Below are 144,179 nucleotides of genomic sequence, written 5' to 3' on the forward strand. Positions count from 1 at the left end.
CTTACTGGCCATATGTAGCTCGAATGTAATACCGCATCACAGAGCCATGAAATGTTTGTGGAGATGAGCGCAGAACAGAAACTGCAAACACTATAAAATCTGAGATGCCGCAGATCAGCCCTCTCATCATATAATCCTGTGCCGTATGTTACATATGTGAGCAATAGGTCTGTCTGGTCTCCGACGACTGAATAGATACTTTATGTAGCAAACAGATTAATTTGGCAAAAAAGGGATTGCACCATAACATTAAATTGTAGTTTCGCCTTCCTTGATAATTACTGTAGTTGAAACAACAATTATTCTGGATATAATGATAGGATTAAAGTTCCTCAGCTATCAGCAAAATGAGGAAGAGACAGGAAATAAGCCATGAATCACCCATGCTGAGTGCTGAGGCTGTAGAGCTGGGAGATCCGGGACAATGCATTGCGTCATGTCTTTGTCACCACTCAGGTAAAAAAAACTATGGTGAAACCAACAATACATACCGTAGTTAGGCACCAACCATGGCTTGGAGCCGTCGGACCTTATGTTGAGTTATGCCTTTTAGGTTACTTTTTTGTCATCCCCATGGTATACTGCCATACAGTGCAAAAATGACCTAAACCATAACGTTCCTAATTATAGATGCTATATGTTTGCCAAATAAGACTTCCAAACACTTGTTAAAATAACAATTAGAGATGAGCGAGTATACTCGCTAAGGCACATTACTCGAGCGGGTAGTGCCTTAGCCGAGTATCTCCAAGGTCGTCTCTAAAGATTCGGGGGCCGGCGGGGGCGGGGAGTGGGGAGGAATGGAGGAGAGATCTCTCTCTCCCCCCCCCCCCCCATTCCCCCCCGCAACTCACCTGTCACCCGCGCCGGCCCCCGAATCTTTAGAGACGAGCGGGGAGATACTCGGCTAAGGCACTACTCGCTCGAGTAATGTGCCTTAGCGAGTATACTCGCTCACCTCTAATAACAATCCTTCTGGTTCTGACTCTTCCCCTCTGATGTTCCGAGTTGCCCTGGTCAGCCCAAGAGTGTCCTCGCTACACAATTTCTTAGTTGTGCCATTGTATTTACATTATGAGTTTGGCACAATCGCCGTAGGGCAGGCGCAGTGGCCGTAAGCCCTAAAGATATGCAGTTAGCCAGACAATAGTGTGGAGGAGCAACTTGTTCATGGCAGGCTAATATGCAGTCACAATTTTCACAATTGTTAATTGCCCCCATTCCGAGATTACTCCGATCGCAGCTGTTGACCCTTTAGATGTTGCTGTCAAGTCAGACATCAGCTTTTAAATGGCCCAACAGAGAGAGTGCCGTCTGTCTCCTGAACATCCCCCTGTAATGAGGTCATGTGGTGTTGTTCAGGTGTCATGGCAGCCCGGGGCTTGGTAAAGGCCTCTTGAGCTGCCATGAAATTCTGCGTATTAAGATGTGACTGTGGCAGGGCTTAATAGAATGTCTGCAGAAATACAATTTACTGTAATACGGAAGCATTGCAGTACTGTATAAGTAATCAAACAATCCCTATTTCAAGTCCCCTATGGGGACAAGGATGAAAAGTTGAAAATGAAAAAACATTTTAGTTATTTATTTACATTTTTAAAAAAAACAAACCTTTTTCCATTTTTAAAATAAAAGTATAAAATAAATGTTGTATGGCTGTATCTGTAAAAGCCGGATGTAATAAAATATCACATTATTTATATCACACAGTGAACGCCGTCAGGAAACAAAAACACAATCTCAGAAGTGTCATCTCATCTCTAAATCACACACCATTTGCTTTGAAAACAACATCCCCTCTCAGTACACTAGCAGTTTTTAAAGGCCACTAGAGATGAGCGAGTATACTCGCTAGAGACAATTGCTCGAGCGAGCATTGCCTTTAGCGAGTATCTCCCCACTCGAGACAGAAGGTTCGGGTGCCGGCGCGGGGGAGCGGTGAGTAGCGGCTGTCAGCAGGAGGGAGCGGGGGGGAGAGAGGGAGAGAGAGATCTCCCCTCCGTTCCGCCCCGCTCTCCCCCGCAGCTCCCTGCCCGCCGCCGGCACCCGAACCTTCAGTCTCAAGCGGGGAGATACTCGCTAAAGGCAATGCTCGCTTGAGTAATTGCCTTTAGCGAGTATACTTGCTCATCTCTAAAGGCCACCTATTACACTTCCAGATCCCCATCGGCCTCGAAGCAGGAAATCTCAGAGGTGGTCTTGCTCCCATTCATTTCAGTGGGAGTGAAGCTGCTACTGAGACTTCCTGCTACGACCCAAAAGATGACGTCTAACTTCGCTGCACTGACTGCGGGCCAGATGATCAGCTGATCGCTGGGGATCCTGTGTGGCAGATACCAGGCGATCAACTACTGATGACCTACCCTAAGGATGTCATCAATAGTATTTTCCCAGAAAGCCCCTTTAACACAGAGCAAGGATTTATCATTTCCAATAATGGCTCAGTCCACTGTTTTCTATAGCCAGCATCCATTACTAATGTGAAAGGGATTATCTGGTCTTATATTGTAGATTATCTGGTCTTTTTTGCTGTAGTTTAAGTTCTGTAGCTTTTCCAGACAGGTTTCTAGTCTCCATCATCCAGGGTTACACATGAGCCCAGGAACATGTATGCATTAAATAAATGCATTATAGAGACCTGTTTTTCTCATATACTATTATGTGAGTCGGACTTTTGCCATAGTTGTCATCCATTACTGACTTATAATAGAGGTCACTTGGATTCTAGCATGAAGTATTTGTTATATCCCTGCTGCATTTATTAACAGTAGATATTAACAGGAACATATTACATAACCAAGCAGAACAGAACATTTTAGTGGCTTAGGCCGGTTTGACATCTGCGTTGAGATCTTCGGTTGGAGGTTCCGTTGCAGAATCAGCTCAAAATACCGTAAGAAAAAGTGCTGCATCCAGTGGTTTTTCTTCTGTTCCAAAGCCGGGAAGTTGTATGGAAACCGAACGGACCCCTTTATAGTAAATGGGGTCCGTTCTGCACTGTTTGGTTCAATCCTTAGATGGAGCCATTTGGCCCTGGGGATTCCCTTTTATATTCGCCGAACAAGGCAGGAAACTGGAACCCCAAACGCAGCTAAGTAAGCGTGATAATACGTTGGTGTAAAGTCCATTTCTGTAGGGTGGACTCCAGTACCAGAACTCTATTATATGACCTGACCCTCTATATATGCTGTGACCAGGCAAACACACTAGACCTAGTAAAGGAGCTAATAAAGATCAGACCAATAAGAATTCTGGTGCTTTGCCTTTAGGGGGCCCCTGGGTTGATGGAGTGGACGTAGAAGGGGCCCTCAATGGTGTTCGGTGGAACAGGATAGGAGGGCATTACAGGGCCTGCTAAGGGGTACTGTCTACTATAGAAAAACTCCTCCTCAGGTATCCTCTGGAAGAGGGCTACCGGCGGCCTCACTACGAAATGCCGTCTGTCACAAGGTTGTAAATGCACATGCCGTGACTTTCTGTGAATCGATGGACTGGAAGACGCCAACTTAGCTTTGCAGCAGAATTTTATTAGAACTGAACAATTCTAATAATTTTTATGCATTTTATACATTTTTAATAGGAAAATTGGAAAAGGTTTTTTTTTTTTAACCTTTCTCTATTTTTTTTAATCAACTATAACACTTCTTTTTAGTCCCCACAAGGGACTTGAATTTATAATATACTGCAATATTTTAGTATTGCAGTATATAGCGATTTTTGATGTTGCCTTTCAAGCTCTGGTTCAGGTAGGACTTGTAAAAAGAAGGTTAGCTTTTTTTTTGTCCCGGCAGCCAATAGCTGTTCCTGTGCAAGAACGCCCTGCCAGACAAAAACCCATCCCCACAAAGCGCTTAGCGGCAGAATAATTGTCAATTAAACCAAGCGAAACTAATCTCTGAACGAAAACATTTATGCGGTCCGAACATCAGCGATGAGTGAAAAGTCAGCGAAAAACGTTCGGTTGCCCGCGTTTACTCGTAAAGATGATTGTTAACTTTCTGCGGTTTTGGACCAAATTCGTAGTGTGTAAACGGGCCCTAAGTTATGGTGCTATTAGGGAAGCCGACAGGGAACAGGGTAATGTATTTTTATCCTCACCCACTCCTTGGTTGTTGCACTGTTACCAAATAAAGCTTGCGCATTTCCAGGCGCTGCGTAATCTTCAGCAGGTGACAGCGCAGAAACTAGGTAGCAGGTGAGTATAAAGCATACATCACCCTGTTCCCCGTTACCTCCCCGTTACCTCCCCAAACAGCACCATAACTTAGTTTATGGTGCTGTAGAGTGATGACGGGTTCCCTTTAAGTGTTCCTTAATGTTTTGGAGCAGTAAAGCATCCTGAATTATTTAGTTTTTTTTGCAGATGCAATCTAATTCATAGCACTGCATGTACTCGATAGGGCTCTACATTTTGACTTCTTTGCACTGCCAGGTTAGGACAGTAGAGGTCATCCTAAACCAAAGGAACCACTGGGCTAATAAGTGCAAATGTGAAATATACACAGCAGGCGGTAGAAGCGAAACTATTACTGCCAGGACTGATTCTGGAAGCTAGTGCTGCTAGGACTTGTACCGTTATCCTCTAGGAGCGACATAACTGATACATGCAGTATGATAGTCCATGTAATATATGTTGTAAAGCTGTTGTATGGAAGTACAAGCACAAAAACTTTCTAGAATGTTACAAATACACATGATCACATTGGGGGGCACAAACATGGTTTCGTTAATAGGGTACGTCAAAAAGCGTGAAAATGCTGAAAAATAGAACAGAAAATCGCAGCGTTACAAAGGCTGCATTCAGGCACTTGTCTGTGAGGCCCCATTGATATCAAATGCGGCATTGTACTGTGCTTAGCGCGGCGCTCGGGACGCTAATCACTGTGAAAAGTGTGAGAGCAAAAAATAAAAAGGAAGAGGAAAGAATGTTTTTCAGTTTGGCTCCTGCATTAAACGAGTATTCCAGGACTTTTCCTATTAATGACATACCCTTAGGCCTCATGCCCACAGGTGGGTCGGATTCTGTGGGCAAGAAGCCACAGCAAAATCCCACCGCGCCTCCGGCCGAGATATTATTCTACCTGTTCCGGGTCTGTGCGGGTCTTCTGCATCCCAGCTAGATCTTCTTTCTTCTGTACGGCGGATTCCGCAATTCAAACCCACCCGTGGACATGAGCCCTTAGTATGAATGCACACAGGTGGATTTAAATTGCAGAATCCAGAACGAGTGACTGCATCAGGATTCCGCAGCAAATACCGCCCATAGCATGCTATGGTAAAGTGATTCTTCCTGCACATCAGCGGAAACCAATTGTGGTTTCCACGCACGGATGAAAAATTGCAGCATGCTTCATTTTCCTGCAGTGTCCGTACGGACGGCTTCTATTGAAATCCATTGAAGTCATCTGACCCGCCACGGATTCCGCGGGAAAAAAAATCTGTACTGCACATGTCCAACGGCGAGCCGCGCGGACCATCCTCAGTACAGATGAAGATTCAAGGATGCAGGTACGCGGCCATGTGCATGCGGCCTTAGGATAGGTCTTCAGTAGTTGATTGATGCGAGTCTGCTGCTCAGGATCCCAGCTGATCATCCTGCCTGTTGTATCGCCATCGGTGGTGTGGGCCAAAATTGTAGTAGTTGGCTTTACTCTACAAATAAGCACAGCTTCTTCCTTAGCCCGAAGTCTGGGTAGTAAAAAAAACCTTAAAATGGGGTTTTATGCCTTATTGATGGCTGAATTACACAAAAGACAAAGGCACCTCTCTGCGGTGCCGGCCTTGGGTTAGATGGCACCCTGCATGGAATTTTTTGGCATCCCCACCCCCAAGTCATAAGCAAACAAACAATCTATATCATACTGTTAGTAACAGAACTAAGAAATTGTGTTGCGAGGGATCTGTGAGCTGACAGCATCATCTCGAAACATGAGAGGGGAAGAGAAAGAACCAGAATGAGGATGATTGATGTAGCTCAACAAGATACTCTCACATGGAGGAAGAAGACCCTCTGGCCAGATGGACCTAGAGGGGCAATCACCCCCAATCTACATCCGCCTGGTGCCCCCTTATAAAATGTCTGGTGCCTTGTGTGACCACATGAGTTGCACAAAGCTAAGGCTAGCCATGTCACTGAGCAGCCTCAAGCTATTCCCCGATGCTATCAGCAGCAAGACATAGGGCTTTCAGAAGTTTATAAGTGTACTTTTTAAAAAGTGCGACAGAGGTAATTATGCAGCTTCTACTAATATGCATTACTAAGGGCTGGTGGCCTAATACTCCATCTGTCTGCACTGCTATCTAGAAGAAATTCAGTGGTCAAGCATTCATGTTATTTCCCCAATAGCAGACATCTTTGGTCAGTTAGGCTGCCCCCCCCCCCCCCCTTCATCTCCCCATATTATTTGATTGCTGTCAGATCCTGTAGACATAAAAAGGATCTTCCAACCATTATTAAATGTGTATAGTAAGGTTACGTTAGCCACACATTTAATAATAGCTACCATCACAAATGTTATACCCAGTTGTTAGAGTATACGTTCAATTTAGGTGATACTCAATGGGTATTGTAGCCTTATCAATCGGGTATGCCTAATTATTATTCGATGCATCAGAGAAGAAAACAGTGAGAAACACTCAAGTGACGTCTCCAAGCTCTTCTGAAGTACTTTATTATTGCATAGTTTATATTAAAGAAACTTCTAGCACTTGTCAGGAGTTGATCACGGGCTCACCTCGCTCTGTGAACATCCAATCAAAGTACAAGTATTTCATAGCGAATCATAGTACGTTTATGTATCTATAGCTGCGTAAGCATAGAAAAGTCTTTTATACATTATGGTATCCTTGAGAAGGACACTCAGTACATAAGCAAAGAATAGTGCCCAAATATCTAGAAGTATGATTATGATACAAGGACATGTGTTAAAGAATTCATTATTATAAATGGCATTTTTCTGTTTCTATGTGAGCGTATAAACTGGTTAAAGGAATGATATGCTTTTAAACCATTATTCTAGAAAAGGAAACCCAAGAAGTTAAATACTCAACGGACCTCAACCTGACCGAGGTTTTCATTTACTGAAGGAAAAGCTGTAAGCAGAAAGACACACAAACAAGCAGCAATAAAGGCCTGGCAAAGCATACCAAGGGAGGAAATGCCACATTTGGTGATGTCCATGCGTTCCAGACTGCAGGCACCAAGTGACCTCAAAGTTTTTGCATTCAGGTATCAAAAATAATCCTCATATTTATAATTATGATAGTTTGGCCAGTTACTTTGGAGCCTGTGAAAATGGAAGGACTATGGGAAAAATGGCTGTAATTCCTAAATGGCTATTGCAATATTTTTTGAACTGAAGCTGAAAGTTTACACTTTAGTCACATATTTGAGCCTCCGACGCAGATCCGGCATGAAATGAGTTTGAGGTCCCTGTCAGGCTGGTCTACAGACACAGAAACGGGAGAAGTCTATGTGTCCAAGATGTTCTGGAAGTCCAGGGCTAGATTTATCTTCTAAGACTCTTTATGTAAGAGACAACGCTCCATTTTTCCCCCCATGTTTTTCTACTAGAGATGAGTAGAGATGAGCGAGCATACTCGGTTCGGGTGTTTTTGCACTCGAGCACCACTTTTTCCGAGTAACTGACTACTCGGACGAAAAGATTCAGGGGGCACCGGGGGGCGGGGGGTTGCAGAGGGGAGTGGGGGGGAGGAGAGAGAGAGAGAGCTCCCCCTGTTCCCCACTGCTACCCCCTGCTCCACCACGCCACCCCCCGGCGCCCCCCGAATCTTTTCGTCCAAACAGTCATTTACTCGGAAAAAGCGGTGCTCGAGTGCAAAAACAACCGAACTGAGTATGCTCGCTCATCTCTAGAGATGAGCGAACCTACTCGTTTAGGGCGTTTTTGCACTCGAGCACCTCTTTTTCTCCCCCCCCCCCCCCACTCCCCTCTGCAACCCCCCGCTTTCCCCCCGCGCCCCCGAATCTTTTTGCCTGAGTAGTCAGTTACTCGGAAAAAGCGGTGCTCGAGTGCAAAAAACGCCCTAAACGAGTACGTTCGCTCATCTCTATTTTCTACTTAAAACTCTAACGTACCAGAGGCATTGCTAGTGTTGTCCAGAAATGCTTTAATGCAAGGACTGAAAAGTTTCATAAAAGTTATGCAACGTTATAAATATGTTTAAGTATATGCACTGGAGGTAGTAAAGGCGTATTCAGTTTGAAAAGTTTATTTGCTTGTGCTTTCTCTCTAAAAGTCATTTTTGATATTTAAAGTCCTTACATATTCCTGCTTAATTAATGTCTAATATAATATAATCAAATTTAATGCTAATTTCATGCAAATCCAATAATATGTATGGAATGCTAGTTCAATGTGTATGACTGGAGTATGACTCTTGTGTACCCCTTAGTCCAGTCTTAAGTGTTTATGCAACCCGTTTCAGTCTGTCTCAGTGGGCGGGGCATTTCATTCACCTCATTCAAATCACGGACAGCGGTATAGACTTAAACTACTGAACGCTCCAGTGATATTTTTCCTCTTCTTTTTCCTGCCAGTCGCCTTTTCAGACTTTTGTGTATGGCACAGTGTTTCATTCTCTTAAAGAGACAGTGATTTTCATTCCACTTATCTCATTTTTCACTAGTCTTTGGAGAAAAGAGTTATGTATGACGCTCCATGGCAATACCTGTGGTTTTCGATTCTGTCCACCTTGGTAGTTTTTTCCTTAAGGTACTTGCAAGTCAGTTTCCTTACACGCTGTCATAAATAGAAGCTACACATAGAAATGACACTTCCTGGGGATGAAAGCCAGAGCTGCTGCTGAGAGAGCAGAGCTCAATGCCAGGGCAGTGCGGCTGCCAGAAGCCAGAGCTAGGCCAGGCTCTAAGAAAGAGAGGCTGAAAGCCTAATGTCCTTGGGAGACCAGGCTGGGTATGCCCATGAGTCTGACAAGGAAGGATGCCTCCAGACTGACACTTGTTGGGGTACATGTAGTTGCACTAGGCCACTGTGTTAGTGGTGAGGGAACTACTGTTTAGTTAGCGCCTTGACAATCAAGCATTTATTATTTTTCATAGCACTAAGTGTATGTGCTGCCAGTGGCTGATGCGTTTGCACTGCATTTCCTTGCTACTGCTGAATATTAAAGAAAATAAAAGTAATAGGACTTTTGGACTGAGCCAACCCCACCCCCACGCAGACATTGCCACAATATCAATACATTAGCAAATCTTTGGATTTCTGAGCAAAAATTACTTACTGGCTTTCATGTTCACTGTATATTTGGGGGATAAAGTTTCTCCTGGAGGAGAGCGCCAAGTTGTTGTAGGGAGTCTTAGGGTTCTTTAGACCTACCGATTTCTCGTTTGATTGAGTGAATGAACTTAGAGTTTGCTCGGGCTGATACATTGTTGCCTCGTTCAAACAAGAAATCATTCAGTCGTTCACATGCATGGAATAAGTGAATGAGTACAACTAAACGATTGGTATTTAAGCCGTACGATTAGTGAAAGAGCCAACGATGAGCGAAAAGCGAATGATTCATCGTTCGTTGTTCGATTGTTGACTGCGTTTACACTGGAGGATGAGCGTTAATTTTTGTAACAGATAAGCAGATAGGTGGCATATAGTAACTTTAGTGCGCTGAATTAAAATATGATTTTTTCTGCCATGTAAGGTTTTCCAATTCTGGGAAATAATGTAATCCAATTGCCGTTGTATTGTATTTTTTGGAAATCCTCCTATACAATTAATCCAGTCGGCTCGCCATTAACCTTGCTTAATAAAAAGAATAACAAAAGTGATTGCACAACTATTTCACAATCACTGTTACACACCGCATGCTGAATGAACACTATAAGGGTAGGTTTATGTAACATATAGGGTAGGTTTCCACGTGGCGTAAACACTGCAGATGGTCCACCAGTAAGTTGTAATTAATGAACTGTGTTTTTATACATCATTGGTTAGACTAAATAAAAGAATCAAAATCATAAAACAAAAATACATGTTTAGTATCGCTGCGTCCGTAAAAATCCGATTTTTGTAATGCACTATTTACCCTGCACAGTGAACATCGTCCAAAAAAAAAAAGAAGAATGCCAGAGATGTGCTTTTTTGGTCATTCTGTCTCCAAGAAAAAATGCAATAAAAAGCGATCAAAAAGTTGTATATATTCCAAAATGGTTCTAATGCAAACTACAAGATGTGCCGCAAGAAATGAGCCCTCGCACAACTATGTGGAGGGAAAAATAAAAAAGTTATCACGCACAGAAGATGGCGGCAAAAAGAAAATTAAAAAAAAAAGTTAAATGTCTGAAAAAAAATAAAAGTAGTACAGCAAAAAAAGAACTACATACATAAGATTGGTATCGTAATAATCATACTGACCCGTAGAATAAAGTTATCATGTCATTTTTGTTGCAGTTTGTGGGCCATAGAAACAAGAAGCACTGAAAGATGGTGGAATTTCAGGGTTTTTTTTTCATTTTACTCCACTTAGAACTTTTTAAAAGTTTTTCAGTACATTATATGGTACATTAAATAGCACCATTGAAAAATACAACTCCAAAACTTTAACTTTACTCTTCTTTAACCACTCTTTTGTAGATTGACTCGTGTGCTTTGGGTCCTTGTCTTGCTGCATTAACCACATTCTCTTTCCTTTAGAATTTACTTTTATAATTCAGCATTAATTGTTCCATTAACGAAGGTAACCCATCCGGCTTCAGATGCAGCAAAACAGGCCCAAACCACAATACTACCACCACTGTGTTTCACAGATGGCATAAGGTTTTTATGCTGGAATGCAGTCTTTTTCTTTCTCCAAACATAACGCTCCTCATTTAAGCCTCAACTGTCCACAAACCATTGTCGTAATAGCCTTGTTACGTTATTCACACTCCTGTCAGGGAAATTCTGCGTACAGCACCAATCAGGCCCACCCTAATGCCCCGCTGCCAGCGGTAAAGAAGAGACACCACACACGGAGATCTGGTATAGTTCCTCACACGGGGACATGACTGCGCACTTTATTACAGATTACATGGGGTCTTATACCCTTTGGTCACGTCACTAGGAATGGGTAATGGTCTCATTGTCTCAAATTCACCGCATAACCATATATGTGAAGTCCGCATTTCCTCACACTCCTACCTGAATACGTTTACATTCTGTTACGAAACTCTCACTCACGAACTGGCAAAACTATGGCGGAATTCGGAAACAGCGGACATAACATATGGACAGACATAACGCACTGACAGACAAACACCCAAAACACAGCTAAGCATACCTGCATGCATAAACAGATGTAAATAGATATGATACGAGGTATTGGTTCATATTTCGGCCAAGAAACTTAAGCTTGTGAGCCCACGTCAAGGGTCCTCGTTGTCTTGTGGGTCCCTACTCTAACGAGACAACTTCCACATAACACCTGCCTGCATGCGGGGTGATCATCCCGACTGGGACTGCCCTGCAATGGAACATAAGAGACCTACTTAGACCGAGATGACGCAGCAGGACTGAATGCAAATGCAGCACACACCAGCATGCCAGGGATTTGCATACAACAATGAACACCATGCACCCTGAACAGGACTGTCCACACCTCATGTCTGGCACACTGCACAGACACACAGGAACATGGCCCTGTTTACACTGAACAAACATAGGAAAGCCCAGCAGCCTCTAGCAGATGAGCTAATATATATGAGCAGCACACCGGTGGTGAAAGGCTGGCTGGAGAAATCCACACCCAGTCAGCTCAATTAACACCCACCTGTGGGGCTGTGCTGCTGAAAACCCATGTAGAACAACAGATTCCAGCAGCACATCCTAACAACCCTTCTGGCTTGTTCTCTAGCAGTGGCTTATCTTATGACAACAAAGGATTGAGGATGTCGAAATTCAACATGATCAACCTATTTCCTCCAACATCTGCCAATGGTTGGCCAATTCCACCAAACTCCACAGGTTGGGCCAACATTCATCTAACTTGTATGGTCACCTTTAGTCACATGATCATGCTACTAAAAATCACTTTTGTGCAAAATTTATTTAAATTGGTACCAAGGTGAAAAGTGGTTGAGTTGAGTAGAGGAAGCCTTCATTTTCCAAAGGGCTTCTGAAAAAACTGGTCTGGAACTGCTTACTATGGGGTAACCAATTATCTTTAGGACTAGTTTTAATGGGGCTCTGTTCACAGTAGCTTCATGTCTTCTGTGGATAATATACAGAGTCGATTCACATTTTTATGACCACCAGCTAATCTCCAGAGTAACCGCCATGAGTTGCACGGACAGCAGCTAGACGGGCTTGGAATGACTCAATAACATGCTGGTAGGTTGTTTTGGGTATCTGGAGCTATGGTGACTGCAATGCATCCCACAGTTGCTGGAGGGTGTGTGGGGGAGAATCCACAGAGCAAACACGACAATTCAGGTGGTCCGACAGATGCTTAATTGGGGTCAAGTCTGGAAAACTAGAGGGACAGGAAAGTACTTGGAAGTCTTGGTTGTGCTCTTCAAACCAGTGTCTGACATTTCTAGTTGTGTGATATGTCACATTGTCTTGCTGTTAAATCCCATCTGCCCCAGGGAAGACAATCAGCATGTATAGGTGTATATGATCTGCAAGGATGGATTAATAGCTAAATCTGTTCAGAGTGCCTTCCACATGGATGAGCTGGCCCAGAGAATGGCATGAATATTCCCCAGACCATAACGCTGCCACCACGAGCTTGTGTTCTTCCAGCAATGGTTGCAGGGTGTTTGTTCTGTGAAGTTTCTCGTCTGAGACGCCAACATCCATCTGTTCGATGAAGCAGAAAACATGACTCATCGGAGAAGACAACCCTTTGCCAACCAGCAGTGGTCCAATTCCGATACTGCCGTGCAAACTGAAGCCTTTTCTTCTGATGCACCTTCGTTTGCATAGGCACAGGGACCATCCATATTCAGTAGGGTTCACTGAACTGTTGTTTTAGACACACGTCTAGTAGCCCGCTGGTTCATTGTCATGGCGAGCAGTCCAACGTAGCATATCGGTTGACTCTTGTCATGGTAAGCTGCTCTACTGTAGCATATCGGTTGGCTCTTTTGCCAACATTCACCTTTCACATCAGTGGCATGTGGTGCTCCACAGTTTTCCCATTGGTTATTCCTAGTGGTACCTTTTGTCCACTCACAATACATTGCCACCACAGCAGCACGCAAAAGGGTTCACAAACTGCACTTTTTAAGAAGTACTGCCACCATTGGCCCGAAAGTCAATAATCATCCCTTTTTACAACTCTGATAAATTTCCCCTTTTCCCATGGTAACAAGTGATATGTGAGTAGACAGCATATTGCACACCTTATGTACCCACCAAGCCAGCCCACCATGCGTCACTTCCTTCATGGGCTACACGCTGCCGACATCAAAAGTAGGAGGTGGTCATAATAATCTGACTGTGTACTTGTTTGTACAGGGTTTCAGTGTGTTTTTCCCTGCTAGCAATAGCTATGTCATCTGCCTCTGGATTTGGTTATGTATGCTCTATCATTATATACAACCTTTATACTTTGAGTCTCTATCTCTTATGGCACTTTTGCACAGGCTGATCATCTGAGTCATCACTCAAAAGAGCAAATATGGGTGACTGTCATCCCGTGTAAATATGTAACTCAACATGGCAAGTGAGCGAGAATCGCTCACTTGTGAGTCACATGGTTTTCAGCTCACCTAAAAACTAACCGACTGTTGGCCCATTTAAACAGGCACGGTTCATTTATTGGTCCCTATCTACAAAAAGACTCTAGAAAAAAGACCTGGGGGTACTAGTGGATTGTAGATTAAACTGGAGAAATCAATGCCAGTCAGCTGCTGCAAAAGCAAATCAAGTCTTGGGGTGCATTAAAAGAGGTATAGGGGCGAGGGACGAGAACATTATCCTTCCATTATATAAGGCACTTGTCAGGCCTCACATGGAATACTGTGTACAGTTCTGGACACCGGGGCTCAGGAAAGATGTTGCAGTGCTTGAGGGGGTTCAAAGAAGGGCAACTCAACTAATACATGGAATAAAGGGACTGGAATACCCAGAGAGGCTATAAAAATTGGGATTATTTACTCAAGAAAAAAGAAGGTTAAGAGGCGACCAAATAACCATGTATAAATACATGAGGGGACAACACAAGTATCTCTCCGACGATCTGTTTATACTCAGGACTGCGACAGTAACAAGAGGGCATCCTCTACGTCTAGAAGAAAGCAGGTTCCATCACTAACACAGAAGGGGGTTCTTTACTGTAAGATCAGTGAGACTGTGGAACTCTCTGCCTGAGGACGTGGTGCTGGCAAAATCCATAGAGGAGTTTAAGAGGGACTAGATGTCTTTCTAGAGCGCTGTGATATTGCAGGATATAGACATTAGGTGACCAATGGGGTTGTTGATCTCAAATGTTGATTCAGGGATTACTCTGGCTGCCATTATGGAGCCAGGAAGGTTTTGTTTCCTCCAAATGAGCTAATTGGCTGCTTGGGGTTTATTTTGCCTTCCTCTGGATCAACAGATTTTATGGTGTAATAGTAACCTGTTATAAATCTGAGGGCTTATTTATTTGGATATGTGGTATATTAGGCTCCTAATTGATGCAATACTTTAAATTATGTGTCCAACACAAGGCCCGAGGGCCGAATCCTGCCTGCCACCTTGTTGAACATGGCCCGCAAGCATGGCTGGCATCGCATGCCGGCGGCCGCTCACCACAGCAGTGAATACCAGCTGGGGGGCCGCGGCTCCCCTGACGGTATTCAGTCAGCGGTGCAGATCCCAGGCGCACACTGTGACATCAGTGTGCACCCGGGATCCTCCTCCCCTCTCCCCTGGTTCCGCGAGAGCAGAAGGTAGGAGGCGTCCGGATATGCACACTAACGTCACAGTGTGCACCTGCAATTAGCGCCAGTAATAACGAGCAGAAGAGCAGCGGCACTTCCACGAGGAGGAGGAGGGGGTAAGTATATGGATTTCAGGGGACGTTATTACTACTGGGGCTGATATAGGGGATACTATTATTAATAGTGTCCCCTATATCGGCTCCAGTAGTAATAGCATTACTACTGGGCCTGCTGTGAGGGTCACTATTACTGCTGATGCCTCTGTAGGGGTCACTATTACTGTGGAGCTCTCTGTGGGAGTCACTATTTCTGCTGAGGCTGCTGTGGGGGTCACTATTACTGCGGAGGTCTCTGTGGGGGTCACTATTTTTTCTGAGGCCGCTGTGGGGGTCACTATTACTGCTGAGGCCGTTGTGGGGGGTCACTTACTGCGGAGGTCTCTGTGGGCGTCACTTACTACGGAGGCCGCTGTGGGGGTCACTATTACTGTTGAGGCCTCTGTGGGGGTCACTATTACTGCGGAGGTCTCTTTGGGGGTCACTATTTCTGCTGAGGCCACTGTGGGGGTCACTATTACTGTTGAGGCTGCTGTGAGGGTCACTATTACTGCTGAGGCCACTGTGGGGATCACTATTACTGCTGAGGCGGCTGTGGGGATCACTATTACTGCTGATGCCTCTGTGGAGGTCACTTTTACTGCTGAAACCACTGTGGGAGTCACTATTACTGCAGTGGCTGCTGTGGGGGTCAATATTACTGCGGAGGCCACTGTGGGGGTCACTATTACTGCTGTTGCCTCTGTGGGGGTCACTATTACTGCTGAGGCCACTGTGGAGGTCACTATTACTGCGGAGGCTGCTATGGGGTTCACTGACAGATAGGCTCCCCACAGCAAATCGTTACATGCCACGATTTAGATCCCGCGAGCGGAGAATCGCTATGATTCTCCGCTTGTGGACGCCGCAGCTGCGTTTTCTATTGCACCGTTATGGAAAACGTTCACTGTGCTACCCGCGGCCGGATTATCGCTGCGAGTAACGCAATGAACAATCGCCCATGGATAGGTAGCCTTCCAATTACATTCGGCCCTTTGAAGACAATGATCAGGCTGATGTGGCCCTCTGTGAAAATGAGTCTGACACCTCTGCTTTAAATATCTCATGTGGTGTGTGTATTAGGGCTCGTACCCACTGATGATAGGTTTTCTAGCGATGCAAGAATAGGTGGAAATGCATGATTTTCAATGGTTTCATTCTCATTTGCGATGTGTTCACTCTAGCCTTGCTGCGATAAAAAAAATCTGCTAAATCGCCCATTGTTTTCAGATCCTGCAACAGCCTTGGAATCACCCATAGTGACGAGAGAGTGAGGGCGGAGCTACAGGGGATCTCTTACATATCGCCCATATTTGGAGAGATAGGGGGCGTGGCTAAAGGGCTTTCCCAGGGGGCTAGAGGGATTATCATAGTGATTTAAAGGGGTTGTCCCGCGCCGAAACGGGTTTTTTTTTTTTTCAACCCCCCCCCCCCGGTCGGCGCGAGACAACCCCGATGCAGGGACCTAAAGAAAGCTTACCGGAGCGCTTACCTGAATCCCCACGCTCCGGTGACTTCTATACTTACCTGCTGAAGATGGCCGCCGGGATCCTCTTCCTCCGTGGACCGCAGCTCTTCTGTGCGGTCCATTGCCGGTTCCAGCCTCCTGATTGGCTGGAATCGGCACGTGACGGGGCGGAGCTACACGGAGCCGGCATTCTGCACGAGCGGCTCCATTGAAGAGAGCAGAAGACCCGGACTGCGCAAGCGCGGCTAATTTGGCCATCGGAGGGCGAAAATTAGTCGGCTCCATGGGAACGAGGACGCTAGCAACGGAGCAGGTAAGTAAAAAACTTTTTATAACTTCTGTATGGCTCATAATTAATGCACAATGTACATTACAAAGTGCATTAATATGGCCATACAGAAGTGTATAGACCCACTTGCTGCCGCGGGACAACCCCTTTAATCTCTGACCAAGAGAGGGGGCAGGGCTAGCAGGATACACCCACCCCTTCTCTTTGCTAGAGAAGAATCACTATGAGAATCCCTCTAGATATAAAACATATCGGACCTGATTATGGTAAATGATATCCAAGTCAGATACATACAGTGTAACATGTAGGATGATTTATTCCTTGGGGCTTGTTGGTCCCTTCGTTTCTTTTGTGACCTTGTGTAAGTTGTTTCCTGAAGAGTCGGCATTATCTGCGGGCAAAACACACAGGACTGATTTAGTTTCTGGACTCCTTTATTGTAGAGGTGTAATATCAGATAGTGTCTGGGCCACTTGAGGACTTTGTTTTTGGATATCATTTTACAAAACTTGATCTGTCGTTTGCCAATTTAGCCTTTTGGAAATGTTGCACTTTTAGTTACTATTTGACCCTTATCCCCTTTTATGCTTAGCGTGTAATAGGGTGATGAGGGCTATGCTCCTGCTTAAGGTTGCCCTTTTCAGGGCGGTTGCCCTGCCATTGTTAGGGACAGACCTAGGAGGTATTAGGGCCTGAGCAGCTTCTATTTCCCTCTCTCCCCTTTTTCTTCACTTGTATATACTTTATATAGAATAAATAAAGGTTACATTTTAATATCTTTATGAAAAAGTGGTTCTTTTGTCTGCGAGCTACAAAATTAGCCATTGGTATCTGCATCCTGTGCCGCGGGTTTTGAAGCAGCGCTTCTCCGGCGGAAATCTCGCTGTTTGGCCGCAGCAAAAAACTGCGGCCAAACCGCAAGATTTCCGCCGGGAATTCGGCATGTGAGAACCCAGGCGTAGGGTGCAAAATCGGTCTGAGTTTCTCAGAAGATATGCAAAAAATTTCTTCGACCGATATAACATTCGCTTGCATGGCGAATGTGGCTTCATGTAAGCTTCCTCCTTCCTGCCCCTGCTGGCTGCGGACAGGGGGCGGGAGCAAAAGCGGAGGCCGATACACACTCATGTGAATAAGCCCTAAGGCCGCATGCACACGGGCGGGTGGGATTCGGCATGCGGGAGCCCACAGTGGAATCCACCCCTACGCCCGGGTGGCATCCGCGCATGCCCATATTTTCTTCTTTTCTTCACTGCGGATAGTCTGCACGACTCGCCGTCGGACGTGCGCACTACAGATTTTCTGCTTTTTCTGCGGAATCCCCGGCCCGCAATGTCAATTGCGAAGGGGCCGCAAGTTGGACAGCTCCAATGACCTCAATTAATCCGCAGAAAGATGGAGCACGCCCCCATTTTCCCTGCGCGAGTGTAAACCGCAGTTGGTTTCCGCTCGTGTGCATTGCATGCTATGGGCGGTATTTGCTGCGGAATCCGAAGGCAATCGCCGGCTCCGGATTCCGCGATTCACATCCGCCCGTGTGCGTTCACCCTACGGGTGGTTCCACATTGGCGATAAAATCGTGCGATGCGAGATTGAGCAAAAACGCTGAATAAATAAAACCAATGGTTCTCAACGGTTTCCTTCACTCATGGGATGTTGCGAAAAAAATAATCGCGGCATGTCGCATCTTTTTGTGTTTTGTGATTTTTTTTAAAAATCTCCCACGAATGTCGCGCGATGTGTCTTTTACAGTAAAAAGGCCTATGGACTTTTGCGCTAGAACCTTCGCTAACTTAACCCACGTGAGCGATATGGAGCCGAGGAACTGAACCCAAAATCGCGCTCATCAAGGTGCGTTGTCCCCGCGGAGGCGAGGCGATTTCCAGGTTTAAAAAAAACGCCTCACTTCTGTGAAATTTTTAAAAGTAGTAAATCACGCAAAAAACGATAAATTTGGTATCGCTGTCATCGCACGGACCACAGAACGCATTTATCGCGGCCGACGTATAACACAAGACCCCAAAGGGCGGCGCCGTTGGATTTTTTTCCCATTTCAGTCCACTTAGACATTTTATTTTTACGCTTTTCCGTACGTTCTGCGGTATGTTAAATGCTACTATTACACATTTCGCTTCGCCGCGCAATAAACGATCATTCGGCTACGGAAAAATAAAAAAGTGCTGCTTTTTTTATTAGAATGGAGAGAAAACCGAAAAAAGGTTAAACTATCTGCTTGGTGAAGGGGCTGCCGTGTACAATGGCCGGCGGTGGCCGCAGGGCGGCTGTGTGGTGGCTTCCTTCACTGTCCGTCTGGCAGCCATTCCTCGGCTCTCCCCTCCCCCGGTGTCTGACGCGGTGCATGCCGGGCTCTGCTGCCGGTGCTCGGGGCTCTGCTGCCCGGGAGATGCAGCGGGACAGGCGGCGGGACTCACACGACTGCTGCAGGTACCGGGAGAGGGAGGCGGGAGAGGCCGGACGGAGAGAACGGCAGGCCGGGCGGGGAGCGGGGCAGGGTGGACACTTCTGTAGGAGAGCCCCCGGCTTGGGATGAGGCCTGCCGTGTTTACAGCTGGAGCCGTGGCTGGAGCTGCTGACCTATATACAGTCTATAGGGGAAGAGTAGCCTATAGAATTAACCCTAGGACTGCTGGAGGTTAAAAATAAAAGTCGTTTATTAATGACCGTATATCAATTCCTTGGAAAGCTGGGTGACAACTAATCCGTCACCCAGCTTTCCCGGATCCCTGAATCCAGTGAAGGGCTCCTTCATTGACAACGTATTCTGCCGTACGAATAGGCGTCCATGTTGCCGCTCACGCATTTTGCGTGAAATACGCATGCAATAAATATCGTAGTATGTTCTATCTTGGCGCGTATTACACACACACATACACGGGACAATAGTGCATGGCGGTACCTGCCATGCCTGCCTCCTGCGGGCGGCGGGCAGCGAATTACGCCCGTGTTAAGCCGCCCTGAGTGCGATGCAGGTGCAAGAAAATCGGAGCACGTTGTTTAACGGCGATGCACGTTGGCCTAAAAATAAAAACGCATCGCATCTACGTTGATGCGGTTTTCGCGCACGTAAAAAAATGGCGTGTGCCTCCAAGAGTGAAAATGGTAAAAAAAATCGTATCGCACTCGCATACGAGTGTGATGTGTTTTTTTTTTGTTACCATGCTCTCACGCATGAACGATTTCAAACGCGGCGTTTTACTTTCGCTTTGCGGCCGACAGCGTGTTTTAGCGCACCCCATTTTTAAGATGGGTGATGAGGTGCGCTAAACGCAGAAATATAGAACAGCTTCTGCTCAAAAATCGCGGCGCTGGACTACGCTCTCAAGCGCCGTGATTTTCAAGCAGAGTTGAGCGCATGTCTGCAAGGCCCCACTGATTTCAATGGGAGCGTTACATCGTGTCAACCGCGGTAAAAAAGTGGGCGTGTGAGAGAGGCCTAAGAATGATTGGGCAAATCGTAAACAAGAATTGCGCCAAAATAGGACACGCTGCAAATTATTTTTTTTTAATTTTTTTTTTGTAATTTCTGACTAATCACGTGAAAATCAATAGATTCTTTTCTTACGCGAGTTCTGTGCTTATCGCCTTCCGATGGGACTCGCACGAGAAAATCGCCCATGTGAATACCCCCTAAGGGCTCCTGCACATGAACGGGTTTCCCTTGCGGAATCCACGGTTGGCGTTCGCACAAATACCGTTCACAGCACGCTATGGAAAATCGATTCTTCCTGCAAGCGTGCGCAAACATATTGCGATTTCCGCGAATGGAATCCGACCCGTTCGTGTGCTGGTGGCCTAATGCGGTTTCTCAGAACAGGTCATTAGTAGTTGATTAGCGGCGGTTCGCCATTCTGTCTTGCCGCTGATTAACTGTCAGTACGGACAGCGCTGTTTGTATTGCGGTGGCTCGGGTTGATACTACAGCTCAGCTCCCATTGAATTCAATGCAATGCCAAGCCGGGCCGCTTCAATGTCAGTGGCGCTGTCCGTGCTAATGGAGGTCCTGCAAACAGCTAATCGGCGGGGGTCCTGAAGAGCGGACCTCCAGCAATTAACATCAGTACAAGAAGTCCTGGGAAACCTCTTTTAAATTCTCGGTAGACTTGCCATCCAGGACTGTAGAAAAGCTGGGTCACTTCTGTAATGGCGGCCATATTGGTTGTCAGAGAACATTTTATAGTATTACAACCAACAATGGCCACATAGAAATCTTAGCAGCTTGGGGACGGGGATTGTAGGAGGAAGCATCCAGTAAAACGTGTGCTCAGCAGCTTTCTGTTCCGTCTGTGGCGCGCTCAGCTGTGCATGTAAAGGTCGCTCGTCTGTTGTGGCGTACGTGATGCTGTGAGCTGATGTGCGCTTTATAAGGCTGCCGGGGAGCAGGAGCCAGCAGACCGATCTCTGGGGTGAGCCTATCGACACGTGTGAACAAGATTCACTGCAGATTTTCTATGCAGATGCTGCCGCTCAGTATACTGGGAAAGTTGAACTGATATCCTCAACCCTTTTCTCCCCCCTGCCCCCTCCCTCACAACTGTCAGGTCTTTGGTGACCATGTTTTGGAATCGGGCAGGCCAGCCGAGTTAAACGCATCTACATATGCTGCAGTACGGGCCCCGTATCGCCCCCAAACAGCGTATCTGCATACCTAGTTATAATTTCTGTATCATGCTTGATATCGCTGAATATATAAAATCATGACCAGAAATACCCCGGGGCATATACTGTATTGCCAATCGGAGGATCTCTTGCAGAGTTATGGCTAAATGGGGAATTATGTTTTTTTCAGAGGTCATATGCATCTACCACCCCTCTCTAAATGACCTCAGAGGTGGGAGGGGAGGTGTGTTCTGGGGAATCCTTTATAACTCTGGGCGCAACAAACCCCTATTGTCAGACTTCGGAGATACGCTACGGCGTAAGACCTTCCCGTTTGCTTCAGTGACTCCGCAGAATCTTGGGTTGAATATCCTAAATCTGGTGATTTCTTTATTTTCTCCTTGTTTTATTTTAAATACTGTCTGTTGTGTGTGCCCGTCAACCTTATCTCCATTGTAATATCTTTCTCTGTATGTTTTTGTATACCTATAAATATTTAGCAGTACTAGACTTTTTTTTTAATTTTTTTAGAATAAATCTGCAATTTATTAGTCAAGCCTTGTCAGTTTTAAAACGAACCATAACTCTGAAGATTGTGTTCATAATTCCTAGTCCGGGTTCCAGCTTCCCTTTGATAAAAGCCAGCAATTGTGTATTTTAGAGTTGGGTATTTTAGAGTACTGGAGACGTTAGACCGACCGGGGGGTGATTTGATCTTTCATTCTGCATGCATGCAGGAGCCTGGGAAAGCTGGGTACAAGTCCGCCTGTATTCTAATGACTCCGCTCTAGAGTGATTGATCGAGGTTCTGCTGTGACAAAGTGGTAGGAGGGAGTATGTTCTACGAGCTGGTGGGGGACCATCATGGATTGATGGCATATCCTAGCAAGGAATAGTACGGCTTTCCTTTCTAAAAAATAACCCTGCAGGGATGTGTATGCCCAGGGTGGCCAGTCTCAGGAGTCGGTCGTCAGTCGCCCCTACATTTTGGATTCTGTTGAAGTTTCTGGAAGTTTTTATTGCTTGGATAATAATTAGTGCTCCTTTTGGTGCAGGGTCACCAGAAGTGTCGCTTCACTGTACACTTATAAGATAGTGGAATATATGGGCACCTATGTTATGTCATGCATGAGAAGAGGAACCCAGTGTGGTTTACCACAGGTCTCTGTAGATCACATACTCTGGAGGTGGATTTGTAGATGTATAAAAACCTACCATACCGGAGTTTTTGCAAATCTTAAAGGGAAACCATCAGCAGTTGTAAACCTGGAGCTGCCGAACAGTGAAGTCAAGACTTTTACAAATCCCATCTTCTACTGTTCCTGAAGGCAGCATACCTGGAAAATATACTTCCTGAAGGCAGCATACCTGAAAAATATACTTTTAACACCTTAAGGACGCGTTCCATTTTTTAAATCCATTTTCAGTCCCCCATCCCCCTTTTAAAAAATCATAACTCTTTTATTTACCCTTCAACGTAGATGTCTGAGGACTTGTTTTTTTGCAGGCTGAGTTGTGTTTCCAAGGGTATTATTATATAACGTACTGAAAAACTTATTATATAACGTACTAAAAATTCTAAGTGGAGTGAGATGGAAAAAAAAAAATAATTCACCAACTTTGGGTGTGTATTGTTTCTACGGCGTACAGGCTGCTACAAAAATGACCTGATAACTTTAGGCTGCCTGTCCACGGGCGTTGTGGTATCCTGCAGCGGAGATCCGCCACATGATACCACAGCGCCATGGACAGGCAGGCGGATCTTCGCCTTCAGCCTTAGACTTCAGATAGACTGACCGCGGAGAATCGCGGTAATTTCGCTACGGAGAGCTTTCATTGCGTTCCCCACGGCTGGAGTATCGCCAAGTGTGAATGGATTAATGAAAATCAATGTACTGTCATTGACTCCATTTACCGTAATACGCTATTAAATTACGCTCGTGGCGCCTGCCCTCAGGCAGAGAGGGGCTGGGTTATCCTGCGAAATGTGAGTGCCGAGGCAGACCATCTTTTTGCAGCCTTCTTTGAGGCAACATAAGGTAGTGGTCATACTGACACATATGTATCCATGCAGTAGTTGGGGAGAAACTTGCATTAGTAGCTGCCAGTACTGTACTGGCTGAGATATCTACCAGACTTCCCATGCCGCCTTGCATAGCTCTGCTCCAATGAGCTGCAAGGCAGCATCTGAATGCCCGCCCCTCTGTTGCATGTAGTAACAAGCAGTGTCCCCATCTCCCTGTTACTAGAGAAGCCAAGTACCTAACAACAGGCAGGGGATTGCAAAGTTGCTGGAGCGGCTAACCCAGATTTCATGGGGGTGTTGGACAGAGCAGCATCGCAGCCTGTGATTGGGGAGCGCCTCCGTTCAGCTGTGTTCAGAGTTTGCATTGCAGTCCGGCTCTAAGCAGCCTCACAGCCGCAGAGCAAGTCCGGCTGCACATGAATGGGCGGTAGCCCACAGCAAAGTCCGACCCTGTGCATAGTGGGTTCCTCATGAACCTCTATTTTCTGTACTGTGAATGGTCCGGACGGCGATGATGCGGAATCCGCGACCTTTCCATAATGTTAATTGCAGAAGATCCGCAGGTCGGACGTCTTCCATTGACTTCAATAGAAGCTGTCCATGCGGAATCCGCACAAAAATAGAGCATGCTGCCATTTTTTAATTTTTTTAAAAATTATTTCTTTTTTTTCCTCCACTCGCAGAAATCGCGATACGGTCCCACGAGTGTGCAGGAAGAGGCGCTTTTACGTAGCGTGTAACGAACAGCATCAGATCTGTGGTGCGGATGCCGTTCGTGTGCAGCCGGCCTTTACATGACAGGGGGAAAAAGTCTAGAATACCACAATGACATTTTTTTTTCAGGTCTGCCTTTCCTAATTAGGCCGGCTGCACACGGGCATATTTACATTGCAGAATCCGGAGCGGCTGTCCGCAAAAAGTACCGCCCATAGCATGCTTTGGAAAAGCGCTTTTTCCTGCAGACAAGTGGAAATCAATTGCGATTTTTCGCTCGCGGAGGAAAAAAATCGCAGCTCGCTCTATTTTAGTGCGGTTTCCGCCCGTACGGCTTCCATTGAAGTCAATGGATGCCGACCGACCCGCGGCCCGTCCGCACTTGTTTTAACGTACAGCAAACCCTAACATGTGACCCTTGCAAAACGTGAATGAGATTTTTGCATCTGACGTTCCTGACTTCTAATGTCTTTGATGTAAATCTACGGCCAGAAGAACTTCCTGATGAAGAACGCAGCCGGTTATTCAGAAGGGTAACAACCTGCTTAACTGCTTCTGTAATCTGCTGAGGTGTCGTAACCGTATCTTCTGGCTGCTTGAACACCGCTTTGCTCAGTACTTAAAGGAAGTGGACACCAATGCACTTTTTTTTTTAATTATTACCTAGCTTCTTAGATGCAAAATTAGGCAAATTTTTAAATACACTTCATTAACCCCTTCACGTCATTCACCTGGCTATATACTTCCTCACTGCCCATACCTTCTGCATTTAGGACATCGATATATGGGCTCTATGGAACCGCCGGTAACAGCTGTAATTTGAGAGAGCTCTTGATTGCGGCTGTTAAGGCCCCCTGTCCACGGACAGTTTACCCGAAAATGTTTTTAGTTTTTTTTTTAAACTTTATTATTTTTTTTACATCAGAACTGTTGGAGCTCAAAAGTTTTTCGAGTACAAAAGCTATGCTGTAAATTCCCCCATGCAGTAAAGCGGTGAGCAGTTGGAGTCTCTGCACACGCTGAGTCCAGGGACACGTCGTCTTGAGGCTCACACACTTCGCCTGCGTCACCTGTTTGCTCAGCCTCGAGGTTACACATCCTTCTGCTCTCACTTTTTGTACTTTATACACCTTCGTTAGAAATCGCTGACTGAGTTAGAACAAAGCTGTAAGCTTGAGACCTCTTGTGAAGCGGTTTAAAGCCTTCTCTCCACTTGCTGCATGGAATAATTGTAAAGGTTTGCGCCTCTGTCGGTGCATGTGATGCAGCCCATAGAATCTCGCTATAAGTTGTATGTGGTACCGGTCGTACAACAGATCTAGTAGAACGCTGTAACTTCTATTAACCCTTTCCAATCCAATTTGTATCCTGGTTTTCCTAGGGGGCTTACTCTTTTTCTGCCGTTATACAACGGCGCTATATGCTGGCTAAAGCCAGTACTGCATGAGGTGGCACGTTGGATAGGCTCCGACAGCAGAGAGGCTGGCAATATACAGTAAGAGAACCCCGACAGACGTTTTCCAACATCGGAGCTGTACAGCCTTAAATCATAATGTCTTCAGACATCAGACAGTGGATTGGAAAGGGTTAATGATAATTCACAAGGCCGCCATAGCAAGAGAACGGCACCTCGCCATCTCGTCGTGGGAGACCAAAGGAGCCCGTTCCCTTTGTCAGGTCATTTATGGGAGTTGTACAAAGATTGCAAATTATCCCCCAGCCTAACTTGCTGATCGGTGGGGGGTCTGAGACCCCCACTGACCTCAAGAACGGGGGTTGCTTCTGCAGTGATGTCAGAATGAACGGAGCGCCGGCAGAGCATGTGCGGTCTACGCTCCATTCATTTCAGTGCGGCTGACGGAAATACCCGAGAGCTCGCCACTCAGGTGTGTCCGCAGTCCCATGGAAAGTGAATGGAGTGCTTGCGCAACCAGCGCTACATTTAATCTCTGCCTCCCTGCAGGGGGCGCAGTAACCTCATTTTGAAGAGGACGGGTCATGGGACCTCTGTTCTTGCGATCAGTGGGGTTCCCAGCTATGAAGCCATCGCCAATCAGCAAGTTATAGGGGATAACCTGTAATCTTGGTAAAACAGCACTGAATTCCACTTTCACGTTTGAGAGCAGCATCTAAATGGTTATACGGCCACGATCAACATCCTCTCCGATCCTGGCCATTTTGGTCAGGTGCTAGTTGTCAAAAAGAGCCGAGAGCTGTCGCCTTAGGGGCGGTTTGGCTCACGACATCTGCTGTACATGTACACCCAATGGCACTAGGGGGTTAAAAAGGGCATGTGAGTATGGCCATGTACATCACACTTTGTAAAAAAAAAAAACTTATTAACCTTTTTATTACTGATCCTATTGTGTTCTCCAGCTGTATTTAAAGGGGTTCAGCATAATTTAGTTTGCAGGGGTGGGCTGGTTAGGAAAACCCATGTCCTATTCTAAGGTAATGGAGAAGGTTGGGGGTTCTCATATCAGCACGCTCATTTATTACCCACAGCAAAGGATGGCTACTGATTGTCAAAATGAATTGGGAACTTAGCCTGTAATACCAGTGCCGGCCACTGCAGAGAGAACAGAGCTGTCTCTTTGCAGAAATCATCTTCATGCGCAAGTGCATCCTTTTGACGGACCTCCACCGATCTACTGTTGCCGACCTAGTCTGAGGATAGGCCTTCATTAGTTTACACCTGGACAACTTTAACCCTGTATGGGCTTTTTCCAGGTGCCCTTATTGAAAATGTCACTGTGTTATGACAGTGGTGCTTTAATGTTTCTCGTGCATGGTTTCATCCCAGCGGGTATTTTCTTTCCTTGCGGTGATCTCACCAAATTAAATGACAACAAGTAGTCTGCCAAGTCGTCCTGCCGGTTTCGCCGCCCAGGTGCCCTCGTTTTGCTTGTTCTAGATTCCCATTTTCAATTACTCATAAGTTTTAATTAGCTGAGGACACATGGCATAAATTCTTTACGTTGTATGTAATCTATTTCAATTCTTTTTTGTGGGAACGCCGTGCTTTTCTCCCTGAGAGCGTTTCTTCGTTAGTGTGTATTCAGACAGTACGGGTAAAACCGCTTTTGATTTGTGGTGGTTTTCAATGCAGTTGCAGTACAATTAGTAACCGCTTTGAAAACCGCAGTAAAAGACTACGGGCTCCTTCACACTGGCGATCGCGATAACATCGCGAGAAAATCGCAGCAGGTTTGCTCATGGGATGTCTGATCGTCAGCAATGTGGTTTTCTTGCACATTTGTATCACGATAGACAATAGGAGTTTCTAATATTAAAACCGCTTCGCACGAAAACCGCAAGTTTGGGATTTGCAAATAAAAGGAATTTCCATAGCGAAAGATGGGAGATAAAAAAAAACCACGAAACGCAGAAAGATGGGATATGTTACTGTTTTTTTCCCACTCCACATCGCAAATGGGAAATCATTGGTTTCATAATTCCGCGTTTTCACTCACTCTCGCATCGCTCACAAAACGCGTGATTTTCTCGCAAGTGTAAAGGCACCCTAAAATGCTGTTTTTGATATGTTTTTAGCCCCACCAGAACTGCGGTCTGAATTCACCCTTAGGGCTTATTCACAGGAGACTGCTGTTTTCACGACCGGCCAATATACGCTACCCTCTGAGCTGTCTTCCCCCTTCCCTCACCGTCTCGCTGCCTCTCTCCTCCCCTCCGGCTGTTTGCAGCTAAGCTCCGCCCCTCCTATTGCTGGCTGTAGACAAGGGGCGGGACAATGGGGTTCAAATTTGTGCATCTCACGATTCTCACACCAGTGTGACCCAGCCAGAATATGGCGGCGGCGGCTCCCATAGACTCCTATGGGAGCTGCCGGGGAAGGAAGGGAGTTTAGCAGCGTGTCTGCTAAACTCCCACCCCCTTCCCTCCTCCTCTCCGCCCCTTGCCGGCTGTTTGCAATCGGAGGGGGGGCGGTGGTTACTTGCTAAGCTCCCACCCTGTCCCGTCATTCCCATTGCTGGCAGCCGACAAGGGGAGGAGAAGTGACGGGAGCTTAGCACAGCTCCCACCCCCTTCTCTTGCTGAGAGCCGGTGGGAAGACGGAAGGGTGGACGAAATTTAGCAGAGCTAGACTGTCGCCCCCTGCCCGACGGCAATCCGGTGTATATGTGTTGGACCTGGGCCGTCTGAACGGACGCGCAAACAACAGATTTGTGCGCCCTTTCACGCGCTTTTCAGTTGCGTTCTGGCTGTGGCATGGCCAACCGAAAATTGCTCCGCTCATGTGAAACAGCCCTCAGGCTGTATTTACACAGGCAATATTCCCATGCGAGTTGCGTCTCGTTGCGACCTGCTTGGAACTTGTACGGGAAAATAAACCATTTATGTGAATGGGTTCATGCACGCGAATGACTTCTCACTCGGACGGGTGGTCAGAGTCTGAAAACTGGCTATATGACTTATTCTTAGTCTGGCACAAGAATAGGACGTGTACCGTGCAGATTCCCACAGGCAGCACATGGATGGGGGGTTCCTGGGCTGTGCAATGCGTTTTGCGCCTGAGAATCCCGGACGCGACTCGCTCTGGTCCGTGTGAATACAGCCTTACGCTATAATCTGTACCAATGACTGGACCTCCCCATGTTCCCTGGTCATGCCGGCCTTCTGTCTGATGCTGATCACCTTAGAGGCAATGTCTTAGCAGATAGAACTTCCCTTCTCTAGTCCTCTTGAACACTTATGACACATCCACAGGATATATTACACATGCCTGAGCGGTGCGGATAAGTGTCACGGAAAGAGTTATGTGCCCACAGAACAAAGAAATAATCTGATCCACGTATTATTAGAACGAACGGTCGCTTTACATGGCCAATTACCGGGCCTGAGCCTTCCTCCTCCGTCGGGCCATGTATAGGGACCAATGATCAGCCGTCGAATGAGTCAGCACTGATCGTCTCGTTTATGCGAGCATAAAAGCGCTTGCTGATTAGCGGTACATCTCCCCATTTGGACAGGAAGATGGTCAACCTGCCTATGGGGATCAATGGTCGGAATAGTGATTGTCCCCATAAGCCGATTCACAATTGAGCGCTGGTTGGCGGGTGTCTCACTCGGCGCTCGTTATGTTGGCCCTTGTAAAAGTTCCATAAGAAGTGACCTGTATGACTGGTTTGTAAGAACATCAGTTGTTATTGATCAAGTTAAGGGGGTTGTCCAAATGATAGGGGATAACCTGCTGATCGGTGGGGATCTCAGCAGTGAAGTGGAGGCTCAGTAGAGCGCTGCTCCTGCATGCTCACTGCTGGATAGGAGATAACTTGTAATTATCGTTTAACACCTTTTTAAAAGGTTGTCTGGGATTACAGAATGAACAAGGCTCACCTGCAATACCAGACACAACCTCTGAGCAAGAGCGGAGCAGTTTCTCAGGAAAGAAAAAAAAAGTAAACTCTTGTTTTCCAATCCCAGACGTCCTGGGTATTCCCATCTTAGACATTTATGTCCTATTCATAGGAAATGCTATAAAAGTGTGATAGGTGCAGGTCCTATATAGAAAACAGTCGTCCCTCTTTAACATTTCCAATATCTTCTTCTGTCACCGTTATAATATAGATGTTTCCTATACAAACAGCTGCAGACTAAAATGTAACAAAAGTAGGATTGTTAAAAAGTGTCAAAGGCAATAAAAATAGGTCACAACAAAGCTAGAACTCCTGTAACACGTGATCAGACTATGAATGTATGTTAAGGCGTCATACATGTGAGTCATAGTAAGATATAAGGATTGTTATAACAGCTTCCGGATTCCTTAAAGGAAGCAGTCGCCAGGATACAGCGGGATCGCAGCGGAAAGCTCAGCTTCCAATGAGAGTTGAGCCTGCAATTACGAGCGCGGCCACTACAAAGGGGTCGGAGCAGTGCTTCCTCTCTGACCACCGGTGTATACCAGCAGCCACTTCATGGATAACCCATTTAAGGCTGGGTTCGCAGTAGCATTTTTTAACTGCAGATCCTGTTTTACAGAATACAGAACTGTACAAAACTGAAATGAACCCCCTAATGACGCGGCCCTTTTTTTCCATTTTCGTTTTTTCCTCCCATTTATCCATCGACGTCGCTGTATGAGGGCTTGTTTTCTGCGGGACAAGTTGTATTTTTCAATGGTGCCATTTAAAGTACCATGTAATGTACTGAAAAGCTTAAAAAGAATTCTAAGTGGAGTAAAATGGAAAAAAAAAACACATTCCGCCATCTTTCAGTGCGTCTTGTTTCTACGGCGCACAAACTGCAGCAAAAGCGACATGATAACTTTATTTTATGGGTCTGTATGATTACTACGATATCAAACTTGTATAGTTTTTTTTACTATACTACTTTTATTTTCTTTTTTCAAAGACATTTGTTTTTTTTCAATCATTTTGTGCGCGCAATAACTTTTTTTTGTCGACGTAGTTGTGCGGGGGCTCATTTTTTGCGGGATGTCCTGAAGTTTCCGTTAGTACCAATTTGAAATGCATATGACTTTTTGATTGCTTTTTATTCTGTTTTTTTTCTGGGAGACAGGGTGACTGAAAAAGTGCTTTTTTTCCCCAGACTACGTTCTTCGTGTGGGGTAAATAATGCGCTACTTTGATAGGTCAGACTTTTACGGACGCGGCGATGCCGAATATGTATTTTTATTTTAGGATTTAGATTTTTGAATTATAGATATGGCAAAAGGGGAAAGGGGGTGATTTAAACTTTATTACCTTTTTTTTTTACAATTAAAAAAACTTTATTGATCTTTTTTTTTACTTTACTTTTAAGCCCCTCTGGCGGACTACAGTATGCGATACTTTGATCGCGAGACTCGCACAGAAATAGAGCATGCCGCGGCCGTCTGCATAGGAGTGCGTATTGTAATGCAATCTTATACGGGCAGGCAGGGGCGGAAATTCTGCCGGAGATCCCGCTGTAGAATTTCCGCCCGTGTGCACGGGGCCTTACTCTTTTCCTTGATAGTCTGTGGGAAAATGCAAAGACTCTGTCCCAATCTGAGACCGCAACGGACACCAAGCGCTGGTGAAATGAGGATAGCTTGCGGTAATTTGTGTCCGAAGGATGTTATCCATTTTTGATAGGGCCCGGGTGGGAGGTTTCTTCTGTAGGATTAGGTCTTCTATTGGGGTTGGGTGGATTGTAAGTGGTCCTTCCCAGAGTTGGCCTTTAGAAAGGAGGACAGTTGGAGGTGTTCTAACCAGGATAGTTTGTGGCTGGGCCGGTTGGCCTGAAGGGTATGGAGCGAGGGTACGAAGCAGGGGTGGCGATATTACACAACCGGGTATTCTCCGGCTCCTGACAGCATAAGATTGTATATTTATGTATCCCGGGGGGAAAAGCTGGATTGTGACAGAGGTAAGCCAGTGCACCCACTCGGATCGGAAAGTTATCTTGTTCCACATGTGAGTCCCACATACGTGACGGAGGCGGAGTTCTATCTTTGCTGCGGCGCCCATTGTTATTGTCTTCGATATCATTTATTAAAGTGATTATACTTTTATGACATTTGGTCCGCAGCTTTCTGGGTAGGTAGTATGTATATTTCTCTGACACAGTTTAGCGAGTTACGGATGGTACATAGGGGTGCAGTTCTTCTTTTTCCGTACGTCTTTGCGCTTTGTACTTTTGCGCATTAGTTATAATATGTATAGCAGATACATTTTTTCCCTCCGTGGGCCTCAGTGAATGGGTTTTGTCTGCTCACAGATCTTGTATGTACTGATATGTGTTCAGTAAAATATCCATCATTGAGTTTTCTGACCTTTTTCTCCTCCGCTCTGACAGAGCTAATTGCAATGTGAGATATTCTGGCTGAACATTTGCTTTTACATACTGACTTAAAAAGCTTTTACCAGAATGACAAGTTATCCCCTCTGTACAGGATAACTCGCTGACCAGTGGGGGTGCTGATTAGTGGGGGCGCTGACCAATGGGGGCGCTGATTAGTGGGGGTCTCACCGAGTCCCGTTCTCCTATCACGGCAGCAATGTCATTCTGAATGGAGCGCTGGCCTAGGATGTGCTCATTCACATTTAATGGGACCGCTGAGATCCCCACTCGGATATTTCCGTCACTTCCATTTGAAATGAATGGAGCGCCGACCCGCATGCTCAGTCAGCACTGCAGTGACAGGAGAACGGGACACAGGAGTCCTGTTCTCAAGATCGACGGGGATCTATGTGGTGAGACCCCCACTGATCAGCGAGTTATAGATGGGGGATAACTTGGTATTCTGGTAAAACCCCTTTAGGCTGTGGTCACACAGGGCGGAAACCTTGTGGAATGACCGCAGCGTGTCAGCACGAATATATTGCGAGATTTCCGCGGCAGAAATGCTGCTTCAAAACCTGCGCCATTCGGCTTCGCTGCCTGTATTTCGCTGCAGCCGTCTCTCCACATAGAGAGGCCGCCGCGGAAACGGCGATACAATTGACATGCCGCGGCTTTGAATTCTGCGTGGCATGTCGGCTTCAGTGCGGCTAAATCTCATGTAATTCATAGATGTAAGTGCGTGTGTGTGTGTGTGTGTGTGTATATGTATGTATGTATGTGTATATATATATATATATGTGTGTGTGTGTGTGTATGTATGTATATATGTATCTATGTATGTATGTAATATGTATATATATATATATATATATATATATATATATATATATTCTTATATAATCACACACTCTTCGAAGCCTGTCCCTGCTTACCATTTAACGAGTGGAAAGATAATCTCCTCTGGTGTATGCACTGTAGACCTGGCACATGAATTATTCAGTTCCCGGTATACTGTTACATGCCTTCTGATGACTTAATCGTTCGCTGCATTAGGCTGCGGGAAATATTACCACGCTCCATGTTCATGCACAATTCATTATAGAAAAGACGGGTTGCAATATTTTTCTGGTCTGAAGGCTTAGATGATGTGCGTGACTTTGTGAATTCACATACACCGTGCATGGCGAAATCACAAGTGCGTTAGACGGCCCTTTAAACTAATGTAGCTTTAAATGCTAATCTGTAATAGTAGGAGACATAAATTGCACTCGGTACAAATTTGTATTCTTTTTTTTTTTCTCCCAGGTTTTCTAGATGTATGCAATGGCGTCGAGCCACAGCTCCTCAGTAGTGCCTCGCTCAAACAGCAGCAAGTCCTTGTACAGAAAAGGACTGGATCCTTCCCAGCAGCTAGGACTGGTACGCTCACTTCCGGATGTTTGTCCCAAAGAGCCTACAGGTAAGTGCCCTGACTCCCGGGTTGTTTGAAATATATATTTTTTTGTATTCGGCCTATTAGGGCCCTTTTACACGGAACGATTATTGTTCAGCTTATCGCTGGATTGTGCGAAACTGTGCAGTAATCGTTCCGTGTAAACTGCCAGCGACTGAACAGCGAACAGCAATTCGTTTACTTATCTTCATCGTTCAGTTTATACAGGCATAAAAATCAAATGATGATCGGTCCGTGTGAACAGGCAGTCCTTCATCTATGAACAGCTGCCTGTTTACTATGACTGGAGACGGGCAGCTGGAAAATATCACCGTCGCGCTCCACCGCCATTCACTGAGCTATTATCACTCCTGTGTGAAAGCATAGGAGTGATAATTATTGGGTTGGTAGCATGCAGCGCTATTGCATCCTATATAATGCTGATCAGACAGACAGAAACTGAATGGACCCCATTATACTCAATGGGTCAGTCTGGTTCCGTCTTATAATGGTTCCATTCAACCACTCTATAACGGAGCAGAAAAACGGACCCTCTTAAGCCCCATTTTCACGGGGTGACTGTCGGGCAAAGGATGCCAGACACTTGTCCCCGCATGTACTCGCTCTCCCCCACCCCTCTCCATTCACGTAACACAGCAGCCGTTCAGTACTGAACAGCTGCTGTTTACACTGAACGATCAGTGATCAGGATTTTATGCAGCCTGATCGCTAAGCGTTCGGTGTAAACAGCAGCTGTTCAGTACTGAACGGCCGCTGTGTTAAGTGAATGAAGAGGGGCACTCTAGCTGCATCTACGGTACCTGCTCTCTGCTTATATTTACTATTGATAATAGACAGATTTCTATGGTCCCCAAGAAGTCCCATAAAGGGAATCTGTCACAGGGTTTTGGCTACTGAACTGCCTTGTAAAGTCTTGCCATGTACTTCTGATTTGTACAGAACAAAATAAAATACGGGAACTTATAGAAAAGATAATTGTTAATAGCAGTAACGATGATGCTTGACATATTACATATTACACGTGCGGTTGTGCTGTACTTTACTTGAGTGGTATGTTGTTCAGTGTATTATGCTGTAGTGCTTCGCATATAACTCGGTTTGTCGTTACTTTGCTTTCCATAGGTGATTCTAACAGTTTGTGTGACGAGCCGTCTGTGGTTGCCGATCAGCACAAATGGACTATTTATCATTCCAAAGTGAACCTCCCAGCAGCATTAAATGACCCCCGACTCGCAAAACGGGAGTTTGATTTCTTTACGAAGACATGGGGCCAAGACTTTGTGGAGACGGACATCTTACCCTCACCCAATCTTCCACCCATTAACCAGGAACACTTTTCACCTTACATCCAGCAAACCAGCCTAGTAAGCTAAACCATTTCTACTAAGGTTTTTAGAAGCTGGCCAACCAGTAGAGATTGTAGACGGCCATTTTCTGAGTGGCTCATTGGTCGTTGTTGGTCAATCAAGGTTGTCGTGCCGGAAGACAAAGTCAAAAGTTAAAACCACAGATTGCCAGTCAAATTTAGCTTTGCTCATTGACGTACCCTGCGTTTTTACACATGGCGCACACGGGCTGTTTAACTTGAACAGCTTTCCAAGTATTGCAAACCACAACCAAAAAAAATCCAACGCAGCAGATCCTCTGGCCGGTGCTTGTAACTGCAGGCGCAGGTGTCATTAAACTTAATAGGAGTTGAACTTTCAGGAAAAAAACATGTCAATATGTGACAATTGCATAAGATCATGTATAAAGTGCTGGGCGACATGATGGACGTTCGATGGACGCCTTTATAGTCAGTAGGGTACATCGGGCACTGTTCATGTCACTGAAGTGCCACATTCAGTACTTCTATTATTTTAATTGTTCAGTTCTTGTGATGGAGCCAGTCAACAGAAATTACAGTGTAAGGAGGCCTAACTATTCTAGGCAGATTGATGCCAAGTAGAGTCTAAAGCCCCATTTACACAGGACGAGTGTCGGGCAATTGATGCCCCACACTCATACCTGTGTCTCTGCGCTCCTTTGCTCCTGCACGGGAGCTAGCAGAGCTGTCACGCTCACAGAGCAGCCATCTGGGGGGCAGGGTAGTGCAGGAGATTTCTCTCCTCTCGCTCCCCTGCCCCGCTCCATTCACATAGCACAGCGGCCGTTCACTACTGAACGGTCGCTGTTTAAACTGCATGATCAGCAATGAGCTTCATCACTGATCTTTCATGCTGCATGAACAATGAAGCTCATCACTGATTGTGCAGTTTAAACAGCGGCTGTTCAGTAGTGAACGGCCGCTGTGTTATGTGAATGCAGAGGGGCGGGGGAGCGAGAGGAGAAAAATCTCCTGCACTGCCCCGCCTCCCCAGCTGGCCGCTCCGTGAACCAGCCAGCTCTGCTAGCTCCTCTGCAGAAGCACAAGAGCGCGGAGACACACGGACAAGTGTCGGGCATCATTTGCCCGACACTCATCCTGTGTAAATGGGGTCTTATGCTGATATTGGCAATTCAAAATTTTTATTTCTTTATTATAGCGATACTATATAAATATTGCTAGTCATCAGAAATGTCCAGTTTTGCAATCTGGTCATTTTGGGAAATGTACAGCATACCCTGAATTTTCTGTGCAGATTTTACGTCTGCTACAGACGCATGTGGTTTTGAGAAACCCATCCACATACGTTACACCAAAAATCTGAGACACATCCGTGACGTGTGAGTTTTTTTTATTCTTTGCTTTATGATGGTTAACGAGTTGAAGATCTCATTGTGGGGATACAAAGTAATCACTAGAATATTTTTTTTGTCTCCAGAGGAGCTAGCGAAGGTTAATTCACATGTTTTCTGTTTACCTTCAGAGAGAAAAAAATCACGACAAATGGAAATCCGTATGTCCTCCGAAAGATGACTATAACAGGACGGCGTTTTCACATGGTATGTCTCCATTAAAGAGAGCCTAATGCGTCCTGTAAGCAGCGTAAGCTCAAGTTTATAGGCTCACAGGAGAGGCCAATAAGTTCGGGCTGGGCTTTTTATACTCGCCTGCCTCCCTGCACCCTTGCTACTCTCCTACTAAGCTACCGCTCAGTGTTTACATCGATCTGATCTATTTGTTTTCTGTTTGCATGCACACATAGAGAACAGTATGCATTGAATGAAGAGATAAGCCTGATGCATGCTCCGATCGTTGGCTGCTCAGGTTGGCATTGAAGGAATAGGGAGGCGGATGAGTATAAGTAGCATACCCCTGGACTCAGCGGCCCCTGTCCCAAGAGCCCATTGACTTGGTTTATGGTGCTTATAGGACCTCACAAGTTTAAATTATTGGTTATTAACATATATCTTTGTATCAGGCGTTTCTTCCATTAAATTATATAGATTTTTGTTATTTGTCAGCAAATCCTGGTGATTTTAGTAGGGGGCACAGGCAATGTAATATGCAAGGGGACACTTGATGTCTGATTTACAGTGGGCTGATGACAGATTTGGCACATTGAAGCTTAGCATTTCTGATTCATAAGCTTTTCCACTGAGACGTACAGAACCAAAGGGGGCTGATAGTCACTCGTCTTTCCTATCTACGTAGCACTAACATAGATGGTTTTTCCCGTGTGACTTCTGTCCGATTCGGAGATGGACAGAACTTGCATGGCAAAAGAGCACATTCATTTGAGTAAGTGAATTCACACAAGTGGTTTTTCTCTTGGACCCTTAGTCTAAGTTATAAACATCACTGCATCTCCTATTTTTTTTTTGTTCTTTAAGAATCGCCCATTATTGTCTATAGGAGCTTTTAAAAAAAATGCAATTCAATTGCATGCCTTGTGATTTGTATGCGATTTTTTTTTTTTTTTTTTTTTTTTTTTTTTTCCTGCGAATGCGTTTTTAACACAGCTTATTATGGGGGCCACATGAAGAAAAGAACCAGGAAGTGTAGAACAGAGAAAACCGTGCGTCATGAAAACACAAGAAAATAGTATAATTACATGGAAAATGGGCAGTTTTTCACTGAGCAAAATCGCCCCTGCTTGTTTCACTGTAGCCTCAAAGAGGTTTCTCCTCTTATAGGATGGCTAGGATCTGCCATCACGTTGTGATCGGTGGGGGTCTGACCACCGAGATTCTCAGCACTTTATCCTTTAGGGGGCTTTTAGTGAATTGTTGACACCATTATGTAAACGTGCACCCACTCGCACCATACATATATAGTGGTTACATTGTGGCTGTGCAGCCATGTATTTGTTACCGTTTTTACACTGTATTGTTTCAATCTTCTTTCAAGTTCTGAAAGGATGCCGATTCATAGATTTCAGTTTCTAGTTCAGTCATTCTGTGGTTCTGTTCTGCATATAGGCAGGAAGTGGAAGACCTGAGAGTAGCAGCGATGAGCACGGCAACAACCATGTCACCTCGAGACATCCTAGTTCATCGATTTAAACCTTTTTCAGTTATTTTTTTTTCTTTTTGAACACTTTTTTTTTCTCCTTTTTCGTAACCAAACAACAAAACATAGACTGCAATATACATGAAATTACAGGAAGGTACGAGGTCTATAAACCTGCATGTAGACAATCCTAATCTTTTTTTTCTGAATAAATGAGACACTTGGCCAGTGGGGCGGATTTATCAATATAGTTACACCATTGTTATTAAGGAGTACCTCCAGTGTCACTCTCCCATTTGATCTAACATGGCAAGGCAGTTGTATGGCTCACAGCAAGTAACGTACATGGGCCCTTTTTAATTAGAAAAAGCCCCATGCACGATACTCTCTGCGCTCCGCACAGCATGCAGTTGCATCTCCCCATGCCTTCAGTGAGAGTAGCACTGAAGATACACTTTAAAAAGGTTTTTAAAGCCTGCCGGCCTTCCTTAAAGGATGTATCTCCTGTTCATCCCAGCGTCACCCTGTTTATAGGCTGCAGTTATCCTGCACGTAGGACATCACAAATTTCTGCAGCCAATGACAAATCTCACTGGTTGCCTCGGGTTATAGGGGATGGCATAAAAAAATAGCCATTACTCATCTTTTTCACTTTATCTCTGGTCTAGCACAACCAATCCGGTTCCCTCTGCTTCTTTCGCCATTGAAATGGCAAGCACATTTGTTGTTTACATGACCGCTGCCTCGAATCACTGGCCTCAGTAGTTATCAAACTACTAACGACCACTTGTCCGTTTGTATGTATGTGTGTGTGCTTCTCATGCTCCGCCCCGGTAATGTTATCGCAGGTCTACAGTATATATAAAACACATCTTTTGGAAGGGGAGGACAAAAATAACGTTATGTCAGACACAACTCAGCGGTCCTGACAGGAGACCCCGACCTACCACGACCACAGAGATCCGGTGGGCTGAAGGACATGCGATGACATCACTGCTGTGGGAGGAGCAATTCTGTAGTTTGGTAGAAAGTACTAGATAAGCCTAACAGAAACTACCATAACCTGGGATGAAGTCCCCGTCATGTGATCACCTGTGTGGGTGGAGTCAGGAATCACATGAGCAATGGCTGATCACTGTATCCAGGAGCTGTGTGGAGTCAGTGGGGTCAGGATGTATCTGTAATGTGCTGTTTGTATAATATGTATAGTAAGCATGGATGTATGTAATGTAGTAGAGCTGTGTCTGTGCCGCGCACGGCGTGTAGCTGAGCCGTGTCTGTGCCGCGCACGGCGTGTAGCTGAGCCGTGTCTGTGCCGCGCACGGCGTGTAGCTGAGCCGTGTCTGTGCCGCGCACGGCGTGTAGCTGAGCCGTGTCGGTGCCGCGCACGGCGTGTAGCTGAGCCGTGTCGGTGCCGCGCACGGCGTGTAGCTGGGCCGTGTCGGTGCCGCGCACGGCGTGTAGCTGGGCCGTGTCGGTGCCGCGCACGGCGTGTAGCTGAGCCGTGTCGGTGCCGCGCACGGCGTGTAGCTGAGCTGTGCATGTAGCAGAACTATTTGGCGCATTGCGCCACTAGAAACGCTGGTATTATAATTTCCTAATAATTCCTAGAATCTACCTAATCAACATGTGGCCGCCAAGACCTGCAACTGGATGCGGCAGTCATGTGAGTGATGAATGTTACATCGCTTATTGTGTCACTGGGGACAGAAGTGGAGGGAACTGGTTTGCTGCTGGCACCATCCCAGAGACACATTGGAAGGATGAGTAATAGGGGGTTCATTTTTTTATGCTATTACCTTTCCTGGGGCAAGTGGTTTTTTTCCCCTTTTTTAGAAACAGAAAACTTCGTTAACTAATTCTTTGTCTCAAATGTGATATTCCAGGAGTATTGATAATCCATTCTTGTTTTTTTTTGTAAGAACTGCAAAATAGTCCTTAATTTCACAATTGACTAAGCTTTTTACATAAAGAGTGATGCTATCCTGTATTAGCATTTTATAGTGATCCATCTCAGTAAAATCGATGTTTACTGATAGTTGTTTCAGTAAAATCTTGCTTAGGCCCAATGTTCACGGGCGGATTTGATTTGCGGAATCCGCGCAGCAACAAGAGCGCAAGATCCGCAGTTCAAGCCGCCCATTGGGAAGTATGGACGCTTGCACCCCAATTAACACATGCCTATTTGTTCTCCGGATTCCGCATGCAGAAAACAAATCACAGCATGCTCCATTTTAGCGCAGATTCCGTGTAAACGGCTTCCATTGAAGTCTATGGCCAATTGCAGTCGGGCTGCGGATTCCGCGGGAAAAGCAGGAGATTTGGAAAAAAAATATCTGTACTGTACATGTCCAACGGCGAGCCATGCGGACCATCCGCAGTACAGAAAATGTGAGGTACGTGTGGATGCCGCTGCTGGCAGGGTTGTATTCCGCTGCGGGCTCCCGAATGCGAAATCTGACCCTCCCGTGGACGTGAGGCCTTATTATTATATAACACCTGATCTCTGGTAAACGTTACTGTACCTTCCAGAACAGATGTAAGAGTCTGAACTTGACTTTTAGAATAGATATCACTTTGGAATTGAGTAAGAAGGAGCGATCTGTCGACAACAAGGAATATAGCAAAAACAACAAACAGCATTTCATGGTGCAGCAAACAGGTAATGAGTTAAGAGCAAAGTATCCTGGGAAATACTGGTCCGGTAGAAATATCACAGATGACATTATTTAGTGGTGTAACCTTGATAAAAAAAAACAGTTTCAATAAGATGAAACAAGCATCTATTACCAATTCTCCAGCCTTTATATCCAGTAGATAAGGAAAGTACGTTCCTTAGGCACAATAGATGTTGTACATGAGAGCTTCAAGTGATCAGTAAGAAAGGGAGGGTTCCATAGACCACAAACAATCCCTACGATTCTCACTAGAATACCCTGTCTGACTGTGGGGTGATCATCCCAAAAAGGACGGCCTCACTAACAGGTAGCTGTCACCTGTTATCAAACAAGAAGACCCTATGCAGATCACTTGCAGTCACATGCCCAATGTGTTTCTCCAATCTCAGTCATTTCTGGGATCATCATTGGACTATAGAGAACGAAGCAATAAACAAAAAAAAAAACGAGCGGAAATGAATGATCGTTCAGTGTAAGCGCAGCCAGTGATTGAACAATAAATTGTGCACTTTTTGTGCAGGCAGTCTGGCTTTTTTAAGCAGCTGTTAGATTTGAGGCGTCTGTGGAAAAGCGTACAGGAAGGAGAACTGGTTCCATGGGATCTCCAATGCGTTCACTGCATATGCTTGAGGATCGCGAGTCAGTGACCCAAAGAACAGGAGCTAACAGTTGGGTCTGGATGTCATCAAATCCACCTCTGGCATGCTCTACTTGGCGCATATGGCTGGAAAGACTTCCTTGTGTAGTGCCTGCTTTCCGGGGTCTACTCTTTACCTGCTGAGGAAGTCTGCCATCCAATTTTTCCACGCCCGGAATGTGGATGGCTGAGATGGCTGGGACATGTGCCTCCGCCCAGTGGAGAATTTCGACAACCTCCCTCATCACAGTTGTGCTGCTTGTGCCACCTTGGTGGTTTATGTACACTACTACAGACGCAACAGGGATCAGATGACTGGACAGAATCTGAGACCAATGGGTTAGATACAGGCGAATGGCTCTGAATTTCAGTACATTGATGGGGAGGGACAATTCTGATTCGATCCACTGTTCCTGCAGTGTCAAGCTGCTGAAGATCTTTCCCCATAGCCTAAGAGACTGGCGTCTGTGGTTATAGCTTTTCAGTGAGAGGCAGCCACCCCAAGAGGGAACAATGGATCGATTGAGGGAGGATCATGGGCTGGTCCAGGGACTCGTACGACCTGTTCCAGCTAGATAGGATGGCTTGTTATAGTGGACGACTGTGGAATTTTGCGTACAGGATTGCCTCGAACCCTGCTACTGTGAGTCCTAGTACCCACATGCCCTGCTGTATGTAGATGGGAGGGCTTGACCACAGAAAGCGGACTTGTTGCTGCAGAAGCACGTGCTTGTCCCTTGGAATTTGTACCTATGCCTGAAAGGTGTAGAGGAATAGACTGAGAAAGTTGAACTGACGTTATGGAGTCAAGTTGGACTTGGATGACTGATTATCGTGAGGTTCTCCATATAGGCCATGTGGGACAGAGCCCTGATCAGTATGTCATCCAGATAAGGGATCGCCGCGATCCCCCAGGATTGAAGAATCGCCACGATTCCCCAGGATTGAAGAATCGCCACAACAGCCGACAGGACCTATTTGAACACTCAGGGAGCTATTGCTAGGCTGAACGGCAAGGCAGTAAATTGTAAATGCTTTAAATGGCCTGCCAACTGAAGAAAGTGCTGGTGGGACTGACAAATCGGGATGTGGAGATCGGTGCCCTGGATGTCTTTTCACAAAAGACATTCGCCTTTATCCATTGACACAATCGCCGCTCAGATAGATTCCATACAAATATTACGTACTTTGACATAGCGATTCAGGAGTTTCAGATCTAGGACCGTGCAAACCGATCCATCTTTTTTAAGAGGTGACAAAAAGGTAATAAAATGTTCTAGGGAAGCAGAACGAAAATATATAGTGTACCCCAAAGAGACGATTTTGTCCTCCCAAGAGTCTTGAACATGAGCGAGCTATCTGTCCCTGAAAAGCAGGAGACTGTCCCCACCCTGGATGACTGCAGTGGAGAACCGCCCTTTGTCCCGAGGAGGAGTTTGTTGAGGAGGGCCTGGTTGCTTGCAGGTGGGAATACCAGGCAGGCTGTGGCTTGAACGTTGGGCATTTTTTGTGTCCTTGAGGGCTCTGCTCCGAAGGCCGTGGGATGGAGCGGTGAAAGGAACGAAAATTAAGTTGTTTTTTTCTTCTTGTCACTGTACTGACAAGTGGCCTATATTGCAGAAGATGGGAACTTTCTGCCTGTTACCTCTGAAATAATTTAGTCCAGGTAGCTCCCAGTAAGCGGAAGGCTGGTTAGCGACCTCTGTGGACCAACACTTCAGCCACAAGTTACGATGAATTGCCACAGGAAGTACAGAGGAATGAACTTGGAGCCTGGCAGCATCCAGGGAGACCTCACAGAGGAACCTGCCTGACTGACAGAGCTGAAGAGCAGTCTCCGCTAACTCTTTCTGGGAGACATCGTAAAGGATGTGTTGTCGTAATTGCTTTGTCCATTCGGAAGTGGCCCTACTAACTCAGGATGAAGCAAAAAGCGGGTGGAGGGCCGACTCGATCTCCTGGAAAAATGATTTGGGAAAGGATTCCAACTGTATATCATGTTGGTCCTCTAAAAGCTAACTCCTCTGACAGAGAACAGGGTAGTGTGTATGGATAGGTAAAGAGAAACCAACTTATCTTGTAGATATGATACCTTTTAATGGCTAACAAAAATACATGGTGTTATAACGAGCTTTCGAATCTACGCAGGGTTCTTCCTCAGGCTTAAATTAAATAGATCAGAAGAGGTGAGACATAGGAACTAGAGATGAGCGAACCTACTCGTTTATGGCGTTTTTGCACTCGAGCACCGCTTTTTCCGAGTAACTGACTACTCGAACGAAAAGATTCGGGGGGCGGCGTGGTGAAGCGGGGGGTAGCAGTGGGGAACAGGGGGGAGCTCTCTCTCCTCCCCCCAACCCCCACTCCCCTCTGCAACCCCCCACTCACCCCCGGCGCCCCCCGAATCTTTTCGTCCGAGTAGTCAGTTACTCGGAAAAAGCGGTGCTCGAGTGCAAAAACGTCCGAACCGAGTAGGTTCGCTCATTTCTAATTGCAACATCCAACAATGGTGGGGAAGCCCACTTTTTGATTCCTCAGGGAATGGATACATTTTACATCCAGGCACTTATGCTTGAGGAAATGTCCTCCTCAAATTCCACACAGGTAAGGAATGTCTTATGTGTACGTCTTGACGTCAGAAAGAGAAGGTGTCTTCGATGGCAGAAGAATCCTTGTCTTTCAGATGGAACATCTCTTTAACCGCTTCTGAGAGGGTCTACCATTTTGGAGACTTTAAAAGATTGTTCCTCATCCTAAGGAAGAGTCAGAATCCGACATTTCAGCCTTGGAGCAGGCGTTATCCATAGAGTGGATAACTGAGTGGGACGCTGTGGGTGAAGGCGAGGCAGAGAAAGGAGGCGATGGTTTTTGACCAGGCGACTTTCTTGGTCCGCCATGCTTGTGTTCTGGTAGGAATGATTCCTCAGTATCGGAGCCTTCAGTTGGTTTCTGGCTGGATATCCTGGCAAGCATCTTCACACTAGACCTGGAGACTTTCATACAGTCCAAAATCATCAACAGTAGGGAGTGTGCCCATGCTGGTTCGGGACCCTATAGGGGAATGGCAGTGGATGTCCCTGGGGTAGGTTCACTGGCTGGTCTGGGAAGCAGGCAGTTTATGCAAATGGACTCCTGCTGACTGCATGAGAATTTGGTACAAGGGTAGCATGCAAAGTATGTCGCAATGGGCGTGCTCTGTTTACTGGGTTTCACCCTAGAATCCAACATTGAAAAGGAAAATATGCCTAACTGCAAGGTGTATGCAATGTGGTTGCGGCAGGCTCAGAATCTACAGGTGGGCTAGGGTGGTGAGGAGCTGCCTAGGGCAGGTCTTACCCAGGTTGAGGAGATCCCCTCTACATATGAAAGGGAGGAGCTGCAGGAAAAATTGCGTCCAGGATAAGAGTTATGGGAAAATGGAGGGGACTGATTGCCAGTAGCAGAAATCCCTCCCCTGGAAGTGGATCCCAGCCAACTTTGTGGTGGCCGAATACGAGATCCTATTATCTGTAAGGGTATTCCGTGCAAACATGCGAAGGGAACACCTCTTTCTCATTACCCAACAAGGGCAGGCCGGAGGGGCCCGAAGGACCAAGGGCAGGCCGGAGGGGCCCGAAGGACCAAGGGCAGGCCGGAGGGGCCCGAAGGACCAAGGGCAGGCCGGAGGGGCCCGAAGGACCAAGGGCAGGCCGGAGGGGCCCGAAGGACCAAGGCCTGCCCTAGGGGACCGCGTTAAGGGGAAGAAGGGCAGGCAGGAATTGGAGGCACGGACACTGTGCCACCAAAATTCGTCACATGGTCACGGCACTGGAAGTGACTGGACCGGCGGTCAAAAAACTTGGCGGAACTCCCCATTAATGCGACACAACTCTCGGAAAGCCAGCCCTAAGGGAAATTACCCCTCAAGGCAACATTGCATGGGCCCACCTCCCTCTCAGGCTGCAATAGAGACGGTTGAACATGGAATGAGAAGCCAAGCAAGTGGGAACAAGATGGGAGGAGGAGAGGGGGTTGGGATTAAGGGAAACTACGGGTCATCATAGTTGCCTTCACGGAGGGAAGTGCAACATGCCTTTGCATCGATACCCAGCCTGATCCTTTTGCTATTTCTTGCCTCCCTCTGTTGGGGAAGGGGAGCTCAGGAAATTTAACCAAGAGGATCTTCGCTGGCGGGTCACAGAAAATTTACGGCTGTGCCACCTTGCCTTCAGGAGGGATTGCAGCAGAAGGTAAATTAGGTCAATTCTGGTGTCCCTCCTTAGTAGTGTAGTAGGGGGATTCTTTCACCCTGTGAACCCAAAAAAAACAAGGAACTCCAGGATCTTGAAGACCTGCAGCCGGAAGGTCTGACTTCTATGGACGGACACTAAACTTAAACTGATTTAGCTGGGTGGCTGCAGGAAGGGTATAGCTGAAAGAAGTCAACTCTTGCTTTGCTTAGTGTCTGGCTCCTAGCGGCAGGAGCTATATCCAATGTTTTCACTCTGTCCCCAAATGACACAGCCGAAAACGGGCATCTTACAACGTGATTCAACAAAAGGCCCTGAATATATTTAAAGAAAGAACCAATCAACAACAAGTACAAAAAACAAGAAGAGGAAAGCGTTTTCATAAATGCATTCATAGGCTAAAATCAGGAGCACCATATGGTGTGAATGACACCCTGTCTTGGTCTTGTTTTTTTGTAACTGTTGTTGATTCTACTTGTTTCAATATTGTCAGGCCATTTAAAAATAAAATAAATGTGTGTGTGTAGGTCAAAAAGAGGACAGGTTACACGTCTCAAAAGTTTTTAGTTTTATGACCTTCCTTGATTCATTTACCTTGATGTAGATGTGGTCAAAGGTCAGTGAGCCTGTCCTCATATTTTTCTTTAACCTACTTACTCATTTTATTGCTAAGATTTGTACTACCTAATGAAGATCCCAATCCTGTATGGAAACATGTAGACTTGTTTAGGTGGACCATAAATAAATGGACTTTCATCCAACCTTCTCCCAAGATGTAGGTGGCAGCAGCGTCCGGTCTCCTTTTTCACATTTCACTTCCAACAATGACTAACCTTTGATGATGTACTTATTGTTGAGTTATATATATATATATATTTGCTATATCTTCTCACTGAGTGTTCCTTGTATGTTTCTAGGTAATAAATCACGGGCTGATCTGGATCAAGTACCTAAGGTAAATCTAATGACCTGTTTTAGTGCAGATTAAATCTTCTTACTACGGTTTACCCCATTAGACATTTCTTCTCTGCATTTTCTTTCCACCTTTTCTATAATTTAATAGCCCTGATGGGTCCTAAAGTTACATTTACAAGACTGCAGTTTTTTGCTAGTACTTGATGGCTTCCTTTTTGTATTGTTAAGGGAACATCCTATTTTTCCACCTTTTAATGTGGGATCATAGGGATTTGGTTCAATTTAACCCCTTAGTGACGGCGCTATTGTAAAACTACGTCCTGCTGTTGCAGGACGTGTATGGAGGGAGGTAGCGCCGCTATCTCCCTCCATACAGCGCGGGCGTCAGCTGTTTATTACAGCTGACACCCGCGGGCAATAGCCGCGCTCGGCCGATCGCGGCTATTAACCCTTTAAATGCCGCTATCAATTCTGACAGCGGCATTTCAATCCCCCGAACGCTGTTTGGGGGTCCCGCACGGCCCCCCCGCGGTGAGATCGGGGGAGCCGTGCAGGTGTCATGGCAGCCGGGGGCCTAATGAATGACCCCAGGGCTGCCTTAGAAGACTGCCTATCAAGCCATCCACACAGGGTGGCTTGATGGACTGCCTGTCAAAAAGCAGTATGACGTAATGCTATAGCATTACGTCATACTGCAGGAGCGATCAAAGCATGGCATGTTAAAGTCCCCCAGGGGGACTTCAAAGTAAAGTAAGAAAAAAGATCAATAAAGTTTTTTAAATTGTAAAAAAAAAAAAAAAAAAGTTATAAACGTTTAAATCACCCCCCTTTTGCCATATCTATTATTAAAAAATCTAAATCATAAAATAAAAATATGTATTTGGTATCGACCGCGTCCGTAAAAGTCTGATCTATCAAAGTAGTGCATTATTTTTCCTGCACGGTGAACGTTGTCCGAAAAAAAAAATAAAGAACGCCAGAAATACACTTTTTTAGTTACCCTGTCTTCCAGAAAAAATGCAATAAAAAGCGATCAAAAAGTTGTATGTATTCCAAATTGATATTATCGAAAAACAACAGGACATCCCGCAAAAAATGAGGCCTTGCACAACTACGTCGACTGAAAAATAAAAAAGTTATCGTGCGCACAAAATGACCGCAGAAAATAATTGAAAAAAATTAAATATCTTTAAAAAAAAATACAAGTACTACAGCAAAAACAATACTATATAAGTTTGGTATCGTAGTAATCGTACTGACCCATAGAATAAAAATATAAGGTCGTTTTTGTTGCAGTTTGTGCGTCATAGAAACAGGACGCACCGAAAGATGGTGGAATGTCGTTTTTTTTTTCCATTTCTCTCCGCTAAGAATTTTTTAAAAAGTTTTTCAGTACATTAGATGGTACAATAAATAGTGCCATTGAAAAATACAACTCGTCCCGCAAAAGACAAGCCCTCATACAGCGACGTGGATGGATAAATAAAGGAGCTCCAATTTTTTAAAAGGGAGTAGGAAAAAACAAAAATGAAAAAAAGCAAAAAAGCTCCGTCACTAAGGGGTTAAGGAGTTGTCTACTTGTAATCTATTGATGGCCTATCCTTACGATACACCATCAATAGTACATCAGCAAGGGTCTGTTGTCCAGGACCCCTGTTGATCCGTGTGTTCATGCAACTGAGCTGATTTCTGCAGATAGCAGATAGCTTCATTTGGACTGCCGTGGCCAGGCTTGGTATTGCAGGCAAAGTTCCTATTCACTTCAATGGAAACTTTGCTGTAATTCCATGCCTGGCCACTGCAGAGAGAATGAAGCTGTCTGCTTCCTGCAAATATCAGCTCAGTGCACAAGCACACCAGCCCAGCAAGCAGCTGATCACTGGGGATTCCCGGCAGCGGACCCCCGCTGATCTACAATTGATGGCCTATCCTGCGGATAGACCATCAATAGTTTGCAACTGTATGCCCCATTTAGGAGCATTGGGTCTGAGGCGTATTGTATTACACTGTTGCTGGGAATTTAGGACATATGGATGATATAGCAGGTACTGTTGTATCTTGTCGACACCGGAACTAGGCGGTGGAGACATAGATATGTACAGGAGGAGTTTTGGGTAGTGCCCACAGCTGCTGTTTGGCTAGATGCACACCGCCAGAAGACTGTGTCTGACACCGGCCGAGAGTGACAGTGGCCGACTGGACGTCCCTGCTGATCACCATGCCGCTGCCATCATGAGAACGAAGGCCGGGGGCGACAGTGACAGTGGCCGGCCAGAGTGCCTTGCACTTCACTGTGGCGCTGCAGGAGGAGGACTGGAGGGCATATTGCAGCAGAGGCCGGCAGTGACACTAAGTGCTGAAGGCAGCAGCGGAGACGGGTGAATGGCGGGGTGAGTGACAGGAGGAGCAGGGGGAGGACAGATTGAAGTGCAGGTTGAAGCGCAGACCGGCGAGGACACTCAGTGCTGAAGGCAAGGGTGAGCAGCACAGTTACTGATAGGAGGGGACATGAGCCAAGTACGCCAGGATCACTGACAGGGCCCAGGATGGGAGATGGCAGCCCAGCATCAGCCAATCCGCTGCTGTGGGCGTCACCTAACCATCCACCTGCACAACCCATGCCTCCACCCATTCTTCATGGTGGAGACAAGATACAGTAGTACTGACGCAGCAACTACAATGTTACTCTGTGGGGAAAAGATTATCACAAAAATTATTAGAATTTGTAAATGGTCTGAATTCTTGTGGGTGTCAACCAAACTTCCACTCCCCTCTCCCAACTATTGGGAACCCTTAATTAGGAGTAACTAGTGCCTAAGAATATGTGAATTCTATGTGCCCCAAGTTATACATTGTTCTACTATGGTTGACCAAGCTCCTTATCGTTGCCATTCTGCTTTTACAAATGAAATGTGGGCTAAAATGGGGGAGTGGGTTGCAAATAAATGAAATCAGTCATGTGAGAAGTATAGATTTTTCTCTTCTTACTCCACAGATCTTCATGAAACCAGACTTTGCATTGGATGATTCCTTAACATTCAATGCTGTTTTACCATGGTCCCATTTCAGTAGTGCGAGTGGTAAAGGGAGCAGAGATGCGGCATCGGCTAAGCTGCTTCAGGAAAAGGTATAGTTGTTGGGCTTTACATTTCGGAGTTCAGCAGGAGTGTTTTCCTTTCATTTATATTAAATAAAGATCCTTTTAATGTTCCAACTAAAATTGTATTCCAGCACCATAAAATACATAAACTAACCATTTTACGGCTAATCCTTTAAACAAATAAATTCTTTCCATTGTCCTATTTTGACCCTCATACCCCGGGCTGTGGAGTCAGTAGGCCAAGCTTTGACTCCTCAGTTTTCCCAGACTCCCAGCTCCCTCATACATGAATAAGTGATACATTTTTCTTTTATTAAAATAGTATGGTTTGGAAATGTTTTTTGATCAGCAGAGGCTTAGGCGAACAGAACATATGCAGAATGTCCCCTACTTATGGACAGGTTCCATTCCAGGAAGCTGTTCGTAAGAACATTTGTTCGTATGTCCAAACAAATACCTGTATGGAGAAAGATCCCGGGTGGATCTCCCTCCATACAACGTCGGGTGCAGGCTGATTCTTACAGCCTGCACCCGCCCACAACCACTCCGAGAAGCCGTGACGCTCATCGGTCCTGTTAACTCTTTAAATACCACTGCTGACAGTTCCGATGAGCGGCGCGGCTTATCGGTGCTGTTGCAGGTGGGTGCAGGCTGTAAGAAACAGGCTGCACCCAAAGTTCGGGGGTCCCGTACGACCCCAGCGCTGCCAATGCAGAGAGCCTATCAAGCAGTGGTTATAGAATGCCTGTCTGTTCCCTGTACAGTATGATCTTGAACTTGCAATCATTTGATCTCTTATACAGTATAATGCAATATTGGGGTATTGCATTATACTGTATGAACAGGCTGCCTATTAAAGACTTGACACGGGCATATTTTAATATGCAAACAATCGAGGCAGCCCTGGGGGCCTTCAGAAGGCCCCAGTCTGCCATGACACTCAGACATCACCACTGTAATCTTATCCCAGGGGTAAAGGTTTCTTCAGGACATTTAAATGCCACTATCAAAATGACAGCATGTAAGGGGTTAACAGCCTCGGTCTGCATTCTAGGATCGGGGCTTTTGCGGGAAGGTGTTAGCTTGCAAAGACAATGATACCTGCCTTTATCGAGTGGGTTCAGCTCCCGAGCCTACTGAGTACACCGTATATGATGTGGACCTCCTATAGACATCCTAAGTACACAGGGTATGTGCAGTTAGGACGTATATAGCTGTATATGTGGGTATTTGACAGATAATTGATTTGCTCTGGATTTTCTTTGGCGAATCTACAGCAAAACGTACGTGTGGATTTCTCTCTATGTATTGCAAAAGCTGAACACGTTGCAAGTCCACAGAAGAACGACATGAATACCCACTGAGTACAGAGATTTGTTATACTTTCATCCACTTTGTTGGCACTACATCACTATCCTGCAGATTCTCACAGTAAATTCGCAGTAAATAGGCAATGTGTGCATTTTCCTTTATGCCATGTTTGAGCATACGCAAGACATAAGACCCAAAACTGCATGGGGACTGGAACCTGAACAGTATCATATGAGGCGGAGATGTCTTTGGTCTCCTCCTCACATAGTTCCCTACCTTACAGTCTTTTGTAAGCTCCCTCTAGTGGCAGCTTAATTCCCACTGGCGGATTTCCACCGCGTATCATGCGCCGGAAATCCACGGCGTTGCCCCACAGCTATTAGGTTCTATTAAAACTAATAGCGCAATGCTCATGGTGCGGAATTCCACCCTGGAATTCTGCCCTGTGAAATCACCTGTAATCACCCGCGGCATGCTCTATTTTGCCGCTGGCGTACGCGGAGACATTGCAGTCAATGGAAGCCATCCGTCACGCTATCTTCCGCTGTGGGCGTGTCATATGACACTGCCGGCGCGTCACATGACACTGCCCGGCGCCTCTGTACTGTGCAAGCGCATCGGCACCAGATGCGGAACATCGGGCAGCGGATCCGGAGGTGAGTATGGGGTCTTTGGGGGGGGTGCCGTGACGGTCTCCGCTGTGGTATTCCGTTTGCGGAGCCCGTCACAGCCGTGGGCACTAGGCCTTAAGTCAACCAGAAATAACCTATAACTCTATGGGAATGGACACAGAGCATTTGGACCTTTTTTTTACAGAGAAAACTGCGCTTTTTAAAAACTTTTGACATGTCAGAGCGGCGTGTCAAAAGTTCTGATCGGTGAGGTTTGGCTGCTGAGACCCCCACAAATCAATGAAATGAAGGGGCTGCAGCACTCAGCCAAGCAATGTGCCCCTTCGGCTGTCTTCACTGCTTGTTGGTTCCTCTCAGCAACTGAAGTCGGAAGCATAGATGTCTATAATAATCTATGCATCCATCTTCAGTTGCCCATAGGCAGTTAAGACAACCAAAGGGGCACAACGCTTTGGCGAGCGCTGCAGCCCCTTCATTTTATTTAACGGTGGGGGTCTCAGCACCCGGACCTCACCCATCAGAACTTTTGACATCTCAGAGCAACATGTCAAAAGTTTTTAAAAAGTGCACTTACTCTTTAAATTTCCTGCAACTGCTTATTACCTAAATTGTTTCTATATTACATAACATAACCCGCACTATAGGGTCCAGTAATATTTTTCTCCTAATTCTTTTTGTTTATGTCTTTAAAAGCAAAAATCAGTTTGATTACCGTTATTAACTTTTGTTGATTTGTTAGCTGTTAGCACTCCGCATGGTTTTACTCACCATGTCCACTTTTTTCTCTCTCGTTCAAGCTGAGCCACTATTTGGACATTATTGAGGTGAACATCGCCCATCAGATTTCCTTACGCTCCGAAGCCTTTTTCCACGCTATGACCTCCCAGCATGAGCTACAGGACTACCTCAGGAAGACCTCCCAGGCTGTAAAGATGCTGCGGGACAAAATATCTCAGATAGACAGAGTAATGTGTGAGGGATCCCTACGAATCCTACGGAAGACCCTGACCAGAAATAACTGTATAAAGGTGTATAATAAGCTAAAACTAATGGCTACAGTGCACCAAACTCAGCCGACAGTTCAGCTGCTGCTCTCAACTTCTGAGTATGTTGGGGCGCTGGACTTGATAGCAACAACCCAAGAAGTTTTGCAGCAGGAACTTCAGGGCATTCACAGTTTTCGGTAAGTGATTTATAATATAACTATATGACACAACACACAAAGGAATATGTACTGAGAATATTAGGAGCACTACAGCGTCACTTCCACCACAAGGGAAAAGTCCTAATGTCACACCGTGTCAGCAGTAATTACTACTTTACCACTGACATAATGTGACATTACAGTCTGCCATCTGATGAAAGCCTTGGTACAAAAAATGATTACAGTCTATGGCCTTAAACATTAGTATAAGGGGGCAGAATTGAGTTGTGTTTACACATTGCTGATTTGCTGTGAAGTTTGATGCAGATCTGCAGAACATTTCACCTTTTCAGTTAAATTCTAATTGAAAGGGTGAAATCTGTTGCAGATCTGCAGCAAATCGGCTACATATGAACGTACCCTAAACATCCCCGTGGTAGGTAAGCCACCTGCACACGACCGGGTTGGATTCCGGATCCCACACCAGTATCCGACCCTGTGCCCGGCTAGTGACCCAGCATACCTGTCATTCTTCTTTTCTTCTGTGCTGCGGATGTGCTGGCAGGTGAACCGTCGCACATTGCGCAGTACAGAATTACCCGCGGCATCGCTAGGCGATGGTGCGGGTCCCACTACCTTTTGCAAAGATGATTGTGGAAGAGCCGTGGGATGGACGGCTTCCATTGACTTCGTAGGAAGCAGTCAGTGTGTAGCCCGCACAAAAATAGAGAATGCTGTGAAAATCCCATTCACAATGGTTAAACTGTACGTGCTGCGGATTTTCAGCAGTTAATTTCACTATGGAAAATCTGCAGCATTTCTGACCCATGTGAATATACCCCAAGGCGATGTTCACAGGGGGGGATTTGCGGTGGATATTCTGTGTGGACTGTCCGCATGGAACATCTGCAACATTTACAGTCGCAGCAAAGTGGATTAGATTTTCATCCGCACACTGCAGAAAAGATCTTCCCTAAATCAGTGTGGAAATAGACCTGCGATACAGAATGTAAATCTGCAGCGTGTCAAGTATAGCAGCGGGTTTGTAGCGCGGATTTCACCTCTTCAAATAAGGGAGTGACATCCGCACCACAATCTGATGCAGTTTTTGGGCTAAGCATTAGTTGCAGATTCTCTGCTGCGGCAAATCTGCCCCATGTGAATCTACCCTAATGCTACAGCAGAGAGATGGAAAAAGGATCACCAGACAATTGGGAAGCTCAAAATGAATTACTAACCATCAGTTGTTCAATTCTTTGTGATATAGACATGTGCCAGGAGACTGTCGTCATGTTGTTGGTGTGATAGCCTCCTCGTAAACTGTATGCACATGCCAAGGATCGGGTTTATACGTTGGATGACACGCTGTATTCTCACTTTATTCGCACAGCTCTTCTTCTTCTTTGTTATCGCTGCTGTGTTGACGCCAATTTACATACAAAGACAATCTTTCAAACAATTGAAAGATTGACAGTTTTAGTGTTTGTTTAGCATAAAGTGTTAATGGACGGTAATGTCCATTAAAACTTTATCAGCTTCATTTGCGTGTGAAAGAGCCTCCAGGAGCTGTTTGCAGAGCACAGCATGTGGTCTGGGCTCTGCACACAGCTCCATTGTTCTTGCAAGGGCTGTCGGCAGAATACAATGTAATCTCCGACTCCCGTGCAGAGCACAGCGTGCGGTCCCTGTCAAGCTTGACAAAGTCTACAGATGGTAGCCGAAACGTCGCCATTTTTAAACGATAGGTGAGTGAATAAAGATACATCTTCAGATGTCTTGAAACATTTTTGACACCAGAACTTGCTGTCCTGCATTACTACTTTCCTTGGAATCTCTTTTGGATTTGAATCCAGTTCACCAGTGAGTGCTAATAAGGCAAGTGCTGCAGCTACTTTATTTTTTGTGGATCTATCCTCAGGATAGGTCATTCATAGTTGATCAGCTGGAGTCCACCACTTGGAACCTTGGCCGATCAGCTGATGGGGCCCCTGCTGTCATTGCTGCTACACGTTGGAAGCTGCTGCTCTGACCCATGTAGTGGCCAGGACTTGTAACTGCAGGCGCAGGTCTCATAAAAATCAGTGGGAGCTGCACCTGCAGTTATAAGCGCTGGCCACTTCATAGGGGTTGGAGAACTAGCCGCAGCTGCGTACCCCAGGGTGTAGCATCAATGACAACGAGCATCCATTGATGACGTATCCAGAGGATAGGCCATGAGTCTGACTGCTAGGTATTCCACTTCTGGGACCCTCACTGATCAGGAAAATGGGATACCTCAGTGCCCTCTGCTTAAATGGAGTGCCAGTCATGTCTGCCCTCGCCCCCCCCTCCCTCCCCAACTCCATTGACTGTTTATGGGACAGATGAAGATAATCAATTACAGAGCTCACCTTTGTCTGGAAATTCCATAGACATGAATGAAGCGGTAGTGAGCACATGTAAACCTCTCTCCATTCAAATAGGGGACTCGTGATCCCTATTATTGTCACCAGTGAGGGTCCCAGAGGTGGTCAAACACCTGTCCTCGGGTTAGGTCATCAATAGGTGATTAGTGAGGGTCCACTGCTCGGGACCCTGGTCGATCAAGTGATCGGGTGCCTGCTGTCTGCAGCAAAGCGAAATCTTATCCTATAACAGTACATCTATGCAGGGGATTTGGAGCTCCGTACAAAAAAAAAAAACGGAGCTACAACGACTATAAACACATATATAGATTAAACAGGTCAGAATTATTAGTCCATGAGGACCCAGTCGTGCTCCTGTTTTGCTGACTTTTAGTTCTTTTCGTCTCCACAGGCACCTTGGGTCCCAACTTTGCGAACTGGAAAAGCTCATTGATAAAATGATCATCGCAGAATTCACTTCGTACGCTCATTCGGACTTGAACAGACCTTTGGAGGAGGATGGCCAAGTGATAGAAGAGGTGCGTGAATAGTTTGATTTCAATTCAATGTCAGTTAAAGCGTCCCTCCGGGTCGCACCAGCTTCTCTGGCTACCTGATGTACACTGTGCATTAGTATGCATCATTAGTCTAAAGCCCTACATCTGCTGTGATTGGCCATTGCTGCCCACATAAGTAGTGCTGGCCGGTCAGAGCAGCATCTAGGGTCCTAGACCACCGATGTGCATCAGGTAGTCAGAGAGGCGATGCGGCCATCTTTCTCTAGGCCTGAATTGTCGCTTTAAGTTCCTGCAGCTTTTATTACCCCATAAATCCTATAACATTTTTCCCCTCAGGAGAGGTTGGTGTCGTTGGTCTTTGGGCTGTTAAAGCAAAGAAAACTGGACTTTTTCGAAATCTACGCTGATGAAATGATGGCAACCGCAAAAAACATCATTAAGCAGGTACTTATCACACCTAGCTTGAGAGTGTCTAGAGGAGCGTGAGTAGACGGAGTTGTAAAATGCCCCAAATAATTAAATATCTGCGTCTATTTGTGGCTCATCCGCTATATAGACATATATAACTTGACTTCTAGTTTTATTATTTCCTGGAAGTAAACTATGAAAGTGTCTGACTAATGACAGCAAGCTGAGGTGTTAAACATCATACACAAAGTATATCTGAAAATGGTCTAACTTTTAAGAATCGCTTCTCCCTGTTTACCCTTGCCATCAGTATATAGAACTGTTTTGGTTTTTACTGCACCTTACTGATGCTCAATGTGGGCACCATTGGTGATAAAGCAGATATCAAACCAATAATCCAGTTCTACCCAGATGTGTCCCGGCAATTCCTTTTGCTATCAGTTCCACGGTAGCAGAGATGCATTGGTTTAGATCCGTGATGGCGAACCTATGATACATGTAGCCATAGTCGCTGACACGCGGCCACTGTCGGCCGTTCACCCCGTTAGTGAATACTGGCAGGGGCCGTGGCTCCCCTGCTGGTATTCACTAACCAATGCTCCTAGCAGCGCTGATCCCGGCGCACACTCCTCCTCCCCCCTTCCCCGACATCTCTTACCACTTAGTTCCATGAGAGCGTTCGGGGGAGGAGGCGTCCGGCAGCACACTGACGTCACAGTGTGTGCCGGAGATCATCGCTGCTAGCGGTGCGGAGGGCAGAGGAGGAGCGGAGCTTCCAGGAGGTGAAGGGGGTAAGTATATGGGTCTCGGGGGCTGCTGTGGGGGGCCACTGTCACTGCTGGGGGCCACTGTGGTGATGTGGGGGGGCACTGTCACTGCTGGGGATTGCTGTGGGGGCACTGTCACTGCTAGGGCTCATCATTACTGAGATAAGTGAGGGGGAGGCAGTGAGAGGCGAGGGCCTGTGCTATGGGTGTTTTGGGTTTATTAAATACGGTTATATACTACAATTATACATTTTTGTTATTTAAACTATAAATATTGCAAATTTATGGATTTTTTTCTCGAAGTGACACCCCACCCGAGTTATGCTCGGTTTTTTGGCGAATTTTGACACATCAAGCTCAAAAGGTTGCCCATCACTGGTTTAGGTCATCTAGTGTCACCAATGGCGCTCACATCAGCCATCTAGAAGGTGCATTAAAAACTTGCAGAGTTCTTCTGTCATTTCTTGTCCTTCTGGCTGTTGTATGTCCCTTCATATAGGAATAAACCAGTTTTATTTTTGCACCGTTCTTTTTGAATCACCCTTTCCTATCAGTGGTCTTCCATATGACTGGCGGTAAACCTACTAACATTTTCATTTGTTTGCATGTAATGTACTGAACTTGGCTGTTGGTCAACTTAGCTTGGCTTGGTCAGCTTGGCTTTGCTTGGTCAGCTTGGCTTGGCTTGGTCAACTTGGCTTGGTCAACTTGGCTTGGTCAACTTTGGTGACAATCCCTAACTGATCAGCCACATATGAGCATATACTACCTATTTTCATTTACTATACATGGTACAGTGTATTAAGTATTACGTCTTGAAATGTCTAACCTGCCTGGCTTCTTGTATATCTCTTAATCATTTACTATTGTCTTTTCATATCCCCAGTGTGTGGTCAGCACCGTCTCCCAAATGGATGAGATAGATTCTGAGCTTGTCACTAAGTAAGTATGTGCTATCCGTCTTGCCAAACATTGCCGATATTTCCTATTCCGTATTTATCGCTGCTGCTGGGTACTGTACCTTCCAGCATTTATCACCGTGTAGTATTATGTGTAGATTAATGTAGATTCCTCGTCCTCTGGGGTGAACTCTTCTGCAGTCGCAGATTTTTTTTGTTGCTACTATTAAGTTAAGAGATTTTCTGATAATGGCTTAGAATAAAAAGGAAAGAAGGTACAGTACAACCGCAGCTCCATTCCCCCACCCCTCCTTATAAATGTACTTTAAGTTGGCAGCGGTAGCATGAACATTAATCCAAGACGCCTTTCAGATATGAAGTGTACAAGAACACTTGAGGTGCACAGTATGATATTAAAATCTGAAGAACAGCGGCGCAGCGCGGTGGCACCTCCGAATTTTCATTACTTGTGTTAGATTTACATTATGTAGTCGTTCTAGTGAAGATTGAAGGCGGCTGGAAAGTAATTATGAGCCTAAAGCTGGCAATAAACATGGCAAACCCCACATGTATGTTCAGCTTGGGTGAAGAGGCATGCTACTCTAAAGCTGGAGCAGATCAGCGGCTGCTGTGCATCTTTGGCGCAGCTAATCTTAGGGGGTTAGAATAGCATCAGACAGGAAAAATGAAGAACCTCTCAGCTACATTTCACCTGACAGATGAAGAACAGCCGCGTAATTCATTATTTAGACATCTGCCTCAGCTCCGAATTTGCATATATATTGCCGTAATTCAGTCTCTGTCGTCAATGCTTAGATTTTATTATCCTTTTGATTGTCGAATGGCTCTTAGGAGGTCCAATAAGTCTCTTCTCACCTTCCCATTTAGTTTATTTTTTTGGTCACCATTGGAGATATATGTTGGGAGTATTCCCCTACATATACAGTGAGGTGCAAAAGTTTTAGGCAGGTGTGCAAGAAATACTGCAAAGTAAGAATGCTTTTAAAAATAGAAGGGTTAAGTGAATGAATAAAAGTGAATGAATGAATGAACAAAAGAAAAATCCAAATCATATTGATATTTGGTGTGACCGCTCGTTGCCTTCAAAAAGGCATCAATTCTTCTAGGTACACTTGCACACAGTTTTTAAAAGAACTCTGCGGGGATGTTGTTCCAGACATCTTGAAGAACTATGCACAGATCTTCTGTGGATGTCTGCTCGTTCAAATCATTCTTCTGTTTCATGTAACCCCAGACAGACTGGATGATGTCAGATCAGGGGTCCGTGAGGGTCATATCATCACTTCCCGGACTCCTTGTTTTTCTTTACACTGAAAATAGTTCTTAATGACATTGGCTGAATGTTTGGGGTTGTTGTCCAGCTGCGGAATAAATTTGGAGCCAATCAGATGCCACCCTGATAGTATTACATGATGGATAAGTATTTGCCTGTACTTCTCAGCAGTGAGGACACCATTAATCCTGGCCAAATCCCATTTGCTAAAAATGCAGCCTCAAACTAGAACAGAACCTCCACAATACTTCACTGCTGCCTGCAGACACTCATTATTGTACCGCTCTCTGCCATGCTTCACTGCTGCCTGCAGACTTTCATTACTGTACCGCCCTCCACCATGCCTCACTGCTGCCTGCAGACACTCATTATTGTACCGCTCTCCACCATGCTACACTGCTGTCTGCAGACACTCATTATTGTACCGCTCTCCACTATGCTTCACTGCTGCCTGCAGACACTCATTATTTTACTGTTCTCCACCATGCTTCACTGCTGCCTTCAGACACTCATTATTGTACCACTCTCCACCATGCTTCACTGCTGCCTTCAGACACTCATTATTGTACCACTCTCCACCATGCTTAAGTGCTGCCTGCAGACACTCATTATTGTACCACTCTCCACCATGCTTCACTGCTGACTGCAGACACTCATTATTGTGCTGCTCCCCAGACCTTCAGCGAACAAACTGCCTTCTTTTACAGCCAAATATTTCACATTTTTATGCCTCAGTCCAAGGCACCTGCTGCCATTTTTCTTCACCACAGATCCTATTTTTCGGTGCATGGTTGAATTGCTTGGCCTTGTTTTTATGTTGAAGGTATGGATTTTTGGATGCAATTCTTCTATAATGACCACTTCTTATCGGACTTCTCCGAACAGTAGACGGGTGTACCTGGGTCCCATTTGTTTCTGCCAGCGGATGGCACTGCAGGTCATCTTTCCATTTTAAAGAGAAGTAAGCAGGATGATGTAGATTTATGAAACTGTCTAAAAGAAAGGCTGTCTTAGTTGCTTATGTAAACCAATCAGAGTTCAGCTTTCATTTTTACCAGAGCAGAATACAAAATGAAAGCTGTGCTGTGATTGGTTGCTTTGGGAAACTAAGACAGTTTTGCTTTTAGACAGTTTTATGAATTTCCTCAATTTGTATTTTATCTGCTGCACTACATGTTAGATTCACTGGAAGTCAGGTGACCGCTGCATGCCAAACGGAGGCGGCAGTATCGCCACCCGTTCTCCTGGCATCAGCTCTTATATTCTGGGCGCCGTGATGTCAGGAGTTCCTCTGATTAGCAGGCAGCGGTCACTTGACTTCTGTTGTCAACAGAGACCAGCAGAACTGTGGGTCTGCAACGCTGGATTGCCGAGGACAGGTAGGTTCCATTTGTTTTATTGTTTTAACCCATTCGGCAAATTGTAACTGGACAACCCTTTAACTGCCCTCAGACCTGAATTTTTAATATATGTTTCATGAGTATTATAATTCAGTGTCGTTATTTCTATGTCTGTAGATCTATATTGTAAGATGCATATTAATTGTACTTTCCTTGCTGCAGGCTCGCCGATCAGATGCGGATGATGAATTTCTCACAGTGGTTCCATTTGCTGCAAACCATTTTTTCTAAATTTACAATTTTCCTTCAGAGAGTCAAGGTAAGATGACTGAACGCCGTCCTTGGATTTTTAATAAAAACACTTTTGAAATATGGGGAACAGTGCAGCTAGGCGAAGAAAATACAATATATTCATCTCATCTTGTGTTTCGTAAATAAACTCCTATCTACGAAAGGTTCTTATCAGATTCATCGTGTCCAACATGAAAGCTGCCTGTACATCCATAGGACATTCTTAGCTACTTTTTGATATTAGGGTTTTCCTATTTTACAGCTTGGGTTGATAATAAAACTAATAAGTAATCACTGAAGAAATCAGAAGCCAGTGAAAAGAAAAGAAATTAAAAGCCTCCAGGATCTCTTTTGTAACCAGGGGAAATTTGCATCTGCTGGCGTTATTAGATAGGAACAGTAATAAGGCCGAGAAGTCGCATTCACCACAACATTTCTGTAGTCTCATCAAAGGCCTTATTCTTGCAATATTCCATTTATTTAGTTGCATAAAAATGGTTTTCTTGGCCTTGGGGGACACAGCAAGACCATGGGTATAACTGCTAACACTAGGCAGAAAGAGTGTTAGTTGTTCCCACCAGCCATGCGCCTCCTGCAGGCACTGAGCTAAATCAGTTTAAGTTTAGTGTCCATAGGAGGCAGACCGCCATGTTCTGCAGGTCTTCTGTTTTGGGTTGTTTTTTTTTTCTCCTCTAGGTGGGATTCAGGAATGAGCTAACTTCCCTGATTATCCCTAAGTGGGGAGGGCAAACACTCCTCCAAGAAGACAGAGTGGTACTAACTACTCTGCTTCCCACCAGCCATGGGATCACCTGATGTTCCTCCCTGTTTTCTGTGGGTTTTGACAAAACTTGGGCCTTCTTGCCTTTAAGTCATTTTTGATGACACGTTTTGTTATTACATAAAGTTATGTTCACAAACGATGAGCTTATAGTAGCAGCGTTACGTTTCTGGAAGCATGCACTGAATGGCTGCTTTATTAGAGACACCGGCCCTTTCACAATGGGAACTTCCCGGTGCAGACCTGTGACCCCGGAGTGCAGCATAAAATCACGTGGCAAGTTTTCCGTTAATCAGTTTCAGTGTACATCCACATAAGAATCGGAGAATTCAGAGATCTGAGTGACTTCCAATGAGGCCGGGTCATCGATGCTAGACCAGCCGGGAACAGGATTTCAAAAGTTGACAACCTTGTGGAGTTTTCTCATGTTCAGAATATACCGAGAATGGTGGGATGGAGGAAAATCATCCAGCAAAAGGGGGATCCTGTGGACATAAACAACTCAGTGGCAGAAGGGGTCAGAGGAGGATGTCAGGAATTGTTCTAATTTACATGCTGTGCACAGTCAAGCAAACTGTAGCCAAGTAGAACACTGGTGCTCCAGCTGACACGTCTGAATGCAAAACGTGTTGTTCCTTAGCATGGAGGGGCTAGAAAAGCAGACGACCAGGTCCAGCACCATTGCTGTTCGTGAGACACAGAAAGGCGAGACCCCAGTGGGTAAGGCCTCATTCACGTGAGCATAAATACACAGTGAATAAACCCCATTCATTTCAATAGGTTTGTGCACAATTGAGTATTTTTACGCAACCTTTCAATTATGTGAAAAAAAAATGCAGCATGTACTATCTTGGTGAAAACCTACATATTCACCACATAATTAAGCGTGAAATCAAATGTATTTCATGCAGTGGTTTGTTTTTTTTGTTTTTGTTTTTTAAGTACGCAAATACGCCGCATATTTATGCGTGTAGAAAGACTGCTGATGGGCCGAAAAATGCAAGGCAACAGCGTATTTTTATTGTAACATGGCATGTAAGGCCAAAAAAAAAATACATGTTCAGCTTATTAACACCCCCCTCTCCCACCCCAAAGTGTTGATCCAGAGGAAGGCAAAAAAGATCCAATGAGGTAAAAGCCATTCTGTTGTATCACTCTGATGGAAGGGTCAGAATGTTGCACAAGCAGCATGAATCTGTGAACCCTTACTGTCCGCTGTTCAGAGCTGTTTAGCGCCTTCATCTAATTTTCAGCAACTACACCAAGCTTACTGTCCGCAGGGGCCGATATTCTTGCAGAATAATTTCTTCACCTAATTGAATCTATGCCATGATACATTGCTGCGGTTCCGAAGGTTAAAGAACCTCCAACATGCTACAAGGTGGAGGTCTCTAATGATATATCCATTCAGTATGTAATCCAATGCTCCCTATTTATCCTGTGTTTTATTCTCTTCCCTCACAGGCCACATTAAGCGTTATCCGCAGTGTTGTGCTCATGGTCTTGGATAAGAACCAGCGGATCAGAGAAATGGAGGTAACGGCAGCTCAGAAAGGCCTGGCCAGAGAAAGCAATGTGGACAACGATCTGGCTTACTTGACTCACGAAGGCTTGTTTATAAGTGATGCATTCAGTGAAGGTGAGCACCCTCCTGCCGCTACCAGCACTAACTTGCAAAGGAATGCATCACCCAGCAGTAGCGAGCCTTCTGGCAGCGATTCTGTATCTGATCCTGAATGCACTACTGACTCCTCTTCCAGCAAAGATCACACACTGCCTTCAGTTACCCCAGGGGGAGTAGAAATAATGTGAGTAACATTAGACTTTGTAGAAATTGCCTCATCAAACCAGACCTGATGATCATGACCAAATGTATTGATTTCGGAAGGTGTTAACAAGAAAAATGGCTGATATGTGAATTTATGCTTCAGTCCAACCTCAGACGTCTCTCACTCCAGACCTGCAGTCTTACTATATTTTAGAACCGGTCATGTATTTGCTCAGAGTTGATTGCATTTCGCTTTTTTTTTTTTTTTCTTTAATGAGTGCCTGCACTTTTTTAATAGACAGAAAAGGTGATTCTAGACATTTTTGCAATAGGTTTTATTAGCCTATTCTGTACATTTTTCTCAAAAAACCCCTCTTCAGCTACGCAGCTAGGTGAAGACATGGTTGAGAAATCAATCTTCACCTAGCTGTATAATAGAAGAAGGCGCTCTATCCAGCTATGTCTCTATAGAACAGCTGCAGACACAATTGTTCTGTTTGCATATTACAGTTTATTAACAAGTGTCTCTATTATATAGAACTTATTTTGGAGAGCCCTGTGTCCCACCATCTCTCTTCTCCCTTTGCTGTGCCCATATGCCACCATTCCCAGGTACTATGAAGGGAAGCCATTCCATTCTGCAGACAGCTTTTCCCTTCTCGGCACCCAATTCCCTCCGGATCTGATACTCTGACAGAGGCTCAATGCATTGGGTGTGCACTCCTATATGTCACAATCCGGTTCACTGAGCCCCTGTCAGTGCATTAGGTCTAGCAAGGAGTGATTGCTGTGAGGGAAGACGCCATCTACAGAATAGAACAGCTTTCCTACACAGCGCCCGGGGTGGCGGCATACTAGCAGAACAGGAGAGGAGTAAAACATGGGTTGTTGGGACTCAGGGGGCACAGGGGTCTCAAAAATATATTTCTATGTAATGGAGACACTTGGTAATAGCTTGTAATATGCGAACAGAACACTTGTGTCTGAAGCTGTTCTGTCAGCACAGCTGGATGGAGCACCCTATAATGTTATGCATCTGATTGTAGATGGGTTTCTTAGCTCCGTCTTCACAAGCTGCATAGCTGAGGAGGTGTTTTGTAAGAAAAATGTACAGAACAGTCTAATGAAACCTATTGCAAAAGTGCTTAGAATCGCCTATTCTGTACATTAAAAGAAAGAAGTACTTTAGGGGGGTTTTTTGTTTTGTTTTACAATGAAAAGTTATACAATTTTCTGATATATTTTTGGAGTACAGTAAATTCCTCCCGATTTTTCAAGATCTCTGCTGGCAGACATTTCGTCCACTCCCAGTGGATATCATTCTGTCCCAAACATATGATGGCATACATACTTGTATCATTCACTGCAGTATAGTTATCAGCTGTGTCTGGCAATCAGCCATGCACCTGTGTGTCTGTCAGGGGACCAGGACGGACTTGGACTTGCACTGGGAGTAAACAATGAAGAGTTTTATTGAATGACAGCAAGCAGAGATTATAAAGGCCACAAGGAATCAATACAGAAAGTGTGTTGGAAACCTGTACAATTTTTGGTTATACAAGGACTAATTTTTACTTCCTGAACCCGTAATACCCCTTTAAAAGGGCCACTCCGGTGATTTTTTTTCCAGTCATTATGTAACTAGCCCCCCAGTATATAGAAGTCGGCTAGTATTACCATGGGTACTTATTCCTTTCTATCTGAAACTTGCTGGACTACTTCTTCTCAGGTGGGTCAAGGGATCTCATTCTAACTGCCTAAGAATTACCTGGCTTTATTTTCTCTCAAGAAGTCAATTTCTCAGTAAACCCGATTCCTGTATGATATTACATGGACTGAACCACACAAGCTCTTTTTGGAGGCGAGCACATAAACTCCTGTCTCAGTTACTGATGATGATTGGAGGCTCCTGTCATACACTTATAATGAAGGAGATCACAGCTCATCCTACTGACTTTATAATTCTGGTCTGTAGTATATTTAGGTGATTATAGAATACAGAAGGTAATGGCTCTGTCCTCCCAGCAGACCGAGATGGTACTGGCTCTAGCTGGTCATGAGATGTTGTGCTGTCTGATAAAGCTCTGCAAGCATCCACACATGCACCCACAAGCGCACACACACACACACGATCAGTTGCACCCTCATTCTCCCACCCTCAGTGTCATCCCCACCCCTACGATACTATATTCTAATCCAATACTAGCATAAGAAGAAATAACCCAAGATAGTTACACTGTAGGTGCCACTTAAAAGCTGTCTAAGCTGAGTTAATCCATTAAGACCACATCTTCTCTAATTTCTGTGGACATTTCCTGTTCATATACAGAATTCTCTATACATCTGGGAGTTGAGCATTGGAAGAATGTTCTATGGAGTGATGAAACACGCTACTTCATATCAGATAGACGTACTAGGGTGTGGAGGAGCCTGGAGAACACCTTATGCCTGAGTGCATTATGCAAATGTTCAGTTTTGGTCTGGGGATGTTATACATGGCATGGTCTAGAGTCCGTTGGTTGTAGTGGCAAGAACCATGAACACGGAGGTGTACCCTGACATTATAGACAATAATGTGCTGCCGACAATGTGGTGGTACTCCGAGAATGGTCAGCAGTAGAGATGAGCGAGCACTCTCGTTTTAGGCCGCCTGCAGACGGCCGGGTAGGATCTGGCTGCGAGAATTCTCGCAGCGGGACCCGACCCGAGTGTCTGCAGAGAGCACCGCGTCACTCACCTGCTCCAGCGGCCCCGGCTCTTTCATGTGCCGGCTGCCGGGCAGCCGACGCATGCGCAGAGTGGAGCCGGCGGCCGGGGAGTGACGTGTCTCTGCGGGGCTCTGCGAGACCCGCACAGAAATAGAGCATGCCGCGATTTGTTTGCCACGTGAGATTTCTCGCGGCCAAATCGCAGCTGTCTGCCTAGGATTGCGTTTCCTGACGCAATCCTATGGCAGCTTCCACGGGCGGAAATTCCGTGGGAAATCCCGCCGCGGAATTTCCGCCCATCTGCAGGCGGCCTAAGGCTGATGCTCGAGCAAGCATCAGTCTTCTTGAGTAACTGATTACTCGTCCGAGCACCATGCAGGGTGGAGGCGAGGGGGAGGGGGGGAGAGAGTGAGATTGATCTCTTTCTCTTTCTCCTCCCCCACATGGTGCTCGGACGAGTAATCAGTTACTCGAGAAGACTGATGTTCGCTTGAGCATCAGCCTTAAACGAGCGTCCTCGCTCATCTCTAGTCAGCAATACTTCCAACAAGACAATACGCCTTGTCACAGATCCAACGCTGTTTTACATTGGTTTGAGGATATGGATGTTCTGGCTGCACAGAGTCCCGACCTGAACCTACTGAACATCTATGGGACGAACTGGAACTTCATGTAAGTTCATGCAGTTTTGGTGCACCTTACAACCGTCACAAAAGCCTATGGTGAGGCCTTCCGCCGCGCTGTCACCACTGAGTGTGGATCCAGCATTAGCAGCCCTCCTCCTTTATTGCTGTGTGACATTGTATGCTCATCGTAAATGACAGGTTTAGGCGGAAAAGCGTTCCCAGCCGGCGTGAACCTTATACCATTACTAAATCATTAATGGGGTCATTTATTGCTGCACTCGATGTCTCTGCAGCTGTCTGTTTGCTATTCTCAGCGCAGTATCATGCTTATTCATTATTAAGTATGGTTATTTGCATTAATGTCATTCCTGCCTTACATAATAATGTGACTTTTACCCTTTTCTGGCAGTTAAGACGGAAGAACTGAATTAATCCCTAGTCTGTTTTTTTTGCCTTTTTCAGGATGACCGAGGATATAAAACTGACAGACTTGGAACTTGGTAAAATTGCAAACAATATACAAGAGCTTCTCTACAACGCCTCTGACATCTGTCATGACCGCTGCGTCAAGTTCCTGCTGGCGAGGGCCAAGGTACACCATACATTTACACTGTGTGAATGACCTGGTCTACAAGGAGAATAAAAACTGTTAATGTACACTCATTGTCCAAAACCATCCATTCCAAGGAGTTGTCAGAATGGAATGACACTGTGTCTGTGTGATTGTAACGGTGATAGAAGTGATCACAATATCTGAGCAAGAGGAGAATTTATTGTAGAGAACTCACCCCTTGTATGGAGGCTCTAGTACCTGGTTGGGCTGCCTCTAGCTTGTATACAAGATGTGATACAGGGGGCATGGAGGCTCTAGTACCCTGTTGTACCGCCTCTAGCTTGGATACAAGATGTGATACAGGCAGGCATGGAGGCTCTAGTACCCTGCTGTACTGCCTCTAGCTTGGATACAAGATGTGATACGGGGAGCATGGAGGCTCTAGTACCCTGTTGTACCGCCTCTAGCTTGTATACAAGATGTGATACAGGGGGCATGGAGGCTCTAGTACTCTGTTGTACCGCCTCTAGCTTGCATACAAGATGTGATATTGGTGGGCATGGAGGCTCAAGTACCCTGTTGTACCGCCTCTAGCTTGGATACAAGATGTGATACAGGGGGCATGGAGGCTCTAGTACTCTGTTGTACCGCCTCTAGCTTGCATACAAGATGTGATATTGGTGGACATGGAGGCTCAAGTACCCTGTTGTACCGCCTCTAGCTTGGATACAAGATGTCTTACTGATGGGCATGGAGGCTCTAGTACCCTGTTGTACCGCCTCTAGCTTCGATACAAGATGTGATACGGACAGGCATGGAGGCTCTAGTACTCTGTTGTACCGCCTCTAGCTTGGAAACAAGATGTGATACAGCCGGGTATTCATTTTTTGGGGAGCGGTTTGCTAAAAAAGACCTGCAGTTCCGCTATTTGTTGTTGCCTTTTTTTCCTCCATTTTATGGAGGAAAAAGCCCTTTCATCTCGGCTCCCTATTCGTTCACTACATTTGCGCTGCTTTGCTGTGAAGACCCATGTCATAACTTGGTAAATGGGAGGCGTACCTCTTCAAGGAGCTCACCGACGCCAAGTGTTTTCAGATATATGGGCCTCATGCTCCTCTGGGCTTCTGAACACCCTGATTCTAGAAACTGTCAGGGTCCTCGTGGGATGGTACCTGACTCTGGCCTGTATAGCTAAAGCTATTCCCGGTTATTCACCCAACTGCTTTGGAGGATCCCCGGTGCCTTGGAGTATGTATCATGTCTGGTGGCTCGGTCTTAAGGTGTGTTGGCTTTGGATATCTGTGTATTTTCTCATCTTTTCCATTATGGGTTATAACTAGAGATGAGCGAGTATACTCGCTAAAGGCAATTGCTCGAGCGAGCATTGCCTTTAGCGAGTATCTCCCCCACTCGAGACTGCAGGTTCGGGTGCCGGCGCAGGGGAGCGGTGAGTAGCGGCTGTCAGCAGGAGGGAGCGGGGGGGAGAGAGGGAGAGAGAGATCTCCCCTCCGTTCCGCCCCGCTCTCCCCCGCAGCTCCGTGCCTGCTGCTGGCACCCGAACCTGCAGTCTCAAGCGGGGAGATACTCGCTAAAGGCAATGCTCGCTCATCTATAGTTATAACTTAGTTAAGAATCCGTGGGAAGCTCTACTCCATAACGAATCCATTCTCTGTCCCATCATTCTTGTGTTTTTAATTTAATTTGTTTTCTTAGCTGTGAATCAATACAGCGGCTTCCTGGAGGAAACCCACACTTATGCGATATGACTAATGAAAAACCGACGGCCATACTGTCGGATACAATGGGGATGCTTCGCAAGATTTAGTCCCCATCAGTTGAATATACCAGTCGCACACTGACCTCTTACGTGCTGCTCACTCACCTCTTGGGAATTCGCCCAATACTGGGCCTGGCATGAACTTCCTGGGCGAGTCCTCAGGCGCTCTTCTTCCTTCTCAATCTCTTTCTTTTTTCCTCCTGCTCTTTTTCTCTTGCCTCCGCCTCAGCCCCGGCTAACACGAACATAATGATGCAACATATTTTGCGTGCAAAATACGCTGTATCAATTTGCCATAGGCGGTCGTGGTGCCGCTCACATGGCCGCAAGAAAAATCACAACCTGTTCCATCTTGGTGCGTATTAAACGAACATGCATGGTGATTGGTGGAGCGCAGCTAGTACGCTATGTCATGACGTATTTGCTGTGTGCCACGTACGTGTCTCCTGCGGATGGTATACAGTGAATAATGGACGTCTAAGCCCGGCCTTACTGCGGGAGGGAAAGGTCCGCAGGGAGATGATGGGGGTGTTTCGCTGCAGTTACTCGGATATCATCTCCTTACCTGCTGGCATCTTGTGGATGGACCCCTTGTTTTTATTTCCCCCTCCCCTTTTTTATCTGTTTCTCCTGAGTTATTTGTAGCCTATAGAGTTAAGTACATTTAAGGCCTATTTACATGGCCCAAAGATCGCTCAAACTATAGGAATTAAGTATGCAAATGAAGCCTTAGCTGAAAGCAGTTAATAAGCCCAAGGGCTCTTATCTGCATTCAGCTTCTTTGTTCTCCAGCGGGAAACAATACTATCAGCACTCCTCATGGAGAACTTCTGATAAGGCTGACCAACAATTTTTAGGTTGGACTGAATTTAACGATCAGCTAGCAGTGCACGACGGGCGCACATTTAGACGCAACGAGTCGCTCAAATGATCGCCTTTTAGTGTTTTTTGGGGGGTTTTTTTAAGCGATCATCGCTCCGTATACATGGGGCTTTAGACCCTGGTGGGAACTTCTCACCTTATTGACTAATTCACTTAATGCCCCCTCCCCTTTAATTCACTAAACAATGTATACCTGCACTTTTATGTACTTGCACTCTATTTGGAAAATGTCGTATACTTGTAAAACTTTCAAAAACCCAATAAAACTTGTAAGTTTAAAAAATTTTTTAAAAAAAGATCCAAGAGCAACATATTGGTCTCCAATCAGTACCTACTGTTAGTAACAGACTAGGGAGTGAAGTGTGACTAGCGCTGATATCTTCTTCTGAAGCACCTCAGTATAAAGGTGGCGCATCAGAAGAATTATGCTAAACAGCCACCATAAAAAACGCTATTGGGTGGTGATGAAGGGGTTAAGTTCACAGTTTAAGGGCTAATTTCTGAGACTACATCGTATACTCCCTATAAAATTTTCCATATGCATTAGGGTTCTTTCACACCAGCATTACTGATTTCTCTGTTCCGTTTTTGGGGCAGAAAACCGGAAATTAAGCGGAATTAAACATTTCCGTGATGCAGTCTGCTGCGCCATTGGTTTAGTTTAAAATACTGAAATGAAACAGGATGGGAGCCCGCTGGAACATTTCCGTATTTTTTAAACCACGAAATGTTTAATTATGTTGTATTTCCATTTCAAAATGGAGCCGAGAAACGGAAATCCCTAATACTCGTGCGATCAGTGACGGTGGACCCCCTTTCAACCTACATAGTGGGGGACACGTCTGAATTTCCCCTGACAGCAGACGCTAGTGGAAATGAGGATCCAACATTCGACATGCCCAATTATTTATCTGCTGGGAAATAAGCCGCTAGCAGTAACTTGTTTCCTTCTACCCTACTGAATAAGTACGCACGCTCGGCCTGCCAGGGTGTGCTTATTTATGGGGGACCTCAGGCTGTTCGATGGCTGTTGGCCGCACGCTAGGTCTTATATGTGTGGCTGGCAATTCCTGGTGACACAACCAATAAATAAGTAATGTATCTAGAGAGCGCTTTCATTAGCTGATGCCAAGTTCAAGTTGAATTAGTACATAAAGGATTGTGTATGAAGGAGTTGAAAGAAAGAAAATGGGCTAATGAGTGATGCAAGGTCACTCCGAGCAGGCAGGGCTTTGTGGCGGCTGGGTGACTTGTGCGCAGGACCGCCATCGGTGTAAGGAGGGTCTGACTCGTCAGTTGCTCATAACTCCTTTCTAGCGCTCGTTTTCTGTAACTTTTCACGCATGGAGTCATTATGCAGGAAGTAAGCGCAGCAGTGCAAGTGATTGCTCTCTCTCGCAGCGGCAGGTTTTATATTTTCCAATGCAAATCGGTTCAAAATTCTGTGCCAAGAAATATTACAGTAGATCTTTTATGGTGATCGGATCTTCATTTTTCTGAGAAAACGAGCAAAGTTCCCCTGGTTTATGGTTCAGTCACTTTTTTATTAAAGGGGTTGTCCCGCGCCGAAACGGGTTTTGTTTTTTTTCAATAGCCCCCCCCCGTTCGGCGCGAGACAAACCCGATGCAGGGGTTTAAAAAAAAACAAAACGGATAGTACTTACCCGAATCCCCGTGCTCCGGTGACTTCTTACTTACCTTGCGAAGATGGTCGCCGGGGTCTTCACCCTCGGTGGACCGCAGGTCTTCTGTGCGGTCCATTGCCGATTCCAGCCTCCTGATTGGCTGGAATCGGCACGTGACGGGGCGGAGCTACGAGGAGCAGCTCTCTGGCACGAGCGGCCCCATTCAGAAGGGAGAAGACCGGACTGCGCAAGCGCGTCTAATCGGGCGATTAGACGCTGAAAATTAGATGGCACCATGGAGACGAGGACGCCAGCAACGGAGCAGGTAAGTGAATAACTTCTGTATGGCTCATAATTAATGCACAATGTATATTACAAAGTGCAGTAATATGGCCATACAGAAGTGCTGAACCCCAACTTTGTTTCGCGGGACAACCCCTTTAAGTGCAAGGAGTATATGTCAAAACAGATTGGTGGTTTGAGATTATAATAGCAGTTACAAAGAGACAGAATTGGTCATTGACGCTCCTGTGTCCAGATAATGTTCTGCCCTTCTGGCAATCCCACACTCAGAAAATCATAGGTTTTTTTCCCCCGTCAATATGGTTGTGTGAGGGCTCATTGTTTGCGGGGAGACTTGTAGTTTTTATTGGTACCATTTTGAAATGCATATGGCTTTTATTTCTTTTTGTTTCATTTTTATCAGGAGACGGGGTGACCAAAAAGTACAGTTCTGGCATTGCATGTTTTTTTTTCTGATAGTGTTCAACTTTAAAAATGGGATTAAGGCTGGCTGCACACAACCGGATTTCAATTGCGGATTCCGCGATTATCATCACCCGCGCGGACGATCCGTGGTATTCCACGCCCCTTCGAAAAAACAGAATATTCGCATGTCCGCTCAGATGAGCGGAGAGCGATTTACGATTTGCGCAAGCGGATTTAAAATTGCAGCATGTTCTATTTTGAAGTCAGTGAAAGCTGTCCGACCCACGGCCCATCCAAGCTTTCTATTAACCCTTTCCAATCCACTATCTGACATCTTCCTACATTCTGATTGAAGCTTGTACAGCTCCAATGTCCGAGGACGTCCGACAGGGTATTCTTACCGTCTATTGGCAGCCACTCCACTGTCGGAGCCTCTCTGGCGCACACACACTGGCTTTAGCCAGCAGATGGCACTGTTGTATAACAGCAAAAAGAGAAAGCCTTTTAGGAAACCCTGAATCCAAAATTGGATTGGAAAGTGTTAAAGACCTGCCACAGGCACATTTTAATGGACGAACGATTATGGCAACCCTACAGGCCTTCAGAAGGCCCGAAGATGCCATGACACCCAGACAGCAACCCTGCGATCTTATTGCGACAGAGCCGTTTGGGACAACTAGATGCCCCTGTCGGTGTGGTATGCATTGTGATTTCCGATGTTGAAATACACCAAACAGCTGGAGCATTTTGATACTTTGTAAGCAGTGTTTGTAAATACGTGGCAGTCTTTGTTACAACGTATCAGAGCAATGGCTCTGGAAATGAATGTGATTTGCTATTGAGAACGAATGTCTTTTACGTGGCGGCCTAGATAATAATAGTTGGGTTGTTAAGTCATTGATATGATGTTGCTTCTCCTGTTTTTCTAGGACGGATTTCTTGAGAAACTAAACTCTTCTGAGTTTGTGTCTTTGTCCCGATCAGTCGAGGTGTTCGTCCAGGATACAGAGAAAATCTGTGGAAGAAAAAGTATGTCCCTCCGAGGGGCTCTTCAGAGCCAGGCCAATAAGTTTGTAAACCGCTTCCATGATGAGAGGAAAACCAAACTTAGGTATAGTTCAGTATTGATAATAGACATATTGAGTTCATTGCTTAATGTCTCCTTATTCATTACAACAGTCCAGCATGTATTTCAGTGCAGGTACACAGACAGACGTCATTCCAGATAAAGAATACACAGTTAGGACAGCGCCTACAATTGGATGTCTAGTATAAAATATGTGCGTATGTGACCATATACATAAAGAGAGGGACTTGCCTGGTGCAAGCGAGGGAGTCCGTGGAGGAGGACTAACTTGCCAGCACCCGAAATCCTTGTCAGCTTTGGGGGTCAAAGGCCTTACATCCCACAGGACTTCCACAAACTAGAGTGCAACAAGAAAAAAACAACCCCTATACTCTCAAAGGAGTATAGGTAGATGCAGAGATAAAACATTTAAAAAGGAAGTTTTTCTATGCTTGTAAGGGTTACATTTTCCTTGGAATGGAAAGAGTTAAAATCCGATGCTTAAAAAAAGCACCTGTGTGCACTGAAACGCGTCGCACTTTTAGGATGGCTGTTTTGTATAGTTTTATTCTTACTCTGAAGGATTAAAATCAAAGTTCATAATACTTTGTAGAATCCTATTGGAGTTGTTACTTCTACCATTTAACTCTTTCCATTCTAAGGAAAACTTACCGTATATACTAGAGTATAGGCCGACCCGAATATAAGCTGAGGTACCTAAGTTTACCACAAAACCTGGGAAAACGTAGGTGCCTCGAGGAAAAACCAGCACCCCGCAGTGATTTTCGGGGAAGGACTTTAAATATAAGCCCTTCCCTGAAAATCATTCCTAGTTGTAGTAAAAAATAAATAAAAAAATCTATACTTGCCTCTCCGCTGTACTCGGTGGCTCGGCCCTTGCACCACGTCACTGTAACAAAGTTCTTTAAAATCCCCGCCTGCTTAAAGGGCTGCGTCTGATTGGCTGAGCGCTCAGCCAATCACAGGTAGCGCTCAGGCATTCATTGAATGACAGCTGAGTGCTGCCTGTGATTGGTCACAGCGCTCCGCTAATCACAGGCAGTGCTCGGCAATGGCCAAGCACTGCCTGTGATTGACTGGGGCTATCTCCAGGTTTGTATCGGAGGCTCTGAATGTGGAGTCCAACATATTTAAAGGAAAAAATGTCAGCACTTATTTTCTGTCAAAACGACGGACAACTCAGTCCAGATCCGTGACACATAAGCCACCTGCGCCTGGTAAACCCCATTGATTCTGCTCTTATAGCATTTGTTGTCAACTGAAACCATGATGCTAAAGGGAGCAGAGCCCAAAGGGCTTTTTACACATGTTGATACGTTTTTCACATGCGGGTGTGATTTTTTTTTTGATTGTTTTTGTTTGTTTTAAACATGTAAAAATACAGTGAGTACGGATGTCTGTGTTAATGAGTCCTTAATGAGATGCAGCAGGCTGGTAGACTTGGAATACATTCACACGAAGTGGACAGTGGAAAAACAGCAGCAAAAAAAACTACCTGCGCCATCGATACGGGGTTTTGACACGGTTTTGGTACAGATTTTCTGCTGCAGAAGATCCACACCATTTTCCACCGTGTGAACGTACCATTAGGGTGGTTTAACACGGGCAGCTAATTTGCTCTTAGTAACAAGCGCCAATTGACCATGAGCAATAGCGGTCAACACTCGTTAACCTGTCCATGTGACTATTACTACCTCTAGTTTGGGGGCGCTGGCGGAGGATCACAGGTACAGGGATGAACAGTTGGTAATATGATTGTTTGTCCTCCTACAGACTTCATTCGTCAGCAGCATGTCCCCTGTTCATAAGGTGGGACGTGCTGCCAATGAGCAAGTACTTTACATGCGCTTAAAAAATCCAATCAGCTGCCAAACAAGCTTTTTTTGCGCGTTAGTCAGCTGATCAGCGGCATATTCAAACAGGCCGATGACTGGGCAATCAAATATTCAGTCGAACATCCATACCAGTGCGAAAGGCCCTTTAGGCTCTGTTCATTTTAGCATCATGGTTTCTGTGGACAACAAAACCTACGGCGTAGCCCACGTCCATCATATATGCAATATACCTCCTGCGCCTGATGCACCCAATTGGTTCTGCTGAGTTGTCCGCCATTTTGACAAAAACTTAGCGCTGAGATTTTTTCTGTAAAATATGACGGACTCCACATTCAGAGCCTCCGACACAAACATGAATATGGCCTTAGATGTTGCTGGATTTACTATTTAGAGCCTTGTGTGGCGCAGAGTGTCAAGGCAGCAGAAATGCAGTCCTAAACTCTCACTCACGACCTGAAGGTTGTGAGTTCAATCCCTGCTTGGTTCAGGTAGCCGGCTCAAGGTTGACTCAGCCTTCCATCCTACTGAGGTCGGTAAAATGAGTACCCAGCTTGGTGGTGGGGGAATAAATTACCTAAAAGTGCTGTGGAATAGGTTGCACCATACAAGCAACAAGATTTATTTTTATTACTTTTTATTTATATTTGACAAGTAGAATAATCACCGTTTTATGTTCTAATTCATATTCCTCTCTGTGAGACAGACATAACATTTATATATTTTATACTGTCAGTCTTGAAGCCTAACGAGGAAGCAGCGGGACTATTTGATCTCCCACTGATCTATCACAAGGATGTGCCACTTGCTTAGTAATGCTAATACAGAGCACACAGTCCGTGTAACACATAGCGGCGAGCGCAGGGCTGACAGACTGGACATACCGTAATCCATCGGATAACATTTCCTGGGTACTATTCTCTTCTCCTCAGCCTTCTGCTAGATAACGAGCGCTGGAAACAAGCCGATGTCCCTGCTGAATTTCAGGACCTGGTGGATTCCATAACAGATGGCAAAATAATTTTACCTGAGAGGAAAACTGGATGTGAGTTGGTATTTAATAATTCAGCATGTGCCATACAGTTAGCATACGGCAAGCACCTAGCTACTATTAATATTTGTTCAAGAGCTCCTGCGGCAGGCTGTAGATTATTTAAATGAGACTTGTAATTAGCTCTTTGGTCTTGTCTCTCATAATTATTATACCTCTAACAGAACAATTTCATAACGCACTGCGCTGGCATTAAACCGGGGTTTATAACGCATTGTACAAGGTGTAGGTTATGCTGTTGCTTTAAGCGGCTGCCCAGCCTTGAATACTGTTTTAAGATGAATAGGTACAAAATTGTATGCAGATTAATTTCTTAGATGTTTTATAAGAGTTCTTTTCTACAGACCTGCATAGACCTAGAAATTCTAAATTTCTTGTTGCATGCATTGACCACTAGAGGGAGCCTACCGCATACAGGGTTGTTAATGAGCTTAAAGTATTAAAGGGTTCATTCAGTTGTAAACTATTGATGGCATACCCTTAGGATAGGCCATCATTAGTAGATATGCAGGAGTCTGTTTCCAAGATCACTACTGATTAGCTATTCACCGGGGCAGTGTGAAGGGGATTCTTTACTGTAAGAGCAGTGAGACTATAGAACTCTCTGCCTGTAGAAGCAGTGATGACGGACTCAATAAAAGAGTTTAAACAGGGACCTGGACACGTTCGGGCTCATTCTCACAGGCGTATGATCACATACCGAAACTCTGCGTATTCCATACATATGTGGCCCTGGTTGGGGGTTTTATTTTGCGTGTGTAAACACTGTGAACAAAGAAAAATCCAAGTAGGGCCCATTTATTTTATGCATAAATATGCAATGTTTGCATAAATACGCAGTGTGTACGTATTTGCATTGACTTCAATGGCTATTTTGGCCCAGAATACAGACCAAAATAGGACAGACTGCGCTTTTTTAATGTAGCTAAAATACCCGTAAATAAACCCATTGAAATCCTTGTTTTCCATTCCCTCTGTATTACGCATGTTAAACAATGTGTGCGCAGATACACCTGTGTGAATGAGCTCTTATAGTCATTGATTACTTCAGAAGGGTCGGCGATTGAGAAAGCTATTCTGACTGCCAGATTTAGACTCAAAGGAATTTTTTTCCTAAAATGAGCAAAACTAGCTTCTACCTCATGGAGGGTCTTTTTGCCGCCTTCTAGATCAACATTATAGGATAATAAGCTTAACTGGATGGACGTGTTTGTCTTTTTTCTGCCTTACAAACTAGGGGGCACATTTACTATTACTGTCTAATAGTTTGACAGTACACACTAAGGGCCCATTTACACGGAGCGATGATCGCTCAAAAATCGCTCAAATGACAGTTTGAGTGACAGCTTTGAGCGATCGTTTTGCATAAACTATTAAGTAGCTACATAAGAGCAATTAAGTGTGCAAATGAAGCCTTTAGCTGAATGTAGTTAATAGCCGGAGGGCTCTTATCTGCTTACAGTTCCTTTGTTCCCCTAGGAGAAACAATGCTATCAGCACTACCTGTGTAGAACTGCCGATAGGCTGAATGCCGATTTTTAGGTTGGACTGAATTTAACGATCAGCTAGCAGTGCATGATGGCCGCGTGTTTAGACGCAACAATTATCGCTCAAATGATCACTTTTTAGCTTTTTTTTTTTTTTTTTTCCGTAAATGGGCCCTTAGACTACACGGTCTTAATGTGCTCCAGATTTATCATAGTGACTCTGCTGGGTGATAAATCGGGTACAATTTTTAGACTCTGTAGTCTAAGTTGTAGCTCCTATTAGCTGGGCTAGTTTTCCAACACATTTTGCTACAAAGGTTTTGCACATTTTGGTGGGAAAAGCCAAATTTAGAAGGGGCAACCCCTGTGTAGAGATTGAAGGAAAAGCCAAAACCATAAACTTTGGATGTTGATGAGCAAACTGTGAGGACCGGGAGACAATACACGGATCTATAAGATAACATGAAACACTTAGCCTAATTATAGGAGAGCCATTAGGACGTTTCAATATGGAAGCCCAATTGGCCTTTACAGAGTCCACAAAGACCCCAAAGTCTCCACTGCTGTAAAGTTATCTTATAGGGGAGGAAAAAGGGACAGATTCTCTTTTTAAATTCTCTTTCCTTTAATTCTCAGGTGTAGAAGAACGGAAACCCTCCGACTTTCTTACAGTTGACGGGCAGAAGTATGCTGTAGTGGGGTATGCTGCCTGCGCCATTCCTATTTATGAGATTTGTTGTCTTCTGGTATCTTACATATATACTTAGAGATTTCTTATTTTCTCGCAGCACCGTTCTGATTTTAATCCGGATCATTCTGGAGTATTGCAGCTGTGTAGACGACATCCCCTCAATAACCACCGACATGCTCACTCGTCTGGCTGAGCTATTAAAGGTCCGTGTTTCACACCCTCTGCCTATTTAGCATTTATTGCCAGTAGACTAAAATGACAGAAAATGGAAACCGATATAATAATATAGTATAAAGATGCTAATGTAATAAAGTGAAATATCAACCTATCATTGTTTGTGTGGAGTATGTTTTCCTATTTGGTCTATAGTGTTGCCTTTCGCACATAGCTTGTTACTCAAATGTAATCTTCAAAAAGTTCTGAGAAACTTCCAGATCACGCCTGAGTCTACTATGATGGCAGCTGAGCTGATAAACTTTTTTTGTTTTGTTTAGTACTTCAACTCTCGCAGTTGTCAGCTAGTTCTGGGAGCCGGGGCTCTTCAGGTCGTTGGATTGAAGACAATTACCACGAAAAACCTTGGTACGTTTTTTTTTGGTTTTTTTCATGTCACTTCCATTAATACAAGATGCTGCTTCCAGGTGTACTCTACTGCGGTTTTACTTAGGACTGCAAACTAAAGATATTGCATTATCTTCACAGTTAAATTATACATTTAGGACTGTGGTTTTTTTCATCAGACTGTCAGAAATGCCCCGAGTGAAAGTGGAGGCTTCAGAGTAACTAGTGATATTGCAGCGGTTATACCATAGGGAATCCTTATAATGTATTAACATATGTACATGTAACTGTCATGGTGCAATCACCAAAACACATCTACAAAATGTCATGGTAAATAATGAAATGACATGCTACTACAATCTAGTGTAACGTCCTGCCTTGTTAGTGGGACATGTATGTTTGCTTAGAAACTCAGCCTGGACTGGATAATTAACAAGTGGCATTTTTAAAGGGCTTGTAGCCATTGATGACCTGTTCTCGGGGTGGGCAGGACTCAGTCTGCAATACCAATTCAGGCCACCGCACAATTTACGGAGCTGTCTGCTTCCTGAGGCAAAACAGCTCTGTACACAGAGAGACTGATCCGGGTACCAGCTAATCACCAGAGCGTTCTGTGCAGCAGACCGTCGACAATCTGCTATTGATGATCTATCCTGAGGATAACTCATCAATAGCTGGAAGTGGGTCAACCCCTTTAAATAATATTTTCTTTTATTATTACATTTTAATGGCATATGCGACTTTAATCTATGTCTATAAGTGTGTCACACATTCCTAACCCCATTTACCCCAGTTTTGGGATAAATGTCGACAAATGTCTATTAAAATGAAAAACTTGAATATACTGTCTGTTCTACTTTGTTTTGCTTCTTATTGGGCTTCATCCAGTAAGATACGTTGGTTTATACTAACTGTTGCTTGGCTATATAGCAGATAAGGAAGATGGACCATTAACTTGGATGGCAGCATTCCTTCAAATCAATGCCTGACCCTTGATACAGGTCTAGAGCAATGATTAGGAATTGAAAACCAAGCCAGAATCTATGCACAGACAGCTGTTTCAGGGTTTTCTCTCCTCGTCAATGTGCAGTAGGTTTATGGATTGGCTAGTAAGAGGCCTATGGATGTGGGTTGTGAGGGGGTAACCTCACTCCTTAGGGAGAGCACCCAGAAGGTCAGTGAGAAGACTTATAAGGCCATCCATGCTCCTCTGGGTAATATGCAAATAAGGGAGATGGAACAATACCTCTGCAGCGCCACCTATTGGACGGCAGCATTCCTTCATTGGCTGTATAGCTACATGCCCATCAAGTTCAACCTTAGAAAGGATGACAAAAAGAAAAAAAAGGGAACGGGGATCTTAATTTACCCCTTTTGGTCCAGGAAAGCAACAGACCCAACAAGCCGTGCCTTGATACATGATCTAATTCTTTCTTAACTCCATGCGATGTTTAGACTGGATCAACACTCAAACAAGTATTACTACACACACTGCACACATTTCCATAGTTTTGAACTGCATCTATATCTTCTTTGACAACTGTTGTCTTTTTTTTAGCTCTTTGACTGTTTAGTAATATACGGGCTCTATAATGATTGTAGGTTTCATCTACTTTGCAGTTATCAATGTTCGCTTATGTTTTATATAAAAAAGATCAATGCTGTTTTAACGCTCATGATGATGTTTTCCAGCATTATCCTCCCGGTGCCTGCAGCTCATTGTACACTACATTCCTGTCATAAGGGCACATTTTGAGGCTCGGATGCAGCCCAAACAGTACAGCATGCTTCGGCAGTTTGACCACATCACTAAGGTAATCGTAACCTGCTACAGCCCACAGATAATCAGCTCTGTATGTAGCTATAGCAGCTTCTTCCAGGGATCAGTAGTTCGAGCTTTCCTTGCTTACAGGTTCTCCGTAAATAACCAGCTTACTTACGCCTCATATCTACGGGCAGATTGTTTCTGCGGAATCCAGAGCGGGCGTCCGCTCCGCATTCCGCAGCAATAACCCTCCATAGCATGCTATGAAAAAACGATTCATCGTGCGCACGAGCGGAAACCAGTTGCGGTTTACGCTCGCGGATAAAAAATCGCAGCATTTTACTGCAGGGACGGCTTCCATTGAAGTCAATGGAAGCCGTCCGATACGCAGCCCGTCCACAATTGACATTGCAGACCGGCCGTGAATTCCACGGGAAAAGCAGGAGTTTGACAATAAAAAACCTGTACTCCACATGTGTGCCGGCAATTCCGCATACAGCCACAGTACAGAACTTGAAGACACGGACAGTTATGCAGGGACGTTGCCCTGCAGAATCTGTGCGTCCCCTGGTCATGAGGCCATAGACCTAAAACAAATCTGTCTAGATTAGTTTAGTTATAGTAGACAGGGAGGAAGGGGGATGAAGCTTTAGATTCTCTCAGTCTGTCTGTAAGGTTACTTTGACTCTGTCATCCCCATGCACTGTGATGCTTTCGCACAGGAATGATAATCGCTCATTGAATGGAGGCAGAGCGCGCCAGAGATCTCTTCCAGCCGCCCGCCTCCATGCTGAGTAAACACAGTTGTTCGTTGATGAACGACTGCCTGTTTATAGGACCCAACAGTAACTTGGTTTTTAGGTGAGCTGCAAACCAGTCGACTCCGAAAAATGAACGGTTTTTGCCCACTTGCCCTGCCTGGTTCTGTGTTTACACTGGATGATAGTCGCCCATAGTTGCTCTTTAGAGTGATTACTTGGGCGACTGTCGGCCCGGGTAAAAGCACCCTAAGACTGCATGCTGTGAGAGAGGAGGGGGAACACAAGTGGGGAGATACAATTGGCTCATAGTGCTGAATAGCCCACTAACATCGTACCAGGAGTCTACCCGCAAGAAGAAGATGGAACAAGATCTGGAAAACACGGGTTAGGCTCTGTTTGCACTCAGCAGATTGGAGGAAAAGGATATCACAGCATGCAGAGTTACTATATTCTTCCTGTCAAAATGATCGAACTTCAGTGGACCCCATTATAAGTCAAAGGAGTCCTTCAGATGCTATTGCTGTCTGTCATATGAACAGATCCGGTTCCCATTTTTAAAGCAAACCATGGCACTGGTGAGAATACAGCCTAGTACAATCCACTTCTGGCTCCAACGTATCTAGTATACTGTATATCTACTGCTACCTAAGGAGGGGTTGTGATTTTTTTTTTGATACGCTTTTACTAACCTGCTACATATACAGTATATAGTGGACCTTTTTTGAGATGACCACCCAAAATTGCTAGAAATTGCCTTTTAGTGTGTGGTCTTTTCAAGGAAGATGGCCAGTATGCATGACATATGGTGTTAGGGTACTTTTACATGGGATGATTGTCGGGCGCTCAATCGCCTGACCGTCGTCCCAGCGATTATTGCTCCAAGTGCAATATGAAGGCAGAGCGCGCCAGAGATCTCTCCTGGCCGCCCGCCCGCCTCCATTCACAGTAAACTGGTGATTTTCGCACACTTGCCTTCTCGAGTCCCATCTTTAAACAGGCGGACAGTCATCTGTAATCGCTCAGGCAAATGTCGGCCCATGTAAAAGTATATAAACTTTAAAGCTGTCATAGGGATACTGGTGTGGATATGGGGGTCGTCTTTTGGGGAGTTTTCACTATATTTTTCTTTTAACAGGACTACAACGACCACATAGCGGAAATTTCGGCCAAACTGGTGTCTATAATGGATTCTTTATTTGAAAAACTTCTGTCAAAGGTACCAAAACATGATAAAAAAATAAAACCAAGCATCTGTCTAGGAGACACTGCCCGTCCTTTATCCTGGTAGTTTGGGTAATGGAGGAATGAACTCTGAGTCTTCCTCAACATATTCAGTATGGCTCCTTTCTAAAAAGAAACACATTACCTTCTGATCTCTATTGACTCCTACTACAAACATAACAAGCTTTTACAGTCAAACAACTTTAAATTTTTTTTGCGGAAAGGCTAGTGGACATGGCGAACTTTTTAGAGACAGAGTGCCCAAACTGCAACCCAAAACCCACTTATTCATTGCAAAGTGCCAACACGGCCATTTACACGGAACGATTATCGCTCAAAATTCATTCAAACTAACTAATCTGAGCGATAACCGTGCAATGTAAATGCAAATAAAATCACTATTAATTTGCATTTCGTTATCACTGACTTTCAGGACTGGAGCAGATGGACGTGAGCGCAACTATATTCACTGCTAATGAGTGTAGTTGCACATGAACCGGGTTTTTTTTTTCTTGGTCCTTTCAAACTCGGAGCTAGTGTGCGCATGTTTGAAGAAAAATTGGGAGGATAGGTCCTACCCTATCTTTTTCGCACGTAGTACTAACTAAGGGCTCAATCACACGGGCGCATCGGCACCCGTACACCAGCGCCGATGCGCCCGTGTGACTGACAGAAGACGGCCGTACCTGTAGATGGCCGTCTCTCTCCAGCGCTGATGAAAGAACACATGACCGGCAATGGAGCCTGTCACATGTTCTTCCTCCCGGCGCTGCAGAGAGACGGCCGTCTTCAGGTACCTCCGTCTGCTGGCTGCAGTAACACGGGCGCCGACGCGCCCGTGTGACTGCGGCCTAAATGTGAGAAATATACTGCAAGACTTCTCTTTTCTCGTCGGTACTATTAACGGGCGAGAATATCGCTAGTGAAAACTAAACCATTGGAATCACAATGAGACAAAATCACGCTCATCTGTCTAAGTCCTCAGCATAAAAACTAGCGCTGGCTTCTTGTTCTGTGTAAACGCTCCCCGCTCAGCGCTTCACGTAGAGGGTGAAGCGCTGAACAAGAAGCCCGCGGTCCAGCAGAGAAAGGGCCACATAAACAGGACGATTACTGTTCAGAATTGTTCAAATTCCCGCAGGGAGTAGTCATTCCTTATAATGCATGCAGCGACTGAATGACAGTTGTTCAGTCGTTCAGTGTAGGCAGCAGTCATTCACTTCTGAACAACTGTCTGTTTAAAGTGAATGGAGGCAGAGGACGCCTCCCCAGCCCGCTCCGCCTCTAAGCTAGCAGAGCTTTTAGCGATGCTAGCGATATTCACTCCTGTGCAACGGTACAGCAGAGAGCATCACTCGTCTCGTCTAAATGGGGCAGAACGCTGCCTGTATAAACGTTCTGCTCAAGCACTAACTACCTTAGGGGTGAAGTCGGCACTCGTGCAGTCGTTTACCTGACACTTGTTTGTGCTGATGCGACGGCGTGCGTGCCCACAGAGAGTGCCCCTTCTGGCGCTCATGCCATAGGTTCGCCACCACTGTGCTAGTGGATGGTTAGTGTCAGCTGGCTGCTATAGAATGCTGCAATGTCTTTAGATAAGGTCAATTCGTAGTCCATTATGCTGTGTCTAAAATGGTTTAGCATGCGCTTCTTTCTTGCAGTACGAGGTGAAAGCTCCTGTTCCCTCCATGTGCTTTAGAAATATCTGCAAGCAGATGGCTAAAATGCATGAAGCTATTTATGATCTTCTCCCTGAGGAACAAACCCAAGTAAGTGTTTCTTAGAGTACTAAAAGATGGGAAGTTACCATTAAACACAGTTATGTGTTTAATGAGCTCTATACAACACAGGTCCTTAATGCTAAAGGGTATGCATGCCTTCCAGGTGTGGGGTTTGTATGGAGGGTGGATCGGTAGCCAATCCCGCTACATATGCCGTGGGTACCGGCTGCCCTTGACAGCTGACATCCGCGTGCAATAGTTGCAATCAGCATTTACACTGATCTTAGCTGTTAACCCTTTAAGTATCGCTGTCAACCCTGACAGAAGCATTTAAATGCTCTGATTAGCATTCAGGGCTTCTGAACGACCCCCTCGCAATGAGTTTGCGAGATCTTGTTCCATTGCCTGTCAGAATACAGTATTGCATTACACTGTATAAGTGATCAGACTATCACAAATTCAAGTGTCCTTAGGGGACTAAAAAAGGTTAAAATTAAATGTTCTTACTATTGTTAAAAAAATTTAAAAAAAAGAATATTTAAAGTTTTCTGCAAACGCCTGTGTGAGGGAGGCTTTAGACTCATTTGCTGCCGGGTAAAATTTCCTAAAAAAACAGACCAGCAGGAACTACAAAAGAGACCTCGTCTGATGTAATATTCCAAATTAAATATGTTGCTAGAGTAACACCCTTGTCTATGGGATGTGTCTGGTAACTCAGCTCCTATTCACTTTGATGGAGCTGAACTGCAATACCACACACAACCCTCTGCACCGTGACAGCCCTTCACATATTTATAGATTGCTATTAAGTCTCCCCTTGGCCTTCTTTTTTGAAAGCTAAACATTCCCAGATCCTTTAACCATTCGTCATAGGACATGATTTGCAGACCGCTCACTATCCTGCTAGCTCTTTTCTCAACTTGCTGCAGTTTGTTGATGATGATTTTTGTTTTGTTTAAGTGGGGTGCCCAGAGCTGGGCACAGTATTCCAGATGAGGTCTGACTAAGGAAGAGTAGAGGGGGATAATTCCCTTATGTGATCCAGACTCTATGCTTAATACATCCCAGAATTGTTTGCCTTTTTTGCTGCTGCATCACACTGTTGACTCATGTTCAGTCTGTGATCTATTAATATACCCAAGTCTTTCACATGTGCTGCTGCTTAGCCCAATTCTACCCATTCAGTATTGGCTTTTTTCATTTTTCTTGCCCAGATGTAGGACTTTGCATTTCTCCTTGTTAAATACCATCCTGTTAGTCGCCGCCCACTGTTCAAGCTTGCCTAAATCTTTTTGAATACTCTATTCCCTAGTGTTAGCTATCCCTCCCAGCTCTGTGTCATCAGCAGATTTGATCAGTTTCCATCAATTCCCTCCTCCAGATCATTTATAAAAATATTGAACAACACTGGGCCTAGGACAGAGTCTTGTGATACCCCACTTGATACGTTCTTCCGGTTGGATATGCAGCCATTTATGACCACTTTTTGAGTACGATCACTCAGCCAGTTGAGAATCTATCTAATAGTTGCCCTGTTGAACCCATATAAAAATATTTCACACCGGGTGCAATCTAACATAAGGCTGGTATTGCCCTTACAATCATTGTGAACCCCAGCATACATGTTTAATAACTGTTGACTGTCCTTGACGGCAGATATTGGCTAAAAAGAAGGATTGGCTATGCGCATGCTGAAATTCAACAATCTATTGTTCCTGTGGCAAATAAGTGACTGTCAACAGCTTATAAACAGGCACACTCAGCTGAGCCATACAAGTTTATGGTAGTGCAGAAGAGGAAAGAAATGGAGGGTGTTAGGTGCACTCAGACACAATTAAGAGATGGGGAGAACTAGCGGCAATGCATTTCAGTGCCAAATTGGTGCCCTCATCTGGCCTTTAAAAAGTCTCTCCTGGTCTCTTAATTGTGACCAAGCGCACCAAACACCCGTCAGTTCTCTTCTGCTCTTTTTGCCATGGGATATTCTGGCTATCAGGGAGGTTGCTGATATAAGGACCCTGCTGAATTGCCATTTTTATACGGCCGCAGGTATCAGTTTTCTACTGCTTCAGTTTAATTTCACATTATGGTATTACACTATAGAGGGCCTTTTTGCTTGTTTATGGTGGTGCGCCACGTAAAAAGTGTGCGGCCAACTTTAGTTTCTGCCTTGCCTACCCTACCAAGAAGTTATTGCTTTAAATGTGAGAGATCTGCTTGTTTAATATGCGCAATACCTCTACTTTCTGTCTGCAGTTTCATACATTTACCCATCACTTATTATGCAATGACCTTTATATTATATTACTGTGCAGTTTCTAATTAGGAAAATAACGTAATTATTCAAAGATTTTCTTGTCCCTCTGTTTTACTCTCCTCTCCTTCCAGTTTCTTCATCTGTCTCAACAGAACACTTAGATATTATTTCATTGCCTTTATGCAGGGTCTGTTCCTCCGAATAAATACAAGCTGCAGACGTCACTTAAAAAATCAACTGTGTCACCTAAATGTCACAAATGACGGAGGCCCCCAGCATGGGTGAGTAGTCCCTATGTAATGTCCAATACACATGTGCAAGGCTGAATCCGCACAAAGCGGGAAAAAAAACTAATTAGAAGTATCATAAAATTAATAAAAATAATTTTGTAAGGTATCTGCATTAAAAACCATGTAGACACAATTAATTACCAATAAAAGGTATCATATCTACAAGATTACTTGGTTTCTCTTGCTGGGAACAATCACATTACCAATAAAAAAGTTTGGTACCATGTTAGCTAGTAGAGCAAATTGTGAATGTTCCCAGCAAGAGAAACCACGTAATCTTGTAGATGTGATACCTTTTAATGGCTAATAAAAATACATGATGTTAATGCGAGCTTTCCAACCTAAGCAGGGTTCTTCTTCAGGCTTAAATGAAATAGATCCGAAGATGCATGCATATTTATACTCACTTATGACAAGGCACAGACATGGATGTGATTAATTTGCACTTAAAAGAATACTACCACAGAAATGCAAACCTCTTTAAAAAGTCACTGATAAGAGAGTGAAGGTTTTATGGTCCCTGAATCAGTGTTGGAGGGTCACCAGGCCAGCAGTGTTATATCTGTGCTATAGATTTCTCATACTTCCCACTCATGCATACATTTTTGTGAATAATTTAACCCTCTATTGAAAGTGTCCAAAGTTGTTATAAATTTATATTCACAAATTCTTCTATGGTTTTGTGACTTGAAATTTACTTTCAGTATCATAACTTTCATATATTCTGTGTTGTATCCTTGACAAGAAAAATGCTCAGCCACAGGTTATTCTGTCTTTGGCCGCCTGCAGACGGCCGGGTCAGATCCCGCTGTGAGAATTCTTGCAGCGGGATGCGGACCCGTGCCCCTGCAGAGGCCTGCGGCTTACCGGCTTCCGTCGGCTTCCGTCTCCTGTTATCAGCCGGGGCATGCGCAAAGCGGAGCCGGCCCGGCACTACTGACATTTCTGTGCGGGCCTCTGCGGGACCCGCACAGAAATAGAACATGCCACGATTTTTTTTCCGCATGTGATTTCATGAGGACAAATCATGGCCGTCTGCATAGGATTGTGTTTTGCAATGCAATCCTATGCAGGCGAACACGGGTGGAAATTCTGCGGGAAATCCCACTGCAGAATTTCCGCCCGTGTGCAGCGGGCCATCCTCTGTTTAATCGTGTAGGGATGAGACCTCATCCTCGCTTTAAGTTTTTGTCCTGTTTCTTCAACATAAAGGCCCCCAACAGGACATTTGCTACACAGGATCAGGTACACAACATCAGACGTGGAACACGTGAATGTCCCCGGGATCTTATAGCCCTGTTGTCATAAGTATGTGTGCATAAATATGCATGACTCTTCGGATCTATTTAATTTAATCCGGAAGAAGAACCCTGCGTTGGTTCAGAAGCTCACTATTACATTATATATGCTTGTTAACCATTAAACGGTATCAGATCTACAAGATTACATGGTTTCTCTTGCTGGGAACAATTAGATTTTACTAATAAAGTTACTCTGAAAAAAGGTGCCACAAAAAGAGAACCAAAGATATACCCACAATTAACTAGCCCATATCCAAGCCCCATGTCTCGTATTGTATTGTTTTGGAGTGTGACTATGTTGTGTAAAAAGTGACAAAAACCATTGTGTCAAAGATGTGTGGCTCCCCAATGCACATTTTGCTTCAGTAGCTTCCTTAGGGATTAGATTAAGTGGGTCCGAAAAGTCTTCAGACCCTTTCACTTTTTTGACATTTTGTTATGTTGTAACCTTGTGCAAATGAAAAAAAAATGTCCTGTTTTCCCCATAATTCTGCACTCAATACGCCTCATGACAAAGTGAAAACGGAATGTTAGGAAGCTTTGTAAATTAAGTTTAAAAAAACTACCATTTTGCACTGACATAAGTATTCACGCCCTGCACTCAGTACTTAGATGAGCACCTTTGGCAGACAATTTCAGGTCTCTTCAGAGATCTGAGTGAGTTCAAGTCAGGCCTCTGGCTGGGCCACTGAAGGGCATCCACAGAGTTGTCTCTAAGCCACCCTTGTGTTGTCCTGGCTGTGGGCTTAGGGTCGTTGCCTTGCTTCTGCCCAGTCTGAGGTCCCTTGTGCTCTGGATCAGGTTTTCATTAAGGGTATCTCTGTACTTTGCTCAATTCAGCTTTCCATCCACCCTGACCGGTCTCCATGTTCCATCTGCTGAAAAACACCCCCACATCATGATACTGCCATCACCATGCCTTGCTATAGGGATGATATTGGGCAGGTGATGAGCGGCGCCTGGTTCCCTTCAGATGTAATACTTAGAATTAAGGCTAAAAAGTTCAATCTTGATTTCATCGGAGCCGAGAATCTTGCATCACACAGTCTGAGAGTCCTTTGGCTGCTTTTAAGTAAACCCCAGTGGGCTTTCATGTGTCTTAAACGTAGGAGAGGCTTTTCACTGGCCCCACTGCAATAAAGATTGGTGGAGGCTGCAGTGCTGGTTGAGCTCCTGGAGGTTTCAAACATCTGCACACAGGATCTTTGAAGCTCAGCCAGAGTAACATAGTGTGTTAGTCTGAAAAAAGACATATGTCCATCTAGTTCAGCCTATTGCCCTCCAATATTAATCCAGAGGAAGGCAAAAAAAGACACTTTTCCTAATTTTAGGGAAAACAAATTCCTTTCCAACTCCTATCGGACAATCGGAATAATCCCCGGATCACCGACCCTTCTGAAGTAATCAGTGACTATAACATATAATATTGTAACACTCAAGAAAGTTGTCCAGACCATTCTGTTGTCATCACCACGTCCTCAGGTAGAGAGATCCCCAGTCTCATTGCTCTTACAGTAAAGAACCCCCTTCTATATTGGTGTAGAAACCTCCTTTCCTCTGGATGTAGGGAGCACCCCCTTGTTACAGCCACAGTCCTGGGTATAAATAGATGATGGGAGAGATCTCTGTATCGTCCCCTGATATATTTATACATAGTTACTAGGTCGCCCCTCAGCCGACTTTTTTTCAAAACTAAATAATCCCAATTTTGATAGCTTCTCTGGGTATTGTAGTCCGCCCATTCCATTTATTATCTTCGTTGCCCATCTTTGAACCCGCTCAAGTTCTGATATGTCCTTTTTAAGTACTAGTGCCAAAAAACTGTATACAATATTCCATGTGTGGTCTGACCAGTGACTTTTAAAGAGGAAGAACAATCCCCTCATCATGTGCCCCTAGACCTCTTTTCATGCCCCCCATGATCCTATATGTCGTGGCGGCAGCTGCCTGACACTGGTTGCTCCAATTGAGTTTACAGTTAATTAAAACCCCCAAGTCCTTTCCCATGTCAGTGTTCCCCAGTGGTTTCCCATTTAGTGTGTAATGGTGGCATGTATTTCCTCTGCCCATGTGCAGAATCTTACATTTATCAGTGTTACACCTCATTTGCCGCTTTTCTGCCCCCAACTTATCCTGATCCATTGGTAACGGAGTCCTCTCCTCTCCTGTATTACTTACTTTACATAGCTTTGTGTCATCTGCAAATATTGATATTTTACTGTACAATCCCTCCACCAGGTCATTAATACACATATATAAAAAAGAATAGGGCTCAGTACTGCCCCCTGTGGTACCCCACTAGTAACAGTGACCCAATCAGAGTGTGTACCATCATTAACCACCCTCTGCTTGTAGCGTGCACTGTAGAAGCCCATTGAAATCAATGAGCGTGCGTAAGTACACACACAATGAATCCTGCTTATTTCCTGTGTATTTACAGACAAAATCAATGTGATTTCATGCGGAAATACGCTGCATACATATGCAAGCAAAAAGGCTGCCGACTGGCGGACAGATGCAAGACAGCAGCGTATGTTAGCTAGTAAATACGCTGCATATTCATGGACCGAAATACACATACGGGCGTGTGAATATACCCTGCGGTATAGAAACATCTCAAAGATGATCCAGAGAAATGGGAGGCCCCAAGGGGCTAAAGCGTCCTACCAGAGGGTCCGAATACTTATGTCAATGCACAATGGTAGTTGTTTTTTTTTGTTTTTTTTTTATTTACAAAGATTTTTAACATTCTGTTTTCACTTCATCATTATGGGCCACAACATAACATAAAATGTAAAAGAAGTTTGAGGGTCTGAAGACGATCTGGACCCGCTGTGTGTGGTTGTAGTTGCCCATTCAAATAGGAAAAGGGAAATGGCCCATGTGACTGTATCTGACCCGCAGCGCCCATACTGGAATCCTACAAGAAGTAGTAGATTCCCCACTTCCAGTACTCAAGCAGAAGAGTGCATACCTGCTTCTCAGGTGTCCCACAGAACCCGGACCTGCACGTCACACACAGAGCCTGCAAGCCTTGGATACAAGCTGCATATATTTCATATGCTTGCAACTCGTAGTGTCTGCAGATAAGTGTTCTAAAGATCTTCATTTTGTTACGTTTTAAGTTATTAATTATATAATAAACTAACATGAAGGCCGCCTGCACACAGCCGGGTCGGATTCCGACCCTGTGCCCGGCCAGGGACCCCTTGCCTACCTGTCCGCAGTAGTCTTTTCTGTACTGTGCATGTGCCTGACGGCACATATGCGCAGTACAGTAAATGTTTCACCGTCGCTAGGTGAGATGATGTGGAATCAGCGACCCTTCCGCAATATGATTACGGAAGGGATACGGATCGGACAGCTTCCATTGACTTCCAAAGTGATGTAATGTGAAAGGGCCATAAACATGTACAAGTGCAAGGCTGCAGGGAATTTTAAAGGGGTATTCCCCCCAAAAAAAGAATTACTGGAAAGCTGCACAAGCATAAAAGAAGTCATCTTATCTTCAAATGATCCCCTGCCGCCCCTGTTCCCTACTGCTCCCCACATCCCGCTGTAGAAACGATGATGTCACGATACAGGAACATGTGACTGCTGCAGTTAACCACTGGCCAAAGTGAGCTGGTGATTGGTTCCAGTGGTCACTTGTCTCTGGTGTCGGCGACCTGATTGTTGCAGCAGGGGATCGGGCGCCGGCCAAACAGAAGCAGCGGGGAAAGAGGTGAAGCGAATTGAAGTTCTTTCATGTTTTGCAACTTTCCAATAACCTATTCCCAGGAAAACCCTCTAAAGTAACTCAGCCTGCAGGATCTGTCAGCAGCATTCCCTCTCTCGGTGCAGATGACGGGCTGTCCTGATGTACCGCTGGTTAGGGAATACAGGCTGCCATAAGTGCATTCTGCTACCAGGTCCAGAAGGTTAAATTTGACCTGATCACCGGATCGCTTTGACTTACAAAGGACGGAGTTCTAATAATAAGATATTGCTATTTATACATGACGTTCTGTGACAACCTTCGCATCGGTTTACAGCCTGACCTTCAATTGCTTTCTTTTCGCAGAATGGTGGCAGCAGATATTGCTTTTTACACTGGAAATGTCCAAGCTCTAAAAGGTCTTAAAGAGATGGACCTCAACATGGGGGAAATTTGGGAGCAGAAAAGGTGATATCTAATCAAAATAAGAAAAACAAACAGACTCTGACCTCCCAAGTAACAAGTATGTCTGGAAGTGTTCTACACAAGACCTTAATGTGAAATTCCAAAGTGCAAGTCTGGGCTGGAAGACGTTGGTTTCCGGTAACTGGATCTAGCCTGGCTGTCAGGGATTACCCATCTAATGAAATCTTCTAAAAAAAAAAAACTTTTTTTTTTCTGTTTTTCATTGGAAGCGGCCTCAGGTTTGGTTTTTTTTTTCCCTTTTGGACCAAATCCAAACAAGTGCATGGCTGTAACACAGCTTCCCTTATGTCAGATGGCCTGAAACAGGATCTCCTTTCTGCATAAAGACTCTCTTGTGTAAGAACGGCACCGAATCCTTGCCGCGAATTCGGGAAAACTATAAACAGTCACTGTAATTAGTGATTTCTATATTTAAAACCCCATTGGTTGTGTGTATGTACTAAGCAGGGGAGAAATCAGATGGAATAAGCTTTAATGGTGTTTGGCGGGAGTAGGTGAAACGCCTCTGTTCACCTGGGTTATTATCTGTCCTCGAACTGGATACTGGGTTTCCAATTTCAAAGCCCCTTCTTACTTGGCCTTGAAGCACAATGGAGTAACTGATCCTTGATGCGCAGGGCAGGCTTCTCCATGCGAGACTCTTCTCAAGCAATATGTGGCTCTACAGAGGGATGGTGGCGGGGGGGGAGGGTGACGGCTCAAGAGCCGAGGAGCCACAGGTTGACGAATCTCTATGTCTTGCACTGCTCCGCTAGAATAACTCCGTAGTAAATGGTGCTTTGATTAGTTGGTAACCCTTGGGCAGCTTGGACACGATGCTATAAATTGCTGGTATTTTCAATCAGTATTTTTGTACAATATTTTTCTTTTTTTTTTTTAAATTAAGGTATTTTTGCTCTTCCGTTACTTGGTGAGGGCGAAAGTATTTATTTGCAGTATCTGCTATTGATGTGGATATTTTCTGATTGCATTTTTAAGTAAATTTGAATCAATTAAGCATTATGGCTGGGTTTTTTTTCAACATCTAACGAGATGTTCACAGGTAAATAATTGCACATACAATCCTTGATAGTCTTATATAAAACTATATCGTGCCTACCTGCCAGGTAAAAGTCATCATTCTCCTTAGGACATACTAATTCTTTAAAGGCAACCTGTCAACAACTATAAGCAGTGCAGGTAGCAGGGAGTCCGGGAACTGTGTATCTCGCTCATCTGGTTCCTTAAGGCCCCTTTACACGCAACAATTTTCGCTCAAAATTCGTCCAAATGGCTGAAAATGAGCGATAATCGTTACATGTAAACGCTGGCATCGTGCACTTTTCGTTTGAGCAATGGATTTTAGCTCACTTAAAATCCATCGTTCGACCGCTGGAAGACTGAGCAAATACATTCCATTTGAATGTATTTTGCTTATCTTTCAAAAGGCTGTAGGATGTTCTCCCCGTGGCATGTTTACAGTAGCTGGAAGGAGAACAATGGAATGTGTCACCAGCTGTTTGCACAGCTGAGTGTGTTTAACCACACGCTGGGCTCCGCAAACAACAAGTGGAGGTCCTTTCAGTCATTTGAAAGATTATCTTTGCGTGTAAAAGGGCTTTAATACCTACGGTTTTCCCCCTGAAAAGTCAGTGTGCAACTGCAGCTTGACGCTTTCTGCGTGAGCATCTCCTTTTCTTCTTTATGAGAGGTGCACAAGCAGAAAGAGTCAAGATGCTGGTGCACGCTGACTTTTCCAGGGGGACACTGCAGGAACGAGAGACTGGATGAGTATGATACTCAGTTCCCCAGACTACCCATTACCTAAATTATAAAGACCATAGCTTAGTTTATAGGTGCTTTTAGGTCACTTTTTAAGCAGTACATTTAGTCCTGTGTCCAAAAAAATAAGCGTTTGTCACCTTTAGCTTTATGAGGCTTTTAGCTTTGGAGGTGTAGCACAATACTAGCACTCCGATACAGTTGACTGCTGTAGATAATCCCTCTTTTTGCAGAATGCTTCCTTGGCAATGATCTGATAACAGAGTTCTGCTGCTAAGACCCTCGGCGATCAGCTATAATCTGTAGGAGGAGCCAAGTGGCGTGCTCAGTTTCCCTGCAGCACCACCACAGGAGATATGAAGCATTACACGGTTCTAATTGAAATCCGCTAATAGATAACGATCCTGATAGGAAGATGCCTACCCACCCAATATTAAATCCGAATTCCTTAAAGCAACCCCTCCAGTCCTGGAAAAACATAGCGAGCTGCATCGCTTTTCTGACTACACTGTGTATTAGTATGCATCGGTGGTCTAAGACACTACATGCTGCTCTGACTGGCAAGTATCAGTCATGTGAGAAGCACTGACCAATCAAAGCAGCATGTAATTTCTCAGGCTAATGATGCATACTAATGCACAGTGTATATCAGGTAACCAGAACCGGAGGGTCGCTTTAAAGGGAATGTGTCCCCGCCTCTCTGAGGGCAGTATAAGGTAGTGACAGGCTCACGGATTGTAGCAATATGTTGTCTTATGTGTCTGTGAAGTAAGGTGTCGGAAATGTACCTTTTATTAGTAGCACCCACATAGAGGACTACAGGAAGCATAGCTTCCAAATTTTTGGGTGGTCAAAGAGGAACATTTATGGTTTGGGTCAAACATAGCGATTATCCCTTCTAAAAAGCAACACTTGGGAGGTATACAGGAAGTAGTCCTCTATTCATCCTCCATCCTTCATTAGCTGCAGGATATCCTCACCCTCCAACCACTGATTGACTTCTACCTGCCTTTTAGGCTGGCTATCCACGGGCGAGGTGTCATGGCAAGATCCCCGGTGATAAATCGCATGCGAAGCTCACATAAAACGCTTTCCATAGGATAACTATGGAAAGCGCAGCCTACCGCACACAAGCGGAAAATCATAGCGATTTTCTGCTCGCGTGATTAAAATATAGGCATGCCACGATTCTCCACGGTGAGCCTATCGTTAATATAGGCTCATCGTGGAGACCTTTAGTTCTCCTTCCCCGTTGCGGAATATCGCTAGCGATATTCCTTCGTGGCCGTGGACAGGTGGCCTTACTGTGCATGGACATACAGCTATTAATCAGTGGCCAGAGGGTCAATCGGGCAGGGCTAGATTGCAGCTCCTAAATATCAAGGACTACTTCCTGTAGTCCCCTCTGTGTGGCTGCTAATGATGTAAGTTTCTGCAATCAGCAACCCAGTAACTAATGCTGCTCTCAGAGAGGACCGTGTGACGTTGGTGACAGGATATCTTTAATAAAGGATGTGACCAATGGGTTTTCCAAATCCGACAACCCATTTAAGTGCCTGCGTATGTTTCAGAAACTGATTTCCAAAGTTATTCGAGTGCCTACTAGAGATGAGCGAGCACACGCAGATAAGGCAGTTACTCGAGCGAGCGGGGAAGGGGGGGGGGAGAGATCTCGCTCTCCCTCCTGCTCACCGCCGCCACCCCCCGCCCTAGTCTGCTTGGACGAGAATGCGACGCTCACTCGAGTAACTGCCTTATCCGAGCAGGCTCGCTCATCCCTAGTGCCTACCCTTCTGTCTTGAATAGGGCCTTCAGTAATGCTGCATGAACACTACACCGTCTCCGAAGGTAACGTTTATATGTAAGGAGTGCCCCATTTCCTTGTGTGTTGTACATGGGGTTTAATAATACTTTATTCATAAGTTATAATAACATATTGAAACCCGTTAAAAAATAAGGAAGTACAAAAATTAAAGGTTACCCCTAATGATTTCTCCAGATCTTTCACAGTCCAGACCAAGGAGACCGATGAGGAAATTCAGCACAACTCCGAAATGTAATCTGTATGTAGATCTCGTACTTTAAGGGTATATTTACATGTCGTGGATTCAGCGGATACACTGTGGCTTTGCCATGGAGTTCACCCTTTGGATTTGTAAGGGTCATATCTGTGGCATATAGAGATGAGCGAGTATACTCGCTAAGGCACATTACTCGAGCGAGTAGTGCCTTAGCCGAGTATCTCCCCGCTCGTCTCTAAAGATTCGGAAGCAGCGGGGGAGAGTGGGGAGGAACGTAGGGGAGATCTCTCTCTCCCCCCCGCTCCCTGCCGCAACTCACCTGTCACCCGCGCCGGCCCCTGAATCTTTAGAGACGAGCGGGGAGATACTCGGCTAAGGCACTACTCGCTCAAGTAATGTGCCTTAGCGAGTATACTCGCTCATCTCTAGTGACATAAGTTGACATACTGCTGACTCAACATGCGCACCGCAGGTCAGTTTACATCTATGGATAGTTTTGAACATCCACTTTGCTGCTACTGTAAATTCTGTGGATTTTCCATGTGTAAATTGAATTAAAAAAGAAAGCTAATCCCGACCCTTATACTGTTGCTGCTTGTGTCCGAGTATCACACCGAGTTCATAGGAAAGTAAACAGAGTGCAAAATTCTGCCACAATGAAAAATCACATCGCCGTGCTCTTAAGGTGATACAAAAGAACGTTAGAGGGGTCATCTAAGTTAAAACCTCTACTAAAAAAATGGCCTGTTGTGTGAAAAACATAACAATTAACTCATACTTTCTTTTCCACCTCATCTCCTGCAGGCGGGTCTTCCCTTTGACGTATTGTTTACAGATTGCAGTCAGCCTGTGATGTCCTGTAAAGGCCTATTTACACGCAAAGATAATCTTTCAAAAGACCGAAAGCTTGAAAGATCCTGCATCTAATTGCATGAAGCGTTAATGGCCATTAACACTGTATCATCTTTATTTGCATGTAAAAGGGTCTCCAGGAGCTGTTTGCAGAGCCCAGCATGTGATTAATCTCAGGTCCAGCTGTGCACACAGCTGCATTATTCTGCTTATGGCTGACGGCAGATTACAATCTTACCTGCCGCCTCCCGTGGAGATAACAGGTACGCGATTCTCGTGTTCACGTGTAACGATTATCGGTCATTTGAACGAATTTTGAGCGATAATCGTTACGTGTAAATGGCTCTTAACAGAGTTCAACTAATTATTAATATCATTAATTTAAGGAAGGATAGTTGCAAAAAACATGGAAAAATCTCAAGTGAAATCTCTTCTATTATTTCCAAATGACCTGATGGCACAACGCCTATACAATGCATTGAGTTGCAGATTGCATTGTGGGTAATCCCAACCTTATATGCAAGTACTAGGGATTTTTAGCTCAGGAACTTTGCTTTGCAATGAGAGAATGAAGCCATGTGTAGCTATACAATAATGTATGTGACGTCCCATGAGCCGTACAATGTATACAATGTAGACAGTATAACTTATGAGTCTTCTTTTCCCCTTCAGTTTACTCAGTTACTGCAGACCTGTTCTTCCCATTGTAAGACCTTTGTGTCACCCACTCATTTATTACCGAGATGTATTTGTATTGGCTTATGATTAATCGGACGGACTTTGATTGTTTGCAGTCACCACAGGATTTTTGTAAGGATGCCACAAGGGCTGATCCGTCTCCAACACCTGAAGATCAAAGGGTGAACACTAGAGTTCAATAAAGGGACAATTTGTGGTTTTAAGTTTGTTTACTGGTTCTTTACATCCAGGTAATTAATGTTAAGGACAATTAACATATGGCATCCTACCTCATTGTTCTTTCAAGGGACACCAAACCATAAAGTGAATGTCCGCCTTAAACACTATTTTGTTTGATTTTTTTAAAAATATATCTTTATAGAGGTCCGACTTTATGATTCCGAGCTCCAAATATCCCACCTAAGCAAGGAGCTAAAAGATAACATGCTTGGGTGCCTGTAGCCATCACTAGAGGGCGCTCATTGCATACTGGTTTACCTCCACCTTAATAATAAAATAACCAATCACTGAAAACGGCCGTATACTTACTGATACAGGAGGGCAAATATGTGTGCCAACCTCAGCATGCAGGCAGCCATACTGCCAAATGAGGGAGCCAGTCACACCTGTGCAGGACATCGATCAGACAGCCACTTACACAACCTCCTAATATAGAGAGGGGTGGCTGCTTGGTGTATACTCCCACACAGAGTAGATACAAAGTGCCAGACCATTTTGATACATGTAATGCACCATGCAGACTAGCAACCTATTAATGATGCCCATAATACTTCAGCGGGCTGCCCTGCACCTCAAAAAGTGAACCACATTGGTACTGTCACTCTGGGCTCCCCCAGCATTTAAAAGCCGCACTGCATGTGAATAATACATAATAAATGCGAGGTATTAGTTAGATTTTGGCCAAAATACTTGCGCTCACAAGCCATTCGTCAAGGTTCCTTGCGTTTTGTGAGTCCCTACGCAATTGACCAAAATCCAACTAATACCTCGCATTTATTATGTATTATTCACATGCAGTGGGGATTTTAAACGCTGGGGGAGCCCGGGGTGACAGTACCAATGTGGTTCACTTTTTGAGGTGCAGTGCAGCCTGCCGAACTATTATGGCATCATTAATAGGTTGCTGGTCTGCATGGTGCAGGAGTATTCACGCAGCTACCCCCCTCTATATTTGGAGGTTGTGTGAGTGGCTGTCTCATTTGTAGTTTGGCAGCCTGCATGTTGAGGTGGTTCACATATTTGCCCTCCTGTATCAGTAAGTAAATGGCCATTTTCAGTGATTGATTGTTTTTATATTTCTCTTTCTGTGATCTAATAATAAAAAAAAATGTACAGTTAGCTCCCTCTAGTGGTGACTGCAGGTAGCCGACATGATACCTTTTTAAAGTATACCTTAACTTACAGAATAAATTGCTGTATATGTTCTTGAAGAGGAACACTATATCTGCCCATTATATAACTCGTATCCTGTATTTATCACCAGTTTTCTGCTTCCCGACTGTATTTCTAATTTTCAGTTTTACCAGAGCTGATGGGTGTAGATTAGCTGATTTGACATCTATAAATCACACATGAAGAAACACTGCAGATTCTGCTCCTGCTCTGTAAAACTCACATATAAATAAAGCATCATAGAGGATAATGTACAGCATGACTGAGCAGTGTAAATGTGATTTCAGTAGTTTTAACTCATTAACCCCTTAATGGCGCAGCCCCTTTTTGGTTTTCCATTTTCGTTTTTTCCTCCCCCTTTCAAAAAAATCATAACTCCTTTATTTATCCATCGACGTCGCTGTATGAGGGCTTGTTTTTTGCGTAACGAGTTCTAGTTTTCAATGGTGCTATTTAAAGTACCCTATAATGTACTAGAAAACTTTTAAAAAATTCTAAGTGGAGTAAAAGAAAAAGAAAAAGGCATTCCGCCATCTTTCAGTGCGTCTTTTCTACGGCGCACAGACTGCAACAAAAATGACCTGATAACTTTATTTTATGGGTCAGTACGATTACTACGATACCAAACGTGTATAGTTTTTTTTTTGTTTTTTTTTACTGTTACTTTTAATTTTTTTCAATTATTTTCTGCCGCATCTTCTGCGCACAATAACAGTTTTATTTATCTATTGACATAGTTCAATGAGGGCTCATTTTTTGTGGGATGTCCTTTAGTTTCCATTTCCAATTTGGAATACATACGACTTTTTGATCGCTTTTTATTGCTTTTTTTCTGGGAGACAGAGTAACTGAAAAAGTGTATTTGTGGCGTTCTTTATTTTTTTTTGCAGACGATGTTCACCGTGCGGGGTAAATAATGTGCTACTTTGATAGATCAGACTTTTATGGACACGGCGATACCAAATATGTATTTTTATTTTATGATTTCGATTTTTTTTTTTTTAATTATAGATATGGCAAAAGGGTGTTGATTTAAACTTTTATAACTTTTTTTTTTTTTTTTTTTTTTAACAATAAAAAAAAAGTTTATTGCTCTTATTTGCAATTTTTTTCTTAAGTCCCCCTGGGGGACTACAACCTGAAGTATAATGTAATGCTATAGCACGTCATACTGCTTTTTGACAGGCAGTCTATCAAGGAATGGCTTGATAGGCAGTCTCCTGAAGCAGCCCTGGGGCCTTTCAGAAGGCCCCCAGCTGCCATCAAACCTGCACTGCTCCCACGATCTCACCGCGGGGGGGCTGTACGGGACCCCCGAACATCGTTCAGGTGATTTAGATGCCGCTGTCAGAATTGACGGGCATTAAAAGGGTTAATAGCCGTGATCGGCTGATTGCAGCTATTGCCCACGGGTGTCAGCTGTAATAAACAGCTGACGCCCGCGCTCCAGGACGTACCCTTATGTCCTTGGTCGTGAAGGGGTTAAAGGGCTTTTCCAGTTACCAGACATTTCTGCTATAGCTACAACTGTCTTATAATAAGAAAGAAAAAAAGACTTATTTAACCGTCCTCTGCCGCAGGGATCCAGCACCGTTGTCCCGCTGTCCTGGTGAAAGATGTCATCACAGGAAATCACCTGGCACCATGAGTCATCCCCCTCCTTCACTTCCTGTTCTCTGCCTTATGTCTTTTACGAAAGACTGACTTGACTTGACAACGGGCCATAGACAGCAAATCAAAAGAAGGGAGACCTGCAGTCACCAGAACTTTAGTGGGATTTTTCAGCACAAAAATGTCATTTTTAATAAATTTGAATTGCACTTATTTTAATCTTAACCAATATGATAATTAACAAAAGTCTCAAAGTGCAGTGATCATCAAAGCGGATATGTCATGTCCACTAAGAAGTGAAGCTGGCCGCATACATTACAGCTGTCTATTCACTGTGTCCAACACTGTCCGTTAGTGAAAGCCGACACAGAAAGTAGGAGAAAAAAACCCAAAATGTATTAATAAATATATTTAATGTGAAAAGTTGATTTAAGCATTAGGTTATTTTCTTATAATGGGTTCCCTTCAAGCCATCGGAAAAATATGCAGCCGTTCTTGAGAAGGCAGAGAAGTGGTTTCTTTGTAAGACTTCCTAGGAAGACTTGGCTTCCTGAATGACACATTGACTTAAAGGGTAGCCGTATAAATGGCATTAAAGAGACTCGGTTCTGAGGAGCTATTTACAGATTCTCCTCAGCCGTCTTCTCTCAGATACAGAATTAGAAGTCTAGTGGGTGTTCCTGAAGACGATGAAGCACAGCGCTCCTTCATTCTTCATATTAGTGGTATTTTCGCAAGTCAATGAAGTCGCTAATGCGTTAATGTGTTTTACTTTAAAATTCTAATTTAATTCATTACTTCCATTAAAATGTAACCTGCTCAGACTGATTCTTATATGCCGCATATGAACAATGACATTCTCGCGTTACGGCTGCATAATTAGAAGTGATCTTGAGTCTAGGACAGCTAGAAGGTGTCGATATGCATATGTATGCTCCAATGTAACAGCTCAAGAATATCTTCATTAATTCTTGCATTTCGACACTTTAGAACAAAGTTTTCAAATTAAGAGTCGGCCCTCTGCTTTACACGCCTGCATTCAATTTACTCATGGAACACTTTGGGCGAGAAAGGTAAAACCCATCAAAATCTTATTCAGTATGACATCATAATATCTTAAAGGGGTTTTTCAGGGCAAAGATATTGATGACCTATACCCAGGATAGGTCACCCATACCAGATTGGTGGGGGTCTTTTGCTCAGGACCCCCACCAATCAGCTGATTGAAAAGACTGCTGTGCTAGGGCTAGCACCGTGGCCCTTTCTCAGTCATGTAATATCACGTTCATAGTCATGTGGCCTAGTGGCAATTGGGTGCCAATCAAGTGAATGGGGTTGAGAGGCTGGTATGCAGTGAAGTACCTGAGCACCACTGACATTTCAGACAGCTGATCAGCCGGGGTCCTGAGTAGTAGACTCTACCGATCTGAGGATGCCATCAATGTCTTAGGGCTCTTTGCGGCGAGTGTAGGCGTTTTTAAACGCACCCACTGGTGCCATAAAAGTGTGTGAACAGGCGTACAAATCTAATGTTTGTGCGCCCGTTCAGATGGCACTGGCCCGGTGCATATATGCCGAGGCCACAATGCCGTTGCCTCCCCTTGCCGGCTCACCTCCCCTCTCCTTTCCTCTAGCTGTGAAGCACCTGCCCTTGTCTGCAGCCAGCAATGGGAGGGGGGCGGGGCTTCACCCCATCCCGTTCCCTCCCATTGTAAACAGCCAGAGGGGAGGGAGTTTAGCGGTCACGCTGCTAAACTCCCTCCCACCTTCCTTCTCCGGACGCTATTATTGGCTCCCATACGAGCCTATGCAGCGGCCGATGTATTCCAGATGGATAGATAGTTCCAGGACTATCTTTGCTGCCCGGCACTATATTTGCGAAAATACGTCTGCGTGATGTGATGCATTGAAATCCAATGCATCAGATCATAGCGCATATCGGCCGACCGTGAAAACGGCGTCTGACATACGCTCGTGTAAATAAGCTCTTTGACCCGGAAAATCCCTCTAAATCCACTATTGTAAGGTTTCCGTCTTGTTCGCTCACAGTGTATTCATACATTTCCAGGAGGAATAAGAACTGCACAAAGCAGAATAGGAAGATGCTCAGAAGATATTTTATGTAGTATGCAAATATTTATTTACTAAAACATACGTGTCAAGATTGCTCCCAACAGTTGTCCCGTGTAAAGGTGCCTTAAGACATCGTAGTCCTGGCCAGTAATAATGATTGTAATGAATGAGTGGAGACCACCGCTGCCATTTTTCCGCCTGCACTACAGTTAAAAATGAAGGCTCTTCATATACAATTAGGGTGCTTTTATATGGGCAATATTGGCCCACAAGATGCACCACAACAAGTAGTGGATTTTCATGCAGAATTGAAAATTGCTTAAACCTGCCTGCAACTCCACATCAAAATCAGCAGTTAGACCTGCAGTGGCAGAATAAGCTGTGGGTCTTGGAATTTGGCTGCAACATGCACCAACTGCTCAGTGCAGGATTCACTAAGTTATCCCAGACAGATATTTCTCCAACCTTTGTTTGAAGACTTCCATTGAAGGAGAACTCACCACCTCTCGTGGCAACCTGTTCCAGTCATTGATCATCTTCATTAATATCTAATCTGTGTCTCCTCCCTTTCAGTTTCATCCCATTGCTTCTAGTCTTTCCTTGTACAAATGAGAATAGGGCTGATCCCTCTGCACTGTGACAGCCCTTCAGATATTTGTAGGCAGCTATAAAGTCTCCTCTCCGCCTTCTTTTTTGCAAGCTAAACATTCCCAGATCCTTTAACAGTTCCTCATAGGACATGATTTGCAGACCGCTCACCATCTTGGTAACTCTTCTCTGAACTTGCTCCAGTTTGTCTATGTCTTTTAAAGTGGGCTGCCCAGAACTGGACACAGTATTCCAGATGAGGTCTGACTAAGGAAGAGTAGAGGGGGATAATTACCTCACATGATCTAGACTCTATGCTTCTCCTAATACGTCCCAGAATTGTTTTTGCCTTTTTGGCTGCTGCATCACATTGTTGACTCATGTTCAGTCTATGATCTACTAGTATATCCAAGTCTTTTTCACATGTGCTGTTTCTTAGCCCAATTCCTCCCATTCTGTATGTGCTTTTTTCATTTTTCTTGCGCAGATGTAGGACTTTGCATTTATCCTTGTTAAATACCATTCTGTTAGTCGCCACCCACTGTTCAAGTTTTTCTTGATCTTTTTGAATACTCTGTCTCTCTTCCCTAGTGTTAGCTATCCCTCCTAGCTTTGTGTCGTCGGCAAATTTGATCAGTTTTCCATCAATTCCCTCCTCCAGATCACTTATAAAAATGTTGAACAACACTGGGCCTAGAACAGAGCCTTGTGGTACTCCACTTGATACAGTCTTCCATTTGGATGTGCAGCCAAATGCTTTACTAAAGTCAAGATATACTAAATCCACCGCATTTCCCTGATCAACCCAGCCAGCTATCATAGAAGGAAATTAGATTAGTCTGGTATGACTTGTTTGTTACAAACCCATGCTGGCTCTGGTTAATTGCTCCATACATCTATGTACTTGCATACATGCTGTTTAATAATTTGTTTAAAGATCTTTCCCGGTATAGAAGTCAGGCTCACAGGCCTGTAGTTTCCTGGATCCACCTTCTTCCCTTTTTTAGGTTCAAAAGGAATTTTATTGAACATTTTCTGACATACAAGTTAACATTAACCAAGGTGGAGGGATTCGGACAGGGTAGGGATGAGAAGGGGCAGTCGTGAGCCTTGCTCATTATGGTGGTTTCAACGGTAATGAATGGGGGGGCAGGGCAAAGTATCTTCCAGATCGAGCATTGCAAAGTTATTAGTTGAACAGTCACGCAAAGAAAGAAGCTCGGCCTTCAGGGGGTCACAGAGTTGCAAGTAGTCCTGGCAAACGTGTCCCCCACTGAACAGAGTAAGAGAGCTCATATGTGTTGGGGTGGGTGAGTCTCATCCAGAGCGTCCATTTAACCTTTTATATAGGGGTCCTGTTAGCTATGGCTTTCCCATCTCCCTTCTTCCCTTTTTTGAAGATAGGGACAACATTTGCCTATTTCCAATCTTCTGGGACTTCTCCTGTTCTCTAGGAATTTTCAAAGATTATGGCGAGTGCCTCAGCAATTACCTCTGCTGCTTCCTTTAGGATCCAAGGATGTAATTCATCTGGACCTTGAGACTTGAATTCATTTAATTTAGCTAGGTGTTCCCTCACCTGCTTATAGATAGCCTGCATTATTTTATTCCCCCAATAGCACAGGGAAGATCAGTTGATGTTCCGTCTACTTTCTGAGAGAAAACAGATACAAAATAGAAATGTAAAAGTTCGACCGCCTCAACATCATTCTTAACCAACTCACCATTTTCATCTTGTAAGCATCCAATAGCATCATTGACATTTCTTTTGCTTTTGACATACCCCCAAAATCCTTTTTATTGCTTTTGGCCTCTGTTGCAATCCTCAATTCAATATTAGCTTTAGCTTTTCTGACACCTGCCCTTCTTTCCATTAGCTAAACATATTTTTCTTGCTTCTTAACATGTGTGCAAGTTCTCCATTCATCCATCCTGGTCTCTTTAAATGCTTCCCAATCTTACTACTTTTAGGGATTGTTAACAATTATGCTTTGAGAATCTCATTTCACCATATTTCCCAACCTTTTGGGGCATTTCTATCCTTAAGAACATCCAGCCATTGGATTCTTCCTCCCCTCTTTCTGAGTTATTTAAATTCTGACTTTCTGAAATCCAACCTTGAGGTCTGAGTCTTCTCAGGTCTTCCTCCCCTTTTTATCCAAAATTCAAGGATAGCATGATCACTGCCTCCTAAGGTCCCAGCTACCATTACTTCCTCAACCATTTCCTCCCTGTTGGTAAGAATTAGTTAGATAGCAGATCCCCTTGAAATCTTTTCCACCTTTTGGAAGACAAAGTTGTCAGCAAGAGCGGATGTGAGTACTGCTGACCAATCAGAAAGCGGCATGCAGATCTTGACTACCGATGCACAGAGCGCATCAAGTAGTGACAGGAGTATCACAACCATGTTGGAAGAGTGAAAACGGGCCCCATGAACAGGCAGATCGGCAGCCAAACCAAGAAAAAGACGCCACGAGATGATATAAATTTGTCCACAGGGCTAGAGGGTTGCTTTAATGCATGGGAAGATATGGCCATTTATCCTTGCATTTTTAGAGCAATACCTTTTTTAATTTTTTTTTGTCAAAATAACCATATGAGTGCTTGTCTTTTGTAAGATGAGTTGTATTTTTTAATGAAACCATTGATCATGTAACACAGTGTTCCCCAACTCCAGTCCTCAGGGACCGCCAACAGGTCATTTTTTCAGGATTTCCTCAGTATTGCACAGGTGATGTAATTATTGTCGGTGCCTCAGACATTGCCACAGGTGTTCTTACCATAGGATATCCTGAAAACATGACCTGTTGGTGGTCCCTGAGGACTGGAGTTGGGGACCCCTGATGTAACCTATTGAGAAACACATAGAAAAATGTGACAGCTGAAATGGGAAAAAAACAAGTCTGCTATTGTTTTTTTAGAGTTTTGTTGTTACATCATTCACAGTGCGGTAAAAATTACATGTTCACTTAATTCAGTGGGACAGTACAAAGATACCAGAGTTTTTGTTTTGCTACTTTAAAAAAATAAATCTGATAATTACTTTGTGTTGCCATCAATGTCTTAACGACCACTTGTCCGTGTGTGCTGTGTGAGTTATATGCAGAGCCTGACAGCACCTGTGATGATGTCCCCATCATGTAATCAGTTACCAACTCTTAGCTCCGCCTCTGGTCACATGATGGTGACATCATCACAGGTCCATTATCCTTGTGCACTGAGTGAGGGATTATGCATGGACTACATCCCCCATAAACCCTCGTGGCCTCAGTTGCTATGGATACAGCAGTACTCAGTCTGGCAGTTTTTTAGCTGGCTGTGAGACTGCTGCACACCTGTATGGAGACTCCAATAAATGACACCTCACAAATGTCCACATACATAGCTGGCGGTGCATATTGACCAACAACACTGCAGCATAGTCCTTCCCCACTATCATCACATCTCCTGAACGTGATATCATGTCATCTCAAGCACTAATGCCGCCAACACCAGCACAGCCTTCATCAACCGTTGTCCAGTGTTGAATACTAATAGTAGTATTCTGATATCCATAACTTTTCACTACGCCCCCAGGTGTTCAGTTTACGATGTTCTATCAGCTAATACATAATGATACCTCCTAAGCAAACTCGTTATTACTCTACTGCTGGTAATGCAAGCTGTTAAAAATATAGCGTGCCAGACTCATATGTAATGTCTCTGCTATTTAGTGCTTGCGAACTTCCTCCGGGACTATCTCAGTCGATAAATCAGAATATCGAAAAAACAAAAGTTTGTTAGGCGGTACACTTTCCTCGGTACTCTTCTGTCTTCTGCAACAGGCCTGTGGACTAAAGGTGTCCTTACCAATGTGCACACCTAGCATTTGTGATGTACTAGTCGGCACAGCTACTGTTTCCTGAAAATAAGACACTGTCGTATATTAATTTTTGCCCCACAAAATTTATTTTCAGGGGAAGGGGGCGTTTATACTCACCTGGTCCACAGCGTCTGGGTCCCTGGCGCTGCTGACCTCCGCTTGCAATGCTGCAGGCTGCAGTGTCCTCCACCTTCACACAAAACTCTCCTGGCGATGGGTCTTTGAATACCCCGCCTCCAGCAAGCGAGCACTGTGATTGGCTCATCAGTGGCTCAGCACTTGCTTGCCGGAAGTGGGGTATTCAAAGCCCTGTCACCAGAAGGAGAGTTCTCTGTCAGTGCAGAGGACACGGCAGCCTGCCGCAGCCCCAGGGACCAGCGTGAGAGACTTGGGCGCCGCCGGCTAGGAGAGTATTGATGGTTTTTATTTATTTTTTCAATTTGCTATGGCTTATTTTCAGGGGAGGGCTTATATTTCAACCCACCCCCTTCCCCCCCATCAAAAAAATAGGGGTAGGGCTTGTTTTCGTAGAAACGGGGTAGCTTCTGGGATGGGGCCAGCCTCATTTATAGTTTTGTTGTGTTGGGGCCACAGCTTCTACCAACCCCAGGGATTCACAGCATTGTCTAGTGGGTCGGGAGCGCTCCTTTCTGCCTCCACTCTAAGACCTCTGGTCTGGTTCCTGTCTCCCAGGCTTCTTTGCCCTCTGTATTTTGTGGGCAGCAGGCACTTGGCTCCCTCTAGTTTGGCATCATCTCTCTTCTCAATCCCGCAGTCAGCAGCTCCTCCAGGTCACTCGTAGTCCATGTGCTCCGGTTGCGCAGCAAGAATTATCACCTTTTTAATGGCCAGACCTTATTGAACACTTGCTGATTGACTGATTATGCTCAGTTCTGCTGTGCCATAATTTGTTACAAATGATTATTTTAGTGCACCTTCAAGGTCTCTCTCCAAAGCAACCTTTTAACACTTTGGGGTAAGTCCTTTGCACAATCGGAGGAGATACTCAACTCGGGGACAAGGGGGTCCTGCTCAGATTCTGCAGCCACTATTGATCTCTGCTTCTGAGAAGCAAACTACCGCGACCGGTGTTATCCCACTGCTGTCAGGTTTCAGCTGTATAACACCTACTATGTATAGAGTTAGCTCACCTCCTGGGCACCTATCCTGTATCGAGCAATTCACCTGAACCTGCCAAGGGGTTAATGTGAATAAGATTTAACAAGCATTAATTAGAGTGATTGAGCAAGCTTTTTATTTTTTTGGTTAGGAAAGGCCTGCAACTGTTGAGTGTACAAGGAAGTCAAATAAAAATAAGCCATAAAAACTAGTTTTCCACTGGTCTGTACACTTTTATATTTTTGGCAAGTCATGTCGTGAATTGTTTATAGCCACAATGTAATTAAATAGACCAGTCACTTAGCCCTGGGGAATCTTATCTTCTAGGATCTACATACTAAGAAATCCCAAAGAATGAAACCACAAAATAAATCCTCTATATTAGTATCGGTGGCAGGCTTGTGGATAACCATAAAGAAGAATGGAATTTAACCCTTTGCCTCTCTGTGCAATAAATGTACGGCTCAGGCAGCAATACTTGAACGCATGGCGCAATGATGTTGGGAGCACAAGGGCAGGTTCTGTGCCCGCACCAGTGGGTGTGTGGGTCAGCATCTCACTACAACAGTCATGTACGAGGGTGAGTCAAACATTTTCCGCACACCATTTATATTAAAACTTCACTAAAAGTTGGCTGCACTGTCTTATCAACATTTTCCATTGGAGGTCGCTTTCTCCTCAGTCACTGCTGGGCAGGTTTGAACAGGTTACGTCAATTAATTTCTGACTGCAGTGCAAGAAAAAAAAATGTCTGCGCCCCCTTCCCATCTTTTTTAATTTGCACGAAAGAAAAGGTTGATCAACAGTCCTCATTAGAATGAGCTGCTCGCTGAAGATCTGATGCCCAAAATTCAAACAAAACACAGAGGACTGCTATCCAATGCCCGTCTGCATACCACTGCCCATACTGTCAACACTCTTCAAAAACTGTTTTGAGGTGGTAAAGCACACGTGTCGAATGCGACCCACCACTTCATTTTTTGTGTCCCGCCGACTGCAGTAAACTAACAGGTGCTCCACTCACCAAGCCTGCAACTCCCGCCCAGCAGTGGAAGTGCAGTTTGTGACTGCTGACCTTCTCCCTGGGGTCTGCATATGCTGTCCTGTACACAGCGCAGACACCAAAGGGAGAGATCAGCAGTCACAGACTCGGAAGTGACTGCCACCGGGCTGGAGCTGCAGGCTGACTGAGTGGTAAACCTGTAGGGAGGCTGGCCAACCAGAGGCTAATAAAGTGATCGCTATTGCTACTGGAACTACTATGGGAGTCACCTATTCCTACTGGTGGCTATATAGGAGACATAATATGACTGGACCAACCATGGAGGGGCACTATTACTACTGGGGCTACTATGAGGGGGTCACTATCACTACCGGGACCACTATGAGGGACCCCAGTACCACTTGGGTCATTATGGGGATTCACTATTATTTCTGGGGTCACTATGGAGGACCCTATTACTACTGGAAGCCACTATGGAAATCCCTATTACTATACAGAAACAAAGACAGCCATAAGACCGATGAGGCCCTCGGTGAAAATGATTTTTACACCCCTGTGTTAAAGCATCCTTCCTATAGTCCTGCCCTGTTTGGTCTCCTGAAAGAAGCTCTAAGAGGACAACGCTTCACATCTGGTGAGCACAGTGGTGCATTCGTAGCTTGCAGCTCAGCCTAAAGCATTTTTTAATGAGGCAATACAAAAGCTTGTTGACAGATGGACAAAGTGTATCGAAAAGCAGGGAGATTATGTCAAAAGATGATGGATTTGTTTTTTTCTGAAAGTTTATTAAAATAAATCTACAGCCTGAGTGTGGATAATTTTTGATTCGTCTTCGTAGATGCCATAGTAAATGGCGACCACAACACCTAGTGTACATGGTGTTAGAGGAAAATGTCTCTGTCACCTAAGAAATGCGATTGTAGGATGCTGATGGATTGCCTTAGAAGCCAGAGGCCTAACAATGACTGGAATCATACACTGAAATATTTTAGTATTGTTATGTATGATAGAAGCAGCCTCAGGTTTAAATCCAATATTGGCTAGAACAGAGCTAGACCTATATCTTATGGACACCATCGTACTCAAGATTAGATGGTCAAATCAACATGACTACTAGAGATGAGCGAGCGTACTCGCTAAGGCAAATTACTCGAGCGAGTAGTGCCTTATGCGAGTATCTCCCCGCTCGTCTCAAAAGATTCTGGTGCCGGCGGTGTGGGAGAGCGGGGAGGAATGGGGGGGGGGGGAGATCTCTCTCTCACTCTCTCCTCCCTGCTCAAAAACGCAACTCACCGCTCTCCCCCGCCGACACCCTAATCTTTAGAGACGAGCGGGCAGGTACTCGCATAAGGCACTACTCGCTCGAGTAGTTTGCCTTAGCGAGTATGCTCTCTCATCTCTAGTTACTACACATTAAACAACAAACCCTCTATGCTGCTGGCTCATAAAGTTCACTCAAACCCAACCAGCCCCTTCTATAAACTATATACCAGAGGGGGAGCAATTGCAGCCAAGCCGTTAAACTTAGTTTCAGAATTTAAACAATTTTAACTAAACTTTGCTCTCAAGAACAGTTAGTCTCATATCTACAGGAATCAATATTCCCTGTATTAAGACAAGCATTTTCAGAACATCTAGCCTCAAAAATAACCCCAGACCAGGTAGTTAGCGCTATAAAATCTCTTAGTGTCCTGGCCCTAATGACTTTTTGGTGTTATATCATAAAAAATTCCGACCCTCAGCACACATTTAGCAAACAATTTCAATAATATGCGAGACGGCCATCTGGTAGGACAAACCTTACACTTGGCGGCCATCTCGATGAATCCCAAACCAGAAAAAGATCACCTTAACAAACAAATTATCTGTCAATCTTACTAATCAACATTAATATGAAGTTTTTAACTAAAGTTTAGCATCATGCCTTAATGCCTTGCCAATGCTGATCGGTAAGGATCAAGTAGGCTTTGCTCTCGGTCGCCAGGCACCAGTTAATGTCTGCCGAATTACCCACCTCATGCACTTATGCCAATCCCAGAGTATCTCTGCTCTGTTACTATCTTTGGAAATATAAAGCCTTTGACACTTTAAGTTGGCCATACCTGTTTTCTGTACTGGAACATTGGAAATTCCCAAATAAGTTTTCGACATGGCTATGAATAGTGTATGCCTCCCCTAAAGCATTTGCAAGATATAAAGGTTTCTGCTCTGACTATGGTCCCATTCTCTGAGGCAGACGATAGGGATGCCCCTTATCTCCCCTCTTGTTTGTTCTAGCTATGGAGCCTCTAGCCATTAAAATACACAATAATTGGGGGTAAAATCGCCTCAATCCAACACAAACTTAACATGTTTGCAGATGACATACTAGTGTTAGTATCTCCACTCATACCTCAACTATCCAGATTTGGAGCATTATCAGGTCTGAAATGCAAAAAACCAATACCTTCAATCTAACAGTAACAAGGTTACAACTTCCCATTTCAGTGGGTTTCAGATTATTTAAGAGTTAGACTGACTAATTATTATTCCTCACTCCATACATATAATTACCCCCCTCTCCTACGTGAGTCCTTGCTCCTTCTGGAGAGTTGGAGTCGTTATCATGTATAGGGATGGTAAATGCATTGAAAATGACATTTCTCCCCAAGCTGTTATATCTTTTTAGAGCCCTTCCAATTCAAGTTCTTGGGTATATCCTAAAAACATTTCAACAAATGTCTACCTCCTTTATTTGGCAGAATTCCACCCCATAGGTATCCCACTCACAGACATAAACTAAAAGGCGGCCTTGGTGTTCTAAACATTCAAAAACACTTACTAACACACCACTCTGGCTATCGCTAGAAGTCCTCGAGGTTTATCCCCTCAACATCAACTCAATCTTATGGACCCCACCAACTTACAGACCCCCCAAATCCTATCACAAAACACTTACTTAAAAGTATGATATTCTATCAAATACTCTGGCAGTTTAATCTCACCTCACCTACCCCTATTACCTCTTTTTCGAAACCCACTACTTCACCCTGGTGTAGACTCTCTTCCTACGTTTCAGGCCTGGACAAGCACAGGTCACACCAAAACTTACCATCTACTTTCTATAGAAGGTATTCTCCCATTAGCCAACCTTCAGAGTAACTATACTATGGCCTCCTCAAAAATATTCTGATGCCTACAACTCAACACAACATTTCATATCAACACTAGTGAATAATGCCCTTTGAAACCTTTTGCCTAAAATACTCACATGCTAGAGGTCTTATCGCTCAAATCTTCACCAGATTAGTCTACTGCTGGGAAAACGATATTGGAAACACTCGGTGAAGATAATTGGTCACAAATCTGGGAATCAACTAATAAAAGTGTCCACAATATACTTATGTTAGAACTCTCCTTTAAAGTGCTGTTCTGCTGGTACCTGGTTCCTATCCAAATAGCCCATGCTGTACTGGAGTACCCCTCGAATTGCTTTTGTGACTGTCAATCTCCGGCTGACATGATGCATATTTGGTGATCTTGTTCCCAAGTCAAACAACTTTGAATAAGAGTGTACTCATTAATTTATTACATTACAAGTTGCAATATCTGAAAAAGTCCACGGGAGGCATTATTAAATATTTAAAAAATCACGAATATCTCTCCGGAATCAAGAAGATTCATATTTTTCCTCTCAGCAACTACATAGACAATTGCCCTGGCTTGGAAGAAGGCCGCTTTGGACTTTTCGGAAGTAAAAAGACTATTAAACTAGTACTTAATGAACTGAAAACTGATATTAATAATCCTTGACCGCCATGAGGCATTTCTGAAGGTCTGGACACCATGGGTAAGCTATATGATCCCGTCACTAAACATCATTATTTCCCTATAAATTGCCACATTAGTAAAGCTGACAATACTTTGTACGTTGTGTTATACAATGTGAGTCCAGGAGAGATGAAAACCCTCCTTACCTTACTTGATTCCTTATCGCCCACTCGTCCGAAAAGATTCGAGGGGCGGCGGGGGGGGGGGGGGGGGGGGAGAGATCCCACCCCCACCCCACCTCCCCCTGAATCTTTTCGGAAGAGTAGGCAGTTACTCGAAAATAGCGCTGCTCGTTCGAGTAATTGCCCTAACCGAGCATGCTCGCTCATCTCTATTCTGTTATTCTCTATTCTGGGCCATTATTTGATAGGCGACCCCATTACAAGGTCAGAGATATAAAACATAAAAGAAACAAACCTTTTATAGACACAATAAGCACCTATCAATGTTGTACGTTTTATGGTTATGTTTGCACTGTTATAAATGTGTCATCAGTGTTCATTTATTACTGTACTCTGCATAATTTAAAATGAATGAACACGAATGCAGAAAACATTCAGAAATACACAAATAATAAAAGGAGAGATACTTAAGGCCCATTTACACGCAAAATAATCTTTCACATGACTAAAAGCGTGAAGATATAGCGATCTATTTGCATAAAGTGTTAATGGCCATTAACACTTTATCATCTTCATTTGCATGGTAAAGTGCCTCCAGGAATGTTTGCAGAGCCCAGTGTGTAATTAGTCACATGCCCAGCTGTGCAAACAGCTGTATTGTTCTGCTTGCTTCTAATGGCCGATTACATTGTTATCTGCTGGCTCCCGTGAAGATAACAGTGTGTGGTCTATTGAGAGATAAATGTGTTTGCTTTATTTCTCAGTAGTTGAAGAATAGATTTTAAGTTCACCTTTTCAAACGAAAAGTGCCCGATGCCCACGTTTACATGTAACGATTATCGCTCATTTTCAGTCGTTTTTAAACAAATTGTAGTCAGTAGTCAGTTACTCGAAAAAAACGAAGTTCGCTCGAGCATCAGCCTTAAACAAGCGTGCTCGCTCACCTCTAATTGCAAGCAATAATCGTTACATGTAAATGGGCCTATAACCATCCTCAGACAATCCAGGCACTTCGGCCCTGCAAGCCTTATGGTCTTTGTTGGCTACCTCTTGACCACTGCAGCCAATTAGAGATCGCAGTGTACAAGTATCATTCTCCTGGCATCACCACTCATATGCTGGGGGTGTATATGCCAGGAGAATGGGACCTGCACTCCGGAATCCAACCCTGTGCCCGGCTGGTGACCCCACGTACCTGTCTGCAGTCTTCATATTCTGTACTGTGGATGTGCCGGCCGGTGCACATTTGCAATTCAGATTATGGTACGCCATCGCTAGGCGATGACACGGATCCCACGACCTTTCCACAATGATCTAGCAGATTCTAAAAGCGACCCGTCTGATGTGATAACTACAGCTTTTCCCTAATGAACGTGTAAAATACCAGATTTACGCATTACCTGCTTGTGTAAACTTCGCAGATCTGGAGTACTTTCCCCATTGTAAATGCAGGGTATATTGGCTCTACCCGTTCATTAAGCCCTTGGTGATCTATGATGTAACTGTAGATTATAGGTCGCGGGCGTAAGGCATGGAGCCGGCTGTTACTAGAAGATTATGGTGCAGTGTTCAAAGGTGACTACTCTCATATGCAGCACACCTTAGTGACATCTACAAAGTTTATATCTAGCTACAAAAGTATTTAAAAGTAAAAACTTTGGTTGGAGTCCATTTACGAAGCACTAGTGCTGCCGGCTCCAAGGACAGTCTGGGGACGATGAGCAGGCACAAGGTTCTGGATTTCCTGGCATTTGTCTTGGGTTATTATGTGGTTAACAGCTATAATATCTGGACCACTGCTGATTGTACGTTCTGTTCCTGTAGTCAGACACGGGGTTCCGCTCATGCCTTCTCTAAGATGTCTTTGACCTTCAGTAATTCCGCTTCTCTTGCTGTTTCTCCTCATGCTCCAGTAGTACCTGCAGTTCTCCATGATGGTAGTGCTGAGTGCAACAAGAAGTGAAATCATCTATAGAAATGCGTCTGTTTACAAGAAAATTATATAAAACGCGTTCGTAAAATTCTAGTGTTAAGTTATAAGGAAAAACCATAAAGATGTTGGGACATATATGCTTAAGTAAACTATGCAACAAGTGTATTAAATGTAGCAAACCTCGTAATGCATTTGTTTCATTACACGAGCTACAAGCAGGAAAGGGACTTGGTATTTGTATAGCGCCAACTTATACCATAGCGCTTTCAGGTAATTTATTGATCCCTCCCCCTCCCCCCAGCAGGAAGGATGAGTCAACCTTGAACTGGCTACCTGAACCATGCAGGCTTTCTCTGTGTAAGCAGGGCCCAGGAAGCAGGACTCGCAGGCTTTCTCTACGTGTAGGCGGGTCCCAGAAAGTGGGACTCAAAGGCTTTCCCTACATGTGGGCGGGTCCAGGAGCAGGACTCGCAGGCTTTCTCTACATGTTGGCGGGGCCCAGGAAGCAGGACTCACAGGCTTTCCCTACGTGTAGGCGGGACCCAGAAAGTAGGACTCGAAGGCTTTCTCTACATATGGAAGGGGCCCAGGAGCAGGACTTGCAGGATTTCTCTACATGTAAGCGGGGCCCAGGAAGCATGACTCGCACGTTTTTTTTGTACATGTAGGCAGGGCCCAGGAGCACGACTCGCAGGCTTTCTCTACATGTGTGTGGGGTCCATGAAGCAGGATTTGCAGGCTTTCTCTACATGTAAGCAGGGCCCATGAAGCAGGGCTCGCAGGCTTTCTCTACGTGTAGGTGGGACCCAGGAAGCAGGACTCGCAGGCTTTCTCTACATGTAGGCAGGACCCATAAAGCAAGACTCGCATGCTTTCTCTATGTGTAGGTGGGGCCCAGGAAGCAAGACTCGCAGGCTTTCTCTACGTGTGGGCAGGGCCCAGGAAGTAGGACTCAAAGGCTTTCTCTACATGCAGGCGGGTCCAGGAAGCAGGACTCGCAGGCTTTCCCTACATGTAGGCGGGGGCTCAGAAAGTAGGACTCGAAGGCTTTCTCTACATGTGGGAGGGACCCAGGAGCAGGACTTGCAGGATTTCCCTACATGTAAGCGGGGCCCAGGAAGCAGGACTTGCAGGCTTTGTCTACATGTGTCTGGGGCCCAGGACGTCGGACTTACAGGCTTTCTCTATGTGTAGGTGGGGCCCAGGAAGCAGGACTCACAGGTTTTCTCTAAAAGCCTGGGTAGTATATAAGCAGCTTTTTATATGAACATACTGAATCTAATGATAGAAAAATATACATCCTCGAGCTCCACATCTCCTCCTCTCTCCTATGTTGTCCTCCGTTATAAGACCTGACAGCGACACTTCAAATGTCTCAATACGAACAGCTTATTTCATAGTCATCAGCTTCACAGTGGTAAAGAATCCTATAGAATTGGATTATAATGTAGATTCAGGATAATGAGAATAGAATCTGCAAATACAATCAATGCATAGAAACGTGTTTATGAAATTCATAAGCAAGAACTGGAGAGCCGCGTTCAGGAGATGGCATCGGCTGTCAAGAGTTTTGATTCTACCTGACAAAACCGCTACAAAGGCCTGACATAATGACTGGAGGAAATAATGTAATCAGAACGGTGCAGTTCTGTATTGTTAGTGGAGACATTGATCAACAGTGTCAGCCTGAAGTACGCTGGGCGCGCTATGCAGAACAAGTCCATGCCTCTCTTTAATTTGTATTGCATACTAAATTGTTATCACACAGGCCATATCAGCAGTTATAACTAGAGATGAGTGAGCATACTTGCTAAGGACAAATACTGGAGCGAGTATTTGTCCTTTTCGAGTACCTGCCCGCTCAGAAGAAAAGATTCGGGTGCCGGCGGCGGTGAGCGGTGTGTTGCGGGAGGGAGTGGGGGGGGGGGGAGGAGAGATCTCCCCCTGTCCCCCCCCCCCTGCTCTCCCTCGCTGCCCCCCACCCCCCGCTGGCACCCGAATCTTTTCTCATGAGCGGGCAGGTGCTCGAAAAGGACAATACTCACTTGAGTATTTGTCCTAAGTGAGTATGTTCGCTCATCTCCAGTTATAATGGATTAGTAGCATATTTGTGCAGCGTCTGTCTAGAACTGTCCATATGAGGATACATGCAACTCCGGCAGAGATTACATCCACATTCAATGCAGGAGGCCCCACATGCATATCCTGCAGGTCCGTGCAGGAGTACTTTAGCTTCCATGGGATTAGAAGTCCCGCCAAATGCCTCCGTTAACACTATGACACCGGACACAACGCCTCACCTGGGCTTGTGAAGTTACTAACTGGACCCAAGAAGACTGGCAACATGAGACGTGGTCCAATGAGTCATGTTTTGGGCTGGATTATGTGTGGCACAAATGCCACGGACTCCAGTTGTCAACAAAGTACTATGCAAGCTGGTGGTGGTTCAATACCCATGTGGAATATTGTCTCATGGCATGAGTTGGGTCCCGTTGTCCACCTAAACAGATCATTTACTAGTTCTTGCTACATTTCACTGTTTGATGACCACTTGCAGCCCTTCATCAACTTCATGTATCCACACAATGATGGGATATTCCAGCTGGATAATGCATCGTGTCATGAGGCTCAAGTTGTCCGGAATCGGTTCAAGAAGCATTCTGCAGAATTCCTGTGAATAGTTTGGTCTGCACATTTTTCCGACATGAGCCTAACGGCTCTTTCACATGGCTTTAGCCGTTTTTATGTGCGCCCACTGGCGCTGTAAAAACACATGAACGGGCGCACAAATCTAACATTTGTGCACCCGTTCAGACAGCCCAGGCCCGGCGCATATATGCCGAGACAGCAATGCCGTTCCCCTTTCCTCCCCCTCGCTGGCTCACCTCCTCTCTTCTCCCCTTCGGCTGTTTGCAATGGGAGTGGGTGGGACGGGGCGGAGCTAAGCTCCCACCTCCTCCACACCCCTTGTCTGCAGCCTGCAATGGGAGGGGGCAGCACTTAGCTCCACCACCACCACGCCCCCTCCCATTGCAAACAGCGGGAGGGGAGGAGAGAAGGGGAGGGAGCTTAGTAGTCACGCTGCTAGACACCCTCTCACCTTCCTTCTCCAACCGCTGTCATTGACTCCCATAGGAGTCTATGCAGTGGTTGATGTATTCTGGGCAGAAAAATAGTTCCAGGACTATCTTTACTGCCTGGCGTAAAAGCGCCCAGTGCTATATTGGCGCTTTTACGCCGCAGGAATACGTCTGTGTGATCTGATGCATTGGAATCCAATACATCACATGGTAGCGTATATCGGCCGACCGTGAAAATGGCGGCCAATATGCGCTCTTGTGAATAAGCCCTAATCGAGCATTTATGGGATGTGTTGGTGGTGTCCATTTGCACCCAAAATTCTGCACCTACAAATACCACAGAGCTGTGGGTGGCACTTCAGATGGCATGGTTTAGCCTCTCTTTAGATGTCTTCTGTCCACTTGTGATATCAATGCCACATCGAATTTCTGCACTTTACCGGCTGGGTGGGTCCTACATGATATTAGTTCCTTGTCCTATCAATTTTGGCATGTCATTCATATATATATATATACCTTTAACAGCTTGGAAAGCAATGTAATTATATTGGAGTCATGTCTGAAACTAATATAGAGGAAAACCCGCACTTGCTTGATGGATTAGACACTAGTTTCTATTGACGTGAAGTGCTTGTTGCAATCTGATTTTTATGCACTATTTTGGTTTTTATGATACATGGACATTGATCCACTGTTTGTTGTTTGGTGCTTTACTGCAGGTGAACTTCTTCAGGTCCAACTACAAGAGTGTGGTGAAATACTCATACATACTCGCCGACATTGCTGTTATTTCAGAGACCATTGGCTTCTATAAAAAGTACAAACTAGCTGATGAAGACCTGCAGGTCAGAGAGAAGATCCACAATATGCACAGTGTTACCGAGACCTCAGGTTAGGTCAGAAGATATTGGCTTTGGAGCGTAATGTTTATGGCGGCTGCAGCTCCCTCTATGACTGGAGACTTTCTGAAATGAAGAAACAGTTGATATACACCAGTGATGGCGAACCTTTTAGAGACCGAGTGCCCAAACTGCAACCCAAAACCCACTTATTTATCTCAAAGTGCCAACATGTCAGGGGGCGGGGCTTATCACGACGTATGATTTTATCTTCGTCGTTATAAAAAGGACAGGGTTGTTTCAAAATAGACAATGTGCAAATTTTGACTGCTTTTTGGATGGGGAAATGCTGCAGAATTTGCCACTGAAATTTCCGTTGCAGACATTCTGCACCATTTCCGCCACATGTAAACATACCCCAGCAGTAATAGTGACCCCCCTAGAGTGGCCCCAGCGGTAATAGTGACCCCCCAGAGCGGCCCCAGCGGTAATAGTGACCCCCAAAAGCAGCCCCAGCGGTAATAGCGACAGCCCCCAGAGTGGCCCCAGTAGTAATAGTGACAGCCCACAGAGTGCCCCAGCGTTAATAGTGATAGCCCACAGAGCGCCCAGGCATTAATAGTGACATCCCACAGAGCGCCCCAGCGGTAATAGTGACCCCCCAGAGCAGCCCCAGCGGTAATAGTGACCCCCAAAAGCAACCCCAGCGGTAATAGTGACAGCCCCCAGAGCGGCCCCAGCGGTAATAGTGACAGCCCACAGAGTGCCCCAGCGTTAATAGTGATAGCCCACAGAGCACCCCAGCGTTAATAGTGACACCCCACAGAGCGCCCCAGCGTTAATAGTGACAGCCCACAGAGCAGCTCCAGCAGTAATAGTGACAGCCCACAAAGCACCCCAGCGTTAATAGTGACATCCCACAGAGCGTCCCAGCGTTAATAGTGACATCCCACAGAGCACCCCAGCGTTAATAGTGACAGCCCACAGAGCACCCCAGCGGTAATAGTCATAGCCCACAGAGCGGCCCCAGCAGTAATAGTGACAGCCCACAGAGCGGCCCCTGCGGTTATAGTGACAGCCCACAGAGCAGCCCCTGCGGTTATAGTGACAGCCCACAGAGCAGCCCCGAGTAGTAATAGTGACATCCCACAGCAGCCCCAGTGGTAATAGTGACATCCCACAGTGGCCCCAGCGGTAATAGTGACATCCCACAGCGGCCCCAGCATTAATAGTGACAGCCCACAGAGCCGCCTCAAGTGGTAATAGTGACATCCCACAGCAGCCCCCGGTAGTAATAGTGACATCCCACAATGGCTCAGTAGTAATAGTGACACCCCACAGTGGCCCCAGCCGTAATAGTGACAGCCCACAGAGCGGCCCCAAGTGGTAATAGTGACATCCCACAGCAGCCCCCAGTAGTAATAGTGACATCCCTCAGTGGCTCCAGTAGTAATAGTGACATCCCACAATGGCTCAGTAGTAATAGTGACACCCCACAGTGGCCCCAGCCGTAATAGTGAAAGCCCACAGAGCGGCCCCAAGTGGTAATAGTGACATCCCACAGTGGCTTCAGTAGTAATAGTGACATCCCACAGCAGCTCCCAGTAGTAATAGTGACATCCCTCAGTGGCCCCAGTAGTAAGAATGACATCCCACAATGGCTCAGTAGTAATAGTGACAGCCCACAGTGGCCTCAGTAGTAATGCTATTACTACTGGGGCCGATATAGGGGGCACTATTACTAACACTTACCCCCTCCTCCTCGTTGGAGCACCGCTGCTCCTCTCTTTGGCACTGCTGCTTGCGCTGATCCTACGTGCACATTGTGATGTCAGTGTGCTGCAGGACGCCTCCTCCCCTTCTCTCGAGGGGGAAGGAGGATCCCGGCTGCACACTGACGTCACAGTGTGCGCCGAGATCAGCGCAGCTAGCAGCACCGCTGAGTGAATACCGTAGTGAGCGGCTGACAGTGGCGTGTGCCAGCAGGGAGGGCTCTGCATGTCGCCTCTGGCACGCGTGCCATAGGTTTGCCACCACTGATATACACTATAAGGCCTCATTCACATGGGCGTCGTTTTCACGCAGGATAGGCACGTGAAAAAATTGTGTCTAATAAAACCAATGGTTTCCTATAGAAATGTTCAGATGAAGGAATTTTAGATGCGCAAAAAACTTGTACCTTCAAAATATAGAACATGCATGGCTACAATGCTCGCATCTAAGGTCTGTACTGCGAGAAAAGATAGGACCTGACCTATCATTGGTGCCTGATGCGCAGTTGTCTTCATAGACTCCTATGGGAGCTGGAGTTTAGCTGTGTCCGACGCTTGGAAAAAAAAGATTACAAGTCATTAGGAGGATTTCTGCCAAACAGCAGTGGCACCACTTCAGCCAGAAGCACATTTTAAAAGTCCTGCTGTAAACTCCTGTTAGTCCCCACGGGGATGAGGGGAAGTCCCTAGGGTACCGTTGAGAGAGAGGGTGAGAGAGAGCGGGGCTATGGGTGATTAACCCATATCAGGGAGAGAGCGGGGCTATAGGTTCATCCCCCAGAGCCCCGCTCTTTCTCACTCTGCTATGGGAAAATCCTGAAGCCCTGCGGGGCTTCATCTCTCCTCCTGGAGCAGCTGCGTTTTTTTAAGCAACAAGCTGCCCCAGTGAATGCACGATTTTCACACGCATGAATCTTGGGTCTTCTGTGCGTGAAAATTTATCCATTCACATGATTTTTAGTGCAGTATAGCCGCAATTTTTTGCGCACCTATACTGCCCTAAAACCAAGCCCATGTGAATGAGGCCTAAGTCATATATGGAGAATTATAACAGCAGACTTTTAAAGCTGCCGCAGTCTTATAAAGCACAATTTTGGGAAACTTAGACTGGTTACTTAGGTCTATAACTGGACTTGAATCCAACTCTATTGTCTAGTCCAGTGTTTCCCAACTCCAGTCCTCAGGGACCCCCAACAGGTCATGTTTTCAGGATTGGCTCAGTATTGCACAGGTGATGTAATTATTGTCGGTGCCTCAGACATTGCCACAGGTGTTCTTACTATGGGATATCCTGAAAACATGACCTGTTGGGGTCCCTGAGGACTGGAGTTGGGAAACACTGGTAGCCGAATGGTGGGCAACACATAGCACACACTATCCTGTGTGTTTCTAAGCTGCTCTGAGATTTTTACTGGCAGTATAGAAAAATATGTCACCCTAATGATCGAGCCTTTCTCATGTGGGCCTCACCTGCCCTAACCCTTATGTACGCACCCAGACTTATCAACGTTGTTGCGCACCCGGGGTACCCACGGGCGTTACAGCTGTTCTAGAATGTGTAAACAGATAGAATTCGGGGGTCACACATACACTCTCGCTCGGAGAGGACTGTGAGTAACGGCTGTTCATTGTATTTCAGATTTTGTGCATAAACACATGTTCTCCGACAGAAATACACGTATTTATTGTAATAGTTTTCTCCCGTTTTTACTGAAACGAGCTTTTAAAATCTTTCTTTCTTCATTATGATATTATATATATTTATTCAAATCTGGATACAATGCATTACAAATTCTACTTCATTAGGAGTCCGGACGCGTTCTGTTGTGCGTGTACTTTCAAGTGAGGCTAGGAAACCATGGAAGCGGTTTAGCGGTTTTCTATAAAGGGTTCAGTAGAAACATTAGCATTGATAATTTTTTTTACTACATTGCCAGTCGCTCAGCACTCGCTCTCATGGAATTTAACTATTGTTGGAACATTGAGGAAGAACAAACCGTATATTCCCAAAGTGATGGCACCCCCAAAAACAAGAGCAGAATTTTCAACATTGTTTGGATTCCATTAAAAAGCAGCTTTGTGCCAAAAAAGAATAAGGGCTTATTCAGACGACCGTATATCGGCCGGGTATTCATGCCGGCCGATATACGGCGTCTCTCTCTGCAGGGTGAGGAGGCTGGAAGAGTCGGGAGCAGTGCTCTGAGCTCCTGCCCCCTCTCTGCCTCCTCTCCACCCCCAATGAGAGGGGGCAGGGCAGGGCTAAGTTATGAGAATTAGCTCCGCCCCCACCCCGCCTCCCCTCATTGCAAATAGTGCAGAGGGGTGGAAAGGGGGTGAAGAGTTAGCGGAAAGGGGGCGGGAGCTCAGAGCACTGCTCCCATCTCTTCCAGCCTCCTCCCCCTGCAGAGAGGGACGCCATATATCGGCGGCGGGAATACGCAGCCGATATACGGTCGTCTGAATAAGCCCTATCGCTGTTATTTTACTTTCTACTATGCACTCTGATGCGCTAGTTTCCAACAATGCAAAGAAAAAAACGGAGATAATTTTATATTATAATAGATACAAAGTTGGTGTCGACACTACGGACCAAATGGTAGGCAGATATACCATGCATCGGCGCTCAAACAGATGGCCATTAGCCTTTTTTAAAACATTGTCGGCATTGCGAGTTTAGCCACGTACATTACTTATTACTAAAACAAAATGATTGCAAAGGAAACTAAACAAAGGCGGCTTTTCTTGAGACAGCTGAGTGAAGAGCTTTCAGGACCGATAATGGAAGATCGTTCGGAAAATCAGCAAAGTATCAGAAATTATGAAACCACATTGGCAGTTGAGAGCGTTCTCGGTCGATCGATTTTCACAGTTTCACTATCTTTGACATCTCAGTCACAGTTAGATTGAACTGGTCGAAAAGTTGTAGTTGGTTCTTGTCACGTTTGCTATCAACAAACTATCAGAAAACACAGAAAAACAAGAAAATCTTGTGCGAATTGTAGGAGAGCCGTGTGTGACGAACAAGCCGTAACTGCGACAAAATGTATCTTGTACGAAAATGTTGTTACTCAATAAGCATGTAAATAGTAATTATAATTAACTAGTTGAAATAAAAGTTATATAATATCATTAAAGAATGTTTATAAATGTTTATTTTAATATTCTTACCATTTTAGAAAGCTAAAAACTCATTCATAATATAAAAATATGCAAGGGTACCCTGGGTGTGACTGGGGAGCGTTATTTTCAACCCAATTTTTAAAAATGATTACATGCTTTAAAAATTCTGGTAATACGATATCTCCATCAATAAAAGGTCAAATCGTGAGGATCTAAAGCCGCTTGAAGAAATCTTTGCACAAACAAGAGAAAAATCATGAATAGGCGGCTAGTGGGAACCCGGGTGCGGACAGGTACTGTTGTATCTTGTCTCCACCAGAAAAATGGGTGGAGACGTGGGTTTGTCCTGCAGCAGTTATAGGGAATGCCTACACCTCAATTGGCTGACTTGACAGCGGCAAAAATCAGAGGAGACAGGGGCTGCGGATACCTTGACAGCGGCTCCGAGCCTACAGGGAACAGAGAGACACAGAGCATAGAGGTGGAGTGGCACCGGCGGCCAAAAGGAGATATTAGCAGTACCACTGCCGTAACTCTTCACACTGCTCAGTGAACTTCCCCTGCCGCTCTCCCATCATGTCCCCTCCGGCCTGCTGTGCGTGTCCACAGCTCTCAATTTTGCCCTGTCTGCTCTGCCGCTGTATGTGTCCCCGGCAGCCAAAGAATTCTCAGACGCTTTTATTTATCTGTAAATGCCATCTGACGCTGTCAGTACCCCCTCCGTTGACAATAGTGTGATTTTCCTGCAGTGCCTTTGGAAGCTGCCGGGAGCTGCTGTCCCACAGAGCAGGGCCGACTTCTGGGTCATGGGGACTGCATGACAGGGAGGCCGGCGGTAACACAGTTACAGCTGGGGGCAGTACAGGGAGCACTGCAGTGAAGGCACTTGCAGAAGAGAAAAGAAGTCCATCCGAGAACACATTTTTAAATCCAGGGGCATTGCAGGAAGCACGAAGGGCATTGGGCAGCTAACAGCCAATCAGCTGCTGTAAGTGTACCCTATACTTCCCACAACACAATCCTAGGTCTCCACTTGAGATGAGCCAGCATGCTCGGTTAAGGAAATTACTCGAGCGACCATCGGCATTTTCAAGTAACTGCCTACTCATCTGAAAATATTCGGAGGGCGGGGGTGAACGCTCCCTCCCCGCCCGCCCGCCCGCCCGCAACCCCCAGCTCACCCTTGCCGCCCCCCAAATCTTTGCGGACGAGTAGGCAGTTACTCGAAAATGCCAATACTCGCTCGAGTAATTTCCTTAACCGAGCATGCTCGCTCGTCTCTAGTCTCAACCCATTTTTCTTGTGGAGACAAGATACAACAGTACCTTCTCATTTGTTTGCAATAGAGAAGTGGCCAAATGTGAACCAAGAATTTAGAAACAGTGAGTGCTCTCCCTCAACTAGTTCCATATCATCCACAGTCTAAAAGTAAAACAAGAAAACATTACAGCAACACATGCTTCAGCATTTACATACTCTTCATATTAGTATTGTTCATACTGTTTGCATTAAAAATGTGATGTTCTTAGCACATAATTTGATCAAACTATGTTGGTCCATTGGCCACATCCAGGTGAACTTTAATAGATGGTTTTCTAGCTTTATGGATACTAAAGATGAGCGAGTACCAAAATGCTCGGGTGCTCGTTACTTGAGTCGAACTTTTCGTAATGCTTGAGAGCCCGTATCGAGTAAAAAATCCCATTGAAGTCAATGGGAGACTCGAGCATTTTTCAAGCTGACTGATGCTCCGAATGAGGGAGGTTGTGTGCAACACCTGAAAACATGAGAAAGTCATGGAAACACTACAGAAATGGATAGGGAACGTCAGGGGCAGCATACATGGGTGCATCTGAGGCTCCGAGGTCCCACTATTAAGCCAAATTGGGGGCAAGAGCCTGGCAGTCACCCCCTAACAATTTACTTGGGACAGACAATAAGCAGCATGTCACACACGCTGGCACATCTTAGCTAAGCACCACAATAGCTGCAACCAAGGACAATCACCACCTGTGGGTGACACCTCTTCTCCTGTGCTACATGCTGGCATTGCTGTCCAACCCCCTGCACGACCCTGCGTCCACAGCGCACACAAAAATTTCCCTTTGCAGCATTCAGCTGCCCTCATGCCACATGCTCGCTTCATAGCCACACCATCTGCATGTCTATTTATAAATGCATCTTGGATGAGGAGGAACTGGAGACACACACACTGCAAAGGGTTGTCAGGGCCAAGCAGCGACCCTCTTTGAAAGTGTTGATGATAAATTGACGTCTGATCATCATTCCAATCCCGTGCTACCTCTATCAGAAAATTGTCAGGAGCCGCAAACGTAGGCATAAAGGAGACTCAGGTGCCAGTACTTCTACACATCTTCACAATGCAGAAGCGCATACTAAAACCAAAGATTGGTTTGAAGCAGGAGGTGTCGCAAAAGTAGCCACCACAGTTATACAGTGACCCTGTGAAAGTCTTATGAAATCCATTTTGCTTCCTGTGAATGCTCCAATCCAGTATCTCGGATAACTGTGGTAATTTGTAGCATGAGAGATAATATATGCCAACCAACGCTGATCCCCAGACCCCAAGGAGGAGGAGGAGGTGGCATAATATGCCCGAGAAACCGTGACTGAGGTAGGACCCGCAATACTCTGTGTGGGAAGCACGTGAGCGGGCCCAGGGTCAGGTTCGGTCCCAGCCTCCACCTTGTGTGACCCAAGGTGCCATGAGTTACATAGCTATGGGAAATCCATGTGTCCACGCACTACTCATTCGGTGTATGTTTCAGACAGCTGAACAACGCAATGGGAAAGCCGTCTGCACTCTGCATCCTACCCAAGTCATTCAGTTTATTCGTGCCAGATAACTAAAACACCGCAATGGGAAATTTTTGTGCACCCACAGCATAGGCGAGTCCCTGCAACCCAGGGACAGTATGAAATATGAAGAAATCTGAGTGCCCACACATGGCAGAGTTTCACCCCACCAAGGACCTTGGCCTCGGCCCACACTCTCAGTAATCGTGAGCATAAAGTGGACTCGGATGCTAGTACAGTTGTGAACTACCTTCAGGAGCCGGGAGCCAGGAGATTTTAAATTTGCCGGGGGCTCCCGGGCTTCTGCGCATGCGCCTGACGTCATCGTCTGGCGCGCATGCGCAGAAGGCCGGCAGCGGGTCCGGGAGCACCCAATCTTCGGGGGACACCATGGACAAGCCGGGTGAGTATTTTCAGCTGCCCTGATGGATCCGACCACGTCACGAAAGAAAGCCACGTGACCCACGGCATGACGCCGGTCTTCTGCGCATGCACGCCAGATGATGACGTCAGGCGCATGCGCAGAAGCCCGGGAGCCCCCGGCAAATTTAAAATCTCCTGGCTCCCGGCTCCTGAAGGTAGCCGGGAACCAGGAGATCTTACCGGGGACCGCTGTGAGTGGTCCCCGGGCCCGCGATCGCCGCTATCCATTGGATAGCAGCGATCGCGAAAAAGTTTTTAAAAATGTGTCAGTTTCACCTCCCCTCATGGATCGGATCCATGAGGGGAGGTGAAAATACTCACCTCGGTCCTCCCCGATGTCCCCGTCTGCGCATGCGTGCACAATGTCAATCATCGGGCGCATGCACAGAGGGGCTCGAGCCCTGGGAAATTTAAAATCCCTCTGCTCCTGGCTGCCATGTGTAGCCAGGAGCAGAGGGATGTCACCAGGGACATGATCACTGTTATTCAATGGATAACAGTGATCATGTAACGTAAAAAAAAGTGTAAAAGTAAAAAAAAGGCGAAGGTTCATCTCCCCTCACCGATGCGATCGGTGGGATGAGATGAAACTTTTTACCGGAGGCCTCCGTATTTGCACCCCCGACGCGATCTTCCTCCGTGAACTTTCCCGGATTCTGCACATGCGACCGCCGGCAAAATGCCGGACACATGCGCAGGAGTCGGGGAGCCCAGGAAATCTAAAATCTCTTTACTCCCAGTGACCAACGGTCGCCGAGAGCCTGGAGCAGTGACCGGTGGCCTCGTTGAGCGGTCCCCGGTCATGTGATAAAAAGGTAGCGATCTACCTTTGGCCGGTCTCACATGACCGGATAGGAATTACGGATTCCGCATGCGTCTGATCCGCGGTAATACACAGATCAATCGCATTGGATTACACAATTCCACTCACATTAGTGGGTCGGAATTGCGTAATCCACTTGCAGAAAAGAGAACGCAGCAGTTTCTATTTTACCGCGGATATCCGCAACATAGAGCCCATTTTGCTCCATGGTCGCAGATATACCCGCAGCCCATACGCAACTACCTTGTATACGGGCTGCGGGTACCCGCGTCATCACTAAGCAACGGTGCGGGAAATACAAACAAAAAAATGTACTGCGCATGACCGCCTGTGTGAGTAGGCAGTTATGCGCAGTACATTACGTGGCCGTACACAGGGTCACAGCCGGGCTCACAGCTGGGATCCGCTGCGGGCCTCCGCAAGCGGACTCCACCTACGGCTGCGTGAGCCTGGCGTTATTCAGACCGCTACCTGTAATGCGGATTTTACAAGAAGCCCCGGGAACGCTCGCCTTCATGCAGTTCCAGGAGCAGCTTGTTGAGCGTCTTCTGTGTGAGACCGCCGCACCTCATCAAGCTTACGGAGACTCACAGAGCGCCAGTTTTTACACCCCATACCCACTACTGAGGTCACGAAATACCCCCAAAAAGCATGAAAGGAGGGGGGATACACGGTTTTATTGCCCATTGTACCCATCCCAAACAGCCTCCATAATTACCCCTGTCTTTGGAAATACTACACAGTTCACATTATTAATTTTATCTAAGATTTGGGGAACGCCGAAAAGGGCGCGGAGTGTGGGGGGGGGGGGGGGGGGGGAATTTTTTTAAGGTGTCAATTTTTATTCCGTACAAGTGGGCAATGGGGCCTGGAATTTATTCAGTTGTGCCCTGCAATCCAACGGGTGTTCCCTGCATTACAGGCCTTGCCATGTGTCCTTTAAGTAGATTAGAGCCACTACGGGTATGTTTTTGAACACGGGACAAACAGGGGTATCCATTTTGGGGTGAAAGTCTTCATTCCTATGTACACTGTACAAAAAAAAAGTTTTTAAATTGACAAAATTGCCAAAAAATGAAAATCGTAATTTTTTTCCTTCTGCTTTGCTTAGATTTATTCAAATACTGTGGGGTCAAAATACGCAATACACCCCTAGATGAATTCATTAAGGGGTCTAGTTTTTAAAATAGGGTCATTTGTGGGGGTTCTTTATCGTTTTGAATGCTCAATGGCTCTACAAGTGGGCAATGAGACCTGGAATTTATTCCGTTGTACCCTGAAATCTAACGGGTGCTCCTTCCATTATAGGCCTAGCCATGTGTCCTGTAAGTAGATTAGGGCCACAAGGGGTCTGGTTCTGAACACGGGACAAAACAGGGGTATCCATTTTGGGGTGAAAGTCTTCATTCCTATGTGTGCTGTACAAAAAAACAGTTTTTAAATTGATACAACTACCAAAAAAATGAAAATTGTAATTTTTTTCCTACTGCTTTGCTTAGATTTATTCAAAAATTGTAGGGTAAAAATACACAGTGCACCCCTAGATCAATTCGTTAAGGGGTCTACTTTTCAAAATGGGGTCATTTGTGGGGGTTCTCTTTCGTTTTGGCCGCTCAAGGGCTCTACAAGTGGGCAATGGGGCCTAAATCACCTTCATGCTAAATTTCTGTTCTGAAAGCCACCGACTACTCCTTTCATTTTGGGCCCCGTTGTGCATCCAGACAAAAGATTAGGGCCACAATGGGTATGTCTCTGAACACGGTACAAACAGGGGTATCCATTTTGGGGTGCAAGTCTTCCTTCATGTGTGTGCTGTACAAAAAAAGCCGTTTTTAAAATGACAGAATTGCCAAAAAAACGAAAATCACATTTTTTTCCTTTTGCTTTGCTTGAATTCATTCAAAAACTGTGGGGTCAAAATGGGCAGTACACCCCTAGATAAATTCGTTAAGAGGTCTAGTTTTCAAAATGGTGTCACTTGTGGGGGTTCTCTTTGGTTTTGGCCGCTCAAGAGCTCTACAAATGTGCTATGGGGCCTAAAACGCCTTCAAGGAAACTTTATGTTCTGAAAACCACCGACTACTCCTTTCATTTTGGGCCCCGTTGTGCATCCAGACATAAGATTAGGGCCACAATGGGCATGTCTCTGAACACGGGAGAAACAAGGGTATCCATTTTGGGGTGCAAGGCTTCATTCATGTGTGTGCTGTACAAAAAAAGCTGTTTTTAATATGACAGAATTGACAAAAAAACGAAAATCACAATTTTTCCTTTTGCTGTGCTTAAATTCATTCAAAAACTGTGGGGTCAAAATGGGCAGTACAACCCTGGATAAATTCGTTAAGGGGTCTAGTTTTCAAAATGGGGTAATTTGTGGGGGTTCTCTTTGATTTTGGCCGCTCAAGAGCTCTACAAAAGTGCTATGGGGCCTAAAACGCCTTCAAGCAAAATTTATGTTCTGAAAGACACCGACTACTCCTTTCATTTTGGGTCCCGTTGTGCATCCAGACATAAGATTAGGGCCACAATGGGTATGTTTCTGAACACGGGAAAAACGGGGGTATCCATTTTGGGGTGTAAATCCTCATTTTCATGGGCACTATACGAAAAAAATATGTCTTTAATATGACATATTTGCAAAAATATGAAATTTTATTTTTTCTCCTCTAAATTGAATTAATTCCCGAAAAAACTGGTGGGGTCAAAATACTCATGACACCCCTCAGTGAATACATTAAGGGGTGTAGTTTTTAAAATGGGGTCATTTGGGGGGGATCTATTATTCTGACACTCATGAGCCTTTGCAAACTTGGCTTGGTGCAGGAAAACAAAGTGTTCCTCAAAATGCTGAAAAGTAATGTTAAATTTGTACGTCCTGTAAATGGTTAAAAAAACACAAAAGTTTTTCAAGTGTGCATCCAAATAAGGTAAACTGATAGAAATATATACCTTAGCAAAAATTTGTACAGTATGTTTGGACATATTTGAAATATTACAGTTGAAAATGTGAAAAAATGACAATTTTTCCAAATTTTTCCAATATTGGTACTTTTAATAAATATACACCAATTATATTGGTCTCTTTTTACAACCAAAATGAAGTACAACATGTGGCGAAAAAACAATGTCAGAATCACTTGGATATGTAAAGCCTTTACGGAGTTATGCTACATTGAACGACGTATATCAGATTTCCAAAATTTGGCTCCGTCACTAAGGCGCAAACAGGCTCCGTCACTAAGGGGTTAACTATCCCATACCGCTGGCTCCTCCCCCTAGTAGGACGCGGCAGACTGACCTTACCAACTCCGCCCACAAAGATGGTGTCACCCATGGAATCGAAAGTGTTACATGCTCCTCCATAAATGTGAGTATGTTTTGCACAATTTTTATGTATTGGCTTGAGAAAGGTGTTCTTTCACACCGAAACGAGTTGCCTACATTATCCAGTAATAAAAGTGAAGACTTAACCCGCCTGTTGCAGTAATATTCGCGACCGGGAGGATTTTGAAGAACCGGCACTTCAAGGAGGGGGCTTCTTGTATAATACACCCCCCTCCTCCGGAGTAAGTGCCATCCTGATTACTTTCTCACCAGATTGACGATTTATTTTGGGTTATCTTCTTTCATATTCCACGAGCGCAAACCTTTTTATTTAAAACTTTGTTTGCTTTTTCCTTGGGGATTATTCTCCTTGTGAGAACCCCCTACATTGTCGTTGCAGCTCTCCTCATCCATGGAGGATAGGAAAATGTTAAGATGGGTAACCCACCATTAATCCTTTGGCACTGTCTGAACTGCTGTGGCTTTTAATTTATTGACAAGAGAGACAAGGAAAGACACTCAGGCCAAGGTTTATTCAATTCGGTCATTGCTTTTAAAATGTTATCTTTTTTTAATTGTTTTATGGTCCCATAAATCAGGATATTGCTGTTGCATTAGACAATATTTCTGTAATAGTTGTGTGTCTTCTCTGTTAACATAGCTCATATTTAATTCGTCTGTTGACTACTTATCTTAAAATCCTAGGTCCCGGCACTACAAAGCATAGGTTTTAGTCTTCTATTTAAGGGTCAATAGTCCAATACAAGGTAAGAAATATACACTTATTGCATTCTGAAACTTAACACTTTATATTCCATGACACTGCCTGATCCCTGCACCTCCCCTGCTAGTTGGCCCTCTGAACTAGCGCTGTCAGAAGAGAACTTTAGTATCACTTTTTCCACCAGGGCCCTGTGGTATTGCATCTCTCTCGTACCCCTTTCTTCTTCGGGAATGAGAGTAGAAAGGTTCTCCCTATACTGGGGGTCGAGTAGGGTGTACATGCAGTAATCCGTGTTGGCCATAATGCGTCTAACGCAAGGGTCACGGGAAAGGCAGCCTAACATGAAGTCAGGGTCCCAGTATGCAACACATCGCTTTCCTCACTAGGAGGACGACTTTCAGGATCCTTCTCCTTCTCTTCAGCCCATACACGCTAAACAGATGAGAGGCAAGCAGCATGGGTACCCTCTGAAGTGTGGCCAGCAGTTTCTCCCTCTCCTCCTTCTCCCCCCCCCTCCCCCTCCTCCTCCTCCCCCTCCTCCAAAACGCACTGAGGTATAGATGTGAGGGTGGTCTGGCTATCAAGCGACATACCGTCATCCCCCGTCTCCTGTTCTAACCGCAAAGCGTCGGCCTTTATGCTTAGCAGCAAACTTCTCAGCAGGCAAAGCAGCGGGATGCTAATGCTAATGATGGCCGCATCGCCGCTCACCATTTGGGTAGACTCCTCAAAGTTTCCGAGGACCTGGCAGATGTCTGCCATTCATGCCCACTCCTCTGTAAAGAACTGAGGAGGCTGACTACCACTCCGCCGCCCATGTTGCAGTTGGTATTCCACAATTGCTCTATGCTGCTCGTAAAGCCTGGCCAACATGTGCAGCATAGAATTCCAGCACGTCACACAGCAGTCGGTGCTCTGGTAGCTGAAACCGACGTTGCAGTGTCCTGAGGGTGGCAGCATCCGTGGTGGACTTGCGGAAATGTGCGCAGACGCGGCGCACCTTGCCGAGCAGGTCAGACAAGTGGGGGTAGATTTTCAGAAACGGCTGAACCACTAGATTGAAGACGTGAGCCAGGCATGGCACGTGTGTGAGGCTGCCAAGCTGCAGAGCCGCCACCAGGTTACGGCCATTGTCACACACGACCATGCCCGGTTGGAGGCTCAGCGGCGAAAGCCAGAAGTCGGTCTGCTCTGTCAGATCCTATAACAGCTCGGGGGCCATGTGCATCTTGTCACCTAAGCTGATTAGTTTCAGCACGGCTTGCTGATGCTTGCCTACCGCTGTGCTGCTGCGCCACGCGCTACCGACTGCTGGTGACGTGCTCACACTTCTTAATTGAGAGGTGGAGGTGGCAGAGGATGAGGGGGGGGGGTTGGAGGAGGTGGCATAATACGCTGCAGATACCAGGTAGGACCCGCTATTCTTGGTGTGGGTAGCACGTGAGCGGTCCCAGGCTCTGACTCGGTCCCAGCCTCCACCTTGTGTGACCCAATGTGCCGTCAGGGAGATATAATGTCCCTGCCTACCAGTACTTCTCCACGTGTCCGTCGGTAAGTGGACCTTCCCAGTAACTGCGTTGGTGAGGGCACAGTTTATGTTGTGGGAGACATGCTGGCGTAGGGCGGGGACGGCACACCAGGAAAAATAGTGGCGACTGGGGACCAAATAGCACGAGACCGCCGCCGCCATCATGTTTTTGAAAGCCTCCATTTCCGCAAGCCTGTACGACAGCATCTCCAGGCTGATTAATTTGGCAATGAGCACGTTTAAAGCTTGTGCATGCGGGTGGGTGGCAGCGTATTTCTGCTTTCGCTCCAACGCTTGTGTTAGCAACAGCTGTACGCTGCACTGAGAGACATTGCTCGATGGTGTGGAGGACCATGGAGGTGAGGGTGTGGGTGCAGGCCGGGAGGCGCTAGTGCCTGCGACCTGGGAGGAGGATTGGATCTGTGTGGCAGGTTGTGGCACAGGGGAAGATGCAGTGGTGTGACCCGAAGGCGGTGAATGGCCTTTGTCCCCTCTTGTGGGGTGCTTGGCCATCATATGCCTGCGCATGCTGGTGGTGGTGAGTCTGGTAGTGGTGGCTCCCCGGCTGATCTTGGTGCTGCACAGCTTGCACATCACTGTTCATCGGTCGTGCGCGCTCTCATTAAAAAACATCCACACCTTTGAACACCTAGCCCTCTGCACGGAGGCTTGCTGCGAGGGGGTGCTATGGGAAACAGTTGGGGGATTCTTGGCTCTGGGCCTGCATCTCCCCCTGGCCACCCCAGTGCCTCTTTTTAAACCTGCCCTGCTGCTGTACTTGCCTCCCCCTCTGAAGCCCTGTCTTTAGTAGGCTTAGCAAGCCAGGTGGGATCAGTCACCTGATCGTCCAGCAGCTCTTCCTCCGAATCCTCTGTGCGCTCCGCACTCGGACTTACAGCCCTTACTACTACCTCACTGAGAGACAACTCTGTCTCATCATCCTCATCCACAAAAAGCTCTTGAGACAGTTGCCGGTAGTCCCCAGCCTCATCCCCTGGACCCCAGGAACTTTCCAAAGGTTGGGCATCGGTCACGACAAACTCCTCAGGTGAGAGAGGAACCATTTTTTCCCACTCAGGACAGGGACTCAAGAACGGTTCCTGGGAGTCTGCCTGCTCAGAATCTGTCATTTTCATGGAGTGAGGAGGCTGGGAGGAAGGAGCAGCAGCCAGAAGATTCAGAGGTGCAGTCCCTAGGCTGAGAGTAGTGGACTGTATAGAAGACTGGGTGTTCGATACATTGCTGGACACATTATCTGCCATCCACGACAGGACCTGCTCATACTGCTCTGCTTGTAATAAAGGTCTACCACGCGGACCCTTATACTGTGATATGAAGCTGGGGAGCGTAGGGACTTGGCGCTCTCCTAATCCCTCAGCAGCCGGCTGTGATTCACCCCACCCAGGACCTCGGCCTGTGCCTACACCCTCACTTGGACACCCGCGTCCGCATCCTCGACCCTTACCCCTACTCCTCATCATGTCGGATTAAGGATAGAGCATGGCCCAAATAAATTACTCCACTATATAGGCTGAGAACTGGGGCTAATTCACCGCACACAGAGACTTGTAGATACCGGAGACTCTGTGCTGTGACCGGAAAAAATTAAACCGCTGTCTTGTGCTGATACCTAGGGGTCATTTACCGCTCACAGCGAGGCGAGATAAGAGAGGCTGTATGGAGTGGCAAAAAACTATTAACCCAGTGGATAATGGTCATAACTGCGGCTGCCTCAACCCCTCCCCAAGGAAAGGGTATTGTGAGACACTCTGCACGGGGGCAGAAAACCATAAAGCCAGTGAATAGTGCTGATAACTGCGGCTACCTCAACCCCCCCCCCCCAAGTAAAGAGTATTGTGAGACGCTCTGCACAGGGCCAGAAAACTAAAAAGCCAGTGGATAGTGCTGATAACTGCAGCTACTTCACCGCACCCAAGGAAAGGATATTGTAAGACGCTCTGCACAGGGGCAGAAAACTATAAAGCCAATGGATAGCGCTAATAACTGCGGCTACTTCACCCAACACAGAGAATGGTATCTGTGAAATGCTCTGCAGGGGCCCAGGGAATATTAGCGTACTGTTTAGCGATGAGAACTCTGCAGAATGCACTGCACACAGAGAACGGTAGCTGTAAAATGCTCTGCAGGGGCCCAGGAAAAATTAGCGTAGTGTTTAGTGATGAGAACTCTGCCGAATGCACTGCACACAGAGAACGGTATAGCTGAAATGCTCTGCAAGGGCCCAGGAAATATTAGCGGACTGTTTAGCAGTGAGAACTCTGCCTAATGCACTGCACACAGAGAATGTTATCGGTGAAATGCTCTGCACAGGCCTAGATGTTTTAACAAAAAATGGGTGCACTACTACTCCCAGCCAGCCACAATAGTAATGCACACAATGAGGAGTAGCCCTAAGAAGGACTGTTGGGTTCTTGATGTCAGGATCCCTGCCTAACCGCACCCTACACTAGCATGCGTCTGAGGCGAGCCGTGGGCAGGACCAGTTTAAGTACTCGGCAGTCACCTGATCGACCCAGCCACTCACTACTGTGGGGTGGGATAGGGCTGGCACGTCACAGCAGGAAGTGGTAATGCCTTCCCCGCATGTTTATTGGCTAAAAAATGGTGCTAAACATGCGGGGAAGGGAAATGAAATTGACTCGAGTACCGCGTGGTGTTCGTCTTGAGTACCGAGCATCTCGAGTACCCTAATAACTGAACGAGCATCAAGCTCGGACGAGTGTGCTCGCTCATCTCTAATGGATACCTCTCTTTGGGCTAAAAGTCTCCACATGAATGGGAAATAGAGATGAGCGAGCACGCTCAGTAAGGGCAGTTACTTGAGCTAGCCTCGCTCATCTTGAGTAACTGCCTTCTCCTCTGAGCGTGCTCTGGGGGGCAGCGGGGGGTAGTGGGGGGGGGGGGGGGGGGAGAGATCTCTCTCACTCTCCCCCTCCGCTCTCCCCTGAACCATTAGACAGGTACCTAGCTCTAAAAGACACATTCCTTTGGGCCAAAGGCCTCCAATGCATACAGGGAAAACTGGATACCTGGCTGCATACTTTCATTAATCCACCTGATACAGATGGATGAATGGAGTGCAAGATTGAAGTGAGGACAGACACTCCTCCACTGATGCAATGCATACAAAAAATTAAAGGTGAAAGTGCTAGTAAGCCTTGACTGCAACAATTAGAGTAAAAAAAACACCCCTCTGCAATAATACACATTTAATATCTGAATAAAATTGTACAACTGTTGCTTATACTAACCACATAAAAACGCAAGATTCTTAGTGCATATTTTAATGAAAGCTTGTGGGCCCTTACCCCAATTCCAGTAAAGCATGTGGGTGCATCCATCACATCCAGATGAACCTTAAAGGGGTTGTCTCGCGGCAGCAAGTGGGGTTATACACTTCTGTATGGCCATATTAATGCACTTTGTAATGTACATTGTGCATTAAATATGAGCCATACAGAAGTTATTCACTTACCTGCTCCGTTGCTAGCGTCCTCGTCTCCATGGTTCCGTCTAAATTCGCCGGCAGCTTGCTTTTTTAGACGCGCTTGCGCAGTCCGGTCTTCTCCTTTCAGCACGAGCCGCTTCAGTGTGCTCCCCGCTACAGCTCTTCTGCGCATGCGCAGACGAGCTGTCACTGCTCAGGAGCGCGCTGGAGCGGCCATTCTGTACCTTCCTCTGTTAGAGGAAGGTGCAGAGCCGCCCAGCCGAGAAGCCCAGCCCAGCAGAGAAGCCGCCCAGCCGTCCAGGTAAGTGATGGGGCGGGGGGGGGGGGGGCTGCCGCTGGGCCGGGGGGGCTGTCGCTAGGCCGGGGGGGGCTGTCGCTAGGCTGGGGGAACTGTCGCTAGGCCGGGGGGGGGGGGCTGTCGCTAGGCCGGGGGGGGGGGGGCTGTCGCTAGGCCGGGGGAACTGTCGCTAGGCCGGGGGGGGCTGTCGCTAGGCCGGGGGAACTGTCGCTGGGCCGGGGGGGGCTGTCGCTAGGCCGGGGGGAACTGTCGCTGGGCCGGGGGGGGGGCTGCCGCTGGGCCGGGGGGGCTGCGCCGGTTACCTGCTGCCTGGCGGTGGGTGACTGGTCGGCCGCGTTGAATCCAGGGGTCCGGTCGGCGGCTGCGGGGCGTCTGGTTGTCAGGGAGACACAGCTGGTAGCGTCTTGGGAGCGCGCACGTCGGGCTACAGCAAGCGAAGGGAAAAGAGCTGGCGGCCATCTTGGGAAAATTTTTATAAGTTGCTGAAACGCTGGAACGGTAAGTACAAACCAGCTAGAAAAGTCATTTACAGGGGGGCTTAGTAATGTTTGCTTAATTAGGGGGACTGGGCAAAAAAAAAAATTCACTGCTTCCTCGAGACATCTCCTTTAAGGTTCCAATAAGGTACACCTAGATGTGGCGGATGGGCCCACATGCTTTGATCAAAATATGTGCTAAGAAAATTGCATTTTATATGGTTAGTAAAAGCAACAGTTGTTGCAATTTGATTCAGATATTAAATGTGTCTGATTGCTGAGGCGTGTGTATCCGTTACTGTTGGATAATTGTGTTCAGCTGTCTGATGAAGCAGTCTTGGCTTAAAACATGTTACACCTGCTGGTTTTTACAAAAGTCATTCTCTTTGTTAAATAAACACAGCCATAACCTCCTCATTTCTACAACTACCGGGGAGGTTTGGGTCACACCAGATCCCCAGTGTTTTTTTTTTCTTCCACTGCTTCCCACTTAGAAACTTATATCACCAAGGGTCATATAAGTGTCAATCTCCAAGCCTTTGCACATACAGGACTTGCAGCTCTGTAACAGATCCCACCTTTTTGCTCTACCCCTTTTCTATCTTCTTCACTCCCATAGCCCAGATCAGTGGTCTCCAGCCTGCGGCCATCCAGTTCGTGCTAACCTACAACTCCCACTGTGACCTGCCACCTCTGTCCTGCAAAAGACATAGAGGAGAACATTGAATGTAATGTATGGGCCTCTGATGGAGTAAAAGGCTATGTCTTAATTACATAAGTTGACATCTGCTGCTCTGGCTAATGGAAAGCATATTGTACGAACCCTCCAATATTAGAAACAATCCTTATATTCTCATACAAAGTATCAACTCAACATTCACCTGTGTTATATGAGAAAGAAAGTGCTGGGACCTCAATGGGAAGACTTATAGAGCTACATTGGCTGGATACCTATAAAAGTCTGATAATTGCATTAATTAAAATCCTGACCTTTCGGTCAATGTGAGCTCACACCCGCGCCTGACCACACACAATGAGCCAGATCAAGTCATTTATAAAAGTTGTCAGTCCATTGTCTAGAAATATACATACAGTATAGAAATTCAGCCTTTACATGTTGGCAGCTCTTACTGTGCATTGTTACTTTTGGACATTTTTATAAATGAGGCCGACGTGCTTAACAAAGGAAATTAATATGTCAAGTAAAATAAAAGCTGAAAGAGGTGAGCAGGTACAACAAGCACCAGCAGCAAAGTCCACTTAATGACAGGAATTACCAAATGTAAGATGGGAACAGAGATGGGGGGGTTAAAAAGTAAACTTGAAAGTGTCAAGAAAGTAGAAAATACCATGTGGCCACATTCCCACTAGAGTAATCAGGAGTGAACACATTAATATGAGACGCTCGTATAGCTTTCCATTGACGTTTACTATACCACTCATACCATTCTATCACCCGAACTATAGACAGCAAGAACCCAGGACAGATATGGCCCTAGATGGAGGGTGGGACCTTAGACAGGAGTGGGCATGGGGGACCGACTTCACCTGATGGCAGTCTATGGGGACCAGCAGGTACCACGAGGAGGTAACGATGGTCTCTTTTCCTCCCAGTGCTCAGGCTCAGGCACCGTTATTGGGGTCTTGGAATATAGGCTATATCTAGCATAATAGGCTAGGTCATGTGTGGGCCTAATTAGTTAGTAGCTTGCAGCAAACAGTCTGGAGAACCACCGTCAGACAATAAACTGGGTAGTTTCTAGGGAAATTGTGCCAAAAACCGTTCTAACATAATTTGTATTTATACTATGATTTTAGACACTTTCAGGGCTTATTCACACGGGCGAATTTTGTACGTTGCGAGATGCACAAAACTCGCATTGAATATGAACTCCATTCTTTTGCAGATGACAATCACAGCATGTCCTATCATTTGACGTTCCATCAGATTGCGTCGCCCATTGTTTTCAATAGGACCTTAAAAGATATCGCGTGGCGCCTGCGTGCCGTGTGATGTGATGTGTCCCATTGAAATCAATGGGAACAAAGGGTCATGGTGCAAAATCCTGGTGAAGGCAATACCAGCTCTAAGTGACAGAAGCAAGAGAAAAGTTTCTAATGTGTCTAGCAAGTTGCTCCAAACTTATGTCACATGTACCTTTTTGATACATGGAGTGCACTTCATTGGATGCTGTTCCTACAATACCACGTGGGGCCATTGCACAACATATGGAGCTATCTGCTTCCTGCGCTGTACACTGCAACAGCAGCCCCCAGCAGCTGATCAGTGGGAATATATAGGAAAGGTCATCATTTTTTTTTAACCCTTTCCAATCCACTGTCTGACATCTAAAGACATTCTGATTGAAGGCTGTACAGCTCAGACGCCGGAAGATGTCCGCCAGGGTATTCTTACTGTAGATTACTTACCGCTCTGTTGTTAGGGGCCTCTCCAGCATGTCACATACCGCAGTACTGGCTCTAGCCAGCAGATGGCTCCATTGTATAATAGCAGAAAGAGAAAGCTCCCTGGGAAACCCTGAATCCAAAATTAGATTGCAGAGGGTTAACCTGGAAAACCCCTTCAATGCAATAGCAAAACAGAAACAGTATATCTTGAAAGTTTTTTATATGGGGGGGATGGAGGAAATGCCAATATCCTCCCCTTTTCTATTTTCAGTTCAACAGAATTACTTTGAATCGATACATTTATGACACCAAGACATCCTGCGCACACTGAGTACTTTGCCCAACCTCTGTCCATGCTATTATGTCCGAGAACAAAGGTAACTATTTTTCTAGCGCGTCCCCTTCCAGTAGACGGCATGTGGGATGTATAAATGGGTACAAAGCATCCATGGACAGAAACTTGTTATTGTAGGCGTAAGAGGAGACGGGGGCCAAGGAGACAAAAACTAGTGACCATTGTGTGGATTTGTTAGAACGTATATTCTGTGATATGGACACATTATATGCATACATGATGTCCATGTCAAATGAGTCCATGGTCCCTGATGGGGCAGGTGGGTTGGGACGGGGGTTAGAAATGTTCTTTCAGTATTTTGTGTCTGAGGGGATACTGTTTCTCCTTGAGGAGAGCTCCAAGTTAGCATAGAAAGTCTTATACAGGCCATGCAATGCTCTCTGGGTAAAAAAAAAAGGTTTACAAATAAGGAGGGGAAAAGTTCCTGCACAGCACCAGTTTTTTGCTTTTTTTAAAATTATTTTTATGTGCATTTTTTAATATTTTTTTTCCTCCTTTTTTCTGGACCTGAAGTAACATGATCTTTGCCTCCCAGCATACCGATCACAGATAATAGCGATCAACTGATGGCTGGCTATAAAATCACCATTAGGTGTCATCTGCATGCAGAGGAAGGAATGCTGTGTGGACACAGATCATGACCTCCCAGCATGCTTCTCTCCCCACCATTGACATTCAAGCACTCATACAGCATGGCCCGATCTCTAACACAAGAGTGCTAGGCATGAAAGAGCGCTATGTAGATTTATGTTCCAGTTCGAATGTGAATATATGTAACCTCTGCGGAATATGTTGGCGCTACATAAAGATCATATTGTGGCTAGCAAGGGGTTAAACAATTTCAAAGAGGAGCCTGAATGTCTTTCTTGGAAAAATCTAATATTACACAGTACGGGTTCTGGATTTCTAGAGATAGGATGTTGATCTAGGGTTTTATTCGGATCGCCTATTTGGAGTGAAGAAGGAACTTTATTTGGCGCCCATCTCATAGGGGTTCTTGCTTTCCCTCTCAATTCACAGTTGGATTTTAGGTTGGATATTGTGGACCCAAGTTTTTTTGTGGTTTTCCCCCCCCAATCTTATCTACAGTGGGTGGACAAAAATATGGAAACACCATGTGAAATGCATGCCTTAAATTACATAGGACTATAAATGCTATTTCAATAAGACAAATGGAGGCTGATTTTTAGTGGAGGTAATAGGATACAGATGCTGCCGGGCAGAGGTGAACATCTGCTTGAGCAACAAGGCTCCATTGGTCAGGGGTTTGAGTCACTCAGCTGCTCCCAAAAGCACCTAGAGCAGGGCAAGAGGTAAAGTAAACACAAATTTGGTAGAAAAGCTCTCAGGCAAGCAGGGGTCAAAAGGGCAGCTCAGTGCTAATGATTAAAGGGGTTTTCCAAGGAGACTACTATTGAATACTTATCCTTGGGATAGGTCATCAACAGTTGATCGGCTGGGGTCTGTCGCTCAGGACCCTGAACGATTAGCTGAGCGGGCACATGTTGTCAGCGCTGCAAATACATAGAGGTCGGAGCGGAAGTCTTTGCTCTAACCTCTGTGTAGTGGCCGGCGCTTGTAACTGCAGGCACAGCTCGCATCGATTTCAATGACAGCCGTGCTAGCAGTTACAAGCGTCATCCACTACACAGAGAGTGGAGCAGAGACTTCCCACTGCTTCTGCTCCGACCTCTGTATTTGCAGCGCTGATCGCATTCTCAGCTGATTGGTCAGGATCCCAAACGATGATCTCAACCGATCAACTGTTGATGACCTATCCTAAATCAGCAGTAGTCTCTCTGGAAAACCCCTTTAAAATCCCATGCATTTCATAGGGCGTTTCCATATTTTTGTCCACCCCATATATGTAGTGTGCCTTGGTTATAATAAAAATTAATGGTAGGGACTGTTACTTTTGGACTTTCCCTTTCTCCTCTCCTCGCATTCTGTGGAGTAATTTAACGAGTTCTCCAGATTCCAAGTTAACGAACAGGCTGTACTGCATAAAAATGGCACAATGCAGATTTCAAACCTAAGATGCAGTGGAGAAATCTTCAAGATAATTGAAAATCTTATTACACGCCCAGATAATGGCCATGAATGGAAACGGCAGAAGAAACGTACAATTGCAATACCATCCACAGGTTGAACGGTGGAATTGCCACTGCATCAAAAGCTATGGATTCTAAATCCTCAGTATGTGTATTTATGCTGAAGATTCATACAAGCCTTGTACCATAAGGGTTTAAATCCACAGCACTACCACAAGATCTACAACCAAATCCACAGCATTTAGGTGCCGATTTGGCTGCTGCAGGTTTACAGCATATTTGCTTTGGATTTTATGTGCAGAAAGTCCGCAGCAGATTTACGAAGTACAAAGGTACCCCAAAACCACCCCAACACGTGGCATTGTCCGATGCAGGCTTTCTGCTTCAGCAAACACACAGCAAATCCAAACCAGATGGTGCAGATTTGGCCACATTTTTAATTAGGGATCAGCTTTAATGGCCTCTTTCACACGGGCGACAGGGATATCGCATCAGTGTTCTGTGCGATATTGCGACACTGTAGCGCTCTTTTCTTGGGCTTAAAATATAAGCCCTAGCTGCATTAAAAAAAAAAAAATAGACACCACCTAAGAGGCGCTGTCTGGCTCCACCACATGCCCTCTCAGGTCCCTGGTAGACTTGCTTGTAGTTTTCCCTCAGCGCTTCCTGGTCAAGAGTTTGAAAGACCCCACCTCCAGGAAACGCCGTTTGTCATTGGTTCTCGAGTGCTGGGTCCGATTGGATCTCAAGCGCCACGACTCAGCCAATCACAGCCAGCGCTTCCTGGAGGCGGGGTTTTTCAAGTGCTGAGGGAAAACTACAAGGAAGTCTGCTAGGGACTTGAGGCGATGTACAGTGGAGCCGGTAAGCACCTCTTAGGTGATTTTTTGTTTTTTATGCAGTTAGGGCGTATTTCAGGGCTTTTACAGTGGGACTTCCTACTGTAAAACGAAAATTGTGTTTTTGTGCTCTGCAACACATTGAAAAGCTCTACAGGGACAGATGGCCTACAAAACTTGGCAAATCGCGGCAATACTTAGCAACCTGTGAATTTTAGGGAAACATGGGCTGCAAAAACTTCGCAAAATCGCAGAAATTTTATCAATTTGCAAATTTTTTTCTCTTGCAATATCGCAGCCTACAAAACATTTCTAATGTGAAGGAACCCATTGGAAAGCAGGAAAATTGCGTGATTTAGTCGTCTGTGCGAAATTGTATTTCAAGGCTCGAATTCGGCAGCATAAATAGACCTGCTGCAGATTTAGCATCTGCATGGTTTTTCAAATTTTCTCCATCATGGGAAGGAAGTTTTTTTAAGTCTCTTCTGCAACTTCTGAAGAATTACTGCAGCGATTCAGTCAGCAGACATTCTGCAGCATTGCAGCCTGGGCTGAAGATGGCCTAATAATACAGAACATACAAGAGCCACCAGTTTACTATATTTATACCATGGATAGCAGTGTACAGATATACAACCAACTCTAGTATAAGGAAGGAGGCATCGCACCATTCCTCCCTATGGGAGCAGAAAGAAAAAAAAAAAGTTAAAATTGCATCGCACTTGCATGTACGTACGAGTTCATGTGGGTGCAATGTGATGTGTTTTTGTGAATACTGGGCGATTTTTACGTGCGTGAAAAATCACAAGTTCAGTGATGAGTGCGAAACAGTACATTCACATAAAATTCATAGGTTTGCAAGGGTGATAACGGTCCGAGTTTCTCATACAGATATTGTACTCGCCCGTGTAAAACATTCCCTTCTAGGCCTGTCAGAAGTAGCGGGAGGCCCAACACAAGGCTGTTGGATGCTCTCAGGATGCTCATCAGCCACTATCAGCGCTCACGCCAATTGGAAGCGGTCAAAGACAACAGTCACCCACCTTTCATGAAGCGGGATCAGTTCCCACTCCATACAAACCTGAACCTCC

At 45.3% G+C, this 144,179-nt stretch overlaps 1 protein-coding gene across 1 annotated transcript; it reads left to right on the plus strand.

Annotated features, from left to right (window-relative positions):
* Nucleotides 1-19,066: 19,066 nt before the first annotated feature.
* Nucleotides 19,067-92,894, plus strand: VPS54 (VPS54 subunit of GARP complex). Its single transcript, XM_066595492.1, has 23 exons — nt 19,067-19,184; nt 33,190-33,343; nt 34,460-34,701; nt 36,187-36,262; nt 46,174-46,211; nt 49,167-49,298; nt 52,012-52,397; nt 55,155-55,281; nt 55,597-55,704; nt 57,322-57,377; nt 60,191-60,287; nt 62,505-62,848; nt 66,605-66,734; nt 72,617-72,798; nt 75,539-75,651; nt 77,781-77,844; nt 77,933-78,038; nt 78,330-78,417; nt 80,089-80,210; nt 82,058-82,138; nt 83,805-83,912; nt 86,308-86,402; nt 91,776-92,894. The coding sequence occupies exons 2-23, from the start codon at nt 33,199-33,201 to the stop codon at nt 91,879-91,881; spliced, it is 2,946 nt and encodes a 981-aa protein (XP_066451589.1). The 5' UTR covers nt 19,067-19,184; nt 33,190-33,198; the 3' UTR covers nt 91,882-92,894.
* The last annotated feature ends 51,285 nt before the right edge of the window (nt 92,895-144,179 follow it).

Source organism: Eleutherodactylus coqui, chromosome 3 (genome assembly GCF_035609145.1).
Source record: "Eleutherodactylus coqui strain aEleCoq1 chromosome 3, aEleCoq1.hap1, whole genome shotgun sequence".
NCBI classification, from domain to species: Eukaryota; Metazoa; Chordata; class Amphibia; order Anura; family Eleutherodactylidae; genus Eleutherodactylus; species Eleutherodactylus coqui.

What these genes read in the sequence shown, in the direction of transcription:
- VPS54 (XM_066595492.1), top strand. Translation starts at nt 33,199, where the DNA reads ATGTATGCAATGGCGTCGAGCCACAGCTCCTCAGTAGTGCCTCGCTCA. An exon ending in TTGAAAAACTTCTGTCAAAG is followed by an intron (nt 82,139 to 83,804) that starts GTACCAAAACAT and finishes TCTTTCTTGCAG; the next exon opens with TACGAGGTGAAAGCTCCTGT. An exon ending in GACGGAGGCCCCCAGCATGG is followed by an intron (nt 86,403 to 91,775) that starts GTGAGTAGTCCC and finishes TTCTTTTCGCAG; the next exon opens with AATGGTGGCAGCAGATATTG.